Source organism: Bufo bufo, chromosome 3, assembly GCF_905171765.1.
Source record: "Bufo bufo chromosome 3, aBufBuf1.1, whole genome shotgun sequence".
Taxonomy (NCBI): domain Eukaryota; kingdom Metazoa; phylum Chordata; class Amphibia; order Anura; family Bufonidae; genus Bufo; species Bufo bufo.
In genome coordinates this window covers 98,344,267-98,484,128 of record NC_053391.1, presented here as the reverse complement: position 1 = coordinate 98,484,128, position 139,862 = coordinate 98,344,267, and the positions used below count along the sequence as shown (strand labels likewise).

General features: G+C 45.3%; 1 protein-coding gene across 1 annotated transcript; it reads left to right on the top strand.

Annotated features, from left to right (window-relative positions):
- The first annotated feature begins 34,069 nt into the window (after window positions 1–34,069).
- On the top strand, window positions 34,070–133,209 carry CPD (carboxypeptidase D). The gene is made up of 21 exons (XM_040423389.1): window positions 34,070–34,753; window positions 66,806–67,053; window positions 89,624–89,766; window positions 94,876–95,045; window positions 97,615–97,973; window positions 98,314–98,505; window positions 99,741–99,908; window positions 103,541–103,650; window positions 114,709–114,811; window positions 117,015–117,157; window positions 117,228–117,397; window positions 118,358–118,675; window positions 119,618–119,813; window positions 122,640–122,775; window positions 123,187–123,336; window positions 124,388–124,483; window positions 124,573–124,637; window positions 125,619–125,750; window positions 127,933–128,118; window positions 129,207–129,306; window positions 131,556–133,209. Exons 1-21 carry the CDS (start codon window positions 34,104–34,106, stop codon window positions 131,780–131,782), a joined length of 4,062 nt encoding a protein of 1,353 aa, XP_040279323.1. The 5' UTR covers window positions 34,070–34,103; the 3' UTR covers window positions 131,783–133,209.
- The last annotated feature ends 6,653 nt before the right edge of the window (window positions 133,210–139,862 follow it).

The window sequence follows — 139,862 nt, the reverse complement described above, 5'->3', positions numbered from 1 at the left end:
CATTTTAGGGATAACCCCTTTAAGAGTCCTCAAATTCTAAAGGAAAAGTCATGACGTTGTTCCATAGTCCAACATAATGCCTCATCGCTACTACTTCTATGTGGGTAGTCCTAATCAGCGATTGACAGTGTAACGCCCCAGAGTGGCATTACCACTTCTGCACCCCTCTACTGTCTTTGTTGGTTAACCTAATGTCATCTATGCGTTTATTTCCAGATCCTGTATAATGGGCATATCTATTTCTATGCAACTGTTTATGTTAACGTGTAATGTGCCTGGTTCAACAGCAGGTGGCAGCATAAATGGCAGAGCTACAGGTAGAGAGAATGGAGCTTTCTTTCCATTCTAACACCCCCCTCTGTGGTGTGGTGGGCATTTTCAAATTGCTGCAGGAAGGATGGAGACCAGTTTTAGTCAGTCTAGTTTACCCCTGCTAGGGGAAGGTCTAGTTTACCCCCTGTCAGGGGAAGGGTGTGCAGCAGGTGCATGTCCCTGTTGGACATGCATTGCCCAGGCCAGCTGGAGCACCTTCAGCTCAGCTGGATATGAAGGCAGAAGCTTAGAGCCTCAGGAGCCAGGAGAGGGAGACTCCTGGTATAGCAGAATTCAGAGTCAGACTACAAGAGAGAAGTTGCAGCACCCAGAGATAACTAAGTTATGCAGCTAGCCTGTCAGCACAGCAGAGCCAGAGAGCAACAGATGTAGCAAAGAGGAGTTTGCCTGCCACAGTTAATGCCAAAGCCTGCTGGGAACCAAGACAAAGCCTGAAACTGTTTGGAAAAACGTTTATGCAGAGTAAAGCTGTTTCCAACGTCATCACAAGGTCTGGACTCAATTTATTTAATCATCCCCTTCATCAACAACCCCCCTTTTCATTGCTGCGGAGGCAACACCTAGGGTCCAGCATATCCAGGTAGGAGCACAGTGACACGTGCACCAACATTAAGGGACATTTAGGCCACCCTACACCACTTTGGCATTCCTACACCTGGGTACCATCCACAGTATCACTAAAAGGGGCCCTGTGCCCTTGTAGCTTTACTGCAACTGGCGTCACGAAAACAAGTACTTTTTTCCTCTTAAAGGGCCCTGGGGGAGGCGCCTGCCGCAACAGCTGTCTGTGTATGTACACTCATTCATTGAGAAGGACCACCCACTGGACTCCTAAGCTCACTAAGGGAAACGATTTCAATCAACAAGTCACAAGTAGAATCTTTTCCAGCAAAACTATATACCAATTTACTCAGCTCCTCCTGCCAAAAAACATAAAATATAACCTTTATATTGAACAGCTAAAGAAATTCCTGTGAATAATTCATAGGAAGCCACAAACAGACATGATACATACCAGGCTACACCTGCAATGTGTAAGGAACTATGTTATGATTACAAGGGGAAAGAACATCAGTTCGATCAGACACTATGTACTACCCAAGGACTAAATAGGGACAAAAAGGACACTAGTCCTGAACAAATTCTGTGTGTCATATACAACCATTCTAGTTTTTTATATACAACCAGCGTTGCTGTGGTAAAACTAATAAGTTTAAATCTATACACAATTAGGGCAATTTATTATGACCCCCTACGCCTGAAACAAAAATCAGATTCCACCTTTTACTTTTCGGAGCTCCTTTGAAAAATGAAAGGTGGAATCTGATTGGTTGCTATGGTTAACTAAGCCAGTTCTACTTTACACCAATTTGATAAATCTCCCCCTTTATGTCTATTTTGTGCAAAAAAATAAAAAAAATAAAGAACAGGTAAAGACCTGTTTGAAATGGACTTCTGTATCACTAATTCTGACTTGATTTAATCTAATTTTTCCTACCACAGAGCTAATTCCCACACTGTTTATTCTGGAAGCCTGCAGTGTCCCTGTCATCTTGCTTCCATTTGTTAGTTTAGACTTCTGATCCTTGTCACAATCAGCTCTGCTACATCTATTGCTCCACTGCACCCTCAACTCTGCTAAATCAATTGCTCCACTGCACCCTCAACTGTGCTACATCAATTGCTCCACTGCACCCTTAGCGCTGCTACATTGATTGCTTCACTGCACCCTCAGCTCTGTTACATTGATTTCTCCACTGCACCCTCAGCTCTGTTACATTGATTTCTCCACTGCACTCTCAGCCCTGCAAAATAGATTGTTCCATTGCGCCATCAGGTCTGCTACACCACCAACTTTGCATCAACTTGAGCCCACTACACCATCAACTGTGCAACAGCTTTAGCTCTGCTTTACCGTCAACCCTACAACATCACCAGTCCTGCTACATCTCCAGAATACTACCAGAATGTCTCCACTGGATTGGCAGGAGAACAAAAAAAGTTGCCTTTTTTTATATGCCATTTGTATATCTGCTTTAAAAATTGTAGTGTGGGTAGTGGGACATGATATTTGTGGACATAATGAGCTAAATTCTTCTCTGGGGCCCATAGGACTCCACTACAGCTGTACAAACTCCTTTTTCACCCTGGTCCTAACAGGTATGCGGAGGTAGATCTCATCATAGCCACCACTAGCAAGAGTACATCCCTAGAGTAGACATTATTATATTAAGGGTTTAGGGTCTGGGAAAGGGGTGTTGTCAGTTTCTTAGACCTGGATTACATACCGAGGACAATTAAATGCCCAAATAAGATATATAAACAGGGGTTGTCTTTATGACAGCGACTCTTTTAACCTCTTAAAGACTGTTGTATAGACTTTTTGCGGCGGCCGTTCAATGTACTTCTTCTGATCTGCTGGTTTTGTGGTGACAGTTCAGAAGATTGCCAAGTTGTTTCCCATGGGCTTCTTGGCAGCGACTGGAGCCAGCAGAATCGGTGTCTGATCATGTGATCACTGTAATGACCACAGTGATCACAGAAAGTTTGTATCGTTACTTTGTGTGGAGAGTCAGAGAAACAATCTAGAGAAGAGGCTTACCACAGGAGCTAGTGAGAGAGCGCCTGAGAATAGGGGAATCAAGCAGTTTTTGCAGTTGAAACCCATTGCTATAAAATTTAATGACACCAAAGATATGCTTATGTTGACCACTGTCCACTGTGACACAGTGAGGGGTTGTGTCTGGCAAGGCAGGTATTTTTCTCCCACCATCTGCGGCTGGTCTGGTTTCCAGCCAGGTGAGGTCAAATACCGGACCAGAGTTTAAGTGCCAGTCCAAGTTTTGGCAGCACCTGGCTGTCCTTAAATAGGAAGCTGGGCTCAGCAGAGATGTCTCTGTTTTTGGGATCTGAGGCTTTGTGCCATGCTGGAGGGCTGAGAGCCCCATGCTGGGGAAACAGGCCCCCTAAAGCCTGCTGTGGACTACTGGAGGCAGAACTGCCAGCAAGGTGACTTGTGTTATTTGAACTTTCTATTGTGTGTGAATTAACACCAAGACAGCAAAGTTACGTGCTGTTTTGTGAAATTGCCTCAAGTGTGAATAAACACTGACATTTTGAGTTAAGAACTTGTATTTTGCCTCTGTACTGCGCCCGCTTATCCTAACTACCAGAGCGAAATCCCACAATTGGTGGAGGATGCGGGCAAGAGCAGTGAGGCTGGCGTGAACGCCGATATTTTTGGCGTTCATTAAACCAGATGTATTACAACCAGTGCCCCATGACACGTTGGAGGCTGTTATGGAGGCTAATCTTCAGCAGTTAGAGACAAACCTGCAGCAACGCAAGGCTAATATACAGCAGCAGGAGACTAACCAGTTGCTGCTACAACACGTGATGGCTTTGCAGACAGCAGGAGCAACCCCGAGCGTCCACGATGCCCGGAAAGCAGTCCGTGCTGCGATTACTAAGATGACCTTCGCAGACGACATCGAAACCTACCTGGCGATGTACGAGAAAGTGGACATCAGGGAAAAGCTACCCCGTGACCAGTGGGCTGAGGTCGTCGCTCCATTCCTGGCATCCGATTCCCAGCGAGTGTATTTCGACTTGCTGGACGATCAAGTGGCAAGACTGCGGGTGAATGTGTTGGTCCGGGCCCAGCGGGTACATCAGTGGGGGTTTAAGCCGGCGGAGCCTGCGAGGACTCAGTATTATGACTTACTCCACCTTTTGCAAAAGTGGCTACAGCCTAATGTACTGAGTCCCACGGCTATGCTGGACAGACTATTGGCTCTGCCACCCCCTCTCAGCACTGGATCGGCCAGGTATCTCCTGGCAACGCCCAAGAAATGGTGGACCTGGTGGAGGGCTACGAGGCTACTAAGACTATTACAGGGGGTTCTTTTGGGAGGGGGGGAGTCAAACCCCGTAAATCTCCATCCCAGACCCGGCGACTTGTACCAACCAAACCCACCCGGGGTGTACTCTCTACAGACCTGGCTCCGATAGTCTGCTGGCGGTGTCAGGAGCTGGGCCATGTAAGAGCTGACTGTACCCATCAGGTGAAACCCATGGATACTAACTATGGCTACCATCAGTCGCTAAATGCCAGCAAGCTGTGTGCAGCAGGTACCCCAAAAACTCTAAACCGCCTGTGCCAGGTGGAGGTAGAAGACGCTCCAGCAGAGACTCTGCTGGACTCAGGGAGTCTGGTGTCCCTAGTAAGGGCTCCCCTAGTAGAGTCAGTGGAGTATACTGGCCTGAAAGTCGGGGTTATGTGCATCCATGGAGACTTAAAAGACTATCCCACTTCTCTGGTGTCTCTAACCACAGGGTCTGGCAGATGGACTCACGAAGTGGCAGTTGCCCCAAATTTACACTACAAACTTATAATAGGGTGAGGTAACACCCCAGAGTTGTGTTACTAAACTCTTTTACCCTGCTACAATCTCCTAAGAGCATTAACCTAGTCATCTGATGTAATTTTACATTATATCCTCACAACTGTGCATTGTAAACCTTGTTAAATGTATATTGCTGTAATTTCCATGTTCACCAGCAGGTAGCAGCAATGTTCTGGCAAGGACTTAGGTTCAGTTTAGTATTCCTAGGCTGGAATAGATCATTCCAGTTTAGCTCCCCCTCTGTGAGCAGAGTGGGCTGTGCCCACATCCTGCCTCATGGGTGGAGAAGGAAGTTAGAGTCAGTGTGCCAGCCACCCCTGTTGGGGAAGGATGTGTGTTAGTCTTCAGGAGTCCCCCTGCATAGGGAACCAAACCAGGATCTTGTATCGGCTGAGACATTGATCAAATCCCCAGCCTGAGCCCTGCAGCCTCGGCTGGATGAAGCAAGCAGACAAACTCCAGAATTCCAGGAAGAAAGCATACCCTGAGAAGATAACTGTAAATACAGTCCAGAGACCCTAGGAGAAGCCATTCCTCCTCAGATAGTCAGTCCCCACACAGCAGAAGATAGAGAGTGCAGAAGCCGAATTCCTGCCACAGTATAGAGCTACAAAGAAGACGTCTTTTCCTGCAAGCTCCAGGTACATGAGAGAGCAGAAGATAAATTCCTGCCAACCATTGCCAATACCTGCTGGGACCTAAGACTAAAGCTGTATCTTGCTTGGATGAAAGTTACTATCAGTAAAGACAAGTTTAAACTTCACCCAAGGTCTGGATCTCAATTTCTGCTGCAAATTCCTCTATTACTCCTACTAGCACCACACTCAATTTATTGCAAGTGAGCCAGGATCCAGGAGTCCAGCCATACCCAGGTAGGAGACACCGTTGACACCATTATCACCACCATACAGAGACATTACACCACTCTGGCATTCCTAACCTGGGGCGCGAGTTATAACACCTTAGAGGGCCCTGTGATTGTACCCTGCGCACGCTGCATTTGGCGTCACAAACAAACTATAGACTATCACCTACACCTGACCCAGCCATTGCATAATTTGGCGTCAGAGTGCATACCCCGGTCCGGCTCGCTGCAGTGAGACTTCCCAGGCTTCCTGGCACTGTGGCCTGCTATGAGAGTGACTGATACCCATGAGACAGAGGTAACCCTAGCAGAGTGGCCCAGCTCAGGGGTGAGACCAGAACCCTGGGAACCTGAGACCGAAGGGCCAACGGTAGGGGTGACCGCCACTTCAGTGGAGGAGGGGGAGACAACCCCGCTAAGTGTGATGGTGGGAGACGTGGAGGACTTGCCGCTGGGTCCTGAATTGGCAGACCTCAATGTCTCTGGGGATAATTTTGGTACCGCCCAACGTCGGGACCCAACCCTATCCCGCACCTGGGAAAATGTGTTAATAGTAGATGGTGAACCACAACAACCTGGGGCAGAATCAATGTTTCCCCGCTTTGTGGTTCATCAGGATATTTTGTATCAGGTAAACCAACTACGGGATGAGCCTATTGAACAGTTGGTGGTCCCCAAGGCTTATCGCAAGCTTGTGTTAGATCTAGCCCACCAACACATTCTCGGGGGTCACCTGGGGCTGCAGAAAACTCAGGATCGTATTCTACAGCGCTTTTACTGGCCCAGCATATTCAAAGAAGTGGAAGAGTTTTGCAAGTCTTGCCCAACCTGCCAGATAACTAGCCACATTTCCTTAGTCCCCTAGTACCTCTCCCAATTATCAAAGTACCGTTTGACCGAATAGCTATGGACCTCATAGTCCCAGTACCGAAGTCCGCCAGAGGGCATCAACACATCTTAGTCATTCTAGACTACGCCACTCGGTACCCGGAGGCGGTGCCACTGCGATATACCTCGGCCAAACTCATAGCTAAGGAGTTAATGGAGATGTTTTCCCGAGTAGGACTACCTAAAGAGGTTCTGATCGACCAGGGGACCCCTTTTATGTCAAAGGTGATGAGGGAACTCTGTAAGTTGCTGCACATAAAACAACTATGGATGTCCGTTTACCATCCGCAAACGGACGGTCTGGTAGAACGGTTTAACCAAACATTAAAAAATATGTTGAAAAGGGTAGTGTCTAAAGATGGGAAGGACTGGGACCTCCTTCTGCCGTATCTCATGTTCGCAGTGCGAGAGATACCCCAGGCCTCTACTGGGTTCTCACCCTTCAAACTGCTATATGGCAGACACCCTCGCGGTCTCTTGGACGTGGCCAAAGAGGCGTGGGAACAACAATCCACTCCACATAAAAGTTTCATTGAGTACGTTACCCAGATGCAAGATTGGATAGAGACAGTGTTGCCTCTTGTTAGGGAGCATATGGAGGCAGCTCAGCGAGCCCAGAGTCGGGTCTATAATTGGCAGGCTCGAGTCCGGATCTTTAACCCTGGTGATCGGGTTTTGGTTCTGGTGCCGACCGTGGACAGTAAGTTCCTGGCTAGGTGGCAGGGGCCCTACGAGGTACTCGAGAAAATTGGAGATGTAAACTACAAGGTACACCAGCCAGGGCGGCGAAAGCCGGAGCAGGTTTACCATGTGAATTTACTCAAACCGTGGAAAGATAGGGAAACCTGTACAGAAGACAGCCCGCGGCCGGGTTTTCTAGGAGAAGAGGTACCGGCCCCTCTGTCTGATGCAAGAGAGGCGGCTGCCACAATAAAAATTGCTGACAGCCTCTCCTCTAAACAGACTCAGGAGGCCAGGGAGTTCGTTAGTCGGAACACGGATGTGTTCTCGGACCTCCCTGGACGCACTTTCATAATCCAGCATGACATTGTCACTGAGCCTTAGGCAAAAGTCCGATTAAAACCATACCGGGTACCCGAGGCTTGGCTACAAGCCATATCGGAGGAGGTGCAGCTAATGTTGCAGCTAATCATCATTGAGGAGTCAAAAAGTGAGTAGGCCAGTCCTATAGTATTGATACCCAAGCCAGACGGGACGTTGCAGTTTTGTAACGACTTTTGAAAACTTAACAAGGTTTCCAAATTCGATGCATATCCCATGCCCCGGGTGGATGAGCTCATCGAGAGGTTAGGTCAAGCCCGTTATTTTTCTGTTTTGGACCTCACGAAAGGGTACTGGCAGGTGCCCTTAACGGAGGCTGCCAAAGAGAAAACTGCCTTTATCACGCCTGAGGGGCGGTATCAATATACCCTTTGGTCTGCATGGTGCCCCAGCAACAAATGGACATTGTGCTTCGTCCACATTGCCGGTACGCTTCGGCTTACCTGGACGATATTGTCATCCACAGTACCGACTGGGAAAGTCACCTACCCAAAGTGCAGGCTGTAGTGGACTTCCTTCGGAAAGCTGGCCTAACAGCTAACTCAAACAAATGTGCAATAGGGTTAGAAGAGACTAAGTACCTGGGGAATGTCATTGGGCGTGGAGTTATCAAACCCTAAGTGAACAAAATAGAGGCGATACGGAATTGGCCCTGTCACCACGAGGCAAATAAAGTCATTCCTGGGAATGGTGGGCTATTACATGAGGTTTGTTCCCCACTTTGCTACTCTAGCCGTGCCCTTGACAGGGCTCTTGAAGGGACGAAAGTCAGTGCTGGTTCACTGGGATGAACGGGCGGAAGAGGCTTTTGCCGCTTTGAAGTCGGCCCTGTGTGGGTCACCGGTTTTGGTGACGCCCAACTTCAAGAGGGAGTTCGTGGTACAAACGGATACCCCTGAAGTAGGCCTCGGTACTGTACTGTCTCAGGAAGTCAACGGGGAAGAGCATCCCATTGTCTTCCTAAGCCGCAAGCTCACCCCAGCCAAAACCAGGTACAGTATAGTGGAGAGAGAGTGCCTGGCTATCAAGTGGGCACTCGAGTCTCTCCGCTACTATTTGTTGGGGAGAAAGTTCCGCCTGGTGACCGACCACTCCCCTCTCAAGTGGATGAGCCAGGCCGAAAACAGGAATGTCCGGGTCACCAGATGTTTTTTGTCTCTACAGTACTTTAAGTTCTCGGTAGAACACAGAGCAGGCCGGTTGCAGGGAAACGCGGATGCCCTGTCCCGGGTGCATTGTCTAGCGTGTGTCCACCTCCTCAGGGTTGAACAAAGGGGGGGGGGGTATGTGACACATTGAGGGGTTGTGTCTGGCAAGGCAGGTATTTTCCTCCCAGCATGTGGGGCTGGGCTGGTTTCCAGCCAGGTGAAGTCAAATACCGGACCAGAGCTTAAGTGCCGGTCTGGGTTTTGGCAGCACCTGGCTGTCCTTAAATAGGCAGCTGGGCTCAGCAGAGATGTCTCTGTTTTTGGGGAAACAGGCCCCCTAAAGCCTGCTGTGGACTAATGGAGGCAGAACTGCCAGCAAGGTGACTTGTGTTATATGAACTTTCCATTGTGGGTGATTTAACACCAAGACTGTAAAGTTACAATTGCCTCAAGTGTGAATAAACACTGACGTTTTGAGTTAAGAACTTGTATTTTGCCTCTGTACTGCGCCCGCTTACCCTATCTACCAGTGCGAAACCCCGCACCACACAGACACAAGAGTAAGAACTTGGGACTGCTGAGCTGCAGTGATCACTACAATGAATTCATGGCAGCTGGATTTATCTGATCAGGATTTACAGCCATACCTGGTGCAAAGAATATCATGTGTCTGGTATAAAGAGGTGGTGTCACGGTAGGTGAGGGGAAGGAAGCAAACCAAATACAACAAAAGAAACAAAACACCAGGGTAGGCCCCAAAGCTAGGGAAAGGTCACCACCTGACAATCCCTGAGCCTTTCCCTGACTGCTGACAACATGAGCAAATCCTTAGGGTGGAAGTGCTCATGCGCTGGAACCTAAGCCTAGCTGAACTGAAACAAACCCTCAGCTAGGGAGCTGGAGATAAGACAACCGGTTCCTAGCGCAAGGTGCATGAACCAGCGTCTTCCTGAGGCCTAGCCAGAGCACACAACAAAAGGCAAGGAGTAGGACTTAGCTTAGGACGGACGGGGAGCAGGAGATCCACCAAACACCAGCTGAGAACTCCAGAAGCAAATATAAACTGCAAGGGCTATAGTGAGAGGCGGGTATAAATAGCACCACTAAATAGCTAATGAGCAGAACCTGCGGGGAGGTGGGATCCTGCCCAAAACCACAACAAAGAGAAACAGAACAATCTGTCAGATAGACGTGTAGCAAGTCTGTCAGATCTTCTCAGGCCTCTCACAGGGCAGGGAGTGACAGGTGGCCATCCACATGATTCAGGTGGCAACGGAAAATGTCTTTGTGTTGCATAAAATATCACTTACTAGAAATCACAATAAAAAATCTCTTATTTCAGTATCCCGACCCCAGACTCCACGAGGAAGAAAATGTCCAACAACTTGTGAAACGTCATTTTGTACACTCTATCCCTGCTACTGTAAAGAATATGGCATACAAAAGGGATACACCATTTTATTGCCATACATGCCCCTCTAATACTTGTCTTTAAAACTACCCTTGCTTCGAAATACATTCTATAGTCTCACATTATTGAACCATTTATTTTCACAAGGAAGGGTTACTGCATGGCTTACAGTTTACATTTTTTTATGCTTGGTCGACCGCCGTTGATCAGTGCTTGTCTGCACAATCTGGTGATATCTCTGGTATTTCCATATGTGCTGGCAACCTGTAGAAAAAAAGGCTTTTTATAATATGCAAATTACCCCTAGGTGAAATGTGGGCAGTGCTCTAGCTCTTCGTTGCACCCAGAGTCTCTGCTCCCTGTCTGCTATGCCGTGCCCGCCACTACTGGCACAGACAGGCCAGGCAGTGAAAATATATTCATGCCTGGCCCTGCTCTCATGAGTGTGCGCAGTAAAGGAAAGGAGACTGCCTCTATCCCTTTACTGTGCATGTGCTGAACCTGCTCCCGTGAGACTTCAGGGACAGATGTAAATATGTTTTCACTACCTGGCCTGTCTGTGACAGTGATGGGGGCATAGCATAGCAGACAGGGAGCGGAGTCACCACCTTTTAAAAAGCCTTTTTCAACAGATTGCTGTCACATGTGGAGATACCAGAGATATCATCAGAGTCTGCAGATAAGCGCCGATATACAGCGGCTGACAATTTCACCTACTGGTAAGTGATGACAGATGCCCTTTAAGGGGCTTAGTGTTAGGTTAAGGCCATATGTAAGGTGGGCCTAGTTTGCGTAAATAAAATGTGAAGAGGTAAGACAACCAATAAACCCATATATTGCTGTAGCCAATAAAGGGCCTCAGTGTTCTTGTGCCATACACTGTTGAGGCCAGTGATTGGCTGCAGCAGTACACAGGACGTCACCACTGCAGCCAAAATGATACATCATGGCTGCAGCCCAGAAGAGAAGATGGAGCAGCTGCGCTGGATCGGAGGGGGCTTGTGTTTACCATCCTCCCTGCAGTTTTCCCAAGAAAATTTTTAGAGTCAATAATTTTTTTTATTGAAGTATATCATAAAGGCAAATAATGCTGCACAACACACACAGGTGAGCACAGACATGCTTGGAATTAAATCTCCCAAACAGGGGAGTTTAAAAGAACAAGAATCAAAGCAATTGGTGAAGCAAAATGACAAATAATAAAACAAAAAGCATCAGCAATTCCTCAAAGTGTACCAATAGGGGAGGGAAAGGAGGGGGGGGGGGGGAGTATAAGGGTATAGATTGTACTGTAGGTATTTCAAACCTTGCTTTAGCTATGAAAGAATTAGGAGGTGGACATATGTTTTGAGGATTTCCATAATCTCCATGTTTTTTCATATTTTGTGGTATTGCAGATGGCATTACTAGATGCAGAAGCCATAATTTGTTCAAAGAGACAGGTTCTGTTAACCCTTTGGATTACTTCCAATATCGTGGGCGGGTGGAGGGATTTCCACTTTGAGGTGATGGCTAGTTTAGCTGATAGGAGGATATGACAAACCAAACCCCTACATGTTACAGGAATGTCAGAAATTCCAATCATAAGTAATGCCAGCGAGGGGGAGGGGGAGCACATAGTTGGTTGTGGACCCAAGACCTGTTCGATTAGAGAGAAGACTTCTATCCAAAAGGGTTTGACTATTGGGCAATCCCATAGGATATGGAACAACGCGCCTTTGTGTCCGCATTTCCTCCAACAAAGGGGGGAGACTGACGGGTATATGAGATGTAGCCTTTCAGGGGTAAAATACCACCTTAGTGTGGTTTTAACAAGTGATTCGTAATGAGTTACACAGGTAATATTTTTTGAGACAAACCAAGAAATATTTTAACCTGGATGACCCCTTTAAGGTTTAAAATACCTGCGGTATTAAGAGGTAATGATAGGTGTGCTTTAATAAGGCTCATGGACATGTGCTGTCCAAATGTTTTATACTGCGCAAAATTCTCTGTACACTGTGGTCTTGTAGCGATGATCCGGGAGAATATGCTTTTTGCTGCAATTCTGAAATGCTTCATTTTTTCCCCTAGTTTGGTCTGGACAACTGAACCTTATATATATATATATATATATATATATATATAATGATGCATTAACTTTCATCCAGACAATATTCAGGCTTTCTCTTGGTTCCAGCAGGCTTTGGCATAAACTGGCAGGCAAACTTGATAACTCTGCTTTCTCTCTCTGCTGTGCTAAACTCGGCTTGGGTCTGGTTACTGCACATTTGGTTGGTTCTGGTATCCCTGGATTGGGCTGCCTTTGGCTGTTGTCTCTCTCCTGACACTCAGTAAGTAAATTAGCAAGGAGTCATGGTGCTCTATGAGCTGCTTTCCTTTGGAAAGACTCCTGCTACTACATCTGTAACAAATCTGCCTCCATCACAAGCTTAGCTTAGACTGCCTAGACTTCCTGTAGCCCCTCCCTTGGATAGGAGGAAATGGCACTGACCCACCTCTGCCCAAAAGGGGGAGAATAGAATGGTAAGTTCTATTCTATCTAAAGATCTCTCTCTGCCATATACTTTGCCACCTACTGGTGAACCAGACATATTTTATGCAGTGACCGCATTTGATTTCAGACCGGCTCCCGGCACAGGCACAGGTAAGGGCTTACCTGTGCATCGCCAGACGGGTGAGTCAAGATGGCAGCCCGGATGTGTTCGTTGGCGAACACTGCGAACTGACCATCACTGATTATATGTACAAAACAGTTTCATAACAATAATAGAAATGCACAGTGTAAGAGACCTGGAATAAATACACTGATGACATTATTGGTAGCAATTAAAGACAGTAGCAGGGTGAAGGAATGGTAATGCCACTTGCAGCACGCCAGACCTGCAGGGTATAGCGAAGCGAGGTCACGGTTATAGGCAAGCGAGGGTTGCTCACTGTATTGGAGAACCCTGGGCAGGCATGCGGCAGTGAAGGAGAGGTAGACACAGTTCCTCTGGGGCACACTCTGTATGTAGGGACCAGGCCTGATGGTGGATGAGGTGCCCTGGATGTTACAGGTATTTTTAGTGCCTGGGGCAAGGTCCCTGTTGGATTCGTGACGCCAGTGCCTGTAACGGTGGCACACCGATTTATAGGAGGAATAACTGAGTACTCAGTGGATAAACCAAACGTTGCTTTACTTGGTGAACACAGTCCAACTTTGTACATACAGTTACAGGTGATTGTGATGATAATGCAGTCCCTTGAACAATACTTCACAAGCAGGTAGACTTTGAATAATGGCAAGTATTAATCATGCAAGATACTTGGAGGGCACAACGGTTAATGCTTTGCAGTGCAATGCTGCTCTATCCCCTTCAGCTATTCTAGCTGGCTGGATCCCAAGGCCCGGATGCCTAAATGCTGGCTTTAATCCTTGGTATATAAATCCTCTCTCCAGTATTGGCGCTTGCTGTACTTTATAGAACCTCTGCCCATCAGGGTACTTATCTGACTTGTATTATCCTTGCTTGGTTGGGAAGCTGCAGGTTTCTCCCAGGAGGTGCTGTCCTGCAACTGGGGTGTCTCTACTGAGCTAATCCTAGCCTCAGGAGCTTCAGGTGGACGAAGTAACTCCTCTAGTCCCCTGGAATGAACTAACCCTCCCCTGTCTGGGCCTTCCTATATATATCTAGGGCTCTCTATCTCCCTCTAACGTCTGGGAGGCTAAACTACACCCTGACAGGCCTGACACCCAGCTAACACAGGGAAATGCATACATATAACATTACAGGTAATAACAACACATTAACCCCTTTTGTGCAGTGCCTACCTTAACCTAGTGGGACACTACACACTCTGGGGTATTACAGTTCATCCGTGAAGATGTCCATGAAAGATCAGTGTTTGGTCCATGTGTCCGTTTTTTGTCCTCCTTGTGTCATCCGTTTTCTACAGGCACTGCTTGGCTGAAAATTATTTTTCAGAGCATCTCCTACCAATGGTCAATGAAAATCATTGACAGAATATGGGTGCCATCTATGTTGTGTCAGTGGTTTTCATTGACCCATGGACTTTAATGGCTGTGTTTGGTCTGCACCAAAGTAGTGCATGTCTCGGTGATTTTTCCACTGACCAACTGATGTGTAAATAAATACATTAAAATCAAGGGGTTTGTGTGCAGTCCATGGAGAACATTCACTGACTTCTGAATAAGGCCTCATTCACACGTCTGTGATGAAATCCGTGATTAGATAGTGAAGATTTCTGTGAAGAATCCATGTTTGGTCCATGTGTCTGTTTTTTGTTCTCCGTGTGTGTATTATCGTGAGATCAGAAGTTCGGAAAAATAGACTTAGGTGCATAAAGAGTTTAATAAACTATGATAAAAGATATATAAGTAACAGTCACTGAGAGTCGTGCAGACAAATGAGTGAGCTCCCATCGATCAGCACCAAACATTGCACTCGGCCGATACTTATATTATACAAAGAGAGGTGATTGTAGCAAGAGATCTTCCCTTGATGATATCTTCAATGGAGCTGAGCACTGTGTTCCAAAACTAAGGGCGTCATTTATTAAGACCGGTGTTTTAAACGCTGGTCTTAATAACCCCGTGCGCTGGTGGTGGATCTGCCGAAGTTACCAAACATGGGTTCTTCACAGAAATCTTCACTGACCATCTAATCACGGATTTCATCACAGACACAGACATGTGAATGAGACCTTATTCAGTAGTCAGTGAATGTTCTCCATGGACTCCACACACAAACCCCTTGATTTTAACGTGTTTATTTACACATCAGTAATTTTCCACCATGGGTCAGTGGAAAAACCACATTAAAGTCCACGGGTCATTGAAAACCACTGACACAACATGGATGGCATCCGTATTCTCTCATTGATTTTCATTAACCATTGGTAGAAGGTGCTCTGGAAAATAATTTTCAGCCCAAGCAGTGCCTGTGGAAAACGGATGACTCAAGGAGGACAAAAAAAACTGACACATGGACCAAGCACTGACCTTTCATGGACATCTTCACGGATGAACCATTGACCATTTTGTCACAGGTGACATCCTGGACACGGACGTGTAAAAAAAGGCCTTAGGCTTGGTTCATACTGACATAGTTATTTCCATTAGTCTGCATCATTATAGAAGCACAGCAATGAAAGTAACGTAAGTGCCGGATCCAGAACATAAACTAATTGCACTGGAGGAATCTTATTGACAATAATGGGGTTTGTTTGTATTGTTAGAGTCTGGCATTTTACAAAGTAGCATTATTTTGTCTAATGGAGCCTCCAATGAAGATCTGAAGCCTTACCTGTTAAGATTTGCAGATCTGTCTGGTGTCCGAATATTCAAAATGCAAAAAATATTCAGTTTTGTACCACCAGGGGGCGCACAAAGACCAGGCTAATAATTTCTCATATGCTGTTTAAAGATGACCCCTATAAAAATAATCAGAATCGTGCTACTGTTACTTGTTTGGATATGGAAATATACTGCACCTCAGATTTCATATGGGATTCATGCCTAGAACAATAACGTAGAGCCCCAGGGCAGTAATTACAGCTGCTCAATCAAAATAAAAACTAGTCATTAAATACTATGGAGGGGGGGGGGGGGGGTTTAAAAGTGACATCAAAACTATTGTTGCACTAAAAGATTGCAATTTTAGTGCTAACCACATTTGCATATACGTTAGCAAACTGGTATGCTTGATAAGGCAAACGATACGGATTGTGTCCGGATCTGTTCAGGGAAAAACTGATGGTTTTGCGCAGAAGTTCACAGGTTTTTTTTCACTGAAGAGTTACAAACAACATCTCCTAGCAACCATCAGTGAAAAATGCTTTGCATCCGGATGCCAGAGGTGCACCACCAATGAGGCCACGTGAGCCGATTGCCTCAGGCAGTACCAGGTAGGGGCAAGAGAGGGGGGCAGCTGAAGGGCCATGGGCTGAAGGGAAGCGTTTAGGTTAAGAAATTGGCATTGGGGAGGGAGGGGCGCAGTTTCAGTTTTCACCTCAGGCAGCAGAAAGGCTAGGTGCACCCCTGCCGGATGCAATGCGTTCTTCACAGAAGCCCCGTTGAATTAGCAGCGGGGCGGTGCTTGGCTCCGAAGTCATGGGCGCGGCTGGGCTCCAACTAGATGTGATGGTGAGGAAGCCGGGGGGGTGGATATTTATGCACTGACCTGTACAGAAAGGAAACTGATAGAAATAGTGTTTTACACTATCAAAGTGCACATCCGATTTCTCTTAAAAAAGCCATCCCCAAATCACAGTTTAAGGATTAAAAGGATAGTTTCAGATCCCGATACACAGAATATGAGGATGGAGGAAATGAAAACCAGGTTTTTACAAAGGGGCGACCCTGAGAAAGTACTGTCAGAGGTTGAAAACAATATGAAGGTTCAATCTGCCTCTAATAAAAAGAATAATCGAATAGCGTTTGTGCATAATTACCACCCTTACAATCACCATTTTGACAACATAGTGCGTAAACACTGGCATCTTTTAGGCAAATCATATCCAATGGTGGAAGAATTCAAAAATCCACCACTTATCTGTAATAAGCGTAGTCCCAATTTAAGGGACCAATTGGTACGTGCGGATATAGGCAGTAAAAAAAAAGAAGAAATACAGCAAACCCTAAAATGTAAAAAAAAGTGGAACATTTCCCTGTCTGCGCTGTATGCAATGTAGTAATGTACAAAATATTTTTATCATCCACATACAGGGAAACCATATAAGATCAAGGGTTACTACACATGTGACATTTAAAATGTAATTTATTTGATAAAATGCCCTGTGGCTTGTTTGAAACAATGCAGATGGTAAAAGACCGTATTAGTAAACATAAATCCACTATACGTAAGAAAAATCTGCTATTACCTATCCCATACCATTTCCATACTCAAGAACATTCAATTGCACAGTTGAAATATCAGGTGATAGAACGGGTACATCAGCCAAGAAGGGAGGCGACTTAAAGGGAACCTGTCACCTGGATTTTGGGTATAGAGCTGAGGACATGGGTTGCTAGATGGCCGCTAGCACATCCGCAATACCCAGTCCCCATAGCTCTGTGTGCTTTTATTGTGTAAAAAAAATAAACGATTTGATACATATGCAAATTACCCTGAGATGAGTCAGAGCTTGAAAATATGACTCTTCTCTGATCACACAAGTAAGATATGACTCTTTTTTTTATCAATTGTCTTTTTATTGACGATTTTTTCCAAGAATAAACATGTACATACAAAAAAAAAGCATGACTTTGGAGTACATTATTCCTGATACATAGATATAACTGAAGGCATTTGAACAACAAAAAAAAATTTAGCATACATCATATTTTTGTGTATGTATATCTTTACGTTAAATAAGTCTGAGAAAGTACATATACAATGGTCATAGATGAGTAGTACTGTAATAAAAGCCTACAGGCTACTAAAGTAACAAAGTTTCTATTTTTCGCTTTAACTATGCAGAGTTATACAAAATTTACTATAAGAAAGATTCGGACATACAAAGGGGAATGACAAGACTTGACACATTAGGGTTAGGATGGATGGGGTAAGGTGTAGATTCATTCAGTTTGAGACATCAAACATCATGTCCCATTGCTTCCAAACTCGGTCAAATTTATCCACCGAGGCAAGCAATGTAGCCGACATATGTTCGAGGCGTCTGACTTCTAATACACTATTTATTAGTTCAGCCCGTGATGGGCAATCTATCCTTTTCCAGAATCTTGCCAGCAAACGCCTAGCCGCAGTCAGGATGTATAGCATTAACTTTAATAGGTGTTTCTTCAAAGGTATGTGTGGAATATTCAGCAAATATATGTAAGGGTCTAAGGGAAATCTTACTTCAAACAAGCTGTATAGAACTTCCTGTACCATAATCCAGAATGGGGTTAGAATCTGGCATTCCCAGAAGAAATGAATATGTGATCCCTCCTCCGTGTTGCATCTCCAACAACGATCCGAAATATCAGGGTTAAACTTATGTAATAACTGTGGGGTGTGGTACCAAAACATCATTATTTTGTAAGTGTTCTCTCTGTGAATAGCACATGTTGACGTCATCGCAGCTCTCTGCCAAATTATCCTCCAATCATCTACTGAAATAGAACGGTGTAAGAGCGATTCCCACTTAGACATGTATGAATGACGGACAGATGCAGGAGAGGCCGGGGAGGAGAGGAGCACATATATTTCAGATATAAGACCCTTAGTAGACTCCGAGAGCTTACACGTCCTCTCAAAAGACGTGGGGACAGATACCTGTTTTGAGTGAAACAATGTAATGAACAAATGCTGGATTTGCAAGTACTGATATCTAGTAACTTCAGTAAGTGACCTAGAACTTCTAAGTTCATCAAATGAAAGTAGTTGTAGCGTTCTATAATCAATCATATCCGCAAACCTAAACATTTTCTTGGAAAACCAAGGTTTAAAAAAGGAGACTTTTGATCCAGCATTGAAAAGCGGTGTAAACAGAAAAGATGTCATGGAGGATTTCTCGGAAACCAGAGAGAAACGGTGTTTACAATATTGCCATATTTTGTATGTATGTAGCATTGGTCCTAACAATTCTGGTAATTGAACGTGGGGAATTGGGGACCATAACAAAGAGTTAGGATGTATCGGAGCAATCCACAATTTTTCAATTTCCATCCACCTGGAATAAGCATAGAGTTTAGACCATGCTGGTATCCTTCTAAGATGCGTGGCCCAATAATATTTGGCAATGTCTGGAACTGCCAATCCCCCTTGAGATTTCAGGGCCATAAGGGTACTACTAGCTATCCTATGTCTCTTCCCATTCCATATGAATTTAAATATACCAGCCTGCAATGTTCGTAGTTCCGTCCTTGGTACATGTACCGGGAGGGTCTCAAATAATTAGAGCAGTTTGGGCAAAATGGACATTTTAACTGCCGCTATGCGGCCAAACATGGATATGGGAAGAGACATCCATTTAGCCATCAGACGCTTAAGTTCTTGAAAAAGGGCGGGGAAATCGGCAGCATCTTGCCAACGGAAACGATAGTTAGACCGTAACGTAGTTAGAACGACCGCTGGCAAGTTCAAGGGAAGGGCTTCTGTTTTCGAGGAGTTAATCTTATATCCAGAAAGCCGACTATACAGTGTTAACAAACCAAATAAGTTGGGCAAAGTAATATGTAGGTCTGATAAAGTAAGCAGAACATCATCCGCAAATAATGATATTTTATATTCAACTTGGTTAACCATGATTCCATGAATATCCGGGTGGGACCTGACTGCTGCGGCTAAGGGTTCAATGCAAAGCACAAACAGGAGAGGGGAAAGCGGACATCCCTGTCTGGTGCCGTTTTTAATCGGGAAAGGAGCTGAGTTTGCATATGGTAATTTAATTGTCGCTGTAGGATGGCTATATAATGAATGGAGGGCTGAGAGAAAGGGACCAGAGAATCCAAAGGCCTGCAGGGTGGAAAACATAAACGGCCAGCTTAAGCGGTCAAACGCTTTTTCAGCGTCTAGGCTCAATAGTAGTGCCTGTTGATGTTTCCTATTGACAATATCTATCAGATTGATAAGTCTTCTCGTGTTTTCTCCACCCTGACGGCCTCTCACAAAACCAACCTGATCTGAGTGTATCAATTGCGGGAGCCAGTACGCCAACCTATCTGCCAACAGCTTGGTGAATATTTTCAAATCAGAATTTAGAAGAGCAATAGGGCGGTAATTTGCGTAATCCAGGGGGTCTCTTCCCGGTTTCGGAATGAGAGTTATATGGGAATGAAGCATGGTTTCTGGTATAGCTGTACCTTGTAAGAATGAGTTAAAAAGCGTACATAAATGGGGTATGAGAAGAGATGAAAAAGTCTTGTAGTAAGAATAGGGTAACCCATCCGGCCCAGGTGATTTGCCATTAGGTAACTGGGAAATTACACCTTGAATCTCCTCAGTCGTGATCTGGGCATTAAGCGCAGACCCTGCTTCTGATGATAGTTTGGGTATACTACTCTGAGCCAAAAAAGAGTCAAATAGTGTCTGGCGATCAACTGGGTCGGAGGGTGTCTGTGGTGTAAGGGAGTATAAAGAAGCATAGTATTTCTGAAATTGGTCAAGTATCGCTTTGGGGTCGTACACCATGCCTCCATTGCTCGTTCTCAGGGACATTGGAGTAGTAGTCGCGGTTGACTCCCGCAACCGACGGGCTAAAATAGTGTGCAATTTATTCCCCCACATATAAAACCGTTGACGCGAATACAATAGGAGTTTACCAGTTTTTTCAAAAGCCATTTCATCAAAAACGGAGGAGTGCTATACGTCGTAGCAAGTGACAAGAGCGATGAGTCCCCAAACGGGCTTCTAATTGTTTTAATTGGGCAAGGGTGTTTTTATAACGGAGATTGTAATCTCTTTTCCATCTAGTGCTTACATTAATACACTTGCCTCTGAAAACGGCCTTATGTGCTTCCCACAGTATAGCTACAGACGGGGCCGAGGGTTGATTAAAGGCAAAATATTCCTCCAAGGAACTTCCCAATTCCTGTCTAGTCGGCAATTTAGTCGCCAGTGGCATACCCTAGGACGAGCACCCCTTGGATTAAACGTGACAGAGATTGGCGCGTGGTCTGACCACGTGATATTTCCTAAATCAGCATCTGTCAACATCCTAAGGGCAGGTGTATTCCCAAAGAAATAATCTATATGGGAATAAAATTAATATGTCCTAGCCGAAGGATTATTGACCCTCCACAGATCATACAGAGCATATTGTCTAATGAGCTTTCTAAAGAGGCGTGATAATTTCCGTTGGGCTCTAGACGGTGGTGTGTTTCCGGGAGTCAATCTATCCCAATACTCTGAAAAAGCGACATTAAAATCTCCGCCTATAACAAGCGCTGCCGGCAACCGAAAAACCTTCTTCAGGAATGGGATCTGATTCGAATTTGGGGCATAAATATTGCATAAAATGAGTGGGGTACCATGGAGGGAGGCCTGGAGTATTACATATCTACCATGACCATCAATCTGTGTGGATTCAACTTGTATAGGGCAGGTAGTAGATAAAAGGATAGCAACGCCAGCAGTTTTTGTGTCAGCACTGGCTGAATATATTCGTGGATAGGATCGGGCCGCAAACTTAAAGGTGCCCTCTCTGTCAAAATGCGTCTCCTGCAGGAAAACAACGTCTGCCCTTTGAGATTTACATTCAGTGAGAGCTAGACGTCGCTTTGCGTTAGAGTTGAGACCTTTAACGTTAAAGGAAATGCACTTAATCATGAGTGTATGTGGTGTAACAATACTTGCCAATGACCAGAGAGGGACCCTGTAGTGAGCATCCTTCTCCATATACTGAAACTCGTCTCAGTGTAACATCATTAAGGAACCTAGGGGGTAGAGACATAAGGGAAAATGGAAAGACAAAGGACAACATATACGACAAAGAACATGATATACAATTCTGAACAATGGGTGTGATCACCCAGTCAAGACTCAATATAACGTGAGCAAAAATGAAAAATAAAGCCCACGTCTGTCCCACCTCAAGATCTAGAGTGAAGGAAAGAGAGAGGGCAACAAATAGAGTCCCGTTGGTAGGGACCTGACTGGACACCATAACAGGCGAGGCCAGAATGGTAGCTCAGGGAATACCTGAGACAAAATAGATCAAAAAGAGAGAGAAACAATGCAATGAAAACAATTGCACTAATTCTAAGAGCTGCTGCTCAAAAAATAGTCATCTGAAGGCCTCAGAGGGGTTCAATCCCTCAAAAATAAACTTTCAAGGAGGCGCGTCACGAAGGGGAGATCCAGATGCTCCCGGTTGGGATGGAGGTCGGTTTCTTTTCTGCTGGACTGTGTGCCATGATGGGGCAGGAGCTGAGGGAGGGTCTGGGATCTCCCAATTATCAAGGACCGGAGTGTTAAGGCCCAAAGAGGAACAAAAACGGGATAGGTCCGCGTGTGTGCGCAGTACAGAGGATTTGCCATTCTTTGTAGCAATCAAGGCAAAGGGAAAGCCCCAACGGTATGGGATTTTGAGATCTTTCAAACATGCTAGGAGAGGTGGAAGGTTTCTCCTTTTCTGTAGGGTCAGCCAAGATAAGTCCTGGTATAGGTGGACACTTGAGCCTTTAAAAGAGATCGTACGTAAGGCGCGCGCTTTGGCCATAATGGATTCTTTCAGGCGGAAGTCATGTAGGCAGCAGATCACATCTCGTGGTTGTGACGTAGTATTTTTCGGCCTAAGCGCTCTGTGAGCCCTATCAAGTTTAATGACCAGCGGTGTTTGGGGCGCCAAAATCAGATTAAACAGTTCGTTCAATATAATGTTTAAGTCCTCATCAGATTCCGATTCCAGCAGACCCCTAACCCGTATATTATTACGGCGTCCTCTGTTGTCCAGATCTTCCAGATGATTAATATTCTCTTTAATAGCTTTGGATTGAGTGGCTATAATAGACTGTAATTTAGACACATATCTTTTGGTGTCATCATGCTCCGATTCAATTTGATCTACACGAGCAGACACTTGCTGAAAGTCCACTCTTAGAGAGGAAATTTCGGCTTTAAAGGCATCATGCACCCCGGCCACCATTACTTTAAAATCCTCTTTTGTGGGCATCTGCTGTAATGCTTGCTGCAGGGATTTCATATCTTGGGAGGCACAAGGGGGATCATCCCCAGAAGCTGTACGTTGGCTCCAAACATTTATTTCTTCAGGGGGGTGCAAAGGGACAGAAGCTGTGTCTGCCTCAATATCAGGGCTGTCTCCCCACTCTCGGCGGAGTGCCGGCGTAGCCGCAGGCTGTCTGGCCTGCTTAGGTGCCGTTTTGGGCGGCATATTGGCGGTTATAAACTGGGAGCCCTGTAACCAGCCAGGGTACTCCAGGCTCAGGCTAGGGGTGTCTTTGGGCCGAACCGGCACAAAATCTACAGCCAGGGGGCAAAGAGAGGATTCCCCTGTTATCGCGCTGCTGTGCTCACCTGCCGTGATAGAGAAGGCAGGAGCCGCCGGCACTGTAATGGCGTCTGTGACTGACTGCTGGAGAAGGCCGCTCTGGGAAGACGGGAGCTGGGAGCCGCGGTTAAGGTAGGTATCCAGGGTTCTTTCCACTCGGGAGAACGGGTGGGTAGTGGGCTTCTTTAGGGGTAACTTTTTCCCCATGTGACGCGCCGCTGTAAGCGAATTTGGCCCGATTTAGAAGCAAGAGCAGCGGAGGTAAGGGATCACGCCGCCATCTCTGTAGACGTCCAGGCCACGCCCAAGATATGACTCTTATATGTTAATTTGCATAAAAGGCGGGAAGTACAAAAATGCATAATACTTATTGAATTTGTCTGCAAATGAAATTAAAAGTGTAATTTATATGTTTAGGGTAACACAATGAACATGTAGAAACGCTCAGTGAGGGTTACATAGTAGAGGTGACAGGTTCCCTTTAAAGAAACTTCTGCTTAAAGGGATTCTGTCACCGGGATTTTAGTGACAGAGCTTTTAACATCATCACATCAGTCTGCTCGTTTTGTATTAAAATATACTAGTATTACTACCCTAAGTGTTGTCCTTTGTCTAGAAAATCGCTTTTATTAATATGGTAATTACCTGAGTAAGGAGCCCAAGGGTCTGTCCCTCTGGCCGTTGGTGCCCAGCCGCGGCCTTTCTCCTGGAGCCCAGCACCGCCCCTTCTCCTGGAGCCCAGCACCGCCCCTTCTCCTGGAGCCCAGCACCGCCCCTTATCCTGGAGCCCAGCACCGCCCCTTCTCCTGGAGCCCAGCACCGCCCCTTCTCCTGGAGCCCAGCACCGCCCCTTCTCCTGGAGCCCAGCACCGCCCCTTCTCCTGGAGCCCAGCACCGCCCCTTCTCTCAGAGCCCAGCACCGCCCCTTCTCCTGGAGCCCAGCACCGCCCCTTCTCCTGGAGCCCAGCACCGCCCCTTCTCCTGGAGCCCAGCACCGCCCCTTCTCCTGGAGCCCAGCACCGCCCCTTCTCCTGGAGCCCAGCACTGCCCCACTGCTAATTTATTCACTCCTCATTGCCGGCTGGCGCATGTGCAGTGCGTCCTGTGAGGCCGATTCCAGGCACTGACATGTGTATCCACGGAATGCGCTCGGTCGGGTATGAACATAAGGCTATACAGCGATGTTTTAAGGCTTTTTATACTATTTTTCTCTTGTGAGTATAATAAATTGTACATCTTTAACCTCTTGTGGCGGTACTTCACTATTACGCACATCCCTTTAAAGGTTATACCATCTACCAGGAGGGTAAAAGCGGTTGTGAAGAGTCGTATGTCACTGCATTTAGAAAGTGCGGAAGAAACCCATTGTGAGAGGATACCCCTTGATGGAGAGTGAAGCAGCGCGGTCCTACACTGAAAAACGCTGTATAATGTGAATTGGCCCACATCACTACAGGACCTGCAGCGCATCGAAGGAAGGCAGCGTGTTTTGAGACATTTTCTTTCTATTTTTGCAACCAAGAGGCCTAAATAGGGACTATGAGGTAATGTCATTTTAATATGATATATGATTTTAATCTGGATGCATTTTCTTACAGCCCACAGTACCACGAACCTGATATTGGAGGATCTTATTTCCCTTCTGATGAACTGGGTCTTAGGAGGATAAATGCATTCTATCACGTTTAAGCTATTTTCTGATTTACTAATTGATGATGTCATGATTAAGTGATGGGGATTAGGTGTCTATATAAATGTATATGCTGTTACTTAGTATCATGCAGTTGAGGAAGGCTGGACGGGCCGAAACGCGTCCTGTAAACTTACTTTACTATATGGAATAAAAAGAATATCATGGATTGAAAAATCAACACGTCTGCTGGGATTATGTCACGAGGGTATCAAGAGCCACGTCTGACTCCGTTATACCCGGGGTCAGGAAGTCGCAGCGGGTGGCTGCGCGCTCTATATCTAAAGATCACGGTGTTTCTTAGTTATTGTTTTCTGTGTTTGCCTTGCTATCCTTTTTGTCTCTCTCAGGGATCCGTAGCTTCTCCTCCTCAGCTGTTTCTTGTCTGCCACTCCCTACCTCCTTATATTCTCCCCTCACACTTCTCTAGTTGCCAGTTATAGAGCTTCCTGCCTGGACATCTATACTGACCCACTGGAGTGGTTAATCCTGGTTGTTGTTCCTGTGTGCTACCCTCCGGATCCCTGTTTGGCTTATTGTTGTCTCCTGTTGTCGCCCACCTGGGAATATATGTTGAGTCTGTGTTGTCTGTCCTCCCCTTGGTGTTTTCCCTTAGAGTTAGTGGTGCGGACTAGTGTTCCCATCGCCCTGTTCACTACCTAGGGCTCAGCTCAGGGAAAGCCAGGGCTTTAGGCACGTGATCGGCGTACGGGTGAGGAACCCGTCTAGGGACGTCAGGGCAGCCAGGTGCCAGCCGCCAGGTGAGTCAGGGGTCACCATCTTCCCTCTCACTGTGTCACGTATGTGATAGCCACGCCGACCGTGATATTATAACTGGCCCTTACTTTTTGAGAAAAAAAAATAAAAAATTTACATTTTTTGTTTGTTGTTTTTTTCTCTCTCTCTACTTAGAATCCAATATGGATCCTATTGATGCCTTGGCAGAACAGCTTCAAAGCCTGTCTTTGGAGGTGGCAGGATTGAAGGCGTCTGTTCTCCAACAACAGCAGCAAATGCAGCAGACCGCACCCCCAGCGGTTGCTATGGGTAACCAGGTTGTCACTGAACCCAAGGTTGCTCTTCCCGACAGATTTTCTGGGGGAAGGGACAAATTTGCGACGTTCCGTGAGGCCTGCAAATTATATTTTAAGTTGCGCCCTTACTCCTTAGGTCATGAAGAACAGCGGGTAGGGATTGTCATTTCCCTGCTTCAGGGGGATCCGCAATCCTGGGCGTTCTCGTTACCCCCTGGTTCTCAGGCTCTTCGGTCAGTGGAGGGATTTTTTGGGGCTTTGGGTCTCATATATGATGACCCTGACCGAGTCGCCCTGGCTGAGTCGAAGTTACGGAGACTCCTACAGGGAGATCGGTCAGCAGAGGAATATTGCTCAGAGTTCCGTAGGTGGGCTACGGATACTCAGTGGAACGACCCGGCTCTCAGGAGTCAGTTCTGCTCTGGGTTATCTGAAAGGGTTAAGGATGCACTGGCGCTGTATGAGACCCCCCTTTCCCTTGATGCTGTTATGTCCCTCTCTATCAGAATAGATAGACGTCTTAGGGAGAGATTGAAAATTCCGGAGCAATTGGTTACCTCTCCCAAGCAACAGTCAGCCTGTACTGACTTAGATGAGCCTATGCAGCTAGGCGGAACTTCTCGTCAGGTCCGTCCTCCCGAGGTTCGCCGTAGGGGGGGGGGGCTTGTTTTTTCTGTGGGGGGAGGGGTCATTTCATTAATGTCTGTCCCTCCTTTCTCAAAAACAAAAGACCGTCGGAAAACTACTAACCCCGGGCTGTGCGGAGGATGTCAGCCGGGGGGTATACGTTTCCTCCATACGAACATCTCAATTTGTGTTACCAGCGGTCATTGTTTTTGGTGTTAAGACGGAGTCTATTTCTGTTTTTCTAGACAGTGGAGCAGGGGTAAACTTGATTGATGCCCATTTTGCCCGCACTATGGGTTTGTCTCTCTGTACGCTGCAGAGACCTATTCCCGTATTCGCTATAGATTCTGCTCCTCTGTCTCAGAGAAACCTCACCCACATTGTTCGTAATTTACACCTTCGGGTAGGGGACCACCATAATGAGTGTCTTTCATGTTACGTTCTGGAGGGCCTTCCCTCTCCGGTGGTATTGGGTCTTCCCTGGTTGGTAGCGCACAATCCAGTGGTGGACTGGCAGGCCAGGGAGATATTGGAGTGGAGTGAGCATTGCAGAGAGAATTGCTTAAATAACAATTGCTTAATCGCCTCCATAGCTTCCCTACCTACATTTATTTCGGACTTTGAGGACGTTTTTTCTGAAAAGGGTTGTCAGAAACTACCACCTCATCGTCCTTATGATTGCCCGGTTAACCTGATTCCCGGGGCAAAATTACCCAAGTCCAGGTTGTATAATCTTTCGGGTCCCGAGAGACAAGCCATGAAAGATTATATCTCCGAGAGTCTGGCTAAGGGACACATCAGATCCTCTTCTTCACCCGTGGCTGCAGGGTTTTTCTTTGTTAAAAAGAAAGATGGGGGCCTGCGTCCTTGCTTAGATTTCCGTGAGTTAAACCAGATAACCATCCGTGACCCATACCCTCTTCCTCTCATTCCTGACCTTTTTAATCAGATTGCGGGTGCTAAGTGGTTCTCCAAACTTGATCTTAGGGGGGCCTACAATCTGATTCGTATCAGGGAAGGGGATGAGTGGAAGACAGCTTTTAACACCCCTGAGGGGCATTATGAAAATCTAGTTATGCCTTTCCGTCTGACCAATGCCCCTGCTGTCTTCCAACATTTCGTTAATGATATTTTTAGTCATCTCATCGGCAGGTTTGTAGTCATATACCTAGATGATATCTTAATTTATTCGGCTGATCTGAAAACACATGAGGTGCATGTCAGGCAAGTACTGCAGGTCCTACGGACGAATAAATTATATGCGAAAATCGAAAAATGTGTCTTCGCTGTTCAGGAATTACAGTTCCTGGGATATCTATTATCTGCTTCAGGTTTCCGCATGGATCCTGGGAAGGTCCAGGCAATTTTAGATTGGGATCTTCCTGAGAACCTTAAAGCCCTACAACGGTTTTTGGGTTTCGCTAATTTCTATAGAAAGTTCATTAAAAATTATTCAGTGATCGTTAAACCCCTTACCGACATGACTAGGAAGGGGACGGATTTTTCCAAATGGTCTGACGCCGCTAAAGATGCATTTTCCTCTCTAAAGGAGAGGTTTACCTCGGCACCTGTTCTAATTCAACCTGATGTCTCCCAGCCTTTTATTGTCGAGGTAGATGCGTCAGAGGTGGGAGTGGGAGCTGTATTGTCTCAGGGTCCGTCTCCTGGCAAATGGCGTCCTTGCGCTTTCTTTTCCAAAAAATTATCTTCTGCGGAGAAGAATTATGATATTGGAAATAGGGAACTGTTGGCGATTAAACTGGCGCTTGAAGAGTGGCGTCACTTCTTAGAGGGAGCAATCCACCCCGTCACGGTGATTACGGATCACAAGAACCTTCTGTACCTAGAATCGGCTAAGCGTCTCACCCCTAGACAAGCTAGGTGGTCGCTATTCTTTACCAGATTTAACTTTGTAATCACCTATCGTCCTGGGGCAAAAAATACCAAGGCAGACGCATTATCTCGTAGTTTCCCTGGAGGGGGTAATGTTTGTGATCCGGTACCTATTTTACAAAGAGGAGTGGTTGTCTCTGCTGTACACTCTGTTCTAGAGGGAAAGGTGTTAGAGGCTCAGGGGGACGCCCCGGCCTCTTGCCCCTCAGAGAAATTGTTTGTACCGTTAAACCTGCGTCTTGAATTATTAAAAGAACATCATAATTCGGCACTTGCTGGACACCCGGGTAGTAAAGCAACCTTGGAGCTTTTATCTCGTCGTTTTTGGTGGCCAAGGTTGCGTCAGGATGTAATGGATTTCGTGTCTACTTGTTCTACTTGTGCACGCGCGAAAGTCTCTCATACACGTCCAGCAGGGTCTTTATTGCCACTTTTCATCCCCAATAGGCCATGGACACATCTGTCAATGGATTTCATCACTGACTTACCGTTGTCGGCGGGTAAAACAGTTATCTTGGTAGTAGTAGACAGGTTTAGCAAAATGGTACACTTTATTGCGCTACCCGCACTTCCTAATGCTAAAACTCTCGCTCAGGTGTTTGTCAGTGAAATCGTGAAGCTTCACGGGGTCCCTTCCGATGTGGTTTCGGATCGGGGAACCCAGTTTATTTCTAAGTTTTGGAAAGCTTTTTGTTCCCGTTTGGGGGTTCACTTGTCCTTTTCCTCAGCTTTCCATCCTCAGTCGAATGGACAGACTGAGCGTACCAACCAAAACCTAGAAACATATTTAAGGTGTTTTGTGTCTGAAAACCAAGAGTTGTGGTCATCATATTTACCGTTAGCTGAGTTTGCCATAAATAATCATTATCAGGAGTCCACTGGCAAGTCACCATTCCTTGGTGCATACGGTTTTTATCCCCAATTTTGTACTTTCAAAGAGGGGGGGTCTTCTGGGGTTCCCGAAGAGGAAAGGTTTTCTTCATCTCTTTCATCGGTATGGCAGAAGGTGCAAGTTAACTTGAAAAAGATGAGTGGTAAATATAAATGCATGGCCGATAAGAAACGGTCGCCAGGTCCGGACCTAGGAGTGAATGACTATGTGTGGTTGTCTACTAGGAATATTAAGTTGAAGGTTCCTTCTTGGAAACTGGGTCCTAGGTTCATTGGTCCCTATAAAATAGTAGCCGTCATTAACCCTGTGGCTTTTCCCCTGGAGCTACCTCAGACTTTTAAGATCCATAACGTCTTCCATAAATCGTTACTCAAGAAGTATGTTCCACCTCTAGAACCATCGCCGCTGCCACCTCCTCCTGTTATTGTGGATGGTAATCTGGAGTTTCAAATAGCCAGAATTGTTGATTCTCGTCAGGTCCGCCGCTCTCTTCAGTATCTGGTGCATTGGAGGGGTTACGGTCCCGAGGAAAGAATGTGGGTTCCAGCGTCAGAGGTAAACGCCAACAGGTTAATTCAGACTTTCCATGCCTCTCATCCGGAGAGACCTGGTCCTGAGTGTCCGGAGGCCCCTCGTGAAAGGGGGGGTACTGTCACGAGAGTATCAAGAGCCACGTCTGACTCCGTTATACCCGGGGTCAGGAAGTCGCAGCGGGTGGCTGCGCGCTCTATATCTAAAGATCACGGTGTTTCTTAATGATTGTTTTCTGTGTTTGCCTTGCTATCCTTTTTGTCTCTCTCAGGGATCCGTAGCTTCTCCTCCTCAGCTGTTTCTTGTCTGCCACTCCCCTACCTCCTTATATTCTCCCCTCACACTTCTCTAGTTGCCAGTTATAGAGCTTCCTGCCTGGACATCTATACTGACCCACTGGAGTGGTTAATCCTGGTTGTCGTTCCTGTGTGCTACCCTCCGGATCCCTGTTTGGCTTATTGTTGTCTCCTGTTGTTGCCCACCTGGGAATATATGTTGAGTCTGTGTTGTCTGTCCTCCCCTTGGTGTTTTCCCTTAGAGTTAGTGGTGCGGACTAGTGTTCCCATCGCCCTGTTCACTACCTAGGGCTCAGCTCAGGGAAAGCTAGGGCTTTAGGCACGTGATCGGCGTACGGGTGAGGAACCCGTCTAGGGACGTCAGGGCAGCCAGGTGCCAGCCGCCAGGTGAGTCAGGGGTCACCATCTTCCCTCTCACTTGGGCAGGGCCTTCCTCGTTCCCTCCCTCTGTGTCACGTATGTGATAGCCACGCCGACCGTGATAGATTATTCTTCCAACTGCCGGAGGGACGTCCCCTTGGGCTCCTTATTGAGGTACAGAGGCGGCTCTTCCATTAGGCCACTTAGGCCGCCGCCTAAGGCCTCGCGCTGGTGGGGGCCTCACTCTGGCTCCCACCCGCACCTGACACCGCCGCAATTTTATTGGCTGCTTCCGGACCTAGTGCTAGTGCTCAGTGCTATAAGTAAACTTAGACAAGACAAGTAGCAACTTCTTAAGAGCCGCCGCGGCCAGGCCGCTCGAGCCCCTCTGCTCTCTGCCTCTTTAAGAGAGCAGAGGCTGCTGGGGCTCGGAGCGTGCCGCCGCACAGGCACGTCTCTAAACGCAACGGCAGCCCCGCCCTCAGAGCGCTGCGCAGCCAGGGAGAGAAGGATCGCCAGCCGCCAGGTCCCTGCCTCACCTCACCGGCTGTGTGTGGACTGTCCGGTGTCTGTCTGCTGCCGGCGCTGCCCCGAAGACAGTGTCAGTGGTGAACTCACTGTGGACTGGTGCCACCGTGCCCGAACCTAAGAAGAATCCCAGGTGGTCACCTGACTCGACTCAGATGCAGACATCCCAACCTGCAAAAACTCATTTCAGGGAGGTTTTCTTTTTTTTTCTTTCACAAACTTTTTATGACATTTTCCAGACATCTGCAGTATCTGCACACTTTTCTCTATGGTGTGGAGGACTGGGCTCATTACCCTGCCCCAAATTATCCTATTTATGTATATGATTAAAGGGGTTCTGTCACCACCTATAAGCCCTGTGAGCTAAACATCTGCTCATGTCCAGGCAGCATTCTGATTTCTAAGGTGGCCTTATAAAAGCTATTTGTGGCTTTATTCTGCGGAAAAAACCTGTCAATCATTGAATTAAGGTGCCCAAGCAGGGGAAGTCTGTGGATGCATGGTGCCCGGCCGCATGCATCGCCGTTCGTGCCCAGCGCCGCCTTCTACTCCTCAGTGCCGCCTCTCTCTCCCTCCTCCCGCTTTGAGATCCTGCGCGTGCGCACAGGCTCAGCCTGTTGCGCCGTTGCGGACTGCTGGCATCGGCTTCTTCTTGCACTGTGCGCACGCGCCGAGAAGGGGACACTGCTACAGGTCGTCGGAAAGGTTTACTGCGAGTAAACTAGAGATGGGAAGTTCGGATCTTTCACATGAATCGGTTCACTCGCTGAGCTGACAAGAAACATATGAACCGAAGCTTAGGCTGCGCATGCGCGGATGCTTGGATTCACTTGCTGACTCGCTGAGTCGGCTCTTGGTCTGAGTCAGGAAGTTTATTCTTTAAAACCCTGTGTGTAATTATCTACCCCACTGTAGGAAAAAACAAGCATCCAGGGGGGTGAATTTAACACTGGGGTAAATAATATAATTAAAATGGAGGGTTAAAAGTGTAAATGTATTTAAAAAAATACATCTCTCTCAATAGTTCTATAGCTACTGAATGAGACAGAAGAAGGGATGCCTTTAACATATAGATCTCCTTGAGAAGCCAATTTGACCCTAAAGGGTTAATTCAACCTGTAATCTAAACTCTGTCCTGTCACTTCTCTTATCTCTCTGCTCTGCTCTGCTATCAGTAAGGGATATATTGTCTCACATGCGGGTGTCAGGGAACCTCTATCTAATAGCAGGAGACTCCCTGAACGTCCGGGAGACTTGAGATTCTTGCAGGTGTGTGTCCTGTCCTGCTGGCCGCTGTACCCCCCCTCCCTGGCTGGCCTGATCTGATATTAAGAGTAACTTACTGACTGGTGCCACTAGAGCCAGTAATGTGCCCAATGTGGAGGGGGGTAAGATGAGCTGCCAGCCTCATGGAGGGGGACTGAGAAATCTGCAAGTGGGGGGGGGGGGGGGGACGACACAGATGTTCTGCAGGGGGAGAATTTTGAGAAATGTGCCATTGGGGGGGGGGGTTAAGATGTGCCGCTGCCAGCCATTGGGGGACACTTTTTACTGGCACATTAGGTGGCACTATAGGGGCATCTACTGTGGCCACAAAGAAGGGGTATTTTACATGAGGGGCTTTGTATAGGGGTATTTTTTTTTTACTGGGGCACATTATGGTAGGTACTATGGGGAAGGGGGGAGAGGAGTACTATGGGGTCATCTCCGGGGGCACTAAGAAGGGGTATTTTATACTGGTACATTATGGGGGCACTATGGGAACATTAGCTCAACTGGGCGCATTACAAGTTTTTTTTTTTTGCACTGTCACATTATAAGGAGAATTATTTCTACTTTTTTTTCCTCCGAAGGCACCCGTACCGACAGGTGTGACGTCACAAGGAACCATTCTTGGACTTACTTTCTTTGGTTTCCCCGCGCTCAAGTCAGCTACCGGCCAGCGCGCACAGGAGAGGGGAGTCGAGAGGACAGAGCAAGTTAACTACCACGAGGAAAAGAAAACGGAAGAATAGAGAGAGGAAAAAGGGACTTAGGACAGTACACGCATCCCACTTACATCACCGGGAACTTGGAGGCAGCTGACAGCATTCTATTGCAGGTGAGAACGCTGCATATACAGGATTGTTACATCAGGTCATATCTTTTATAGTATCCAATGGAAGTGTCTTTTTTACAGCGTGGGATCCAATTAAGCTTATAGTTTATATTTTAATTGTTAAGTCCAGGCAGGGCTTTCTATCGGAACCCAGCAACGGCCCCTGGAAATAATTATTCCTAGGGCAATATCAGATACGTAGGTTGCATAGATTAGCGGCAGCGCAGGAGTACCCCCCTCCTTTCTGTTTTATTACTCCCCCATGGTATCAGCCCCTAGTAGCAGCACCAGCCTCTCCCTGCTCTGCTATCCCTCTGCCGATGGCATCCCCCACGATCTCCTGTATGGTACTCCGGATCTCCTTGTGCCCAAAGCGGTAGTCAACACCCCCCCTCCATGTATCTATGGGAGAGCCGCAGATACAACACTTGTGTATCTCCGAGTCCTCCATAGAGATACATGGAGGGGGAGTGCTGACCACAGCACCGCTCCGTGTGGTGGTTGACACAGCTTATTTCTTAAGGACAAAGTCTAGAGCCGCCTCTGTTGAGGTACTTTGCATATTAATAAAACCGATTTTATAGACCAAGTAAAAGACACAGGGCAGTGATACTGGTATATTTTAATATAAATCGTGGAGACTGATGTGGTGATGTTATTAGCTCAGTAAGTAAAATCCAGGACACAGTGCCCCTGTAATATACAGCTTCAAGGCGGTCCCAGGTCCTGTGTCCTTCAGAGCTGAGGGACCAGGTCACGTGTGCCCAGAGCAGGACCAATGAAAACCTCATCCCCACTACTCAACGTGGAAAATTCCGTTCTTTATAAATTGCTGACGAGACACGCCCCTAAGTCCCTATTGGTTATCGCCATCCTATTGGCGTGTCTTGCGGTGAGCGGCCTCATTATCATATGTCAAAGGAGGGGCGGACCCAGGCTGTCTGTCAATGACACGCAGAGCCGGAAGTGGGGCAAAAAATGTAGTGATCCCGCCGGAAGTGGGGCATGAAAACAGGAAAAGAGGGTCTCTATGAGAGTGGGTTGGTTGCTAGGTGCAGGCAGGAAGTCGGGAGGTGACGGAGTGATGGCAGCTGTACAGAGCGACCGGGACAGGATGGCGAGTCCCGGACGATGCCTCCCGTCCTGTGCCGCGCTTCTAGCCTTCATAGCGGTATTCGGCGCGGTGCTCCCGGCGCACGTAAAGAAGGCGATGGAGGAAAGCCCGGAGACGTACAGCCATTACTACGATCACAAGGAGCTGAGCGAGCGGCTGCACTCCCTGGCACAGGCGTACCCGGAGCTGTGCCGGCTCTCCAGCCTGGGCATGTCGGTGGAGGGCCGGGAGCTGTGGGTGATGAGGGTGACCACTGACCCTGACACGGCATCCCCGGAGCGGCCGCAGTTTAAGTACGTGGGGAACATGCACGGGGACGAGACGGTGTCCCGCCAGGTGCTGGTCTACCTCCTCCAGTACCTGCTGGAGAACTACGGCCGGGAGCCGCGGGTCACTGCCCTGCTCAACACCACCGACATCTACATCGTGCCCAGCCTCAACCCAGACGGCTTCCAGAGGGCGCAGGAGGGCGACTGCCAGGGGGCGAAGGGCGGCCGGGAGAATGCCAGGCAGCTGGACCTAAACCGCAACTTCCCAGACCAGTTCACCAATCAGCAGCTGCCTGACCCTCAGCAGGTGCCCGAGGTGGTGGCCATGGTGAAGTGGATCCGAGAGAACAGGTGAGCTGACCTATGCCATAGCGCTGTACAGAGGGTTCCCTCAGTCTGCCCGATCTGCCCACTGAGGCCAAGACTATTCCCATCTGGGAGATGTGCTCACTGTGGGATGGGTGGGGGTCTGACCCCTGGGACCCCCATGATCCTGGGAATGTAGGGGGGCAGCTCCGATTTAGAGCTGTGTCCCACCTCAGGTTTTCTGGGTGCCCTAGACTCCCTCTATGCAGGGCACTATGGTACACCTCCACTGTACAGAGGGGGCGCCACTGAGCAAAGAACAGAAAACCCAATGGTGTTACTCCCCTTTATTCTCAGGGTCAGGGAGTCTCCGTGTTATATGCCGAGATGGGAGTAACCCTTTAAAGTGTTCCTGTACATTTTATACAGTTTTTGATGGGTGGGAGTCTGGGTGCTGTGACCCCGAGCACGGCGGAAAGTCTGTGAGGCCATCTCCGGAGGAGAGACTGCTCAGCAGGATGCATCTAGTCCCTGGTGTTAGTGTTCAGCAGGGGGTCTCCGCATTCAGACCCCACCAGTCAAAACCCTTGATTTGTCACTGACATAAATTATTTTTATTTATTAACCCCTTAAGGACCTTTTGCAAATCTGACCAGTGTCACTTTGTGTTGTGATTAACTTTAAAACGCTTTGACTTATCCAGGCCATTCTGAGATTGTTTTCTCGTCACATATTGTACTTCATGACACTGGTAAATTTGAGTCAAAATATTTTCATTTTTATGTATAAAAAAAAATAATACCAAATTTACAAAAAATTTTGGGAAAAATTAGCAATTTTTTAAATTTTTATTTCTCTGCTTTTAAAACAGATAGTGATACCTCCTAAAATAGTTATTAATTTACATTCCACATGTCTACTTCATGTTTGGATCATTTTGTAAATAGAATTTTCTTATTTTGGGATGTTACAAGGCTTAGAAGTTTAGAAGCAAATCTTGAAATTTTTCAGAAAATGTCCAAAACCCACTTTTTAAGGACCAGTTCAGGTCTGAAGTCACTTTGTGAGGCTTACATAATAGAAACCACCCAAAAATTACCCCATTTTAGAAACTACATCCCTCAAGGTATTTAAAACTTTCTTAACCCTTTAGGTGTTCCACAAGAATTAAAGGAAAATGTAGATGAAATTTCAGAATTTCACTTTTTTGGCAGATTTTAAATTTTTTCCAGTTACAAGGCAAGGGTTAACAGCCAAACAAAACTCAATATTTATTACCCTGATTCTGTCGTTTACAGAAACACCCCATATGTGGTCGTAAACTGCTGTACGGGCACAAGGCAGGGCGCAGAAGGAAAGGAATACCATATGGTTTTTGGAAGGCAGATTTCACTGGGATAATTTTAAGTTGCCATGTCCCATTTAAAGACCCCCTGATGCACCCCTAGAGTAGAAACTCCCAAAAAATGACCCCATTTTGGAAAATACGGGATAAGGTGGCAGTTTTGTTGGTACTATTTTAGGGTACAGATGATTTTTGTTTGCTCTATATTACACTTTTTGTGAGGCAAGGTAACAAAAAATAGCTGTTTTGGCACCGTTTTTTGTTTGTTTTTGTTTTGTTATTTACAGTGTTCATCTGACATGTTAGATCATGCGCTATTTTTATAGAGCAGGTTGTTACGAACGCGACAATACCAAATATAACTACTTTTTGGTTGTTTGTTTCAGTTTTACATAATAAAGCATTTTGGGAATTTTTTTTTTTTTTTTTTAGTGTCTATATTCTGAAAGCCATAGTATTTTTTTTATTTTTTGGGCAACTGTCTTATGTAGGGGATCATTGGTCTTATGACGGTTTGATTGGTACTATTTTAGGGTGCATATGACTTTGATCGCTTGGTATTACTCTTTTTGAGATGTAAGGTGAAAAAAAAATGGCTTTTTGTTTACACCGTTTTTATGTGATATTTTTATACAGCAGGTTCTTGCAGACCCGGTGATACCTAATATGTATACTTGTTTTTTATTTAAGTTTTTGGGCGTTTGTCTTAGGTAGGGGCTAATTTTTTGTGGGATGAGGTGACTGTTAGGTACTATTTTGGGGGGCATACGCCTTTTTTATCACTTTTCTGTTGCACTTTTAGTGATGTGACAACAGGCAAAAAACAATGTTTTCCTATGGGCATGGTTCTCACCTGAGCGTTTCACAGCACGTACGAACGCGCTGTAAAATGCCCTACGCCCCAAGAAGTACAGGAGCTTCTTTGGGGCGTATTGTCGCACGTATTGTGGCAGTTTTTCATTGGATTAATCACACAAACGCGCGTACTACGCGCGTTTCCAAAATACAAAAACGCCCCAAAATACGCCTCAAAAAACGCCTGTAAAAAGCGCTTATCGAATACGCTCATGTGTGCACCCAGCCTAAAACATAAGTTGCATATCTGCCCCTGAGTGTCATCTGTGAATGATGTAGGGAACAAGCAACCAAGAACTAACGGACAATACTTGGATGAGCTTAAATTAAAGTGCAGGTAATTATATATATATTTATGTGAGTAGTGGATGAGTATGTAGGTCAGAGTGAGAAGGTCACTAAGGATTGAGGACTCGCTGCCCCATCGAGGAGTGTCTATATTCCATCCCACCATGGTCTCCATAGTTTTGCAAACTTGGTGTGTGATCTGGTTGCCCAACTCGCTGACTCCTCCATTAAATAGATCTGGTGCACTTTCCCATACCAGTGTTCTATAGAGGGAGGAGAGTTATTCAGCCAGCGAGGTGGAATCAGAAATCTGGCAGCTTGAATTAGTAACAGCCGGTTCAGACCTGAGCGTTTTACAGCGCGTTCCTAAAACGCTCAACAAGGAGAAACCAATGCTTCCCTATCGGCATGGTTCTCACCTGGGCGTCTTACAACGCGCACGATCGCGCTGTAAAACGCCCGACGCCCCAAGAAGTTCAGGAGCTTCTTTGGGGCGTAGTGTCGCGCGTTCCCGTACATAGACTTCAGCGACAATGGGCGTTTGCTTCTGTCCGACGCGCGATTGTAAACGCCCGTACAATCGCGCCTACTGAGCGTACGTTCAGTACGCTCAGGTCTGAACCCGCCGTGAAGTGGCCAGGTCAGAATAGGCAGGATGCCATTGTTTGGAGGGAAGCCACAACAGGACAGACTGGGGGGAGAACTCCCACTTGGATTTACAAATCTCTTATCGTTTTCCGTATTTGATCCCAAAATGGATGTATTAGCGGACAAAACCATAGAATGTGAGCTAAGGTTCCCTTCTGGGATGAACCTCTCCAACAGCTTTCACATTCCGAGAGCCCCATTCTGAAAAGTTTATAAGGGTCGTTGTACCAGCGGGTCATCGTTTTTTATAGGAATGTTCTTGGATCTTTATGCATTTCGAGTACCTGTGTGACCTCTGATGGATGTGTTTGATTTCTTGTGGGGAGAATGTTATTTCTATACGTATATATGAACGGACCCCTGACTTAGGATGGGAGAGTAAGGATTTGTAATGAAGCGAGATACAATTTTTTTGGGAAGGGATCTTGAAGAGCGAGTTTTTCAAACCAAGTTGGGTTTGTGGTAGTGTTCTATCTGGTAAGTAAAATCTTACACGAGCGATGTAGTTCCTGCCTTGCTAAAAAAAAATCCATCCCTAATGATCTGGGAGCAGTAAGTAGGTATGTTCTCCACAGATTGTATGTCTGCCAAGAGTGTCGAGATCGTAGTATCTTGTAGAAGCTCCCAAAATTGTGGTGCTTGGGAAGTAGAGGGCTGAATCGGGTAAGGACGGTTGTTTGCTGGTAAGCTACCTGGGGGGACTGAGAATAAGGGAGTATAATTATGGATGGCATGGATGCTGAAGTAGAGGCCTTTGGTGAGATCCGTAGGCGTGGAAGAGAGGTCCGAAAGAACCCACAGTCCTGCGTACTGTTTGTCTGTTAGTAATGCCAGTTCAATATCGGAACCTAGTGATCTATATTTAGGAATGCATAGTTGCAGCCACCTCTTCAATTGAATAGCTCTGTGATAGTACTCCATATCGGGCAGTCCAGATCCACCCTGCAGGCGATCTTTTATAAGCCTACTCTAAGCTATTCTAGAAAAAAGATGTAACAGTCTTCCTAATCGATTTGAAAAATGATCCCGGGAGGTATATAGGGACCATTTGCATAAGATATAACGACTTGGGGACAATATAAGTTTGCAGTAGGTTTTTGCATCCTATCCAAGGTAATGCTAAAGAGTCGAGTTGTCTTTGTATCTTTTGTAGGATTGTGGTATAATTTGGATTTATAACACGGCTGGGTCATTGGTGAGAGTTATACCTAAATATGGCAGGGAACTGGTGTTCCACTAAAAAGGATAATATTCTTTCAGAGAGCGGATTGTCTGGGTCGGATTGAACCCCATAGCCTCCGATTTGGAATAGTTGATCTTAAAATTCGATAGGCTGCCGAATGTGGCAAAGACGTTTAAAATCTGGGGGAAGGCTTGCGTGGGGTTGGTAACAAGCAGCATGAGGTCGTCCGCAAATGTGGCGCATTTGTGTTCTATTTTGTCCACCTTCAGACCCCTTATGTGCGAAATGTCTCGGAAAGCTTGTAATAAAGTTTATTAAATAAACACTCCATCACTAATATAAAAAGGGAAGGATAGAGGGGGCAACCCTGGCGAGTCCCGTTAGTAATGCGGAAGGACTTCGACAAGGTTCCGTTAACGCTTACTCTAGCACTTGGTGATTGATATAGAGACCTAACCGCTTGAACAAAGAGGTCAGGTATGCCAAATCTGTGAAGCATGCGCTGCATGCATAGCCAATCAACTCTGACAAAAGTCTTTTCTGCTTCAGTGCTTAAAAGTACTAAGGGACAGGCTTTTCTCTTTACCCATGAGGTTATATTTATTAACCGGCATGACTGGGTGATTCCCTCCTGGCCCAGAACTAAACCAGCTTGCTCTGCATTTATGATTTTTGGAAGGAGAGAATCAAGTCGGGAAGCTAGAAGCTTGGCCCAGATTTTTATATCTTATGTTGAGCAGAGAGATAGGTCTATAGTTGCCGCATTCCCTACTAGTGTTGTTTCGATACCAACATTTTAATTCGGTTTCAATACCATAAAAAAGTAATCCATGTTCTCTGATACTCGGCTGTGCAGTAGCACAGCCTGAGCCTAGTATCGATAAAAGGCAAATCCTGGTATCGTATCGATACCGGGACAAAAGTATCGTTTGGGTATCGAAAATTCGATACCTGAAACAACCCTATTCCCTACTGTCTTTGCCTTCTTTGGGGATAATGGTAATTGTGGCTTCTAGCGACTATTTCGGTAAGGGTGTACCTTTAGCTTGTGCCTGACACCATTTGGACATCTGGGGAGCCAGGACATGCAGAAGATTTTTGTAATACCCTACCGGGAGACCATCTGGCCCCGGGGCTTTGCCCATAGGCATAGTGCTGATGATCTTTTTGATCTTTTCCACCAAAATCGGTTGCAAGAGAGACGAGCAGTCATCTGCTTTTAGTTTGGGGAGCTGGAGGTTATTTAGGAATCTATCAATGTGATTTCTCTGCTTGTCCTCTAGATGTGTAGTAGGCGAGGCTCCTGAGTCTAGGTTTTATAGGTTCATGTGGAACGAGCAAAATTCATCTGCAATCTCTTTAGTTGAGTCAACGATTGACCCTCCGCTTGTCCTGATAGTAGCATTGTGTTGTGCTCCGCTGTGTTTTTTATTCAGATCTGTCATCAGCTTGCTACCCTTGTCTCCTTGCATATAGTGCTTATATTGTTAAGCTTTAGCGCATTTTATATTAAGAAGTTATTTTATCTGTCTCCTAAGAGGCAAGTTCTTCCTGAGCTGTTCGCGCTTTGGTTTCTCGCTTCTATTGTTGATCAGCGAGTTCAGCGTTTTCTCTCTCTCTTTTTTTAAGTTTGGAACTTAACACTATAAGTTCTCTGCTTTATGTAGGCCTTGTGTGCTTCCCAAACTATCGTCTGGGATGTATCTGAGGGTATATTATCCTGGAAATATTGCGTTAATTTACGTGAGATATCGGATAAGTGAACTTCTGAGTCTAGGATGGTTTCGTTTAGGCGCCACATCCACTCTCTTATGGGCAAGTTGGTAAAAGAGAATGAAGATGTTACTGTGATAGGACCTATCTCAGAGCTGTTTAACACTTGTGTGCGGTTGTGAGATAAAAATATAATCCACTCTTTGATATGAACCATGCACTGCAGAGAAAAATGTATACCCTCTTGTTCACTGTTCTCCATGTATCCAGTAGGTGGCTTTCCCTTAATACACTCTGTATTCCCCCTATCGTTTTTTGGGATTTAGTTGAGCTACCTATTGAGGTATCTAATATGGGATTCAATGAGACATTTAGATCTCCCTCCTTCTATCTGGATCCCTTCAGCAAAGTCACGGAACTTGGCAAGAGTCGATTTTATCCATCTGTGTTTGGTGCATATAAACCTGCGAGAGATAGCAGCAGCTGTCCAACTTTGCCTTTGACAAAGAGGAACCTGCCCTCTGGGTCCTGTTGTGTCACTATGGGGACAAATGGAACATGCCTACTGATGGCTATACTTACCCCCCCCCCCCTCCCCCCTAGCAGCCTTCTGAGAAGTTAAGTGAAACCACTGTGTGAACTTAGTGTGGGTCAGTTTAGGGATTTTTCCGGATTTAAAATGTGTTTCTTGTAAGAAACATATCTCTTTTGCTTTTCTGTAACATGGTTAAGATCTGAGATCTTTTTTGGGGAATATTAAGACCTCTCGCATTAAAAGTGGTCGCATTGACCGATGCCATAGGGGGTCAGTTAGGTCCACCAGCACAACGTTCCGTTGGGTTCTCCAAGGCAATGTGAACAGAGAAATACAGGAAAAAGTTAAAGTGAGCAAACAATAACGAATAATATGCGAGTGAGTAATGTGCCAAGTGAGTCAGGCCCTGCCAGAAGTAGCAGGCTCCCTGCCCAAGAAGCAGGAATATCTGCGTGGTTTTCACTTTGGACCACTACACAAGGGTATGTGGGGGGGTGGCAAAGTTGAAAAGTCATCACACCCGTGCTTAAGTCAAATACACCTATAAAACCATCAAACGAGAGAAGTGTAACAACAATTAGGTGTTATTTCTTGAAGGAGAGATGAAGGTAGATCACCAGAGTCCCATGAAGGAGTGCTCCCGGCATGATGTCCCTCTCTCATGGCGAGGTTCCCTATGGCGATCAGCGGTCCTGTCTATGCGATGACGATGCAAGTCGAGCCTGGATTCAGATCACATGGAGCAGGTTATTCAGCTTGAGGACGATCTCCTCGAACAGAGCGGAGTTGATAAGTAGGGTCCCAAAAATGATCAAAGGCATCGGGTCGTTACATAGGGTGGGACACATATAATGTGCCATGATGTGGCACTCCTAGAAAAACTCATGTGGTGTTGTTGTCTTCAGTTAGTTAGGGATATGGTGACTGGGAGAAATATGGTGACCCTCACCCCATGTTTTACTTGTTTCTGGTAGTCTTGTGTTTAGTAACTGTATTAGTGTAGGGAGACGTGGTATTTTGGTCAGGGGAGAGTCTATAGGAAGCCAATGGTCTTGGGGAGGGGGTGGTGTGAACCACACAGCGGCGTCCATTTTTTGCAAAAGTTATCCCAAAAGGAAAAAGCCACTTATATAGTATTTTTGGGTTCCTCAGATGGTCTGTGAGAGGTTTAAGGGCACAGCACTTAGCCCCCCTCTACCCTATGTCTTGGAAAAGTAGTACTGACGAATCCCCATACCTTTTTATTTCTTTCCTCCCTCTGGAGGCTTGTAAGATGGCGGCCGTGTCCCTGAAGCTTAATAACCTGCAGACCACGTCTCTGGTAGGTTCACCTGGTTTGGGCTTGGACCGGAGAGAGCGGTGGATTCGTTCTATGATGACGTCTTCTGCTCTTTTCTCACCTAAGATGTCTGTAAATATCTTCCTGGCCACAGTTTCCAGCTCATCTGGCAGAACAGATTGTGAGAGGCCTTTCAGTCTTATGTTATATTCTTCCTCCGGCTCCTGTTTTCTTGATCTTCGATCATAAGCTAAGTGGTGTTCAGCGAGGAGACTTGTGAATCCAATGTCTGTCCTAGGGCCGTATTATGTGCCGCAATTTGGCCCTGGCGTGTCCACGCGGTGTCCTATAGCACGCATGTCTTGGCTGAGTTCTCTGATTTCCCTCATGAGCGGTGCTAAAGCCTGTGACAAGGTGGCTTTGAAGAAAGCTTTAGTAAGTGCACTATTGTCTGTCTGCTCTGGTGCGCTCGGATCCGGCAGGCAATCTCCCTCATATTCTTCTTCTCCTGAGGAGTTCTGCCTGCATGCTTGGGGCGCCATCTTGCCAGAGCGGGCTGGGGATGCCTCCAGTCTCTTATTGAGAAACTTGTCCATCTCCACTTGGCTTTTCTTGGGTTTTGGGGTGCTAGGAGCGTCTCTGGGTCTTTCTCTCTCGATGTTAACCATATTTTTGCAGTCTCTGGTGTGCAGAAGCTATGCAGCACAGGTTAGCGAGGAATATGATGTCACTCACATCTCTGTCTCGTTCAGCACAGTTTTTATTTTATTTTTTGGACTGTGTTCACCTGAGGGGTTAGGTCATGTGGTATTTTTATAGAGCCAGCCGAATTGCGGCGGTGCTTAATATGTCTACTTTTTTTTCCTGGTGTTTTACAATTTTTTTTATTTTATTTTTTATATTTTTTTCTTTTGGGAAAAGGATGTTTGTTTGAAGTGTTTATTATTATTATTATTATTATTATTATTATTATATATATATTTTTTTTTGTAAAACTATTTTTTCAATTTCTTTTTTTTTTTCACTTTTATATTTTGTCCCACTCTGGGACTTCAACTTTTGTGGGTCTGGTCCCCATTACAATACTTCTGTATTGTGATGCATTGCCTGTAAGTGTAATACACTTACAGCCTACTTGCCTGTGAGATCCAGGGGGTTGGATCTCAGGCTGTCACGGAAGGCAGCCACGATGCCTAAAGAAGGCTTCGGCCTGCCTTTCCTGCCATCACCATACATTGCACGTGCCACTGTCAGCGTTGACCGTGTTTTCACCGATGCTGACGGATACAGCAGAGGTCCGGCTGTCAGTGACTGCCGGACCCCTGCCGCTGATCGGGCGGGTGCAGCTCCATTAAATACATGTACGTCATGGTCCTTAAGGGGTTAAAAGGACAGGTACACTGTAACCCGTCAGTGCGGTAGAAGACACATGCAGACATAGCCCAGTGCTGATCACAGTGCTGTCCTACGTATGGCACAGGCTGGGGGTAGTAGTTCTAAGCCTGCCTGTACCTGCAGTGATATGGTCCAGATCTGACCAGCATTCATCTTGATTATTGACGCTGGTTATAACATGCATAACAGTGGAGATGTATTGTCTAATACAATATCTAATGGATGCTGGGAACTGATCTGCAACGGATGAGAGGAAATGGTAATACTTAAAGGATTATCCAGGAAAATATATTTCTGTCTTATCCTCTGGATAGGTCATTAGCATCAGATCTGCAGGGGTGCGACACCTGGGACCCCTGCCGATCAGCTGTTAGAGGCCTTGAGCCGCCGCAGCCTCTTCCCAGGCTAGTGACATCACTGTACATCGGTCACATGGCCTATTTGCAGCTCAGCCCCATTCAAGTCAATGGGGCTGAGCTGCAGGGCCAAGCACTGCCACTATATGATGTATGCTTGGAAAGCTGCCGGGTAGGGATGAGCGAACTTGTGTTTTAAAAGTTTGAGTTTTATTACAATTCGGATATGGATTCAGTTACCACGGGTCATAACAGAATTCTACGACGGAATGCACCATGGAAGCCTTTAAATGGAATTTCCACCTCATCGCCACGACGGCTACAAGGAGATTGACCCCTGACCTCTGTAGGGGCAGGAACAGAGAGAGGGTTTAAATCCCCCCCCTCCCACCACCAACACCAGTGTTTCCTGTCCCTACAGAGGACAGGGGCAGAGAGAGTCTCCCTGTGGGGAGATGAAGACGGATCTTTTTCCTGGCACCTACCGGTGTTCCCCCTGCCCTCCTGCGGTCGGCGTACTAATGCTGGGCAGGGGTGAAGGAGGGAGGCCTCACTCCATTATTAGATGAGAGCCTGCTCCCGGGTCGCGATCTCCCGCCGGGCCTGTTTGGCTATCGCCGGGTGCGCGCCTAAGCGCTTCAGTAAAGCGGCAGACGTCACTTCCGGTGGACGGGGGAAGTGACGTCATCCAGGAAGCGTCTCCTGTTCGAATTTCGGCGCCAGCAAGTGCCGAATGTCTCAGTGTACCGGCGTACATCGGAGTCAGCGTGCAGTCATGTCGACTGAACCCCGCTCCCCTGGAGACCCTTCTGTGCCGCCTGCTGTAAGTTCCCCTGTGGGGAAGCGCTTTTTTGCCCTGTTACTTGTTATTAGACACTGTACCAGGTTGCTTGTCCCTCCTCCTCCACATCTCTGGCTTAGGGCTTCTGGCTATTTATCTCCATGTATACTTAACATGGCTGATGGGGGTTATTCTTCCCAGATCACTAAAGAGGCTCAGGAAAAACCTCCTTATCCCAAATGCCCCCCTTACCCAGGGATCCACCTAAAAAGCGAAGGGGACCATCTCCTTCTTTATCAGACCCGGAGATGATAGAGGAAGATGCTTAATCATCTAGAGCCTGGGAGGACGAGGCGGCTTCCTCTGATATTGGTACTACTGAATCAGATAGGAAATTTTGCCTTTCGTTGGATGAGATGCCAGTCCCTTCTAAGGGCTGTCCGGGCCACTATGGGGGTAGAAGAAACCCCAAGAGCCCACTCAGTCCAGGACGAGATGTTTGGGTGACTCAGGGTTAAGAAGACCCGTTTGTTCCCAATTAATGAGAATATACGGGTATGGTGCTCGACGAGTGGTCCAACCCAGAGAGGCGGTTGGGGGTGTCCAGGTCCTTTAAGAACCGGCTGTTGTTTGACACTAGTGAAGTGAAAATTTTCAGCGAAACACAAAGTTGACATTTCAAGTCGCAAAAGTCAATAAAAAGACTGCCTTGCCCTTCGAAGACACCTCTCAGCTGCGTGACCTCATCGATAGAAAGGCAGATAGCCTTTTAAATCGTGGGAAGCGGCGATGTTTAATTTAAAAGCAAACATCGCAGCTACCTCGGTAGCAAGGTCCATGAGGTTGTGGCTGGAATCTAACACCAGAGATAATACTCCCAGGGAGGAGATCCTAAAGTCCCTCCCCCTATTGAAGTCCGCCACAGCATTTATGGCAGACGCCTCGGCTGAATCTGTCAGATTTGCTGTGAAGGACGCCGGGCTCTCCAACGCGGCCCGCCGCGCCTTGTGGATGAAGAGCTGGTCAGGCGACAACACATCAAAGATGAAACTATGCTCCATCCCGTTCTCAGGGGAATACGTCTTTGGCCCTGCCTAGATCGTATCCTGGAAAAAGCTGCGGACAAGGAAAAGGGTTTCCCAAAGGAGAGACCCTATAAAAGGAAATATCTCTTTCGGGCCCCCACTAGCCAGAATAGATCCTTTAGGGATAAAGGAAAGTCAGGACGCTGGAGCTATCCAAAAGGGGGCAGGGGTAGAAATAACCCCTCCTCCTCCCAAAATAAGTCCTCAGATAAACAATGACGCCAGAGTCGGGGGGAGATTGAAGAATTTTCTGACTCCTTGGGAGTCCATTACCCCGAACCCTTGGGTCCGGGACATCTTAAAATCCGAATCGAACTTTCTTCATCTCCCCCAAACCACTTCGTTGTTACCAACCCAAACTCCTCCAATGTACGCAAAAAGATTCTGCAAGGAATTCAAAGCCTTCTGGCAATGGATGTGATAGTACAAGTCCCATCAACACTGCAAAAACAAGGGTTCTATTCGAACCTGTTTTTGGTAGAGAAAAAAGGCTCATTCCGTACAATTATAAACTTGAAAGCCCTAATCAAGTTTGTAATCTATCGGAAGTTCAGGATGGAATCCCTAAAGTCCCTGATTCCGTTAATATGGAGGAATGCCCTGATGTGTTCAGTAGATCTTCGGACGCCTACTACCACGTCCCAATTCATCCAGAGTCACAAAGGTTCTTGAGATTTGCCATTCAGGACCACAAGGGGGTAACCCATCACTTCCAGTTTACGGCCCTTCCCTTTGGGATATCATCTGCGCCCAGAGTCTTCACGAAACTGGTAGTCGAGGTGGTGGCCTTCCTAAGACACAAAGGACTGGTGATTATACCATACCTGGACGATTTCCTCCTAATTGGGAATTCAGAGAACAAACTCAGAACAGACCTACAAACCTTCCTGTCTCTCACCCAAGATCTAGGGTGGTTGGTGAACCAGGAAAAAAAAATTAAAAATCAAACCTGGTACCCTCTAGCACTATCCAGGTTTTGGGCATCATCCTGGATTCCCGAGCTCAACATACCTTTCTTCCACCAGACAAGGTCAAAAACCTCCAATTGAAGGTTCGACTATTCCAGAACAGAAGGTCTTGTCCCATAAGGGAAGCCTGTATCTCCTGGGTCTTCTCTCGTCCTGCATTCCGTCCGTCCCATGGAGCCAGTCCCACTTTCGATCCCTCCAGTCATGGATTCTCAGAACTTGGAACAGTTCTCCTTGGATCACAAAGTTCTGATCCCTCTAGTGGTGAAGACCTCCCTGGACTGGTGGAAAAGCACAGGCAATCTGTCCTTGGTAGTTGCCTGGGAGAAGACTCCCTACATTCAAGTGCTTACAGATGCAAGCGAAAAAGGATGGGGAGCGAAAGTGGGAGATCACTTGTTTCAGGGTTCCTGGATTCCAACAACCCGCTCTCAATCCTCCAACTTCAGAAAGCTGGAAGCAGTCTGGAAAGCTCTGAAAGCTGCAGAGATCCTTCTCGTGGGTCAACACGTAAGATTCTTTCAGACAATACGACGACTGTGGCTTACCTCTCTCACCAGGGAGGCACGAGATCGGAGAAACTAATGTCCATTGCAAGAAAGATTATCAATTGGGCAGAGTCCCACTTGAGATCCATCTCCGCAATTCATTTAAAAGGGATACTGAATGTGGAAGCAGACTATCTCAGTCGCCAGTTAATAGACCATACCGAATGGTCTCTAAATCAGGATGTGTTTCAGGTTCTGGCAGAAAGATGGGGCACTCCACAAGTGGACCTGTTCGCCTCCAAGAGGAACGCAAAGGTACCAACGTTCTGTTCATTGAACCCATGGGACAATCCCCGGGCGCTGGATGCGCTCACGATTCATTGGGACTGGGATCTCAGTTATGCATTTCCACCCTTGCCTCTACTTCCCAGGATAATCCAGAAACTCTACCGAGAAGATACAACGCTAATTCTAATAGCTCCCTATTGGCAGAAAAGGAGCTGGTTCCCTGCCTTAAAAAACCTATCAATAGAGGACCCATGGCCTCTTCCTTCCAGGAGGGACCTGCTTCATCAAGGGCCAATTCTACACCCAAACCTGAGCTTCCTCAAGTTGTCAGCTTGGATTCTGAGGTCCAGAGGTTGAAGTCACAAGGGTTTTCTGACCAAGTGATATCTACCCTAAAAGCGAGTAGGAAGAAGGTTACCTTCTCGATTTATCTAAAGATTTGGAAGAGATTCTGTGCCTGGATTGGTAACCCTGCCCCAAACTTAGAGCCGCCCAATTTTCAGAAAATCTTGGACTTCCTCCAGCAGGGACTTGAATTAGGTCTTAGACCCTCCACCCTGAAGGTACAGGTCTCGGCCCTAGCTTGCTTTTTGATCAAGATCTAGCCAGGCATCGCTGGATCTGAAGATTTATGAAAGCCGCTTCTCGACTACGCCCCTCTCTAAAATCCAGGATCCCCAACGGGGACCTCAATACGGTGCTCACAGGCTTAACACTTGCCCCGTGTGTGCCCCTATCTAGTTGTTCCACCAAACATCTATTGTTTAAGACCGCATTCTTGGTGGCCATCACGTCCGCAAGAAGGCTAGGCGAGTTTCAAGCACTATCGATACAAGAACCCTATCTCCGTATCTCCGATGATAGGATCATTCTTAAATTAGACCCAGGTTTTTTTGCCTAAAAGTAGTATCGGATTTCCACCGTAACCAGGAGATGGTCTTACCTTCCTTTTGCAGTAATCCCTCTAACGATAGGGAATCTAACTTTCACTCACTAGATGTAAGGCGTTCAGTCTTACGGTATCTCAAAGTGTCAAAAGGTTTCCGTAGATCCAACAACCTATTTGTCTTATTCTCAAGTAAGAATAAGGGTCTAAAAGCCTCCAGGTCCTCCTTAGCACGGTGGATTAATGATTCCTTTTCCATTTCCTATGAGTCCCAAGGCCTGCCTTGCCCCTCAAATTTGAGAGCTCACTCTACCCGGGCTATGTCCTCCTTTTTGAGGATATCTGTAAAGCCGCTACTTGGTCTAACATCCGCACCTTTACAAAACACTATAGGTTAGACCTATCTAGTTTAGACTTGTCTTTTGGACGTAAGGTCCTTCAGGCGGTCCCCCCCCCCCCCCCCCCCCAAGCTATAATTTTTTATATCTCCTTGTAGCCGTCGTGGTGATGAGGTGGAAAGCCGGAATTAGACTTACCGGTAATTCAGTTTCCACGAGATCACCACGACGGCACATATATTCCCTACCCTTTCTTTAGTCTTACCTGGGAGGTTATGAAGTAATACCCTCTCGACTTATTATTTTGTGTTCTCACCACCTATTTCTGTCTCTGTAATTTTGGACACACTGGTGTTGGTGGTGGGAGGGGGGGGATTTAAACCCTCTCTCTGTTCCTGCCCCTACAGAGGTCAGGGGTCAATCTCCTTGTAGCCGTCGTGGTGATCTCGTGGAAACTGAATTACCGGTAAGTCTAATTCCGGCTTTCCAGTTTATGGCTGAGATCAGTATACTGGGGTGATTTGCAAAGTTAAATGCATTAGAATTCTGCTCCAAAATGTCACTCATCGTCACCCCCCCCCCCCCCCCCAAAAAAAAGAGAAGAAATATTACATTTTTCTTTATTTTTGGAGGACCACCAGACATGAAGGAAAGTAAAAAAAAGTCTAAGTCAAGTTTGCCATGCAAATGATAGGAAAAAAACGGACGCGGACATGGATGACAATCTTGTGTGCCTCCGCGTTTTTTCACGGTCCCATTGACTTGAATGGGTCCGCGAACCGTTTTCCGTGAAAAAAAATAGGACAGGTTATATTTTTTTGACGGACTGGAACCACGGACGCGGATGACAAACTGCATTAGGCGAGTTTTCAACGGACCCATTGAAAGTCAATGGGTCAGCAGAAAATCACGAAAAACGGAACAACGGACACGGAGTAAAACAACGGTCGTGTGCATGAGGCCTTACTGGTTCAACAGGGGACTGTTAGGTTTAGTTCCCACAGTCACCCTAAGTTCACACTTGCGAGTTTTACAGCACGTTCGAACGCGCTGTAAAACGCATAACCGATGCAAACCAATGCTTCCCTATGGGACTGGTTCACATTTTCGCGTTTTACAGCGCATTCGAACGCGCTGAAAAACGCCCGACGCATAAACAAGTTCTTGAGCTTCTTTGGGGCGTTTTGTCGCGCGTTTGCGGCCATAGGACACTGCTGTCAATCACACAAACGCGCGTAATTCGCGTGTTGACTATGGACAAATACGCGCAACAAAAACGTGCGTTAAACGCGCATATCAAATACGCTCGGGTCTGAACCCAGTGTCAGTGTTTGATCAGTGACTTTGAGCCCAAACCAGATGCCGGTCAAAAATGCAGAACAGGTGCAGATCGTTCCATTAGATCTGATCTCTGTGTAGCCTCCATTCCTGGTTTTGGCTCACAATCACTGATGGAAGTCACTGAAGTGTGAACTAGGCCTTACAGGGACAATGTGAACACATATATCAGTTTATTCATAAATCTATGGAGTGTCCACATGCAGGTAGCAGGCCACCACTCAGAAAAGTCCACATACGTAGATTGTCGGCTGGAGAGAAATTCAGGTGTGGTTCCTGGAATGGGAGGCAGAGTCCAGATACAACCTCCCGGTAACCTAAAGTAGGAAATCAGATATTTCCTCCATCTCAGGAGACCAACCACTGAACAATAAATAATGACACAGAAAATCCCATCTATGGATAGTCCAGGTATGGACATCAGACAAAGAGGTTTCATATGACCCAATTACCCCATATTGGGTCATATGATACCAGGTATGGACGTCAGACAAAAAGGTCGGAGTTATTGGGTCATATGATACCTTCTGTCTGACGTCCATACCTGGACTATCCATAGATGGGATTTTCTGTGTACTTATTGTTCAGTGGTTGGTCTCATGAGGTGGAGGGAATATCTGATATCCTACATTAGATCACTGGGACCTTCGGAGGTTTTGTCTTGATCCAGTGACTGGTTTTCTGTTGACCTTGATTTCTGTTTGCTTTTTACTGAAGTATCTAATTGAGCTCCAAGCTGACAATCTACGTATATGGGCTTTTCTGAAAGGTGGTCTAATGCCTAAATGTGGACTCTCAACATGTGTTCACATTGTCCCTCTAAAGGTGCCTTCACAGACTGCAGACCTTCTGTCTGTGAAGGTTCTCATTTATCCAGGTCATAGTATATCTGTAAAGAATAAATCAAGGCAACTGTACTTACTGTAGATTTCTTGAAAACGTTTCACTCGTTCTTCCAACGAGCTTTCTCAATTCTGAGTGACTGTACAAGAATTCTCTGGGAATAAATATGTAACTGAATCAACATCTGGTAATTATTCCCAGCATGAGGTCAGAGGTCATTATACCCAGCATGGGGTCAAAAGTGTTGATTCCTGCCTGCTTTAAATCCAGCAACACACTGAGGCAACAATTGGTTCACCCAAAAGACCCAACGCCTAAACACAAGATGGATAACATTGTGTACGCAGTCCAGTGCAATGAGGAATGCTCAGAACTGTATATCGGCGAAACAAAACAACAACTACATCAGCGTATGGCTCAGAATAGAAGAGCCAAAACCTCTGGTCAAGATTCAGGCGTGTACTTACATCTAAAAGAAGCCAAGCTTTAATAGAGGCGCGGGGGGGGGGGGGGGGGGGGGGTCGGGGTCGGGGTTAGACATCTATTGTCTGCCACATACAATACTGTCTTGACACCTTTTTCTGGGAGGTCATTATCACCTACTGACTCCAATTAGGATAATGGAATCAACACCTTTGACCCCATGCTGGGTATAATGACCTCTGACCCCATGCTGGGTATAATTACCAGATGTTGATTCAGTTACATATTTATTCCCAGAGAATTCTTGTACAGTCACTCAGAATTGAGAAAGCTCGTTGGAAGAACGAGTGAAACTTTTTCTAGAAATCTAAAGTACGTCCAGTTGCCTTGATTTATTCTTTACAGATGCGGACCTTCTGCTCACCTGAATGCTGCTTGCAGAAATCCTTGTGCTTTTGCCACCCCATTCAAATGAATGGAACAGATTTTCAACTAAATCTTTAGTGAGTGAAATCGCCCTGATGAGCCAGTAACATCGGGGAAATGCGTTGGCACCTTCAGGAGATGGCGGGTGCTGAAGTTATCCCGGGTACCCTGGCTTCTCCTTTTGAAATCCAAAATGTACATAAATCAACACCATTTATCTCACTTTGGGCCATTTGTGCTTTTATTTATTTATTTCTGCAGTTTTTGGTGTGGATTTGACGCAGATTTTTCCACAAATCTCACCGTTCCACTGAAAAGGGTGAAATCCACATAAAAAAAGACACACACAAACAATTGACATGCTGCAGATTTCGAAATCCGCACGGCAGGTCAGTTTCTGCACCTAAGAAAAAAAGCAAAGGGGCACATTTATTATAGTGGTGTTTTAGGCTACTTTCACACTAGCGTTAATATTTTCCGGTATTGAGATCCGTCATAGGGTCTTAATAACGAAAAAAAAAACGCTTCAGTTTTGTCCTCTATTCATTGTCAATGGGGGCAAAACGTAACTGAACGGAACAGAGTGCTCCAAAATGCATTCCGTTCCGTTCTCATACCGGAGAGTAAACCACAGCATGATGCAGTTTGCTTTCCGTCCTGGGATGCGGAGCAAAACGGATTCGGCATGACCCAGAATGCAAGTCAATGGGGACGGATCAGTTTTCTCTGACACAATAGTCTTGGCTATGTTACAACCGGATCCGTTCATAACGGATGCAGACGGTTGTATTATGAGTAACGGAAGCGTTTTTGCTTCAGCCGGATCCAGCAAAAACGCTAGTGTGAAAGTAGCCTTAGTCGTTGGTCTTAATAAAGCCCCTGCATCAGCAGCACAGAGTTCACACGGCCGGTGCCCATCTATTTCAGACGCATGGCACGGAGCCCTTACGTTCATCTGCATGAGCCTTTACTGTGCGTCATTTAAGTGCATCACCAACATTTTTCTTCCCTTTTATTTTTGCGGGGGTTATTGACTTTTTTTGTAAAAATGTTCTCTTCTTATATACACAATCTGCGATGTGTTAATTTGCTCTAAAAACTGGCATACATGCTTGTACCACCGTTGGTATGGTTTTAGATACTGTTTGCGGTGTGGTTTAGCGGTGCAGGCGGCGGGGCTTAAGATGCATTGACCAGCGCCAAAGTTTCGCAACAGTGTCATTTAACCATTAGGTGGTGTAAAGGTAGTAAGAAGTGACTAACCTGCACCAAATGTATCATCCATATTTTTCTCTCTAAAGTCAGTTTACAGACTCTTTTTAAAAAATATACTTTTTATTATTTATACTTAAAATAAATGCCCCTTAGTGGTGGCTTGATGTCCTACATAAAGTGCAGGCCTCTAGCCGGCTACTCTTACCCTCAGTTCAGACCTGAGCGTTTTACAGCGCGTTCCTACGCGCTGTAAAACGCTCAACAAGGAGAAACCAATGCTTCCCTATGGGAATGATTCTCACCTGGGCGTTTTACAGCGCGTACGATCGCGCTGTAAAACGCCCGACGCTCAAACAAGTACATGAGCGGTTTTTTGGGCGTTTGTCGCGCGTTCCCGTACATAGACTTTCGGGAACGCGCGACAATGTGTGTTCACTTGTCTCTGTTTGCGCGATTGTAAACGCCCGTACAATCGCGCATACAGAGCACTCCTTTCAGAACGCTCAGGTGTGAACCCAGCGTTATTGTATGATAGCATCCGCCACAGTTATGACAATACAGACTTACACAGTGTATAATGTGAATTGGAAGGTAGATGGTTGGTGTAGGAAATCTTTCCCTAGTGCACACTCTTTCTAACCTTTGCCCAGCGGTCGCCGCTGATGGTGGGGTTCCCTGTCCGCGTACCTTCCCTCCTTTCCCTATAACACCCTAACAGTGATAGTGTAGTGTAAACAAATGACATATATACAATACTGCCACAACATAGATAATTGTTGTACAAAGCAATGTCCCAATGCGTTTCGCCCATTCAAGGGCTCCTCAGGGGGTCTCGGTTCCAGTGATACATATAGTATAATGGCACTTGTTAAAGGGCTTCTGTCATTCACCAACCCCCAATTTTCAGTTTTTGACTTATTATATTTGTTAATGTAAGCAGATTCCATATATATGCCCCTCTTACCTCGGGCTGTGCAGTAATTACAGTAAGAAACGTACTTTTATTATATGTAAATTTCTTCACTACCAGCAAGTTGGGCGGACTTGCTGGTAGCCGCCGCATCCTCTGTTTGAAAAAACGCCCCCTCCTCCACTTGATTGACAGTGCCAGCGTGCGCTCTCCTCCTCTCACTGGCCCTGCCTGCAGCCTCAAATCCCGCGCCTACGCCGTACCGGTCGTCATTCGGCGCAGGCGCTCTGAGAGAAGGACGGCCGCTCCTTCCTCAGTGCGCCTGCGCCGATGACGTCAGCCCTACCCCCGGAAGAGAAGACCCCTCTAAGGAATTTCCAGCATTAGAAAAACATGACCGCTTTGTCTGACAAACAGCACCACACCTGCATGTTGGTGATCTCTGGTAGTGCGTTCTGTAGTGGATAGAGCTGAGCTGCAATACCACACACAACCTGTGGACAGGTGTGGTGCTGTTTTTGGAAGAGAGCAGCAATGCACTCTATCTCCAGCAGGGCCATAAGGTTGAATGCGCACATGAGTGACTCTTCTGGATACATTGTCAGTATCTGATCAGTGGAGGTCCGACACACTGGACCCCTGACGATCAACTGTTTTGAGAAATCTTCGGCGCTTCTGTGAGCGCCACGGCCTTCTCCGTGCTTACAGAGGCTGTGCTTGGTATTGCAGTTTAGCTCCCTTCAGTTGAGCTGCTCTTAAAGGGAACCTGTCATCGGGATTTTGTGCATAGAGCTGAGGACATGGGTTGCTAGATGGCCGCTAGCACATCCGCAATACCCAGTCCCCATAGCTCTGTGTGCTTTTTATTGTGTAAAAAAAACAGATTTGATACATATGCAAATTAACCTGAGATGAGTCCTGTCCCGGACTCATCTCAGGGACAAGGACTCATCTCAGGGACAAGGACTCATCTCAGGGACAAGGACTCATCTCAGGGACAAGGACTCATCTCAGGGTCAAGGACTCGCCTCAGGGTCAAGGACTCGCCTCAGGGACAATGACTCGCCTCAGGGACAATGACTCGCCTCAGGGACAAGGACTCGCCTCAGGGACAAGGACTCACCTCAGGGACAAGGACTCACCTCAGGGACAAGGACTCACCTCAGGGACAAGGACTCACCTCAGGGACAAGGACTCACCTCAGGGACAAGGACTCACCTCAGGGACAAGGACTCATCTCATTTATATGTATCAAATCGTTTTTTTTTTTACACAATAAAAGCACACAGAGCTATGGGGACTGGGTATTGCGGATGTGCTAGCGGCCATCTAGTAACCCATGTCCTCAGCTCTATACACAAAATCCCGGTGACAGGTTCCCTTTAAGCCATGTGATGAATGAACATGTCGTCACTTGGTCTGGGAAAGGCAGCAAGAAGGCTGGGGCGCTGGTTGGTGGGGGTCCTTGGTGTTGGACCCTCACTGATTTTAAATACAGATGACCTATCCTAAGGATAGGTCATCAGTATAAAAATCTCAGAAAACCTCTTTAAAGGGGTTATCCCAGTGGTCCCCAACCTTTTTTATGCCAGGGACTGGTTTCACACAAAACTATTTTCTCGCGGACTGCTGGGGTTGGGGGGGTAATTAAAAAAACTGTAATTAATAAACCTGTATAGTGACTATGAATGATGTCTTCTCAGACTGGAGTTGTTCTTTCCTTTTTTCCACAACTTCTTTTTGTGTAACTGAACAAACAGAACACAGATATTTAGTATTATTACCTCCTTGTATGGCCCTACTTAGTAATCATCCCCATTTAAGTCCAAGTAGATATCATGCCCCCCCCCCCCCCAGTAGTGCCGCTTTACAGATGGTGCCCCCCCAGTAGTGCCGCTTTACAGATGGTGCCGCTTTACAGATGGTGCCCCCCCCAGTGGTGCCGCTTTACAGATGGTGCCCCCCCCAGTAGTGCCGCTTTACAGATGGTGCCCCCCCCAGTAGTGCCGCTTTACAGATGGTGCCCCCCCAGTAGTGCCGCTTTACAGATGGTGCCCCCCCCAGTAGTGCCGCTTTACAGATGGTGCCATCCCCAGTAGTGCCGCTTTACAGATGGTGCCCCCCCCAGTAGTGCCGCTTTACAGATGGTGCCGCTTTACAGATAGTGCCCCCCCCAGTAGTGCCGCTTTACAGATAGTGCCCCCCCCCAGTAGTGCCGCTTTACAGATGGTGCCCCCCCCAGTAGTGCCGCTTTACAGATGGTGCCCCCCCAGTAGTGCCGCTTTACAAATAGTGCCCCCCCCCCAGTAGTGCCTCTTAATATAAATATAAATAATAATTTATTTATATATATATATATATATATATATATATATATATATATATATATAAAAAATAAATAAATAAAATGCCTCCTCCTTGATGCCCCAGTAGTGTTCACAAAGGAAAAAAATAAAAAAAAGAGCAAAATACTCACCTCCATCCGGCTCCCTGCGTTACAGTACAGGCGGTACTCCTGCATCGGGTCTCTGGCGGTGTGATGACGTTGTCACAACGCCTCTGACCCGGCACAGCAGGTCACAATGATGTCAATATCGCGACCATCTTGCACCTTAGCACGGCCTCATAGGCATCAGGCCTTGCAGCCTTCAGTCTATGAGGCTGAACAACGGGGCACAGGAGCCAACAGTTCCTCTCCCCGTCATTTAAAGAGGACCTTTCATGGGTCCAAACATAATAAACTAAGTAGCAGAACATGTAGGGGTTAATGTAGGGATGTCCCTGCACTTAATATTATTTCTGTCCGGCGCTCCGTTGCGCTGCTCTGGCCCCTGTTACATTCTCCCGCGTGTAGCATCGGAACACCAGGGAGAAGGTTTTTTTATTATTATTTTTTTTCCTCCCTGGCTGTGACTGGACAGCGCTATAGCCAAGGAGAAGGAACGCCCAGGGAGAAACGGGGCAGACTCCTCCCTGGTGTTCCGATGCTACACGCAAGAGAATGTAACGGGGGCAACAGCGGCGCAATGGAGCATCGGACAGAAATAATAGTAAGTGCAGGGACATCCCTACATTAACCCCTACATGTTCTGCTACTTAGTTTATTATGTTTGGACCCATGAAAGGTCCTCTTGAACACCAGCACACTCCGCGGACCAGTACCAGATGATCCGCGGCACGGTGGTCGGAGACTGCTGGGTTATCCCATAAACAACACGTGTTAACTTTGCATGATATGGGGATAGGTCTCTGATCAGTGGGGTTCTGACTGCTGAGACCCTCGCTCCATTCAAGTGGGGAATACTGAGCCCCCTTACTTGTGATCAATGGGGGTCCAAGTGGTCAACCCCCCACTCGCTAGATTCTTATCCCCTCTCTTCTGGGTGCGGTTCTTTAGACAACCCCTGTATGAAGCCACCAGCAGATGTTCCCTGACCCCCGCCAATAAACAGGCATGTTGAGCTTGGCTGAACGTTTTTATTATTTCAGTGGGGGATGGGAAGAATGGGTCTGGTGAGACCCCAACATGTCCAATCCTTATTTCCTCCTAGCCTAGGTTTTAGCAGCAATCTGAGCTCCCCCTTTACACAACCCTCTAAGATCACTCCAATGACGCACAAGAGGTGAGCACCGTTTCTCCTTTGCATATACAAAAAAGCTTATCAACAAGTTTTTATTCTAAGTTTTTATGGAACAGGAAGCCAAAAACCGCCACAATGTATACAATTGGGTGGGGAAACCACAGACCTATAGCTGAACCTTCACAGGAAATTTCACAAGTGGACAAGACTTGAAATCTGTTACATTTACCGCATCTTGGTCTAGTTTTGCAATAAGCACATTTAAAGGATAGGAGAGTTTTTAAGATTAGAGTTGAGCGGACACCTGGATATTCGGGTTCGGCAGGTTCGGCCGAACTTGAAAAAAAAGTTCGTGTTCGGGACCCGAACTTGACCCCGAACCCCAACCCCATTAAAGTCAATGGAGACCCGAACTTTTGGGCACTAAAATGGCTCTAAAATAGTCCTGGAAAGGGCTAGAGGGCTGCAAAAGGCATCAAAATGTGCTTAAGAGCATGACAACTGTTCTGCAAACAAATGTGGATATGGAAATGATTTAAAATAACATAAAATACTGAAAAATTAAAAATAACAATCTGGATCTAGGAGTAGGAGGTTGAGGAGGCGGTGGATGTAGCCAACACTGATTTGTGTTCTTTTTTTATTTTTACATTGGGGTATCCCCAAAAATATTGGGACATATAACAAAATAAAACTAAGAATAAGTGCACTTGAGTACAAGAATGGATGGTTGAGGCTGGTATAAATGTCTATTCTGCACAAGGTACGGACAAGTCCTGTGGGATCCATGCCTGGTTCATTTTAATAAACGTAAGCTTGTCCACATTGGCTGCGGCCTGTGATAATGCTCTCTGCCGTGCTAAACACACGTTCACACTATACACTGGCTTCAGGGCAGGTCAGCACCTCCAAGGCTGACAAAGCTTTTCCACATTTGGGCCATGCTAACCCTGCCTTCTCAGGTGCTGGTGGTGCCCCAGCTGCGTTGGCGACCTCTTCCTCCTCCTTTGCCTTCTCCTTGTGCTTCCACTGTGCCCCCGCTGTCAGGTGGGAATGCCATCAGCAGCGTGCGCTTGTAGTCGCGCATCTTCCGATCAGTAACGGATGTTTTCACTAAATTTAGTTCCCTGTCAGCAATGCAGAGCAGGGGTTCATTCACGGCAAAAGGGGGTTCATTTCACCCAGCAATAGAACAGAGGATTTTGAGAGATTTAGGCCCCTATCACCCAGGCACAGCAGGGGTTTGTATACGCCAAAAATGGTAAAATGTCACCCGACAATTGAAAATAAGAATTTTTTCAATTTAGGGCACTAAACGGGGATCCAGCAGGGTGGCCACCCAGTAGTCGGCACACGTTAAAATGTGGGCAACTCTGCAGTCGTTGCGCAGGCACTGCAGCATGTAGTCGCTCATGTGTGCCAGGCTGCCCAGAGGTAAGGACAAGCTGTCCTCTGTGGGAAGCGTATCGTCTGAGTCCTGCGTTTCCCCCCAGCCACGCACCAGTGATGGGCCCGAGCTGCGTTGGATGCCACCCCGCTGTGAACATGCTTCGTCCCCATCCTCCTCCTCCTCATCCTCCTCCTCCTCCTCCTCGTCCTCCAGTAGTGGGCCCTGGCTGGCCAAATTTGTACCTGGCCTCTGCTGTTGCAAAAATCCTCTTTCTGAGCCACTTCTAAAAGACTGGCCTGAAAGTGTTAGAGATGACCCCTCTTCCTCCTCCTCGTCCTGGGCCACATCCTCTTCCATCATCGCCCTAAGTGTTTTCTCAAGGAGACATAGAAGTGGTATTGTAATGCTGATAACGGCGTCATCGCCACTGGCCATGTTGGTGGAGTACTCGAAACAGCGCAACAGGGCACACAGGTCTCGCATGGAGGCCCAGTCATTGGTGGTGAAGTGGGTCTGATCCGCAGTGCGACTGACCCGTGCGTGCTGCAGCTGAAACTCCACTATGGCCTGCTGCTGCTCGCACAGTCTGTCCAGGCCGAAGTTATGCTGTAGAGCAGACAGCCGAGCAGCGGCAGGATGAGAACGCTGGAAGTGCGCACAGACGGCCCGCACTTTACGCAGCAGCTCTGACATGTCGGGGTAGTTGTGAATAAATTTCTGCACCACCAAATTTAGCACATGCGCCAGGCAAGGGATGTGCCTCAATCTGGCTAGTCCCAGAGCTGCAATGAGATTTCGCCCATTATCGCACACCACCAGGCCGGGCTTGTTGTTCTATACCCCGCCACAACTCCTGTGCGGTGTGGGGCCTGTCCCCCAAACACATTAGTTTCAGAACGGCCTGCTGACGTTTACCCCGGGCTGTGCTGAAGTTGGTGGTGAAGGTCTGTCGCTGACCGGATGAGGAGGTGGTAGAAGAGGAGGAGGAAGCCGAGTAGGAAGAGGAGGCAACAGGAGGCAAAAATGATGCCCTGCGATCCTTGGCGGCGGAAGGACGTGCGCCAAACAGCTCTCCGCCTGGGGCCCAGCCGCCACTACATTTGTGCAGTTAGGGAGATATAGCGTCCCTGGCCGTGCTTACTGGTCCACGTATCTGTGGTTAGGTGGACCTTGCCACAGATGGCGTTGCGCAGTGCACACTTGATTTTATCCGATACTTGGTTGTGCAGGGAGGGCACGGCTCTCCTGGAGAAGTTGTGGCGGCTGGGAACGACGTACTGTGGGACAGCAAGCGACATGAGCTGTTTGAAGCGGCCCGTCTCCACCAGCCTGAATGACAGCATTTCAAAGGCCAGCAGTTTTGAAATGCTGGCATTCAGGGCCATGGATCGAGGGTGGCTAGGTGGGAATTTACGCTTTCTCTCAAAGGTTTGTGAGATGGAGAGCTGAACGCTGCCGTGTGACATGGAGGAGATGCTTGGTGACGGAGGTGGTGTTGGTGGCACATCCTCTGTTTGCTGGGCGGCAGGTGCCAACGTTCCTCCAGAGGCGAAGGAAGAGGCCGAGGCAGCAGCAGAAGAGAGAGCAGGGGGAGCCTGAGCCCTTTCTTGGTTTTGAAGGTGCTTACTCCACTGCAGCCTGTGTCTCGCATGTAGATGCCTGGTCATGCAGGTTGTGCTAAGGTTCAGAACGTTAATGCCTCGCTTCAGGCTCTGATGGCACAGCATGCAAACCACTCGGGTCTTGTCGTCAGCACATTGTGTGAAGAAGTGCCATGCCAGGGAACTCCTTGAAGCTGCCTTTTGGTGTGCTCGGTCCCTGGTGACGGTGGCCAGTAGCAGGCGAACTGTTTTGGCGACGGCTGCTCTGCTTTTGCACCCTGCTCCCGCTTTTGCTACGCTGTTGGCTCGGTCTCACCACTGCCTCTTCCTCCGAACTCTGAAAGTCAGTGGCACTACCTTCATTCCATGTGGGGTCTAGAACCTCATCGTCCACTGCATAGTCTTCCACCCAGTCTTCCTCCCTGACCTCCTTTTCGGTCTGCACACTGCAGAAAGATGCAGCAGTTGGCACCTGTGTTTCGTCATCATCAGAGACGTGCTGAGGTGGTATTCCCATGTCCTCATCATCAGGAAACATGAGTGGTTGTGCATCAGTGCATTCTATGTCTTCCACCCCTGGGGAAGGGCTAGGTGGATGCCCTTGGGAAACCCTGCCAGCAGAGTGTTCAAACAGCATAAGAGACTGCTGCATGACTTGAGGCTCAGACAGGTTCCCCGATATGCAGGGGGGTGATGTGACAGACTGATGGGCATGGGTTTCAGGCGCCACCTGTGTGCTTTCTGCAGAAGACTGGGTGGGAGATAATGTGAACGTGCTGGATCCACTGTCGGCCACCCAATTGACTAGCGCTTGTACTTGCTCAGGCCTTACCATCCTTAGAACGGCATTAGGCCCGACCAAATATCGCTGTAGATTCTGGCGGCTACTGGGACCTGAGGTAGTAGGTTCAGTAGGACGTGTAGCTCGTCCTCTCCCTGCACCAGAGGCTCCACCAACACCACCACCATGACCGCTTCCCTTATTAGATGTTTTTCTCATAGTTAGGGTTTACAAAGCAAAGTAAAAAGTGGTTAAGTCTGTTAAAAATTAACCGCCAATAAAATCCCTGATGTAGGGTATTGCACTCTATTATTTATTTTTTTTAAACTCTATATGACAGCGGTATTTGTGGCCTAAATGTGACAGTCACTTATGCACATCTTATCCCAGATGTGTAGTATAGCAGAGGCTTTTTTCACCCCAGTATGCCAAAGCTGTATTTATGGCCTAAATGTGACAGTCACTTATGCACATGTAATCCCAGATGTGCAATATATTAGAGGCTTTTTTCACCCCAGTAACCAAAAAGCCGTATTTCTGTCCTAAATGTGACAGTCACTTATGCTTGTCTAATCCCAGATGTGCAGTATATTAGAGGGTTTTTTTCACCCCAGTATGCCAAAGCTGTATTTCTGGACTTGCAGACATGCAGATAGCCTGTGCTGGTGCACTATCGTTGCATAAAATGGCTGCCGATCATGTATTGATATTGACTAACTGAAGAAAAAAAAAGTTCGTTTTCAGCATTAGTTGGCTCAGGGCAGGCTTAAAAAAATGGTGCACTGCACCCACAAAAAACATTTGCTGTAGATCGCTGAGTACAAAAAACAGTTTTTGATAAGATCTCTCCCTCACAGCAGCTGCAGCCTCTCCCTACACTAATCCGAGCAGAGTGACGGGCGGCGCTACGTGACTCCAGCTTAACCCCTAAGGACTCGGCCCTATTTCACCTTAAGGACTTGGCTTTTTTTTGCAAATCTGACCAGTGTCACTTTAAGTGCTGATAACTTTAAAACACTTTGACTTATCCAGGCCATTCTGAGATCGTTTTTTCGTCACATATTGTACTTCATGACACTGGTAAAATGAAGTAAAAAATAAAATTTATTTTTTGCATAAAAAAAAATACCTAATTTACCAAAAATTTTGAAAAATTAGCAAATTTCAAAGTTTGTTTCTCTACTTCTGTAATACCCCCAAAAGTTGTGATGACTTTACATTCCCCATATGTCTACTTCATGTTTGAATTATTTTGGGAATGATATTTTATTTTTTGGGGATGTTACAAGGCTTAGAAGTTTAGAAGCAAATCTTGAAATTTTTCAGAAATTTACAAAAACCCAATTTTTAGGGACCACTACAGGTCTGAAGTCACTTTGCTATTACATAATAGAAACCGCCCAAAAATGACCCCATTCTATAAACTACGCCCCTCAAGGTATTCAAAACTGAATTTACAAGCTTTGTTAACCCTTTAGGTGTTGCACAAGAGTTATTAACAAATGGGGATGAAATTTGAGAATTTCATTTTTTTTGCCTAATTTTCCATTTTAACCCATTTTTTTCCCCCTAACAAAGCAAGGGTTAACAGCCAATCAAGACTATATCTTTATTGCCCTGACTCTGCCGTTTACAGAAACACCCCATATGTGGCCGTAAACTACTGTACAGGCACACAGTAGGGCGTAGAGGGAAAGGTGCGCCGTATGGTTTTTGGAAGCCAGATTTTGATGAACTGTTTTTTTTTACACCATGTCCCATTTGAAGGCCCCCTGATGCACCCCTACAGTAGAAACTCCATAAAAGTGACCCCCATCTAAGAAACTACACCCCCAAGGTATTCAAAACTGATTTTACAAACTGTTAACCCTTTAGGTGTTGCACAAGATTTAATGGAAAATAGAGATACAATTTCAAAATTTCACTCTTTTGGCAGATTTTCCATTTTAATATTTTTTTTCCAGTTACAAAGGGTTAACAGCCAAACAAAACTCAATATTTATGGCCCTGATTCTGTAGTTAACAGAAACACCCCATATGTGGTCGTAAACTGCTGTACGGGCACACGGCAGGGCGCAGAAGGAAAGGAATACCATACGGTTTTTGGAAGGCAGATTTTGCTGGACTGTTTTTTTTTTTTTACACCATGTCCCATTTGAAGCCCCCCTAGAGTAGAAACTCCATAAAAGTGACCCCCATCTAAGAAACTACGGGATAGGGTGGCAGTTTTGTTGGTACTAGTTTAGGGTACATATGATTTTTGGTTGCTCTATATTACACTTTTTTTGTGCGGAAAGGTAACAAGAAATAGCTTTTTTGACACTTTTTTTTTTTTTTGTTATTTACAACATTCATCTGACAGGTTAGATCATGTGGTAATTTTATAGAGCAGGTTGTCACGGACGCGGCGATACCGAATATGTATACAATTTTTTTTATTTATGTAAGTTTTACACAATGATTTCATTTTTAAAACAAAAAAAATGTTTTAGTGTCTCCATAATCTAAGAGCCATAGTTTTTTCAGTTTTTGGGCGATTATCTTAAGTAGGGTCTCCTTTTTTGCGGGATGAGATGACGATTTGATTGGCACTATTTTGGGGTGCATATGACTTTTTGATCGCTTGCTATTACACTTTTTGTGACGTAAGATGACAAAAAATGACTTTTTTTACACCGTTTATTACTTTTTACTTATTTATGTAAGTTTTACACAATGATTTCATTTTTGAAACAAAAAAAATCATGTTTTAGTGTTTCCATAGTCATAGTTTTTTCAGTTTTTGGGCGATTATCTTGGGTAGGGTATGATTTTTGCGGGATGAGATGACAGTTTGATTGGTACTATTTTGGTGTACATGCAACTTTTTTGATCACTATTACCTTTTTTGGGAAGTAAGGTGGGCAAAATTTCAATTTCCTCATGTTTCTTATTTTTTTATTTTTATGGCGTTCACCGTGCGTGGAAACTAACATGACCGTTTTATAGATCAGGTCGTTACGGACGCGGCGATACCAAACATGTCTAGGGAATTTTATTTTTTTCATTTTTAATCAGTGATAAATGTGTTTTTTGATTTTTACTTTTTTAAACTTTTTTTTTGACCCAGACCCACTTGGTTCTTGAAGATCCAGTGGGTCTGATGTCTGCATAATACAGTACACTATATAGTGTTTTGTGGCCACAACTTCGCAGACGGGGAAGGGTAAGGAGGGGGGCTCTCTCCCTCTCCTTCGGGGGGCTGCAAAGGCACAGCAGCCCCCCGATGGGAGAGGGAGGGAGCTCCCTCTTACTGTTAACTTTTTCCATACAGTGGTCCGTACGGACCACGGTATGCAAAGGGTTAAACGGCTGACATCTGCACAGATGTCAGCCGTTTATACCAGAGTGTCAGCAATGTGCTGACACTCTGGTATAACCACTGTACACCAACGAATTTTCAAGAGGAGGCAGGCGGGGATCGCGATCCTACCTGCCGCACCGCCCACAACACCCCCCCCTGCACCACCTGCCGGCAAAAAAACCTGCAGGGGTGCAGGGGGGGTGCAAAATCTATATTTTAGGCACACTAAAGTTTCTGATTCCCGCGGTCAGGGACCGCGGGGATCAGAAACTGCAGAAAGCACAGCAAACCGCAGGTCTGAATTGACCTGCGGTTTGCGGCGATCGCCGATACGGGGGGGGGGGGGGGGGGTCACATGACCCCCCCTGGCGTTGTGACAGGATGCCGGCTGAATGATTTCAGCCGGCATCCTGTTCGGATTAACCCCCGCAGCTCCGCAATCTCGATTTAAACTTAGGACGTACCGGTACGCCCTAAGTCCTTAAGGATTCGGGAAATAGCCAGGTAACCCCTTAAGGGGTTAAACAGAGGCTGGGTCACATGCTGCAGTTGGCCAATCACAGCCATGCCAATAGTAGGCATGGCTGTGATGGCCTTTTGGGGCAAGTAGTATGACGTTTGTTGATTGGCGGCTGTGCAGCCTTTCAAAAAGCGCCATAAAAATCGCCGAACACCGACCCCAAGCTTTTACGTAAATGTCCGGGTGCCGAAAACCCTAAAGTTCGGTACGAACCCAAACTTTACAGTTCGGGTTCGATCAACTCTATTTAAGATCTTAAATTGCACCATATTGTGTCAGTGAAAAGGGATCCGTCCCTATTGACTTACATTGTAAGTCAGGACGGATCCCTTTGGCTCTGCATCGTCAGGCGGACACCAAAGCGCTGCTTGCAGCGTTTTGGTGTCCGCCTCAAAAGCGGAACGGAGACCAAACGCAGCCAAATGGATGCATTCTGAACGGATCCTTATCCATTCAGAATGCTCTGGGGCTGAACTAATCCGTTTTTGGGCCGCTTGTGAGAGCCCTGAAACGGATCTCACAAGCGGACCCAGAAACGCCAGTGTGAAAGTAGCCTGAGGCCTCTTTCCCACATATTCACTTCAATGGGTCTGCAAATCCGGAGATGTAGAATGGTGCGGAACGGAACCCTACGGAAGCACTACGGAGTGCTTCCCTGGGGTTTCGTCCCGTACTTCGGTTCCGCAAGTGAATGGGTCCGCGATCCACTGGGGCTGCCCCACGGACTGTGCGGGCCGCAGCTTGACCACGGGGTGCAGACGCCCGTGGGAAAGAGGCCTAATGCAGTGAACATTGCTTCAAAGGGAGTCTGTCAACTGGATCAAAGGGGTTATCCTGTTCAAAACATCCCTTGTCCACAGGCTAGTGTAGGGCATGTGTCTGATCGGCTGGGATCTCTCCAATCACAAGAATGAGGACCTGGTGATTCCCCCGTTTGAATGTGTCAGTGGTCACACTTGCCCTGCTGGTCCATTGAACTCCATGGGTGTTGAATGGTGTGTGACTGCTGCTCCATTCAAACAGAGGAATGCAGGGCCTCCATTCCTGTTATTAGAGGGGGCCCTGTGGTCAGACCCCCACCGATCAGACACTTATCCCCTATCCCTGTGAATAGGGGATACGTGTCTGTAATGGGTCAAACCCCTTAAGGTGTCCTACTCATGTAGTACTGCAGATGATAAGTCTGGATCAGTACTTTATTTTCATAGTGCCGCCAGGCTACGTTCTGATAAGCTCTATTACATACATTAAAATATTTTAATAATTATTATATATATTTTTTGCATTCCCTCCAGATTTGTACTTTCTGGAAACCTTCACGGTGGCTCAGTTGTGGCCAGTTATCCTTATGATGACTCCAGCAGTCACATGGAAACAGGATTCTACAGCAAGTCTTCAGATGACCAAGTTTTCCAGTACCTGGCCAAGGCTTATGCATCTAACCACCCCATAATGAAGACTGGGCACCCAAGGTGCAAGGGTGAAGAAGATGAGTTTTTTCCAGATGGGATTACCAATGGGGCACACTGGTATGATGTTCAAGGTATGATTCCAGATTTTATCGGCCCTAGAAAAACATAGCACGTAAAAAAAATGAAAAGGAACCAAGACTTTGCCAAATTAGCAGCCAAAGTCAGCACTCTCATTAGATGAAAATAGAAAAAAGATTATTCACCCATGTAGACGCGATGTTTGTGTGTGTGTGTATATATATATATATATATGTGTGCGTGTGTATGTATATATATATATATATATATATATATATATATGTATATGTATAGTTCGAAGAAAGCAGGACTGCACTCCAAGTAAAAGTGAAAAATCAGTGGAGCTTTATTCACCCATAACTTTGGCAACTTTGCAAAGTTGCCAAAGTTATGGGTGAATAAAGCTCCACTGATTTTTCACTTTTACTTGGAGTGCAGTCCTGCTTTCTTCGAACCGTATTGTTGGGGCATTGCCGCTGCCTCTGTGGATTTTGCACCCGATTCCTGGTGGTGCTCCCGCTGGATTAGTTATATATATATATATATATATATATATATACATACACATACACAGTACCTGGCTAGCTGTCCTGCTTTCCCTGTTGGTTGCAGGGGGTGTGGCTTAGCGGGTCGGCTGTGTGGCGATAGTGCAGGGGGGGATGGGGATTGACTAAGTAGCTTCTGCAGTAGGGACTCGGAAGGTTTTTATTACAGCCAGCTTCTGACAGGAATCAGCTGTTTGTAGAGAGGGAACAAGCAGCTGATTCCTGTCACAGTTGGAGCGGGCAGCAGGGAGCTGACCACTGACGGGAGCAGACTGCACATGCGCATGGACGAGCTTCCTCTCAAGCTACTCCATGTCGCGTGCAGCCATGGACGAACTGAGCTGCGAGGTAGAGCAGGACTAAGGGGGCGTGGCTTATAACTGAAAGAGAAGCAGGCAGATGTGTTTAATGAAGTATATTAGGGGCTTCATTTTTGCCGGCCTGCCACACTGTAGTGGAGAGTATTTAAAGAGTGGCCAACCCCTTTAACCTCCTCAGGACCGCCGTACGCAGGATTGCGTCTTTGCGGCGGTCCTGTTGTTCTGGGTGGACGCGCCGGTGCGTCCTCTCGCGAGACGCGAGATTTCCTGTGAACGCGCGCACACAGGCGCGCGCGTTCACAGGATCGGAAGGTAAGCGAGTGGATCTCCAGCCTGCCAGCGGCGATCGTTCGCTGGCAGGCTGGAGATGTGATTTTTTTAACCCCTAACAGGTATATTAGACGCTGTTTTGATAACAGCGTCTAATATACCTGCTACCTGGTCCTCTGGTGGTCCCCTTTGTTTGGATCGACCACCAGAGGACACAGGCAGCTCAGTAATATGTTGCACCAAGCACCACTACACTACACCCCCCCCCCCCCGTCACTTATTAACCCCTTATTAGCCCTTGATCACCCCTGATCACCCCCATATAGACTCCCTGATCACCCCCCTGTCATTGATTACCCCCCTGTCATTGATCACCCCCCTGTAAAGCTCCATTCAGATGTCCGCATGATTTTTACGGATCCACTGATAGACTGATCGGATCCGTAAAAATCATACGGACGTCTGAATGCAGCCTTACAGGGGAGTGATCAATGACTGTGGTGATCACCCCATATAGACTCCCTGATCACCCCCCTGTCATTGATTACCCCTCTGTCATTGATCACCCCCCTGTAAAGCTCCATTCAGATGTCCGCATGATTTTTACGGATCCACTGATAGACTGATCGGATCCGTAAAAATCATACGGACGTCTGAATGCAGCCTTACAGGGGAGTGATAAATGACGGAGGTGATCACCCCATATAGACTCCCTGATCACCCCCCTGTCATTGATTACCCCCTGTCATTGATCACCCCCCTGTAAAGCTCCATTCAGATGTCCGCATGATTTTTACGGATCCACTGATAGACTGATCGGATCCGTAAAAATCATACGGACGTCTGAATGGAGCCTTACAGGGGAGTGATCAATGACTGGTGATCACCCCATATAGACTCCCTGATCACCCCCCTGTCATTGATTACCCCCCTGTCATTGATCACCCCCCTGTAAAGCTCCATTCAGATGTCCGCATGATTTTTACGGATCCACTGATAGACTGATCGGATCCGTAAAAATCATACGGACGTCTGAATGCAGCCTTACAGGGGGGTGATCAATGACAGTTGGGTGATCACCCCATATAGACTCCCTGATCACCCCCCTGTCATTGATCACCCCCCCTGTCATTGATCACCCCCCCTGTCATTGATCCCCCCCCCCCTCTGTAAGGCTGCATTCAGTATTTTTTTTGGCCCAAGTTAGCGGAATTTTTTTTTTTTTCTTACAAAGTCACATATTCCACTAACTTGTGACAAAAAATAAAATCTCACATGAACTCACCATACCCCTCACGGAATCCAAATGCGTAAAATTTTTTAGACATTTATATTCCAGACTTCTTCTCACGCTTTAGGGCCCCTAGAATGCCAGGGCAGTATAAATACCCCACATGTGACCCCATTTCGGAAAGAAGACACCCCCAGGTATTCCGTGAGGGGCATATTGAGTCCATGAAAGATTGAAATTTTTGTCCCAAGTTAGCGGAACGGGAGACTTTGTGAGAAAAAAATAAAAAATATCAATTTCCGCTAACTTGTGCCAAAAAAAAAAAATTTCTATGAACTCGCCATGCCCCTCATTGAATACCTTGGGGTGTCTTCTTTCCAAAATGGGGTCACATGTGGGGTATTTATACTGCCCTGGCATTCTAGGGGCCCCAAAGCGTGAGAAGAAGTCTGGTATCCAAATGTCTAAAAATGCCCTCCTAAAAGGAATTTGGGCCCCTTTGCGCATCTAGGCTGCAAAAAAGTGTCACACATCTGGTATCGCCGTACTCAGGAGAAGTTGGGCAATGTGTTTTGGGGTGTCATTTTACATATACCCATGCTGGGTGAGATAAATATCTTGGTCAAATGCCAACTTTGTATAAAAAAATGGAAAAAGTTGTCTTTTGCCAAGATATTTCTCTCACCCAGCATGGGTATATGTAAAAAGACACCCCAAAACACATTCCCCAACGTTTCCTGAATACGGCGATACCAGATGTGTGACACTTTTTTGCAGCCTAGGTGGGCAAAGGGGCCCACATTCCAAAGAGCACCTTTCGGATTTCACTGGTCATTTACCTACTTACCACACATTAGGGCCCCTGGAAAATGCCAGGGCAGTATAACTACCCCACAAGTGACCCCATTTTGGAAAGAAGACACCCCAAGGTATTCCGTGAGGGGCATGGCGAGTTCCTAGAATTTTTTATTTTTTGTCACAAGTTAGTGGAAAATGATGATTTTTTTTTTTTTTTTTTTTTTTCATACAAAGTCTCATATTCCACTAACTTGTGACAAAAAATAAAAACTTCCATGAACTCACTATGCCCATCAGCGAATACCCTGGGGTCACTTCTTTCCAAAATGGGGGTCACTTGTGGGGTAGTTATACTGCCCTGGCATTCTAGGGGCCCAAATGTGTGGTAAGGAGTTTGAAATCAAATTCTGTAAAAAATGACGAGTGAAATCCGAAAGGTGCTCTTTGGAATATGGGCCCCTTTGCCCACCTAGGCTGCAAAAAAGTGTCACACATCTGGTATCTCCGTACTCAGGAGAAGGTGGGGAATGTGTTTTGGGGTGTCATTTTACATATACCCATGCTGGGTGAGAGAAATATCTTGGCAAAAGACAACTTTTCCCATTTTTTATACAAAGTTGGCATTTGACCAAGATATTTATCTCACCCAGCATGGGTATATGTAAAAAGACACCCCAAAACACATTCCCCAACGTCTCCTGAATACGGCGATACCAGATGTGTGACACTTTTTTGCAGCCTAGGTGGGCAAAGGGGCCCACATTCCAAAGAGCACCTTTCGGATTTCACTGGTCATTTACCTACTTACCACACATTAGGGCCCCTGGAAAATGCCAGGGCAGTATAACTACCCCACAAGTGACCCCATTTTGGAAAGAAGACACCCCAAGGTATTCCGTGAGGGGCATGGCGAGTTCCTAGAATTTTTTATTTTTTGTCACAAGTTAGTGGAAAATGATGATTTTTTTTTATTTTTTTTTTTTCATACAAAGTCTCATATTCCACTAACTTGTGACAAAAAATAAAAACTTCCATGAACTCACTATGCCCATCAGCGAATACCCTGGGGTCTCTTCTTTCCAAAATGGGGTCACTTGTGGGGTAGTTATACTGCCCTGGCATTCTAGGGGCCCAAATGTGTGGTAAGGAGTTTGAAATCAAATTCTGTAAAAAATGACGAGTGAAATCCGAAAGGTGCTCTTTGGAATATGGGCCCCTTTGCCCACCTAGGCTGCAAAAAAGTGTCACACATCTGGTATCTCCGTACTCAGGAGAAGGTGGGGAATGTGTTTTGGGGTGTCATTTTACATATACCCATGCTGGGTGAGAGAAATATCTTGGCAAAAGACAACTTTTCCCATTTTTTTATACAAAGTTGGCATTTGACCAAGATATTTCTCTCACCCAGCATGGGTATATGTAAAAAGACACCCCAAAACACATTCCCCAACTTCTACTGAATACGGAGATACCAGATGTGTGACACTTTTTTGCAGCCTAGGTGGGCAAAGGGGCCCATATTCCAAAGAGCACCTTTCGGATTTCACTCGTCATTTTTTACAGAATTTGATTTCAAACTCCTTACCACACATTTGGGCCCCTAGAATGCCAGGGCAGTATAACTACCCCACAAGTGACCCCATTTTGGAAAGAAGAGACCCCAAGGTATTTCGTGATGGGCATAGTGAGTTCATGGAAGTTTTTATTTTTTGTCACAAGTTAGTGGAATATGAGACTTTGTAAGAAAAAAAAAAAAAAAGGAAAAAAATCATCATTTTCCGCTAACTTGTGACAAAAAATAAAAGTTCTATGAACTCACTATGCCCATCAGCGAATACCTTAGGGTGTGTATTTTCCGAAATGGGGTCATTTGTGGGGTGTTTGTACTGTCTGCCATTGTAGAACCTCAGGAAACATGACAGGTGCTCAGAAAGTCAGAGCTGCTTCAAAAAGCGGAAATTCACATTTTTGTACCATAGTTTGTAAACGCTATAACTTTTACCCAAACCATTTTTTTTTTACCCAAACATTTTTTTTTAATCAAAGACATGTAGAACAATAAATTTAGAGCAAAATTTATATATGGATGTCGTTTTTTTTGCAAAATTTTACAACTGAAAGTGAAAAATGTCATTTTTTTGCAAAAAAATCGTTAAATTTCGATTAATAACAAAAAAAGTAAAAATGTCAGCAGCAATGAAATACCACCAAATGAAAGCTCTATTAGTGAGAAGAAAAGGAGGTAAAATTCATTTGGGTGGTAAGTTGCATGACCGAGCAATAAACGGTGAAAGTAGTGTAGGTCAGAAGTGTAAAAAGTGGCCTGGTCTTTCAGGGTGTTTAAGCACTGGGGGCTGAGGTGGTTAAGTGATCACCGATCACGATCATTCAGGATTTTTTCCTGCCACATTTCTTCCTCGAATACAATGGGTCCCCACTATCCTTTCAGTTTTTAATAATGCGTTGGACAGTTCTTAACCCAATTTTAGTAGTTTCTGCAATCTCCTTAGATGTTTTCTCTGCTTGATGCATGCCAATGATTTGACCCTTCTCGAACAGACTAACATCTTTTCCACGACCACGAGATGTGTCTTTCGACATGGTTATTTAAGAAATGAGATGCAACGCATTGCACCAGTTGGGGTTAAATAACTTGTTGCCCGTTGAAATTTAATCGCCCATGCAGTAATTATCCAATAGGAGGCTCATAACTATTTGCTTAGTTAAATCCAGGTGGCGACTTTTATTTTTTTGGGACAGGCAGTGTATATACAATAAGAACCGAGACATGGGGGAATGAATGGACATTTGAAAAATAACAGAACAACATGTCAAAGATCTTGAGAATGAGTCCTTAATTATCTTACAGATAACAGGTGTGAAAGTTTTATGGTCTCTAAATAGATGTTATCTCAGAGACCTGGTGCCCCGACTATGTCTATAGAAGACTCTTTAGATCTTGTAGTGTGTCATAAATCCCGGTGACAAATTCAGTCCAGTATTCAAAGTGTCAAGCAGTGTTATAAATTTGTATTCCCAAATTCTTCTAGCTCTTTGGGATTTGAAGTTACCTTTTTAATATGAGAACTTTCATGTGTTCTTCATTGTGTCTGGGCTACAGAAATGCTTAACCACAGGAAAGTGCAGCTTCTTCTCTTTAATTGTGTGGCGGTGGGACCTCATCCTTGCATTGTGTTTCTGTCCTGTTTCTCCAACGTAGAGGCCTCTAACAGGACATTTAGTGCAGAGAATCGGATAAACAACATTAGATGTAGAACATGTGAATGTCCCAGGGATCTTATAGTCCTGCTGTGTGTTGGGGATCCGGATCTTATCTGTTGTCATTATATGGGAACAGGTTTTGCATCTTATATAACAGGGATGAGTTCCTTTTTCTGTGGTACATGTCAGTAGTCACAGAATACCACCCTAAAACATAGCCTTTATAATACCTCTGCAATATTATACCCACAGACTGGTTTCTTTCTGAACTGTGAACTTTTCTGTGGTACATGGCCTTGAACTTGATCTGATGGATCAGAATGTTCCTTAGATTTGGAGGTTGTCGGTAGGCTAGTAAGGGGGTATCTGGTAAGACTGTTTTTTAGTTGATCATCCTTACATAGGACATGATGTAATTTTTTGCCAGTTTTCCTCAGTACATCTAGTTGTGGGTTGTAGGTCACAACCAGAGGTATGCGCTGGTTCTGTTTCTTTTCATTGTATTGGAGAAGTTGACTTCTGGGGATCTTGGTGGCTCTTGTGATCTGATCTTCAATTGAAGCAGGATGATAGCCCTGGTGTAAAAATGTCTGAGTCCTTTAGGCCCTTTCTTGCAAGCTCTAGGTGGGCTTTCATGTGTTTTTAATTGAGGAAAGGCTTCTTTCTGATTACTGTCATAAAGCCCAGATAAGTGTATTGCTGCAGTGATGGTTGATATTCAGGATCTTTTGAAATCAGCCAGAATGAACATTGGGTTCTTTGTCGCCTCTCTTACCAAGGCCCTTCTCCCCTCAATAACTTATTTGGATGGGCGGCCAGCTCTATGAAGAGTCCTGGTTGTTCCAAACATCTTCCATTTAAGACTTATGGAGGCCACTGTGCTCTTGGGAACTTTCAGTACAGCAGAATTTTTTTGTACCCTTCACCAGATATATACCTCCACACAATCATGTCTCTCAGCTCTACAGACAGTTCTTTCCTCATTATGGCTTGGTTTTTGCTCTGCATTATCAGCTGTGAGACCTTTTTATATGTCCAGTCAACTGAATTTACTACATGTGACTCCAGTCAAGATGTAGAAACATCTCAAACTTGATCAAAAGAAATGGAAGACCCCCAGAACTAAATGTCAAGTGCCGAAGTTTGAATATTTAGGTCCATTCAAAATGCAGAATTTACCTTTTTTTAATTGCAGAAATTTAGAAACTTCTGTTTTCACATTTTTATTACGGTGTATTAAGTGCAGATTAAGGGGTGGGGGCTTTAATTTAATTTTAGCACAACATAACGTGAAAAAAGTGAAAGGGTCTGAAGTAGGGATCGACCGATTATCGGATTTACCGATGTTATCGACCGATTATCGGATTTACCGATGTTATCGACCGCTATTCATGATTTTATAAGTTATCGGTATCTGCATCTAACCTTGCAGATAATGCGTCCAGTGCGCTATCACAGAACATGAGTGCGCTGGCAGCCATGTTCCCTCAGCAGCACAGGGGAGAAGGAGTCACTCTCTTCCTCCCCCCTGTGCCGCGCTGCCAATGAGGAGAGACGAGAGGAGGAGAGGCGGGCGCACTGCGCTACCAATGATAATTAACGTCTAATACAAATACAGGAGGCGGTGCCCAGCCTATACGACGGGAAGCTGCGATCAGCGGCAGTTAACCCCTCAGGTGCGGTACCTGAGGGGTTAACTGCTGCCACTGATCGCAGCTCCCTGTCAGAGGCAGGGTGCCGGCTGTGTGATCCTGCCGCCGACACACCCGCCTCCTGTATTAAACTTTAATTATCATTGGTAGCACAGTGCGCCCATCCCCCAGTATTAAAATCATTGGTGGCGCAATGTGCCCCCCCCCCCCCACCCCCCAGTATTAAAATCATTGGTGGCGCAGTGCACCCCCCCTCCCCGGTATTAAAATCATTGGTAGCACAGTGCGCCCTCCCCCCACCCCCCAGTATTAAAATCATTGGTGGCGCAGTGTGCCCCCCACCCCCCAGTATTAAAATCATTGGTTGCGCAGTGAGCCCCCCTCCCCCTTCTCTCCTCTTCATTGGTGGCAGCTTCTGATCGGAGTCCCCGAAGTGTAATCCTGGGGCTCTGATCGTTTACCATGGCAGCCAGGACGCTACTGAAGCCCTGGCAGCCATGGTAATCTCCCTGCTGCTGTGTGCACAAAGCTCAGGGCAGCAGGGGCAGTGTGAGATCATATTCACCCTAATATAGATCTAATAGGGTGAATAGGACAAAGGATTTAAAAGATCCCAGGTTCTAGCCCCTAAGGGGGGAAAATAGTTATTAAAAATATAAAGTGAAAAAAAAAACGCCAAAATATTATAGTATAAATCACTCCCTTTCCCAATTTTACATATAAAATATATAAACAATAAATAAACATATATGTGGTGAACACCATAACAGAAAAAAAATAAAAAAATAAAAATGGAAATGCACAGAATATCAGTATAAATTATCGGCTTGAAAGTTCACAGGTTATCTGTATCGGCTCTAAAAAATCTATATCTGTCGACCCCTAGTCTGAAGACTTTCTGAATGCACTGTATGCTGATACATGAGGGCTAGTGAAGGTTGAAACATCCTGAACACACAGGCCTCACTTCCAACAGCTATTATTGGGAAGGACATGTTCATATGTGAATTGTCTGTAACTAGGAGTGGGTTGTAAACTGAATTTTAGAGGGTCTGAAAATGAAAGAAGGAATAAAGATTACAGTCTGAGACTTGGTGAAGGATATATACACTCACCTAAAGAATTATTAGGAACACCTGTTCTATTTCTCATTAATGCAATTATCTAGTCAACCAATCACATGGCAGTTGCTTCAATGCATTAGGGGGGTGGTCCTGGTCAAGACAATCTCCTGAACTCCAAACTGAATGTCAGAATGGGAAAGAAAGGTGATTTAAGCAATTTTGAGCGTGGCATGGTTGTTGGTGCCAGACGGGCCGGTCTGAGTATTTCACAATCTGCTCAGTTACTGGGATTTTCACGCACAACCATTCTAGGGTTTACAAAGAATGGTGTGAAAAGTGAAAAACATCCAGTATGCGGCAGTCCTTGTGGGCGAAAATGCCTTGTGGATGCTAGAGGTCAGAGGAGAATGGGCCGACTGATTCAAGCTGATAGAAGAGCAACGTTGACTGAAATAACCACTCGTACAACCGAGGTATGCAGCAAAGCATTTGTGAAGCCACAACACGCACAACCTTGAGGCGGATGGGCTACAACAGCAGAAGACCCCACCGGGTACCACTCATCTCCATTACAAATAGGAAAAAGAGGCTACAATTTGCACGAGCTCACCAAAATTGGACTGTTGAAGACTGGAAAGTCACAAAGCTCGAATCATTTCAAATTGGTTTCTTGAACATGACAATGAGTTCACTGTACTAAAATGGCCCCCACAGTCACCAGATCTCAACCCAATAGAGCATCTTTGGGATGTGGTGGAACGGGAGCTTCGTGCCCTGGATGTGCATCCCTCAAATCTCCATCAACTGCAAGATGCTATCCTATCAATATGGGCCAACATTTCTAAAGAATGCTATCAGCACCTTGTTGAATCAATGCCACGTAGAATTAAGGCAGTTCTGAAGACAAAAGGGGGTCCAACACCATATTAGTATGGTGTTCCTAATAATTCTTTAGGTGAGTGTATATTGGTGTTTGGGTCATTTTACGTTGTTCATTTGTTTGCATTTTTTTGTGTATTTTCTGGAGGCACCATATGCCATTTCCCTTACTGATTAGAGACGCTGCTTGTGATTGAACTTTGTATGTCTGGATGAGATGTCATTGTAAATTGTGACTCATGATAATGTACCAGGATATCCTGGAGAAGAACGGTTTACTGACCAGTCTCAAGTAAATATGTGTTGCATCTGTCATTGACGCTACCACAGAGGTGTCTCCTCGCTGGCAGCCTGTTTCACTTCTGCTATACTTCCCCTGTAATGTCCATCAAGTGGCTGTCGATCAGTCTCCTTCAAGGCGGCCATGTCTTATAACACCAGAAAACGTTTGTCATCTACCATTGTACTACTTGATGTGCCATTTTCTTAGTTTTTGTTGGTAGCTAGCGGTCAGTTTAGAAAGCGGTCACATCTGAGCTCTCATTGGTTCCAGGGCAGGTTAGAAAATGAAAGCAGTGATCTGATTGGTTGCTACAGCCAGCCCCTCTGCTTCCTGTCTTTTTGGTTTACCTTCTCATGCAGGGCCTCATTCATGAGAAGCAAATCTATCATTTTGCACCAGATAAAGGTATATCATATTCATCTCATGAGATATATATGCGGGTGGCAGGACCTTCAGTGTCTAAGCTCATCCATCTGATATTTAAAAACTGGAATAACCCTTTAATTACAATTCAAATACCACAGGCAGAGATCTGTGAGGAAGGGATACACAAAGTATAGAACATTTTCTTTTGGTTGTATAATGAAAAACCTTTTAGGCCAGGTTCACACAGTGTTCAGCCCTCTGCTGGTCTTGTCATCGGGACATACATTTGAACACCCGAAAACTGTATTCAGAGTTGTACACCATGACAGATCCATTCACTTCAGTGGGGCAAGTGGAGTCCAAAGGATTCACCTTTTGGACTCCATTTAATCTGCATGCTGTTAATTTCCATCTCATTTCCTCCAACATTGGCATAATCTACCATAATCTAATCTGAGGGCAGCATTAAATAGTGACCATAAATGCTGATCTCAGCGGTGTGTCACTCAGGAGCTAAAAGTCAGTGGTTGCTGAGAACCAGCATCATAATCATTGCAGCCCAGGCCTTGAAAAAAGTCAAATCTAGCTCCTGGTTATTCCTAATCTCCTGCTCTCTCCCCCATCTGCTGATGATTGGCAGTTCTCTCCTAGAGAGAAAGGGAGAAAACTAGGTAGAAGACGGTCAGTCATCAGCAGGAGAGCAGGGATTCATGAATGACCATGACTCTTCTCAGGTGGCCGTGACTCTTTTCCAGGCCCAGTCTGCAATGATTGTGATGTTGGGTCTCTGCAACCACTTACTTTTAACTTTTAAATTACCGACCGCTGAAATCAACTCTCCTGTCTGTACTTTATTCTGCTGTTAGTGTGGGCAGCATAAAGTTGATGACAGGTTCCCTTTAAGTTATAATGTGATAATTGTCCCATATTATCCCTTGACGGAACTATACTACATTTTATTCAGCTTCCCCAGAAAGTGAAAGGGCTAAATAAATTTATTAAACATGAGACCATAGCGCAAAACCTTATATTATATTATATTATATTATATTATTATTATATTTTTTTTTTACATATTTTAATTCAAAATTCTATTTAATCATTGACCTGAGAGTTTTCTTTATTGTAGATGGCATGCTCCTCTTCTGGTGGGGGTTGTGACACTTGCCCCTCAGAGCTTTGTGTGATTTAGTAGTACTTGTAACATGAAGCAGACAGTCTGTTATGGTTTGGCGTGTAGGTGAAATACAATGGGCTGTTCACAGCGCGCCAACCTCTGCCTCCGAGAAACCCTATACTTTATTATCCGTGACTGAAACCCGAGCCGTCACTTAATTAAAAGTAGAGTCAGCCTATAAGAGGACATTGTGGACCTGTTATCAGGTCATGTGGGTTAGTAAGGCTGAGGATACAGTTACCCCTGATTTCTTGCCTGTTTGACCATCGCCTCCTAACAAGGATTTTATGGATTTTAACCTAAGAGACTGGGGCACATTTACACTGCGCTGATGAGCAGAATGATTGTCAGGAAGGAAGCGTTTATAGTGCGCCTGCGCTGATGAATGGCAGGAACAGTCTAAGGCTACTTTCACACCTGCGTTCAGGTGTCCGCTCGTGAGCTCCGTTTGAAGGAGCTCACGAGCGGTCCCGAACGCAGCCGTCCAGCCCTGATGCATTCTCAATGGAGGCGGATCCGCTCAGAATGCATCCGCCTGCCAGCGCTCAGCCTCCGCTCCGCTCAGTGAGCGGACACCTGAACGCTGCTTGCAGCGTTCGGGTGTCCGCCTGGCCGTGCGGAGGCGAGCGGATCCGTCTAGACTTATAATGGAAGTCAATGGGGACGGATCCGTTTGAAGATGACACAGTATGGCTCAATTTTCAAACGGATCCGTCCCCCATTGACTTTCAATGTAAAGTCTGAACGGATCCGTTTGCATTATCATGAAAAAAAATAAAATTTTTTTTTTTTTTTTTTTTTGTTCATGGTTATGCAAACGGATCCGTTCTGAACGGATGCAAGCGTTTGCATTATAGGTGCGGATCCGTCTGTGCAGACACCAGACGGATCCGCTCCTAACGCAAGTGTGAAAGTAGCCTAAGGCATATTGGTACACCATATACTTTTTTTTCCAGGGTGTGGGTGCCCACAGAGAGGGCTCTGAGGTCCACCTCTGGAACCCGTGCCATAGGTCACCACCACTGCCCTATATTATAATTTTATTTAGGCTTATGCCATCTGTATAGTAATATGTGCACACACTAGAAGTATGTATGTATACATTTGCTTTGCTTTTGGTAGATGTTACTGTAGCCTTTATTAAACAATCATTCTGCATTGCTCAGATGAATCAGGCGGTAAATTGGCAATGATCATGCCCATGGGACAAGTTGGAGAACAGTCATCTCCTGTAGAGAATTCCTCCTGCCCACAGGGGGAGCTGTGAACTTTTTCTGCGTTCCTAGCATCCCACTGGTCTGCTGTAACCGGACTTCTCACATTTCAGAAGGAAAATCAGTGACTTTTAAGTGCATAATATGGTTCTAACCTGCTCAAAATGACCGTGGTCCCTCGCTTATCCACACGAGGCCCATATTGCACCAGTAAGAGCAGGTCGCTCTTCTACTGACACCAGCAATGCTACTTACCTGTCTGGTAGAAAGAAGTATCGCCCTGTTGGAAGGAGAGATGCTTCCACCTCAGCGATTCTTTATCAAAACTGAAATATTAATATATAAAGGCTGCATTTCTCTTATCTATGGCCTTTAAAAAGACTATACCCTCACAGGCTGGTAGCGTGGAACATGGCAAAGCCACCGGCATCTTTTTTGCATTTAAAGGCCATTTTTAAAATATGTTTCGTCTGTAAACCTTGCATGTTCAAGCACCACATTGCAAAACGGGCCAATTCACACTGAAACTTGTATAGCGTCTGACCATGCATGTGGCACGCTCCTGGGTCGTGAGAATACGCCCTAAACGTGCCCCTGTTATTACATGAGCTTTACTTCTTTCCATGTAAACTGCCTTTAGAAACGTTATGCCCATGGACTACAGTTTCCGTCTCTGCTGTTTTTCTTTTGATGTTTGAAATCCTATAGAAGTGAGAATAGTAAAAGAAATAAATGGCGGAGTGAGAATCAGCCAGCCTTACAATGGGCTCACAAGTGACACAAGCTTGCTTGATGTGTGAAACAAAGAGCTAATGTCTCTTGGTGAAATGAATGCGACCAACTGAGCGAGAATCCTGAAATGACTGAAGACCACTGCCAGCGTCTTGCATGCATGACCTCCTGGCTCCCTGTGTTAAAGGGGTAATCCAGGAATTTGATATTGATGGTCTCTCTTCGGGATAGGTCATCATCAGATCGGCAGGGTCCGACTCCCGCCTCTCCTGCCTAACAGTTGTTTGCAGAGACTGCGGCGCTCACCAGAGCTCTGTCTATTCACAGCTCACCAATCACAGCGCTGTACATTGTATAGTGGCTGTTCTTGGTATTGCAGCCCAGTTAGGCCATGTGACTGATGAACGTGACATCACTGGCGCAGGAAGAGGCCTAAGCGTTCTACAGGTGATCAGCGGGGGTACCGGGAGTCAGACCCCCCACTGGTCTGATATTGATGACCTATCCTGAGGATAGATCATCTATATCGAACTACCAGATAACCCCTTTTAAGGCTGAGTTCACATCAGCGTTCAGCCTTTCCGTTCTCCTGCTCAGTTATTGGAGCAGGAGAACGGAAAGGACTGATTCAGCACATAACTGAGCCTACGGACCCCAAAGAATATAATGGGGTCCGTTAGGTTTCCTACATGCACAACTTTTGTCTCTACTCCAAAATCATCTTCTGCGCAGAAACCTAACCAACCCCATTATAGTCTATGGGGTCCGTAGGCTCCGTTCGGCTCAGTTATGTTTATTTTCTAGTAGTGTATTAGTATGTATGTGTAAAATATTTATAATATATACACACTGTATATCAAATAGGACTAGCATTCACCATATACTAGTGACTGTATACCGTGACATTGTGCTCCTGGTTCTCGCTGACATTTATCTTGTGATGTCGTCTTACGTTTTTATCCTCCCACATGCAGTCTCTGGGGTAAGACCTCCCCGTCTCGCCACAGAAGTCTTATCTGATCGTTCTATTATCTAGAAATGTTTTGCACACGGAAATCATTGGTACCTGGTAGATGGCAGTGAAGTGTTTACAGGAGCGGGTGGTATCCAGAGTGTACATAGTGGGTGGATGCGTGTAAAGGTCACCATTTCTAATAGCTTTTGTTTGCCTATAACATTTCCTTTATATTTATTTTAGCATAAAAAATGTTTGCTTGGCTCATGAGAAATGACACTTGTCTCTTTCATAGTGCTTCTGCCGTAGGTTTCCGGGTCATTGTCATATGTATACTTCTCTTTAGATCAGAATCCTGTGTGATGGTGTGCGGTCGTGTTCCTGACACCACTCCTGACATGTCTCTTGACAATTCTGGAACATTTTTTCTTATGACTTTCCATACTTCTATTCTTGTTAGAAGTTTATGGATAAAGGTACAGATGGGAGTTACTAATTGGGGGTTCCACTGTCCAATCAGTGCTGCCAGTAGCAGACTGTGCAGGGACACACTTCTAACTGGTAACACCCATATATACCTTTTATCCTATAAATGTCTAGCAGGAATATGAGAAGAACGGAACAACCCTAGTCATAAGAAATAATTCTCCAGAGCTGTTATTGCATAGGAAATGCAAGTAGCTACTAAAACAGACATGTCAGGAGAGGTGACAGGTCCTCTTTAAAACAAACTGTAGACATAAGATAGTGGTTCCATCCCCTCCATCTCCTGCACTGATCACTAACTCTCAGTTCACTGCTAAAACCTGTCTTGGGTTATCAGGAGACTAAAGCTGGGTTCACACTTGAGCGTTTTACAGCGCGTTCAAACGCGCTGTAAAACGCTCAGCACATGAAAACCAATGCTTCCCTATGGCCCTGGTTCTCACTTGAGCGTTTTACAGCGCGTTTGAACGCGCTGTAAAACGCCCGACGCATAAACAAGTTCTTGAGCTTCTTTGGGGCGTTTTGACGCGCGTTTGTGGCCATAGGACACTGCATTCAATCACACAAACGCGCGCTTACTATTGCAAAAAACGCGCATAAAAATGCGCGACAAAAAAGCGCGTTAAACGCGCATATCAAATACGCTCAGGTCTGAACCCAGCCTAAAGGATCAGGTTACAGGCTGCTCATAGAAGGAGGATTGAGTGCTGTCTATGGGAGACATCATAGCAGCTAATCTCCATCCACTTGTACTTCTGCAAACTCCATATCTAATTGCCAGACTGGTAAAAAGGTATGTAGCACAGTATACCCTTATGACCTGATTCTCTGTATTGAAAAGGGTAGTATACTACAGTTTTCAGTACAGCTAATCAAAAAATGGAATGACGAAACATACCCGCCAGATGCATCACAAAAAGAAACCGTCAGACTGCTAGCACACCTTATGTACATAATCGGGGACATTTCCCAGCATTAAGGCCTCATGCACACGACCGTTGTTTTACTCCGTGTCCGTTGTTCCGTTTTTCGTGATTTTCTGCGGACCCATTGACTTTCAATGGGTCCGTTGAAAACTCTGTTAATGCACTGTTTGTCATCCGCGTCCGTGATCCGTGGTTCCAGTCCGTCAAAAAAATATAACCTGTCCTATTTTTTTTCACGGAAAACGGTTTGCGGACCCCTTCAAGTCAATGGGACCGTGAAAAAACGCGGAGGCACACAAGATTGTCATCCGCGTCCGTTTTTTTCCTATCATTTGCATGGCAAACTTGACTTAGACTTTTTTTTAACTTTCCTTCATGTCTGGTGATCCTCAAAAAATAAAGTAAGACACACGGAAACAGAAACAGATCACGGAACAACGGAACCCCATTTTGCGGAACGGAACACAACGGTCGTGTGCATGAGGCCTAACACTGAACATGTATTATTATAGTGTGAATATAAAGTTACAGAGACTGAGCCAAATGGTTTGTATTTCTGGCAAAGGAGAGAAATTAGCAGCTGCCAGACTTGGGGCGCCTTCACACGATCAGTGCTTGGTCAGTATTTGATCAGTGATTTTCAGCCATCCAGGTTGGGGTAAAAAACACAGAACAGGTGCAGATCTTTCCATTATACTTTATCTCAGTGTAGGATCCACTTCTGGTTTTGGCTCACAATCACTGGTGGAAATGACTGATCAAACACTGACCGAGTGAAAGCGGCCTAAGAGCAAAAGTAAAGGGTGCCCACAAGTCCCAACAACAGCGTGTCCATTCCATTCCAATTTTTATTTATTTTTTATTTTTTAGTGGCCTGTACTGTATGCGGAGCCATTCGTTTCAATGGAGCCACAAAAAAAGGAATTGACTCCATGTGCATTCCGTGTCCCTATGTCCGCAAGTCTGTTCCGCAAAAAAAGTCCTATTCTTGTCCTTTTTGCATTGTTACAATGGATCCGCAAAAAAAAATAATGCAACACGGACGTCACACGGATGTCATCTGCTTTTTTTGCGCATCCGAATTTTCCAACCTGCAAAATACATAGTCGTGTGCATGAGCCCTGTTTTTTTGGGGGTGGGGGGGGGGGGGGGTTACAAAGTAGCTCCACATGCACATTAGATTGCTGGCTGGTCCCACCGACAATGTGTATGGGGCCTTTAAAGGGGTATTCCCATCTAGGACATTAATTGCATATCTATAAGAGATGCCATAAATATCCAGTAGGTACTGGTCCTACCTCTGAGACTCATTCCTGTCTTGACATGAACGGAGAGCAGTCTGCAATCTCACCCTTCCAGTCTCTGCTGTGGGACTATAATCCTAAATACTGCCCTGTTGGCTTAATTTCAGATCCCCCCTCTTTCCCCGCTTCCATTCCAGCACAATCGGGGAGTACGAAGTCACCAACACACAGATGGGAAAGCTTCCTGCCTAAAGGTCCTTTTACAAGGACCAATATATTGGGCAATTATCGGGAACTAACTAACTAAACCTTCCAGACAATTGCCTGATCGTCAGCAGAGTCCTGGGGCGGCATTTACATGCAGCAGTCACCTTTGCTGCATAAGGAGAAGTGATCACTAGAGGGATCGCTGGTCCCCATAGAAGATCATTGTCCCTGGGCAGCAGATGACCAAGCGTTTGCTTGTTTATCAGGTGTCGCCGGCACCTTTTACAGAGGACAATCGTCTGGAATGAGTGTTTACACAAATGCTCATCCACAATAATCGGCCTGACTATCCATCCGTGTAAAAGGACCTTAAATCAGAACTTACACTTTGAGGTGGAACTTCTGGGCACAATAGAGATCTGAAATTGGGCTGACTGGTCAGTATTCAGAATGAAGGCACATTAGTAAGTGTTATTGCTTTACATTTTGACCACTTAATAGATTTGTATCTCGTCAGACGACCCCTTTTTATAACTGGATTCATCATGATTTCAGTCTGTAACAGTGGATTTCAGGGATTGCATGCTGTAAAATACCAACCTGGTAATATTCCTGTGCTGGTACAGAGGAATACCCTGTGTCTGGGCTCCTCAGAGACATTAGTCAGAAGACGTAGTCCAGGGTCACAAGGATAAAGTAGAAAACTGCCTTGAGCTGCCTTAATCACTGATTAACTTTAAATCAGAGGTTTACGTACCAGTCGCCCCGGATTAGGATTATCCATGGTATTTGCTGTGCGTCATAGGACTAGAATTATTACTGTAATACAGTAGCGCTAATCTTGAATCAATGAAAGTTTTTTTTTCTTAGACCTACAAAAGTCTACAATTGAAAAGGTTTTCACAAAAATGTAAAAGAAAAACCTTTCCATTTGTGAAGACTTTCAGAGAATCTTCCATATACGAGAGGGAACGATCCTTCTGAGTTGTGTTCTCATGGTTTCTTGTACGAAGGGGCACATTTATTAAGGCCGGCGTTTAAGGCTAATTTCCCACTGGCGTTTTGAATTCCGTTTGTGAGATCCGTTTCAGGGATCAGTTCAGCCCCAATGCATTCTGAATGGATAAGGATCCGTTCAGAATGCATCAGTTTGGCTCCGCTCAGCCTCCATTTCGCAGCGTTTTGATGTCCGCCTGACGATGCGGAGCCAAACTGATCCGTCCTGACACACAATGTAAGCCAATGGGAGCGGATCCGTTTTCACTGACACAATATGGTGCAATTGAAAACGGATCCGTCCTGACTTACAATGTAAGCCAATGGGGACGGATCCGTTTTCACTGACACAATATGGTGCAATTGAAAACGGATCCGTCCTCCACTGACTTTCAATGTAAGTCAGGACGGATCCGTTTTGACTTTGTTCTTCATAATGCAAACGGATCCGTTCTGAACGGATACAATCGTTTGCATTATAGGTGCCGATCAGTCTGTGCAGATACCAGACTGATCCGCCTCTAACGCAGGTGTGAAAGTAGCCTTAGACGCCGGTCTTAATAAAGCCCCATAGCTGGAGCTGGATCCGCCGCAGTTATGAAAAGGCGCCGACCTCTCCATAACTTCGGCAGATCCTCCTCCAGTTCTAAATGTACGACCGCTTCCTTGCTGTCTTACATTTAGACCTTTTTCTACTCCTGAAACAGGCGTGGAAAATGGTAGATAAGATGGGCCCGCCGGCCTGTCCCCTTTCGTGCCCACACTTTTTTAGACCTGGCGTGAGTGGGGAGAAGTCGCAGATTGCAGTGCAACTAGGCGTTGCACCGCAATCTGTGCTGGAAATACGCTTAATATAGGCGTATTTCAGATTCCTAAATGAACCCCCGAAGTGTGTATAGATCCATCATGAAGCGCCACACTGGAATTTGTTTTTGCCTGCACAAGGTCAGACAGCAGTTAAAGGGGTATTCCAGTTATAATAAGTTCTACCCTATCCTGTGGATAGTGTATGACTATTAGATCGTGGGGGTCCTACCGCTGAGACCCCCACCGATCACGAGAACGGGGGCACTGCAGCCCCCTGGAATGAACGGAGCCGCCAGTCAGGCATGGGTGCGGCATGCACTGTACTCCCAGCTGCATGCATGTGTGACCGGCCGCTCCAAGGAGGATGCAAGTAGTTGCTAAAATAGACCTGTCAGGAGAGGTGACAGGTCCCCTAATTGTGTATGTAGTGGTTTCAAAGGCGAACCTGTGCTTTATATTATAGAGCTTTCTGGTGACATTAGTACTGCCAAGGCTATGAGCAACTATCTATGGCGGACCGTGCCGACATCGCACCGCAAGTTGTTGTGTGGCTCATTTCTAATGAACACGTGGAAGCCATGACTTTAGGTCTTTTTCACACAAGTGAGTTTTCCGTCTGTATGTGATGCATGCAGTGAACACAGAGCATCCGGACTGAATCCTGACCTATTCATTTCACGCATCTCGTTTTTCACGCATCATCTTTGCGTTCAGGAAAATCTCCGCCTGTAAATTATTGTGCGTTTTTCACGCAGCTCTGGTTCCAGTGAACGGGGCTACATCCGGATGCAATGGGTTTTTCGCTAATGGTTGCTGGAGATGTAAATGGTTATTCTTCAGTTTATCTTCATGTGTGTGAAAACGCATCCAATCCTGATGCAATCCGGGCGGAAAAAAACTGCGCACGCGGAACGCAATCACAGAACAAACTTATTGAACTTGAGTGCAAAACCATCAGTTTAGGGTTGTGTCTGATGTCAGACAGACTTCTGCCCGTTGTCTTGCATTGAGATGCATGTGAATATGACCGGCCCGTGTGGCACTTTCTTACCTGGTAAATTAAAGGCTCGTTATGTCTTTGTACAAGGACAGGATAAAGATATAAAGTCAATAGTAAAAGCCGTTACCACATTGGGGACAATATTTGCTTTGGCCGCTGCACGGTACAATGTTATAGTGACGACGTGGTCTCGCCTCATTCATTTCTTAAAATGTACATGTTTGCCTTCCCGTCTCTGCCCTGGATAACATTGACACAAACTTTTTTTATTTTTTTTCTCAAGCCTCCCATTGCTTCCCAGTGCATCGTGTCGATTTTTGTCCCACATCAGCATTGATTTGTGGCTTTGTCCACAGTATAGGACAGGTCTAATGAATGCTCAGTTTAGCCCTGATTTTAGCTGTCGTGACCAGTGCGCCCATAAGCACATCAGGCAGATTTATGAAATTGCCTAAAAGAGCAATTTTTTTTTTTTAGCTTTATTTTTTCAAGAGCAGGATACAGAATGAAAGCTGCGCTGTGATTGGCTGCTGCCAATGTCTTTTATCCATTTTCAGGAATCTCTCCCACTTCTCTCTTCACAATTGTCCATTATGAGGAGGGTACAATGGACTTCTCTTTGGAGGCTGGACATCTGTCCACAGGAATCTATGGGCCATTGTCACATTTGGTCAGAGCATGAAAATATATGTATATGGAAATTAAGGAGGATATTTTTTATTTTAATTTTTTTTGCAAAATGTGCAGATGTTAGGAAATTTCCATATTTTTCCTCGCCATGGCTCATAGAATCAGTAACTTAATATGCAAGATATAGCCGCATTATGGGAAATCAACCCCTGCCTGATGGACCTCCTGCTAGATCTACCACATGTCTGTGCAGAATCCCCAGCCGTCCACAAGCATCTCCTCTCAGGAACAGCAAGGATTTTGGAGGTCTGATTCTGACTTAAAGGGGTTTTCTGAGACTTAAAGGGGGTTGTCTAACTTCAGAAAATGGCATTTATCATGTAGAGAAAGTTGATACAAGCCACTTACTAATGTATTGTGATTGTCCATATTGCCTCCTTTGCTGTCTGGATTCATTTTCCCATCAAATTATACACTGCTCATTTCCAGGGGTTACTACCACCCTGCAATCCATCAGTGGTCGTGCTTGCACACTATAGGAAAAAACACCAGCATATGTGAGCTCCCAGGGTCCCGGCCACCAGAGAGGCTGGCACTTTTTTTCTATAGTGTGCGAGCACGGCCACCACTGCTGGATTACAGGGTGGTCGTAAACGTGGAAATGTGATGGAGAAATGAATCCAGCCAGCAAAGGAGGCAATATGGACAATCACAATACATTAGTAAGTGCCTTGTATTAACTTTATCTACATGATAAATGCCATTTGCTGAAGTGAGACAACCCTTTTAGACATTTGTCACGCGACAGGGCACAACTACACTGCAACATTTGTCGCGCAACAATTTTTATATTGGTAGTCTATGGTGTCGCACTGCAACAGTCGCAGAAAAATCAATTTCGAATGGATTGCGAAGTGCGACACCATAGACTACCATTATAAAAATTGTTGCGCAACAAATGTCGTCGTGTAGACCTAGCCCTAAGGCCAGGACTACACATTACACATGTAACATAGCTGAAGATCAGCGTTGCACTGCGTTCGTCATAAGTGAATGGAGTTGCGCTGCGATCTACAAGTTACGACAGTTGCAGGAAATCCAGCCTTGATGCGGCAGCTTGTGGATCGTGTTGCGACCTCATTCAGTACGTCGCGGCACAGGCAGCACCACACTGCGATCTTGCGTCGCAAGCAAACGTTGCTGCATAGCCCTAGAATAAACATATCTATTTCTTTAATAACTTTTTATGACCTATCCGTTGAATGGATGCCATTACATCCTTTTGGGGAACAGATGTGTTAAAACGGATGCCGGACAGTAGCGTCCATCAGCCATTGGATATAATGTTATCTGTTTAATGAATATGCCATTAATAGCTGTTGAAAAACTGATTGCTGATAACATTATAGCCTAAAGCTGATGACTGCCACTGTTGGGTGTCTATCATGGCCTCTTTTTAATATGTATGGGGGAGGGGGCTGGGTCCTAAATGAAACCATTGGTTGATGATGGCAACCAGACCGGGTCTTGGTACCGCAGGCCGGGTACAGTCAGCTCATTGCACCTATGAGGTAGGATTTGCATAGTAAGTTCTGTTTTGTGTTTTCTGCCCTCTGCAGGTGGGATGCAGGATTACAATTATGTATGGGGGAACTGCCTGGAAGTCACGTTTGAACTGTCCTGCTGCAAGTACCCACCGGCTTCCGAACTGGCGCAAGAATGGGACAATAATAGAGAGTCGCTTCTGAAGTTCATGGAAATGGTAATTCATGGTTTTACTCATTTGTATATGTTTTTATCTTTTTCACTGCTTCTTCATCAGAGCTTATCGTCTTGTTGGTCATAATGGATCGCCGAGATGTTACCTTTCCCTGATTTGTCATACCTGTAACTTGTAGACGTTAGTGGTTTTATCTAACATGGGACCTGTTGGACTACATTCACTGCACATTGCGGTGTCCGTTGGGGGGTACACGTCAGGCATACTGACAGAGACTGATGGATGCCACTGTATGGCCATGCCGTGTCATCTGTCACCCATAGGTTTCTATAGTAATTAAAGGTATACCGCACTGTATGGAATAGCAAAGTCTGCTATACAGTAAAAATATATACGAACACATACAGGCCCAACAGAGGCCAAAAGGATACTCTTGGCCTCTGTCAGGTGAATGGGGGCCTATAGATACTTTTTACATTTGCAGTGCCTATGGCGAAAGTGCACTGCAAACTGATTGTGAGAGTCTTCTAGCCCTTAAAGGGCATCTGTCAGCAGATTTGTCCCTATGACACTGGCTGACCTGTTACATGTGCACTTGGCAGCGGAAGACATCTGTGTTGGTCCCATGTTCATATGTGTCCGCATTGCTGAGAGAAATGATGTTTTATTACATGCAAATGAGCCTCTACACTCAGAAGCTCAGCTAAAGCCCCATTCACACGTCCGTGTTTCACGAAAAATAGGCAGAGTTTAGAGAGAGCAGAGTGCCCGGGCCCAACAGATTTACTGTCACTTACATCACGTACTAACCTAAATGACCATTCAAAAAGATTAGAATTTCTGGCGCACGGACTGCACATGCCAAATTTATTAGGAGGCCAATGGACTTCAGACTAAGACTGGCGTTTGTAAGGCCCGTCTTAGTATATCTGCTCTAATGTCTACCTTTGAACTCCAATTTAAGTTAACAACATATGACTATCTCCATCTACATAAAGCACTGAGTACCATGTAAGTAGGTGGGTTCTCATTTCTGCAGCTCTTCCTCATTGTGTTATTGTGCATGCTGCTGGTTACCTGATGCTGTGCAAGAATGGAAGATGCAGGAAGGTATGGGTAAATTTCCTATAGTGAGGACTGGGAGACTTCACATCTCTCAGGGTGCGTCCAGATGTATTTTATTTTTTATTTTTTTGTATTTTTATTTATTTGCAATGTGCACGCTGATTAGCCCCATTCAATAGAGTTAATCAGTGTCTGGCTAGCCGCCACAGTTTCCGGGTAGAAATCTCCTCCGGAATAGACGTGTCAACTGTGGTACAGATTCCTATTGAAATCTCCTGTTTCCTCCCACACTTCAAAGACCTACTGATAGGGAACTTAGATTGTGAGCCCCACTGGTGCCAGTGATGATGTCTGTAAAGCACTGCGGCACACAAACGCACACAGATCATTGGTGCTGGTGGTAATGCTGCATCTGCAACAATTTGCTGGAAAAAAACACAATGCTAGAGGGTTTTTTTTTTTGCCTCCCCCCCAAAAACTGACAAAAAAAGCCATCAAAAGGTCCCATGCTTCCCAAAAATGGTATCAAATAAGCCCCCACACAGCTTTGCCAGTAGAAAAATAAAGTTGTGGGTGTCAGAATATGGCAACTCAGAGCCATCTTTTTATTCCTAAAAAAAAAAAAAAGCTTTTTAATCTTTATGATTATTATTTTTTTTTTTTTGTAGTGAAACATAGCAAAAACATTATACATTTGGTGTCTCTATAATTGTACTTACCTGCAGAATAAAATGAATGTGTTGTGTTTTTTTTTTTTTTGTGTGTGTGGCACAGCACGTGCCAGGACTATGAGAGAGATGAGTCCAATGAGACTTGTGGCTCCGGCCTCCCCCGCCTACTGTCCATGACTGGCAGGTTTCTTCCCTGTGTGATATGAAAGGGAGGGTGGGGCCAGTAGTTTCATCAGACTAATCTCTCTCACAGCGCTCGTGCCTTATGAAAGTACTAGTCTGCTGATTTTCAGCAGGTCAGCGAGGTCTGCATAATAGAGGTGACGGGTTCCCTTTAAGTACTTATCTAGACTGTGTCCTTAGATTCTGCCATGATTGTTGTAAAAAATAAAAATCATATGGTATGTCTCAATCAAACCTAGAACCAGCCCTGTACCGCACATGGATCCAGAGATCTCCCCGTTCATTGCTCCGGTTGCCTTCCTATGTTTTCTTAAAGGCCTCATGCACACGATCCTATCTGTTATTGAGCCCTGCAGATCGCGGCTGATCCTGGCTGTCTGCATGCCACCCCCCCCCCAACATTTGTAGAACTGTCCTATACTTAGAATAGGATATGTTCTGTCTTTGTTGCAGGGCCACGGAACGGACATACGGATAGCACTTAGTGAGCCATCCACATCTTTTGCGCCCCATTGAAATGAATGGGCCCACATCTGATCCAAAAAAAAAAGGCAGGTCGGATGCAGACTGAAAATACAGTTGTGTGCATGAGACCTTAGGTTGGTAGCTCAGGGAGTTTGTCCTTTCTGCTGTAGCAGCTCAGGGCATGGCCATTCTCAGGAGGTCCTTTCTGCTATAGCTCTTTCCCTGTAACTGTCACAGCTGTTAACAAAAGATATGGCTGGTGGCAGTTGAAGATTTAAACTGAGCATGTGCGACCACCTCAGTGAGGTGGACTGAGAAATAAAGAAAAGAACAAACAGCAGGTGGCGATATACAGACACATTTTACTGAATAACTAACTCAGAGGCTATACTATTTTTTTAATTACAGTTCAATTACAAAAGTATTCAGATCCAGATGGTGGTGCAGTCCCTTTTAAGGAGTTTTATTAAATAATTCTGATAGTGACATTTTTTGGGGGTAATTGCTATTTATGCAGTTATTTCATTCATGGTTTAAATGGCTTTTCTAAAATTCCTTTTTTTGAGAAAAAAGAAGAATGTATCCTGCTGCAAATGTTTGTCCGTGGGTTGTGCAGAAGACATTCCTAGCTGTTTCTAGTAATGTCGTTTCCTTTGCATCACCCCTCGGGGGGATCTGCTCAGACTTGGCAGTGACCTCTTGGAATTTTACATGTATTTTCTATGGTCCTTCACTTTGCTTTATGTGCTGCGAGTATATAATGTCCTGTGCACAGCCGGCTGGAGTTCAGTTTTTAGCATGTGTCTTATTTTTGACAGTTCTGCTCTGTCTAGATCTGAAGGAACACTTGCAGCATGCCAGCGAGAGAGCATTTCCTATAACTTGACACTTTGGGGAGGTTGGCATCATAGTACGTGTCCTCTTTCCAGTCCCTTGGGTGCTGGTTTTCGTTTTGGTTCTTCCTGTTATGACTGACCATGTATTTTGTTGAGACCTCCTTGGCCTCTCTGGTGGTTGTTCAAGCTTTTTTTTACAAGATTAGGAAAATGTGATATTCTGTAGGTTGGCCAGCGAATGGCTGTTGGATTTTCTCGTTAATGACATTGGGAATACGACACCATTGGGTATATGCCCAGCTGCCACTAGAAGGCTGACGTTAGAACTGAAAAGGTGTTGGCGCCGCCCGTGTGGGCAATACTTCAGGTCCTACTGCTATTTTTATTTTTTCTAACTCCTTTCATCAACTTGATTGATAGCGTTCTCTGTGTAAGCGTGTATACAGAACAGTCCTATCCTTGTCCATAATACAGACAAGAATAGGAAGTGTTCTATTTTTTTTTGCAGATGCCGCAGAATGGACTTACATCGGATGCTTTCTGCATCTTTTGCGACCCCATTGAAGTGAATGGGTCCGCATGCAATCCGCAAAAAATTAGGATAAGATGTGGACAAAAAATACATTTATGTGCATGAGCCCTTACCCGTTCTTTTTCAGCGGAGATCATTCTTCCTTCCTTTTTGTCCCATAACTTCCCAATCTCAGCGGTGCAGTTCTTGTCTGCCCCACTTTGTACACATGTCTTCTGTTGCACTGATTTAAAGGAACAGTCTAATAAAAGACTCGTTAATCCAGAATTCTTTTCAACAAGAAAGTTTCAAAAACGTGTCCCAAATTCAGCCTTTTTTTTTTTCTACATGCGTGTTGTGCAATGCATGCTAGAATCAGCAAATTGTTATTAAAGTGACCCTTCGGTTCAAGAAAAAAATACGTTGGAACACTTAACTGGTGGCCTTCTTATTAGCTGCAGATCCAAAATTTCCAGGCTTCTCTTCTGTCCTCCAAGATGGCCGCACCAGTTCTCAGACTATCTGAAGCATGCCGTGCATGGTTAGCCCAAGGCACTTCATTCTTGTCCATCCCTGCTCTTGGATTGGCCAGCACTGTTCACGTGAGACGTGCTGGCCAATCCAGGGGCAGCAGGGAGTGCCGTGTCGCAGTGAGGTTATCCTGCATGGGATCGCGGTACAGTGCCTGCACATACAATGATCCTCGCAAATCACTAGCGTGCCAACATTCAGCCAGCAAGGGACGCTGGGAGATTTTAGCTTTGGAGGCTGCAGAATTTTGAATACAGCTTTTGATTATGAGACAGGCTAGCACACAGGATCAGTCCAATACAGGTAATGCATTTGCAAGATTACTCAACTTTTTATGTAGGTTCATTCTCTATACCAGTGATGGCGAACCTATAGCACGGGTGCCAGAGGTCGGCACTTAGAGCTCTCTCTGTGGGCACCCGCACCCTGGAAAAAAAGTCTATGGTGTACCAATATACTCTGCCATTACCAGCCATTCATCAGCGCTGGGCACACTATGAACAGCACGGACAGCACATTGAATGTAGGCAGGTCATTATACTTAAATGATAAAGTACATGGAAAATATACTCTACTGGACTGGAGTATTCCGGTTACATTGCCGTGTTGGCACTTTGCGATAAATAAGTGGGTTTTGGGCTGCAGTTTGGGCACCCGGTCTCTAACAGGTTCGCCATCACTGCTCTATACAAACATTAAGGTCGTCTTGACTTTTGCTATAAAGATCAGCACTGACAGTCACGGTTTGTGCAGTCTTTTGGGATTCTAGGAGATAATGTAATAGTCATCATTTTTGGACTGTATAGTAGGACCTTGCTGTTACAGTTTTATGTGGTCATAGGAATTATTTTTGTATAGAATTATAATGTGTCTCCTCTTTCATTTATAGGTCCACATTGGAGCCAAAGGCTTTGTAAAAGACTCTGTTACTCAGAAAGGCATTGAGAACGTGACTATATCTGTATCAGAGATTAACCATAACATCACCACTGGCAAGCTGGGAAACTTTCAGAGATTGCTAGCTCCGGGGACCTACAACATAACTGCTTCAGTTACTGGGTGAGTAGGGGTATATTCAATGGAGCTCATGGACCCCATAGCAATGGTTAAGATGAGTCCCCCTTTTCCTTTCAGTTTTGACGATGCTGCGGAGAACACTATAAACACACTTTAAATTGGAGCTCCCCCTCCAGTGCACGCAGAATCTTGCAGAATAAAATTTCATATTTCTACTTCTCCTGATGGTATAAGCTCTTCAAAAAGTATGTTTATAGTGTCTTTCCAGCATTGTCAACAGTTCAGCATAGTCAAAACTGCTGACAGATTCTCTTTAAATTGTAACTGCCGTTTCATTTTTTATTCCCTAATGGTATAGTACACCCTGCTGTATAAGTGCTTTTGTGATTTAAAATTTGATCATTTTCAGTTTTACCTGCTAATAACTCCCACAAATGCTTGCTACTTTCCTATTCAGCAGCTCTCATCTCACAGCGTTGCCATGTGCAGTCCGTCTTCTCAGTATTATAACAAGAGACTGACGAACTCTGGGAGGAGGATCTCAGCTCTGACAGCCTGGAGCAGGGCTATGGCAGAAAGTGGAGGGGGGCGGGCTGCATTAGATGGTGATATCTTCTCAATGGTAGCAGCTAGAAATATGCAACTGGTCTTGTTTGAAAGCTTACAGTCCAGGCTTTCATACAACGACGGCTCTAGTCCAAGCAACAGAGGAGAAATCACTGTTAGAAATAGTCGGGAATAATCGCGGGTAAAATCTGCTTTTACTTTCAGCTTCATTCACAGCATCCCTATTTCTATCATTGATATCTTCCCCTGTACTGAACAGATTTATGTCATTCTGGTATTGTCTGAAAGCCATGTTTCTAGCTGGTACCAAACCAGAGATATAAGCAGCTAAAGCAGCTTACTGATTTAATGTAATTGCAGGGCTTGTCTCTGGTTAGTTGTATGTGAGGATACACACTGCTCTGGGTACTGTGTGAAGTTATCTGCGTTCCGATTGGTCCTGCTAGTTCATGTGAGGAAAGCAAGGGCTTATGGGAAGTGAGGGAAATACAGGATGGTCTCAAGGAAGGGCAAATATCCTCACAAGAAGAGCAGCAGCGGACATCTTAGGAAGTTGTTGAAATAGAGGCACAGAGAAATATGGTTGCTAAGGGCTGAATACAGACATCAGAAAGGTAAAATTAGCTGAAAAATACAGCTTCATGAATATCTTCCCTTCAACATCACATATGTTAGGAATTTCATTTTTTTTTAGTGAAATGGCAGTTACACTTTAAGAATGGTATTTCTCTGAAGTAGGGGAGTCCTCTTTTAGTCCTCACTACCCATGGTCAGCTGTACACAGCAGATAAATGGGAGTTGAGCTACGGTAACCCAGCACAGCCACTACAGAGAACAGAGCTGTCTGCTTCCACTCCCTTCTATGTCAGACCACTACTGATCTGATATTGATGACCTAGCCAACCACATTACTTGTTTTTCTCATTAAAAGGCAATTAATGCCACCAATAAAATGTTTATTATTTTTTTTGTCCACAGTTGTAAAGTTTGTATTTTAAGAATCCACTACCTTAAAGGGCATCTGTCAGCAGATTTGTACCTATGACACTGGGTGACCTGTTACATGTGCACTTGGCAGCTGAAGACATCTGTGTTGGTCTCATGTTCATATGTGCCCGCATTGCTGAGAAAAATGATGTTTTAATATATGCAAATGAGCCTCTAGGAGCAACGGGGGCGTTCCCTTTACACCTAGAGGCTCTGCTCTCTCTGCAGTTGTGGCTCCCTCTGCACTTTGATTGACCTTAGGAGAAATCGTGGCCAGCCGTGGTCATGTTTTCACTGCCTTACCCTTTCAATCAAAGTGCAGAGGGGGCATGGCAGTTGCAGAGAGAGCAGAGCCTATAGCGGCTAGAGGCTCATTTTCATATATTAAAACTTCATTTTTGTCAGTGATGCAGATGCCTTCAGCTGCCAAGCGCACATGCAACAGGTCAGCCAGTTTCATAGGGACAAATCTGCTGATGGATGCGCTCTGTCTACTTGAAGATTTTTGAGGCCTAGTTATTGGATTCCTGGGTGATATATGTTACTATATATCCATATAAAATGTCTTAAAGGGGGTGTCTCAAGATATAAACTTCTCCCCTCGTCACAGGATGGGGGATACATATCTGATTGGTGGGGGTCCAAATGCTGGGATCCTACACCAATCATGAGAACGATGTTCCCAAGACTCTTGAGTTAATGGAGCGACCATCAAGCATGCGTCCTGCCTCTCCATTCATTCTCTATGGCGAAGATAGCCAAATACAGCTATGAACGGCAGATACGTTTATATCCTGGTGCAACCCCTTTACTGCAGACTGAACTACAAGGCAGAGACTACCTGAACTGTAGATCTGTCTCCTCTTCCTACCACTACTACTACACCATGAATATCCCCTTTCCCTCATCATTTGTCCCTTGCATTCATTTGAAATAATGCCTTGATTGGTGATTCCACTATACAGTACCATTAGTATTGACTACAGCTTAGACTACCAGGTATTCCGGAGTCCTGGGCACCAGATTTTTCATATACATATTGTCTCTTGTCTTCTAGATACCTGCCACTAACCATTACTCAGGTGGAAGTAAAAGAAGGAGCAGCTACCGTGCTTGATTTCCAGCTCAATCCTACAGTATCAGTTGTAGCAGATGATGGCCTGGGCACTACTAGTGCTCCACTACCCACCGCTGAGCATCCAGGATCTGCGAAACCTGAGAACATCCCTCCAGTTCACAGAACAATCCAGCCTCAGGAGTACCGCCATCACCAGTATTCTGACATGGAGATATTCCTGAGGAGGTATAACAGTGAATACGCCAGCATCACTCATCTCTACTCCATTGGCAAATCGGTGGAATCACGAGAGCTTTATGCGATGGCGATATCTGACAACCCGCGTGTCCATGAGCCAGGTAATTTATTTTCTTTTGTGTGAATAAAGACACAATTGGACTGATGTCAGTGTTGTGAGTTGTGTGCACCTCTGGTAGTATGGCATCACATCAATTTTAGACTATAACATTTGGGGTCTGGCAAATGGGACCCTAGAGGTTTCCACACTCCCATTTCCTCTTCTCAGTAGAAGCATATAGGCTTTGCCATCTTTTCTCAATTGGGAAACCTTTTTCTTTGAGCTATGAATGTGGCTTACCTGTGGGTTAAGGTGCATGGTAGTCCCACAGCATTATGTTCTTCTGATATCTGGATCGGTGATCATTGGCAGTCTTCTATATCTTGCATATCTTTTTGCAGGTGAACCGGAGTTTAAGTACATTGGGAACATGCACGGTAATGAAGTTGTAGGAAGAGAGCTGCTTTTAAACCTCATTGAATATCTGTGCAAAAACTACGGTACTGACCCTGAAGTCACACAATTGGTGAACACTACCAGAATACACATCATGCCCTCCATGAATCCGGACGGATATGAGAAAGCACAAGAAGGTAATTACTTACTCACACTTATATTCTATGCAGAAAAGACTATTTGAAGTTTTAAAACATACCTCCAGGGAAAAAATAAAATTTCCACTGTGCGTTTAGATCTTTATTTACAGTGTCAATGTGGAACCTTCCCCTTCAAAGCTCAGACTCGCCTTCCTCCTAATTCAGAAGTTATTATTGTCTGCCATGTTACAGTGGAGCTGCTGTCAGCCTACAGTTATTGTTTCTACAAGCCTGCCAGCTCACCTTATACTTACCACTTTTCTAACCTCACCCCTCTGACACTGCAGTGAAAGAGAGAACCTGTCTGTTTGAATCACTGCTGAGGCTGCTGTAATCACAAGACCTTTTTAACTAGCATGTTCCCTTTAGGCCCCTTTCACACGAGGGAGTTCCAGGCATTGGACTCGCAGCGCGTGTGGGCGAGAGCACCCGTCCTGACCTCCCAGCACTGCCAGGGTCGCATAGCATTATATTGATTTATGATCTTATATAACCCTGTCAGCTGTCAATACATTCCAGAACTGTAAGGGTTACATAGCATCAAAAATCAATATAATGCTATGCGACCTGTCAGTGCTGGGAGGTCAGGCCGGGTGCTCTTACGGACACGCTGCTTTTTCTCTATTATAGCTATCTCCTCAGCCTGAAGGTGGTAAAGGGTTACATTGTGCAGCTTATGAGTGAATGAAACCAATAAACAGCATAGAGCACCCATTTGCTTTAGTTCTTGATTAAGAACTTGAATTTATAAACTGATGTGCCTGTACTTTATGATGTGCCTGTACTAAGAAACTTGTGAAAGCACACCACTTGCATCACTTATTTATTCTCATCTTCCAAAGGGATGGTCATTGAGGCCTTTCTCCAACGATCCTGAGAATGGAGGAGCTACAGGGGTGAATTGTTGCTGCATCCCCTCCTATGTTTTTTCTGCCCAACAGCGCTGTGCATGGAATTTCAGTATGGTCCCATTGAAGTAGTGTGGCTGTACTGCGCTGCAGCCCCATGATCGTCGGGGTTGTGGGGGCCCCAGAGGTCAAATCCCCACTAATCATAAATTCAGAGACAGGATGCAAAAAGTAATTAAAGAGCAAAAATACCAGGTTACCAGGCAGTGCCAGGCATCCTGTAATTTCCAGCGGTGGCTTAGGCAGGGCACTGCCTAATGAGTAGCATTTCCAGTTGACTCTAGAATAGTATCTGACATTGTTCATCTCCTTGTTTCTCTGCAGGGGACCGTGACGGGGTTGTTGGCAGAAACAACAGCAACAATTATGATCTTAATCGTAATTTCCCAGACCAGTTCTTCCAAATCACAGACCCTCCGCAGCTTGAGACTTTGGCTGTAATGAGTTGGCTGAAAACCTATCCGTTTGTCCTGTCTGCTAATCTCCATGGAGGTATGTTATTCATTACACTTGTCCATTGTGCCTTCTGTCTAATGCAGAAATGCTCCACGAAGAACAAAAACTAAATTCACCACTCCTTGGAATTGAGTTTGGATTGGAATTCCTTTTGAATTTGCACCCGCGTCATTGTGTCTTCTTTGTATTAGTGTCATATATTCCATTACCAGGTATACCAAGGTCTACCAATACCACGTTATCACCAGACTGCAGGATTGTATCTACTGCGTACTGTATGTGTTATATATATATATATATATATATATATATATATATATATATATATATATATATATATATATATATATAATGGCGCTACGGGAAGTGACTTCCCGACCAATGCCATAGTACATAGTGCTGATCGGGCGAGTGCAGGAGCTGCGCCCGCGCAAAGTTTTGCATGAAAAACTAAAAATGTCAAGTAAAAAAAAAAAAGTGTTCTTTTCCCATAATTAAGTAATAAAAAAATAGCGAAAAAAAGGAAAAGTATACATATTAGTTATTGCCGTGTCCGTATCGACCAGCTCTATAAAAATATCGCATGATCCACCCTGTCGGGAACACAGTAAAAAAAAAAAAGTGCCAAAGCAGACATTTTTTGGTCACCTTCCCTCACAAAAAGTGTAATACCAAGCGATCAAAAAGGTGTATGTACCCCAAAATGGTACCAATCAAACCGTCTTCTCATCCTGCAAAAAATGAGTTCCTACCTAAGACCTCATTGAATATCTGTGCAAAAACTACGCATGCGTAGTTCGTTCCCTGTGCTGATGCCAGCACAGGGAATGAACATGATGCCGACACTGCGCATGCGCTAGCTCGCGCATCGCGAGATTTCGGCGCTCCAGCTCGGTGACGTCAGCCAGCAAGCAGGAGATTCGGAGGACGCGGGGCGGTGCTGGGCTCCTTTCCGCTGGACTCCTCTCCGGACACAGGACTCATATCAGGTCATTTGCATATTGATCAAAAAGGTTTTTTAACACAATAAAAGCGCAGAGAGCTGTTGGGGACTGGGTATTGCAGATGTGCTAGCGGCCATCTAGCAGCCCATGTCCCCGGCTCTATGCACAAAATCCTGGTGACAGGTTTCCTTTAATACAGAATGCATAGTACAATAAGGCTGGAGCGGTTAAAAAAATAATAATAAATAATTTAACTCGCCTTAATCCACTTGATCGCGCAGCCTGGCTTCTCTTCTGTCTTCTTTGCTGTGCACAGGAATAGGACCTTTGATGACGTCACTGTGCTCATCACATGGTTCATCACCATGGTGAGGGACCATGTGATTGGATCATGTGATGTGACGTCACCACAGGTCCTTAGCCGGCAGCTCAACATTGCAGAAGAAGACAGAGATTCGCAACTACGCGATCAAGTGGACTCGGTGAGTTAATTTTTTTTTAATTTTTAACCCCTCCATCTCTATTTTACTTAGCTTTCTGTATTCAGAATGCTATTATTTTCCCTTATAACCATGTTATAAGGGAAAATAATACAAATCGGGTCCCCAGCCCGATCGTCACCTAGCAACCATGCGTGAAAATCGCACCGCATCCGCACTTGCTTGCGATTTTCACGCGGCCCCATTCACTTCTATGGGGCCTGCGTTACGTGAAAAACACAGAATATAGAGCATGCTGCAATTTTCACGCAACGCACAAGTGATGCGTGAAAATCACAGTTCATGTGCACAGCCCCATAGAAATGAATGGGTCAGGATTCAGTGCGGGTGCAATGCGTTCAACTCACGCATCGCATCCGTGCGGAATACTCGCCCGTGTGAAAGGGGCCTAAGAGTCTGCATTTTGCCATTCTTCTGTTCTACTGGAAATATATGGATAAATTAACAGTTGAGTGTCATTAAAATGTGTCCCTGCTGCATAGTCTAACAATGACATATTCTCTAGGGCCATGCCCTATTGATAAGAGGAGTTGCAACGCCTAGTTGTCTATTATGCCTTTCCTGGAGGAATAACAGAGTAGAAACAAAGCAGACAGAGTTGTTAGAAAAGATTCTCCACAATTATAATCTTATTGGGGGTACAGGTGCTTATTAATAGAGACATGTCAGGAGAGATGACGGGTCCTTTTTCAACAGCACTACTAAATGATGATTTTTTAAATGTTTTTGATTATTTATTATTATTATTATTATTATTATTATTCTTCTCCCTGTGTCTGGTTGTCAACATTTAGAGGGGTTGTCCAGGATTATAAAAACGTGGCTGCCTTCTTCCAAAAACAGCACCCACCCCTGTCTACAAGTTGTGTGTGGTATTGCAACTCTGCCCCATTGACTCCAACTGCAATACCATGTACAGGGTTGGTGCTGTTTTTGGAAGAAGGCAGCCATGTTTTTATAATCCTGGACAATCCCCTTAATTTCCCAGCTCTGTTGTCGGAGCCCTGCCACTCATAAAGGGAGCAATTCTCAGAACAGAAGTAAATTAGGGAATTGCTTAGCAAGCAGTTTTGCAAATGTGTAGGTGTAAATTGGTTAAAAGCTCAAACCTACATTTTGCAATTCTCATTTTCTTTTAGTGATGTTCATATTCATGGTCTTGTGATTAATGTAGTGTAGGGTGGGAAAGTAGTTTTCAGCTACAAACAGAATTGGCAGCAGGGATGTTCCTTGCACTATTCAAGCTTCGTCTTGGTCATGTTTTTGGAAAATTTGGGGCAGTTCATTGACTGTTTAGGTTATTAGGCTAGTTTCACACTAGCGGCAAGGAACTCCGGCGGGTGAACAGCCTGTCGGATCCGTGCTGCCACTAGTGCACGCCTGCCCCCAGACTACCGCTCCGGCCCCTTTGACTATAATGGGGGCGGGGCGGATTTCCGGCAGCGCCGGAAATAAAAGTATGACATGCGGTAGTCCGGGGGCACGCGTGCACTAGCGGCAGGACGGATCCGACAGGCTGTTCACTTGCCGGAGTTCCTTGCTGCTAGTGTAAAACCAGCCTAAAAAGGAACACTCTGGATAAAAACACCTTTCACCGATCCTGACATTGTGAACTAAGTATCATGACAGGGATCTCACTGCACTTACTATTATCCCTGGGCGCCGCTCCGTTCTCCCGTTATGTCCTCTGGTATGTTCGGGGACTTGGTTATAGTAGGCGGAGTCTACCCTTGTTCTGCTGGGCGTCTCCTTCTCCTAGGCTGTAGCGCTGGCCAATCGCAGCGCAGAGCTCACAGCCTGGGAGAGAAAAACCTCCCAGGCTGTGAGCTCTGTGCTGCGATTGGCCAGCGCTACAGCCTAGGAGAAAGAGACGCCCAGCAGAACAAGGGTAGACTCCGCCTACTATAACCAAGTCCCCGAACATACCAGAGGACATAACGGGAGAACGGAGCGGCGCCCAGGGATAATAGTAAGTGCAGTGAGATCCCTGGGCGCCGCTGTATATGTCAGGATACTTAGTTCACAATGTCAGGATCGGTGAAAGGTCCTCTTTACGCCTGATGCGGGAAGGGAAGGAGTACAGGGGATTCAGAGAACCCCAGCCAGATGTAGTGTTTCTGTGGCACAGTTCTTCGCACCCACCATCCATCTACGTATTCAGCTTCTCCTTTCTTATATGTTGGCAGCATGTGGATTTTCTAACAGCACTGACTTGTGTCTGCAGGTTCCCTTGTGGTTAATTATCCGTATGATGACGATGAAAAGGGCTTGTCTATGTACAGTAAATCCCCAGATGATGTCGTCTTCCAACAATTGGCTCTCTCCTATTCCAAGGTGAGGCTTACAGCAACCAGTCACCATGTTCTGCCTTTGCCAGCAGTAGGCATGGTGCCCAGGGAGCAGCTGCGTCTGGTTATACATACTTATAATTAATATGGCAGCTCTGTACAACCTTAAAGAGGTTCTCCAGGCTTTTAATATTGCTGACCTATTTTGAGGATAGGTCATCAATATCAGATTGGCGGGGGTCCTGACATCAGCTGTATGAGGAGACTGCGTGCGTAGTGTGCACGGGGAGAAGGGAGATGGCACCTGCATCTCCCTTCTCCCCGTGCACACTGCGCACGCTGTCTCCTCATACAGCTGATCGATCGGTGGGGGTGCCGGGTGTCAGACCCCCTCCAATCTGATATTGATGACCTATCCTGAAGATTGGTCATCAATATTAAAAGCCCAGAGAACCGCTGTAAATTTTACACTTCTGGTCTCAGTTTCACTTTTTGGGCAATTTGAGGTTCATTTATACAGACTTAAAAAATGTGCTTTATCTGTTGTTAAAGGGGAATTCCACGTTCATTTGGTTTCTGGCAGGTCATAGAGACTAGGACCCCACTGAATCTCTAAACCTTGAACCCTCATTTTGCTTGGCTTAGATTTCTGCAATGCAGAATCTAATCGGTGCTTGTGAGCCAGAATCATGGGTGGGCCAAGAACGCAGAACAGGAGGAAATCTTTACATTATACCTTATCTGTGGAGGCTACACAACTGGTTTTGGCTCACAATCGCTGATTGAAATCACTGCCTGTGAAAGCTGGCTTAAGCCTGTATTACACCTGCAGACTATGAGGGGGAGGGAGAGCGTTCCTTCCCAGTAATCCTCTGTTTATCAGTGGAGGAGAGCGCTGCTATTTACATGCAGTGATCTCCTCCACACCTAATGCCATCGCTCGTCCCCATACTGAATCATTGTTTGCTGGCAGCAGATCAGGATTACACATCACGACCTGCCACCGGCAAGCAGTGATTTTTTAAACCTGCTGAAAGATTGCGATTGCCCGATGTACGAATACTTGCTCGATGATCAGGTAATCGGAGGCACCTTTACACAGGCAGGTCATCGCTGATGAGCTACGAATGCGTGTCGGCGATTATCTGCCCGACAATTGTGCCGCTTGCTTGTGGCAAATCGGGCAGAGCTTTGTGATTTGAACAGATCTTATCCAGTGTCGCATTCATTTGGCAGTCTAGGCCCATGCACCCCCACTCCAATTCGGAGCACCTCTGCCACAAATTCATCATTTGTATCTGCGGTGTATTTTAGACTCTCTATTAGCTCTATTAGGGTGAATAGGACTTTACATTCTCCCTGCTGCCCTGTGCTTTGCCCAGCCTCTGATCTGCTCCCCCCAGCCTCTGAAGTCCTGGCTGCGATGGTATGTTAGTAAGCAGCATTATACTCACGTACGCCGTGGCCGCCGGTCGCTCCTTCTTCTCATAGGTCTGTGCGGCGCATTGCTAATGCTATAAGCATTAGCAATCCGCCGCACAGACAGAAGAAGGAGCTCCCGGCGATCACGGCGCACGTGAGTATAATGCTGCTCACTAACATACCATCGCAGCCAGGACTTCAGTAGCGTCCTGGCTGCTATGGTAACCGATGGGGGGGGGTTTGGGGGACCCTGTGGGATATGGCCGGCACATTCATTGGTGGCGCAGTGGCCACAGTCCCTCCCCTCCTCCTCCTACTCTGTCCTCATTGGTGTTCAGCGGCAGCCGCGCACAGTGGGGAGGGAGGGACTCCCTCCTTCTCCCTCCACTGTGACGGCCGGCTCAGGAGAAAATGGTGCGCGCAGAGAGCGCGATCATATCGCAGTCCGGCGATATGGCGAAAATCCATATCGTGGCCCAAATTTATATCGCATATCGCCTATACCGCCCACCCCTACTGTCATGTACAATATGGTGTCTGATTTAAATTTTTTACATTAGTCATGGGATAACCCCTTTAACAGAGCTTGAAAAGGAAATTACAGACCAGCGCAATCTGACCATCTTTACCGCAGTTTCTAGGTGATCCAACCAGAAAATAGCTGGAATTTTTTTTGTTTTGTTTTATTTTATTTTTCCCCATAATTTTTTTTTACACCTCACCAAAATACTTAACCACCAGGAAATTCACTGTTTCACCAGGCACAATGCCTTATAGCATGGCTGGCCAACCTGCGGCTCTCCAGCTGTTGTAAAACTACAACTCCCACAATGCCCTGTTGTAGGCTGATAGCTGTAGGCAGACTGGGCATACTGGGAGTTGTAGTTCTGCAACAGCTGGAGAGCCACAGGTTGGCCATCCCTGCCTTATAGGATCCTCTGAATGTAATGATACCTTTCACTTGGTGATCCTTCACTTCATTCTGGAGAAAAAGTACTTTTATTGGTTTGCAAATAGGCAGTTAAGTGCACCAAGGGCGGGTCCAAGCCACTCTGCGTGTTCTTCCTTTTTCACCTTCCTCGGCCAGCCTTTGCCTTTTGTTTTTGATTCACAAGGCCAGGTTCATGTCTAGTCGCTTCACCTGGTCCTGTCACTCAAGAAGGATAGGGAGAGGCTGGCAGGAGGAGCAAGGGTGCACAGGGTGACTTGGGCACCACCCTCACAGTGCACTTAACAGCTCATTTGCATATGGATTAAAAATACTTTTTCTCCAGAATGAAACAGATCGTTAAATGAAAGGTATCGCTACATTCAAGTTAGCCAACCCTTCAAGGCATTGTGTCTGATTTAATACTGAATTTCCTGGTGACAGACTCCCTTTAAAGCGTGCAAAGTTTTGGTATTTCCTAGTGACGACGCGTATCAGCAGTTTTGTCATCAGTGGGGGTCAGACTCCTGAGACCCCCCACCTCTCACTAACCCGAGAAGAAAGAAATGTCGCTGCTGCAGGAGACACTCGAGGCGGGCTTATAGGTTTTCTATTAACCTGTCTTCAGCAGCGAGGGGAGACATTGCTCGGGTTGGGGGCTTATTTCTCCTTTGTATCAATTTTGTTGAAAAGTACAGCTTCACTTTAATTAGGAATAGTCCGGATGTTGGTCTGATTGGGGCCAAAATGTAAAGCTGTAAACTAAAAAAACAGACAGTGCCATAAATTTCAAGGGAGTCTGTCACCATTATATGACCATATACAGCTTACATGGCTCTGTAGCACACCTATACATAAATGTAACGGTACCTTTGTTATTTTCTTTACACTTGCAGAAGCTGAAAAAACGACGTTTAATTCATATGCAAATGAGCACTCGCAAGTGCCCAAGGGAGGGGTTCACTGTGTAGGTGCCCAGGGGTGGCATTCACTTTGTAGGTGCCCAGGGGTGGCATTCACTATGTAGGAGCCCAGGCTGCTCTGCCTCATTTCATTGTTACTCCTCCCCAGCCTCTGCTTATGCCCGCCTTCAGTCCTGCCGAGATCCCACGCCTGCGCACGGCCTCACCGGCGCATGCTCACTAGTTAAAGCGATGCCGTGCCCACAATGGGCATGCCCCAGCGAGGCAGTGCGCGGGATCTGGGCACTTGCGAGTGCTCATTTGCATATAAATTAAACGTCGTTTTTCCAGCTTCTGCAAGTCTAAAGAAAATAACAAAGGTACTGTTACATTTCTGTATAGCTGTGTGATAGGACAATGTAAGCGCTGTATATAGTGGTGACAGACTCCCTTTCAGTTGCTGCACAGGCAGATGTACTTGCTTTAGTGTAGCACCACCATGTGGCAAAAACTGGAAGTGCACATACAGGAAAAAGACATTGCAGCAGCACTCTGCAAACACAAAGTACAATAATGCCATAATTATAGAAAACATTCTAGTGCTAATGCCACGCTTATTTTGGAAATTTGAGATTCTTGGCAAATACATTTTGTACAAAATTATTGGGCCCGTCTGCCAAATGTCAAGGCGATCTCTATAAGACGGGAACCTAACACTAAATCCTACCTGTTCTGTGCCATAATGGCCACCATAAAATTCAGGGACTACAGGTTCCACATGCATGCTGGGTCCACTCTGCTTTTTACCATTTTTGGTGCCATAACGGCCTCCATTAAATCCAGGGATGCAGGTACCAACATGCATGCTGAGCCCACTCTATACCTCTCCTGGTGCCAGTTGTCTTCCAATAAATGCAATGAGAGCAGGCTACAGCTTTATACTTACTCTGAAAGCACCCATATAATTTACTACCCAGTTCTGCTAAAATAAATTATATATATATATATATATATATATATATATATATATATATATATTCCAAGGGATTAGTACAAGCCACTATATTGTGGGGCCAAGGGGATGTATTTATATAATGTTACTATAAAATATCTGTACCCACAAAGATGGGTTATTGTAGTAGCAGGAAGTGAAGCCATACTGGTCTTTACTCTCCAGTTAAGGTTTTAAAATTGTCACTTTATCGATATTGTTGGATGCTAAGAAATTTGATTGAAGATTTGTTTGCCATCCAATTTTGTTACAAGGTTCCTCACCAATCAGCAAAGTGCCGTGCAGCTAAGACCTCCATGATCAGCTGTAATCTATGGGGGGGAACACAGAAGCAAACATTCAGTTCCCCAGCAGGGAAAATTAAAAGGGTTGTCTCACTTTAGCAAATGACATTTATCCTGTAGATAAAGTTAATACAAGCCACTTAGTAATGTATTCTGATTGTCCATATTGCCTCCTTTGCTGGCTGGATTCATTTTTCCATCACATTATACACTGCTGATATCCAGGAGTTACGACCACCCTTCAATCCAGCAGTGGTGGCCGTGATCACTGATGGCTGGGATGACGGGAGTGCTCTTAGGCCGGAACTTTTTTCTGCAAGCACGGCCACCACTGCTGGATTGAAAAAAATGAATACAGCCAACAAAAGAAGCAATATGGACAATTTCATGATTTTCCTATTCCATCACGTAAAGTCATGATTTTATAAAGGACACAGAGGCGAGTATTGCTATTCTCTCTCTTTACTGTTTCCATAGCAGCAAAGACAAAACTTTTAAAATATGCAGTAACTATGGCAACAAGCCAACCCACTCCCTCCCAGTGTCCATATAAACCATGGTCACACTGGAAACGTCCTCTTTCTTTGTGGTCCATAAACTTCAACCTGGAACTCCCTCAGCAACAAAAGGGAAATCAACGAAGGTCTTCACAAAACCAAGAACCGAGCACAGGAACATAGGCTTGGATCCAACTTGACGAAAGACTTTGCATCTCCCGGACATCTGGTCAGGAACATCAGCCTATAGAAAGAACAGACAAACAGAAGCGGTAGCATACAAGCCAAATAGAAAGGCACAGCCTATGTGTCATGTCAAATAATAATAAATTAAACATCAAGAGTCATAACTCAAATAAATTATACAAATGGGAGGGAAGATACAAACCTGGGTGGGCAATACTCGCCTCCGTGTCCTTTATAAAATCATGACTTTACGTCATGGAATAGGAAAATCATGAAATTTTATTCCAGGACACGGAGGCTTCCTATTGCAAGTTTAAAGCTGGTCCACTACAGCCGAGAAAGCGTGAGATGGTGGCCGAAAGTAAAACTCACGGAAGGTAGAAACCCTGGACCAATCCGCCACTCTCATGACATCCTCTAAACGGGCTCCAGAAACCGCCATAGAGGTGGCGAAAGCACTCCGGACCGAATGAGCAGAAAATATAGAGGTGTCGATACCCGCGAGGGACAAGATCCATTTCACCCAGCGCGAAAGAGTAACGCTGGTTACAGGCTGAAAAGGTCTGCGAAAGGAGATGAAAAGATGAGGCAATTCGGGAGAACGTAAAGCATTGGTGCGTCGTTCATATTCCTGCAAACATAGACCGGGACACAGCTCTGGACACGACGGAAAGTACGGATAAGACACTGAGCGGATGTTTGTCTTCGTGCGTCGGGAGATATTGAACGTCACACCGACAGGAGAAAAGGAACGGGCATCATGATCCAAAGCCCGGACGTCAAACTCTTTTGCAAGAGATAAGGCATAAAAGAGTAACCAACTTAGCCGAGAGCTGCCGCAACGACAAGGAGTCATTAGAAGGCCAGTTCTGAAGGAAAACTAATACAATGGAGACATCCCAGGTAGTGGAGAAACGCGGCCTCGGAGGACGAGATAGGCGGGAGCCACGCAACAACCTGCAGACTAAAGGGTGCTGTCCAGCTGGGCAACCGTCAAAGCCCGAATGCCTAGAGGAGATGGCAGATCTATACAGATTAATTGTCCGATAAGCCTTGCCCTGCTCGAACAGTGCAGACAAAAAGGACAAGACCGCCGTCACAGGAGCATCAGTGGGATCCAGGTTCCCTGCGAGACACCAACGAGCCCAGGAATCCCAAGCTGAGCGATAAGCCTTTCTGGTTCCGGGTGCCCAAGCGCTCTCCAGCAAGAATCGAGTCGTCTCCGAAAGTCCTGAGACCTCCCAGGGGCTCCCGATACTCTGCACGCGAGAAGCTGCAACGTTCCTGCGACGAGTAATGGATGAAGTTGATCCGCCGGCCCCCTGAGAAGGTGGGGTAGAAAAGGGAGCAAGACTGGTTCGGCAATGAGAAGGTCCAGCAGATGGGGAAACCATGACTGAGACCTCCAAAGGGGCAAGATGAGGACTAGTTCCGCCAACTGGAGGCGAACCTGGAAAAGGACCCTGGGAATCCAGAGCGAAAGGAGGAAATGCGTACATGACTGGAGACGTCCACTCCTGGAGGAACGCATCCACCGCCTCCGGGTCCGGACGCCAGCTGAAAAACCTGGGTAACTGAGTGTTGAGCCGCGACGCGAAGAGGTCGATGGAGAAAGGACCCCATCGAGATGACACGGCATCGAAGACCCTGGGATCTAATTTCCAGTCGCTGGCATCCGACAGAACGCGAACTCCAGTCCGCCCGCACATTGTGGAGACCCGGAAGGTATTCCGCTACCACCATGATTCCCCTGGAAAAACATTGGTCCCAAAAATCCTTGGCCAAGTGGGTGAGCACGGAAGAACGCGTGCCGCCCAAATGATTGATGTACCTGACCGCCGACACATTGTCCATGCGAAGTCTGATACAGGCCCTGACTGTGTTGTTGACGAAACTGCGGATCGCAAGAGAACCCGCTAACAATTCCAGAGAGTTGATATAAAGAAGGGACTCGCTCTGGGACCAGGGACCCCCGGTGGAGACGCCATTGCAATGAGCGCCCCACCCATGGAGGCTGGCATCCGATTCGATGATCAGATCGGGTTGAGGACCAAATATGGCTCTGCCATTCCACGACGAGAGGTTGTGGATCCACCAACTCAGCTCGTGCCTGGTCTCCGAATCCAAAGTGATGGAATCGGCGTAAGATGCGCCCTCCCGTAGGTGAGCAATCTTGAGGCGTTGAAGTGCCCTGTAATGAAGTGCGCCGGAAAAATCGCTTGGATGGAGGAAGCAAGTAATCCTATTATTCGGGCAAGATGCCTGAGGGATAAATGGGGTAACGAAAGAGCATGTCTCAGCTCCTTCCGGATATTCCGAACCTTCACCAGCGGTAGACTGAGAGATTGCGAAATGGAATCGATCTGGAACCCCAAAAATTCCATCGTGGTGGAAGGAGTCAGGCAAGATTTGTCCTGATTGATTACAAACCCCAGATCGGAAATAAGGGAGATGGCCAACTGGAGATGGGAAAGAAGAATTTCCGGACTGGACGCCATGAAGAGAATGTCGTCCAGATATATAACCAAACGTACCCCCCGACTGCGTAACCAGGCAACCACCGGACGCATCAATTTGGTGAAACACCACGGGGCGGACGAGAGGCAGAATGGGAGGCACGTGAAGCGCCACACCTGACCTCTCCAGACAAAACGTAACAGATCCCTTGATACTGGAGCCACTGGGACGGTGAGATACGCGTCCTTCAAATCTATTTTCGCCATCCAATCTCCGGGAAGGAGCATGTCTCTCAGGAGGTGAATACCCTCCATTTTGAAATGGCGGTACCTGACGAAATTGTTCAATGCCTTTAAATTGATAACTGGGCGCATTTGGCCCCCTTTTTTCTGGACCAAAAAGATGCTGCTCAAGACCCCATAAGAGTCTGTGGGAGCCATCTCTATCGCCCCCTTGCCCCACAGATCCGTGAGTTCTGAGTCGATGAGAGCGCAAGCGGGGCCGGCTAGGGAATGGAAGTTTGGTGGGAGCCCCACAGGGTCTGAGACCAGCTCGATGACAAAACCCCTGATCGTGGCCAGAACCCAAGGATCGGAGGACACCTTTTTCCACACTTGAGAAAAGAATTGGAGTCTTCCCCCCCACCTGAAATTCGGACGGAGGAGGAGGAAATAAATGACTCACCATAGGGCCTCCTGGAGTTAGGATGTCCACGGAATCCTCTGCCACGGCTGAAGCCGCCACAAGTGGGGAAGAAGGTGGGCTGATGTTGTTGATCCTGCAACGAGGGTCTGTGAGTGAAGGAGCCTCTACCCGAACCACGGGTATAAGAGGAGGAACGGCCGGGCAGACGGCCCCTGAAACTGCCGGCCCTGGCAGAAAAACGATTGGGAAAAACCTTGCGCATAGAAGTTTGCGCCTTATCAAGGGCGGTGAAGGCCCCCACATATCTGCCCAGTTCCTTTATGAAAGGCTCACCAAAGAGGAGGCCCTGGGCGTCCTTGCCCGCTTCAGAGATAGCTAAATTAGCCAACTTAGGCTCAATTTTCATTAGTAGCGCTTTGCGCCGTTCTATGGCCAGTGACGTATTAGCATTGCCAGCGAGGCAGATAGCTCTCTGAGCCCAGCCACTCAATTCCTCTGGGTCGGCCTGAGTACCGGCCGCCCTGGCCGATTCGGCCATATCCAAAATCTTTGCCAATGGACCCATGACGTCCAAGACCTTGTCCTGGCACGCCCGTAGGGCGGAGTCTAGGCCTTTGCGGGGGTTAAACCCGGTCTTAGTCAAGAACTGGACCATTTTGGGGTCCACCACCGGGGTCTCACAGACTTTGTGAGGGATTAGAGGTCTAGGACACTCAGCCCGCAGCTTGGTACGTGCCTCTTTAGTGAGGGCCTTGCGGGTCATAGACTCAATGTATTGAGTGACATGTGATGCAGGAAGCCACTCAGAGGACCGCGGATGGTGCAATGCATTGGGATCAAACATGGGATCCCCCAATGGATCCAAAAGAGGATCAGCAGACCCAGAAGGGGCCTCGGGGTATGAATCAGTTAGGGGTGGCGGTGGATCCTGATCTATAGGATCAACAATAACTCCCATCAAATCCTCCTCTGAACCATGCAGGGAGTGGTGCCGTACCTCCTCATCAGACTCTGACAGAGTCAGAACCATATTCGGGCTGTGACCGCGCCGATTTCCAACCTCGCGCACGTTCTGCCTGGCGCGGACAGGCTCTTTTACGCGACCTTAGCGCGTTGTCAACTGATGGGACAAGGCCAACGTTCTCATTTGTTCTGGAGGCATTAGTGGGATGTAATGCAAGGGCCTGCGTAACAGACTGGGATATCACAGAGGACATGGACCCCATGGCAGACATAATAGCGCTGGATATGGAGCGCTGCATAGCTAAAGCCTGGGGATCTGTAACAGCAGGCTCTCTGGAATGTTCCCTAGACCCCCTGGGAGAAGAGGATGTAAGATGGCGCCGCCTCCCTGCAGCGACCTGGATACTAGTGAAGTCGGGCGGATGTCAGGAAGCGGCAAGTAAGTAACGCCGCTCCAAAAAACCTCCACCGCAAAGCCCCCCCCCCCCCTTCCCCCGCTGTAACCGGAGCGCAGCTCCTGTAGCAGGGAAGGTACAGATAATCGGCAACAGGAAGGGCAGACGAAAATAATCAAAAGGGGTACAAAAGCAGATAATATAACAATATATACATAAGTAATCTAGACAAAGCTAATTAATAAAATATATAGCATACAATATCATAGAATATAACGCCCAAAAGCGCACCCAAAAGGGAACGCCACAGGGCACAGTGGGCTGCTAAGGATGAATACTTAACTGGAGCAGCAAAGAAAGAGGACGTTTCCAGTGTGACCGTGGTTTATATGGACACTGGGAGGGAGTGGGTTGGCTTGTTGCCATAGTTACTGCATATTTTAAAAGTTTTGTCTTTGCTGCTATGGAAACAGTAAAGAGAGAGAATAGCAATAGGAAGCCTCCGTGTCCTGGAATAAAATCACAATACATTAGTAAGTGTCTTGTATTAATTTTACCTACATGATAAATGCCATTTGTTGAAGAGACGCAACCCCTTTAAGTATTACACAGTTTCCATCAAAATCAGTCGCTAGGGACTGTCATTTATTACTGAAATGCGCCTATATTAGGCATCATAATTCAGGCGCAGATTGTGGCACAACGGTTCGTTGCGCCACAATCTGCCACTTTTCCCCGCTCACACCAGGTCTAAAATTGTGAGCGTGGTGGGCAAGGGGAAGGGCCGGAAGGCAAATCTCATTTACAGTTTTCTGTGACTGGTTTAGCCCTCTTGCCCACGAACGTAAGGGCTCTGTGCCAGTGCTGCGGGCCGCATACGGCGGTTCCGCAATACGCGGGTCACCAGCCATGTGCATTCTGCATCACAGATGCGGAACAGAAGCACGGAACGGAGCCCAACCCCATGGAAGCACTACAGAGTGCTTCTGTGGTGTTCAGTTCCGTGCTTCCGTTCCGCAAAAATATAGAACTTGTTCTATCTTTTTGCGGAACGGACAGATCGCGGACCCCATTCAAGTGAATGGGTCTGTGATACGCATGCGGCTGCCCCACAGCCGGTGCCCGTGCATTGCAGACCGCAATTTGCGATCCGCAGCACGGGCACGGAGTCCTTTCATTCGTGGGCAAGAGGCCTTAAGTGTAGAAAAAGGTCGAAATGTAAGACAGCTAGGAAGCGGTCTTACATTTAGAACTGGCGGAGGATCCGCCGAAGTTATGAAGAGGCCGGCGCCTCGTCATAAGTTCAGCGGATCGACCGCCAGCTATGGGGCTTTATTAAGACCGGCGTCTAAAACGCGCCCCTCTGTCTGCAGTTGCTCTGTTTTAAAGTGCCTTTCTTTGTGCTTTGTATAGGAAAACATTAAGATGTTCACGGGCAGTCCTTGTAAGGAGATCTATCCCAATGAGAATTTTCCTCAAGGAATTACTAATGGTGCAAACTGGTATAATGTCCCAGGTAAGCAATAATTTGTGCTGATTATCCCCACCCTTTAATGAGGAGTGCCAGCATATTAGACATCTGTCATGTTTGCTATTTTGTAATACAGGTTTAGTCCTTTTAATGAGCAATATATCTGGTAATCACCTGATTGCACAGTAACACAATACTTCATATAAAACAGAGTATAGGTGTGAACAAGCTAAAGAAAACATTTTATATAGTGCCTTGGAAATGTATTCATACCCCTTGAACTTTTCTAAATTTTTTCATGTTCCACCCACAAACTTAAAGGGAGTCTGTCACCAAAATTGGACACACAATTGTTACACACTGCCTACATGGCGCTCTAGCACAACTACCCATGATTCCAATGGTACCTTTGTTCTTTCGTTGTAATTTTTACCAGCTGAAAAAACGCTCTTTAATCCATATGCAAATGAGGGCTTGCAAGTGCCCAGGGGCAGGGTTCGCGGTGTACGTGCCCAGGCTGCTCTGCCTTTTTTTCATATTACTCCTTCCCAGCCTCTTGCTTGTCCCGCCGTGTCATCCCCTGTACCGGCAGTTCACCGCCAGCCGGGCATGCGCACTGGTTGCTGGTTTCGTGCTGTTAGCCGGCGCATGCGCACTAGATGTATCGATGCCGCTGCCCAATGGGCATAACAGTGCTCATGCCCAGGCCGGTTGTGAACTGTGCACGTGCGGGATCTCTGCCAGTACTGGGGATGACACAACAGACTTACAGGGATGGACAAGCAAGAGGCTGGGGTGTTGTTGGCCCCTCCCCTTCCCCCGGGCAACAAAAGAACGGAAGTACCATTGGAATCATAGGTACTTGTGCTAAAGCGTCAGGTAGGCAGTGTGTAACATGCAATTTTGGTGACAGACTCCCTTTAAATGTATTTTATTGGGATTTTATGTAATAGACCAACACAAAGTAGCAAGTATGTGTGAAGTGGAAAGAAAATGATACAAGATTTTCAAAAATTTTAATAAATAAAAAGCTGCATTTACAGCTACAAGACTTTTGGGGTATGTCTCTGCCAACTTTGCACATCTAGAGACTGAAGGTTTTCCTCCAGGATTGTCCTGTATTTAGCTCCATCCATCTTCCCATCAACTCTGACCAGCTTCCCTGTCCCTGCTGAAGAAAAGCAAACACAAAATGGTGTGTTCAGGGTGATGTGCAGTGTTAGTTTTCTGCCACACATAGAGTTCTGCATTTAGGCCAAAAAAGATCAATGTTGGTCTCATCTGACCAGGGCACCTTCTTCCACATGTTTGCTGTGGCCCCCTACATGGCATGTGGCAAAATGCAAACAGAACTTTATATGGCGTGCTTTCAGAAATGGCTTTCTTCTTTCTTCTTCTTCTTCCATAAAGGCCAGATTTGTTAAGTACATGACTAATAGTTGTCCTGTGGACAGATTCTCCCATCTGAGCTCTGGATCTCTTACAGAGTGATCATGCGCTGCTTCTCTAATTAGTGTTCTCCTTGTGTAGGCTGTCAGTTTAGGTGGATGGCCATGTCTTGGCAGGTTTGCAATTGTGCCATACTCCTTCCATTTTCAGATGATGGATTGTAAAGTGCTCCGTGAGATGTTCAGAGCTTGGGAGATTTTTATTTTATTTTTTATTATAACCTAACACTGCTTTACACTTCTCCACAACTTTATCCCTGACCTGTCTGGTGTGTTCCTTGGTTTTCATGATGTAGTTTGATCACTAACCTCTGAGGCCTTCACAGAACAGCTGTAGTTATACTGAGAATATATTACACACAAGTGAACTCCATTTTCTAATTAGGTGACTTCTGAAGGCAGTTGGTCACACTGGATTTTATTTAGGGGTATGAAAGTACAGGGGGCTAAATACAAATGCAGATCACGCTTATCTGATTTTTATTTGCAAAATTTTTTGAAAATCATGTATCGTTTTCTTTTCACTTCACACATACTTGCTACCTTGTGTTGGTCTATCGCATAAAATCCCATTCAAATACATTTGACTGTGGGTGTAATGTGAAAATATGTGGAAAAGTTTAAGGAGTATGAATACTTTTTCAAGGCACTGTATTTAAGGAGGACTACTGGATCCCTCTTCATAGCTGGCCAGTTCTTTAGTATATGTGGGGCTGATGTCTCTTGGGCTCTCGTGAAGTTGTTCTTTAGAATAAGTAATTGCAGTGTAAAAACTGAGTGTAACATGTTGTATTTTATAGGAGGAATGCAGGACTGGAACTATCTGAATACCAACTGCTTTGAAGTGACTATTGAGTTGGGATGTGTGAAATATCCGGTGGCCTCAGAGCTTCCCGCCTACTGGGAAAGCAACCACCGTTCCTTGCTGGAGTTCATGCAGCAGGTGAGTCAGAGGCGACAGCTTTTTATCACCTTATCTTGTGTGCGAAACACTAACCCGATTCCTTGTTTAGGTACACAAGGGAATCAAAGGATTTGTGCTCGATGCCACGGATAGAAGAGGCATTTTCAATGCAACCGTCAGCATAGCAGATATTAATCATCCGGTGACCTCTGACAAGGCTGGGGATTACTGGAGATTGCTGGTCCCAGGAACGTATAAAGTCACGGCCTCTGCAAGAGGGTACTTATCTCTCCACTTATCTGTATTACTTTCACTTACTTCATGGTCTGGCAATCTATAAAGTAGGAAAAATAGATAGTATGTGGCTGTTTTTGCCATCCATGTAAAAGCACATCAACGTTCTGTTTTTCAAGGCTGATTATACATGTGGCGATTTCTGTAGGTTTGGATTGGGCTAATCCCTTACGCTATGTTAGTGCATCAGCAACATTCAGATAACCTGGCATCTTTGGGACTTTGAGTATGTTAAATAATAAGATATCTATTCACACACAGATATGTGCCTCCCTGCCTGTGACACCTTCTGTAGCCCATAGGCTCATAGGTATGGCTACCTACACATTTGCATCGTTAAACTGATCCGTGCCATTTAGTTCATCCGGATATGTCCATTTTGGCCAGGTCCGGTATGAAAATCAATGTAAATCATTTGGGGCCCGGTTCAGCAGCATTGACTTGCATTGATTTTCAGGCTTGATCTGGTTTGTACCTTTCTCAAACCGGACACAAAACTGCTCCAAGCTGTATTTGAGAGGAGGAACTATCTAAATACCAACTGCTTTAGGATGTGTGAAATATCCGGTGGCCTCAGAGCTTCCAGCCTTACTTCCCGCAGCGGTTTTGTGTCCGGCAATGAATGGCAAGAAAACTGAACCGTTTAGTTCCAGTTTTGAGATCCTTTTCCAGATCTCAAAACCAGAATTGAAAAAGCAGATGTCAAAGTAAGGGGCGCATTCAGACAACCGTAGTCAGATCCGCAAAACACAGACACCAGCCATGTGCGTTTCGCAATTTGCGGACCGCACATGGCCGCAACCATAATAGAAAATGCCTATTCTTGTCCGTGATTGCCTATTCTTGATCCATGTATACCATGGATTCATCAAGGTGTAAGAAAGTAGTGCTTGTCTGAATGTTATGTCATTTTGCAGTTTTATTTATTTTTACTTATTTTTCTAGATATGTTCCTGTTACAAAAGTGGTGAATGTGACAGAGGGAGACGCGGTGGTGACAAATTTTACACTGGATCGCTCTGGTGTAGATTTACACAAAGAAGATAAAAACAAAGTATCGGTGGTAGAACCAGAAAAACCCGACCCCAACACACAGGAATTTGAGACCCTAATTAAGGATCTTTCAGCTGAAAATGGTCTTGAGCACCTGCTGCTGTCCACCTCCGGTGATATAGATCTGTACCGCTATAAGTCTTATCACGACCTCTCTGAATCACTGCGTGGACTGAATCTCAACTACCCAAAAATTACTAGACTGACTAGGTATTATTCATGTTTCTGTTTTCATGTACCGAAGTATCTGGACACTAAACCTGATTGAAAGTCTAGAACTTAAATGGTCACTGTATTTTCATCAAACTTTGCATAAGTCAGTAGTACAGGCGAGTATAAGAAAGTTTGTAGTTTATCTTATCAGAGAAAAATGCTTTGCCCCTCCACTCCTAAACAAACACTGTCAGCCACGTCCGTATTGAGAGAGGGGACAGACTTTGAGCTAACTGAAGGATCCGATTACAGCCACCTATGGAAGACTCTGGGAAGGTGGAGGGAGAGATGGAATGAGATGCTAGAGGGAGAGATTGCCATTTTTCTCTGATAAGATATATTGCAAAGTTTCTTATTGAACGGTCAAAACAGTATGGTCTTTTAATGTAAGTGAATGGTATTGAACTGCAAAGCACAGCTCATGGTAAAGATGAGTGGTGATGTTCCAGGGGAAAAAAAATATGAAAGCGCTATGATCTCTTCAAACAGCTGATCGGTGGGGGTGCCGGGAGTTGAACCCCCACCAATCTGGTATTGATTACCTATGCTGAGGGTATGGGAAAACCAGACAACCCCTTTAATTTGGTAGATAACTAAAGGGGCTGGGCGTCCTCTGCAGACAGAGCAGTGGAGGAGGATTTGCTCTACAGTGTTACACTTGGGGATAAAATGTCTGCGGTAAAACAATCATAGTCCTGATACTCAGATTGAATTTACTATAAAATAGTATTTTAAATTTTTTTTTTTTTTTTCAAAGATGCATGATGGAAAGATATAGCTGCAGTTCCGGGTATCTGGGTTATCATTTTATCCAATAGTAGTATAAAGGCTGGATTGATCTGTCCAATAAATTAATATTGCATTAACCTTAGTGGTATATACTCTCCTTGCCTAATCCCAGCAGATTATTACAGTTCTTCCTGTGCTTATTCACCTTAGGTTGGGGCAGAGCGTTGAATATCGCTACATATGGTCTTTGGAAATCTCAAATAAACCAAACATTTCTGAACCAGAGGAGCCAAAAATCAGATTTGTTGCCGGAGTCCATGGAAATGCACCAGTCGGCACAGAGCTGCTCTTGACTTTCGCTGAATTTCTCTGCTTGAATTATAAAAAGAACAGCGCAATTACAAAGGTGGGGCAAGTGTCCTTAGTCTATGGGCTTTGGGCTTATAAGAAGTAATCTGGAAAGTTATTTGTCTCCTCTGCTGCCATTATACGCTTATTAAAGTAGAACTGTCATTCTTTTTTTATTTTTGTAATGTATAGGGGCAGTGATACTGACCATTTTTGTAATATACTTTAATTACTGAAATTGTACATTTCTGTTAGAAAAATAGGTGTAAGGTGTCCCATTGTGAGCCTTGGCAACGCTCCTCTGTCTTCTGTTTACATAACTGTGGAGACGCGCTCCACACTGACTGTGTTATGTAAACAAAAGACAAAGGAGCGTTGCTAAGGCTCAAAATGGGCCACTTTAGGGCTATTTTTCTAATAGAAATTATTAATTTCAGTAATTAAATTACAAAAATAATCAGTATCACTGCCCCTATACATTACAAAAAAAAACAGTTACACTTTAACTGGGCCTCTAAAATACCAATGATACTCTAATGCTTCAGCTATGATGTAGCACATGCTGCGTTATTTTCTCCAGGTTTTGTTTTGTTTTTGTTGATCTGAAAAAGTTATTTGCTTCTTATCCCAATGTTGGCCCATCTGGGACATTTATGGCATATAGGTGCGGGTCCCACCATTGTAGTCCTATAGCGGTGAATGGATGGCAATTGCATATATGCACCTTGTTCTCTCTTCACTTCTGGGCCCACACCTGTCAGACATTTATGACCTACACTATGCAATACTCTTTAAACCTCCCAGATGTGGAATACCCCTTTAACCGCCAAGTTTATAGTTTGAACACTAGTACCCAGTTCTAGAAATGCTATGATACCACTGGTGCCAGTAGGGAACAATAATATCTGCAGTTGCCAATAGCAGGTGGGAGATGCTGAGAGCCCATTGTGACATCGCAGCATGTGGTTGGGGAGATACTGCTCTATTGTATTGCTGTGATATGGGTATGGCAAGGAGCAGGAACCAAATAAAGTATAAACTGCAGATAAGAATAAAAAAATTCAAATAAAAAATATGGAGTGTTGGAATACAGTTAATCTTGAATAATGGAAATAGCAATATTAATTTTATCTATAATGTGTATGGTTCAGTAATATTGTAATTGCTATATCAGTGATATTGACTGTATTTGCCTGTATAGCAAATAATTCCCAAACACATGGATGCAAGATACAGATTAAACGGTATTCCACCATATATTCCACCACTATATGGTGGAATACCGTTTAATCTGTATCTTGCATCCATGTGTTTGGGAATTATTTGCTATACAGGCAAATACAGTCAATATCACTGATATAGCAATTACAATATTACTGAACCATACACATTATAGATAAAATTAATATTGCTATTTCCATTATTCAAGATTAACTGTATTCCAACACTTATTTTTATCTGCAGAAATTTTAAATACAAGGTTTTGATATGTTTTTATTATGATTTAACAGTGTGGTATTAACTATTATTAAATAAGCACCTATTTAAAGTGATAGATCTCCGGGTGGTCCCTTATGCTTAAGTGCCTGTCATTATTATAAATATAAAGTTCATTTCCTTGACTGGGTGAGTCAAATTGACAAGAGCACCTATTTCAGCGAAAACAGAGGGTGAGCCGCTTTATATATTTATATAATCAGTCCAAAGTATAAACTGCGTTATTGCTTGCAGACCTTTCTCACACTGTATATAGAAAGGCAACAAGAACCAATGGTGTATATAGTAAGTGTATAATAGTATTAGATAACACACTGAAGTCATACATGTTTGCCATGACCTGACTTTCCTCAGAGATAAGTTTGAGATGTCTACATAATTATACAATATTGAATGTTTCCAGTGACTTAAGACTCTTTTAAGAACATAAGGAGCTGCTTATGTCAGGCCTCGGCCACATCACTGCTAGTTATTAGCTAGAGAAGCAGAACAGCAAAAATAATGAAGCGCATAACTGAAACCAACAGAGCTGAACAGACTACAATGGGGTCTGTTAAGGTGTTTGATTTTTAGGGGGAAAAAAAGTTCTGCATGCAGGAGTTTGTTTTTTTTTTTGTCCGCTCTTTTTTTTTTTTTTTTTTAAGAATCTGTGGAGGTCCCGAACTAAGCCTCAAATGAAGATGTGAACATGCCCTTTAATTTTAGTTTCATTGTTCTTTGCTGTATTTTATTTAAAAAAATATTTTTTTTTAAAGCTTCACAAAGGACTCCTATATAGGAGCATAGAAAGTAGGTTGTGCGCTTTATGGCAGCCACAATGAATGGGACTTAATGGCCATCATAGACTAATACAGTCTCTAAGAAATGGTGGCATACAGTGGCTTCTCCTCTAGAGACTAGGCCATGACAGGGGAGCTGCATACAGAGCATTATCTGTGTGTTTAGTCTTATTATTGTGCCTTATCCAAGCCCCCAGCAGCAATAAAGCTGTCATCTGTTATTCACCCACTTTCCCCTCTAATGATGAGAGAACTCTGTTGACCCTGTCTAAATCTAAATGGTTAAGCTGACAAAGTGAGAATTGGAAATGTCAGTCTAATGTATTTGCTCCAAATATTCATATAAAAATGCTAAAAAATTATATTTTTGTAATTAAAATATGACTTGTTAACCCCTCTCCTGTGCATAGGGGATAAGGTTAAGTATCTAATTGGTGTCGGTCTGACCGCCGGGGCCCACATCAATCATTGTAATGGAGATCCTGAGTTCCACAAATGAACAGAATGGTTATTGAGCATGCCTTCTACCACTCTATAGCACTGTCAGAGCTAGCACTGCATCTCTGGCACACTATATATTTTTTCACTATTTTGTCTTATATTTTTAGCTTATTGACCGAACAAGAATTGTAATTGTGCCTCTGGTTAACCCCGACGGACGAGAAAAAGCAACAGAGAAGGATTGCACCTCAAAGATTGGTCAGAACAATGCCAATGGCAAGGATCTGGACACAGACTTTATCAGTAAGGAGTTCTCCATTCCTCCTGACGATGCATTTTCATGCGTCGCTGTTATTTTTAGTCAGGTATTTATTTTGAATAAAGCGGCTTGATTGCTGACTTGTGTAAAATTCCCAGTATTCCTAAATATAAGCAGTGAAAGGCGTGACAAGGTCAGTAGGACTAGTGCGTTCTCCACCACAATTTAGTGCACGTTCACAGCACTTACAGAAGGCCAGAGCATATACAGTATCTGATCCATATGTATCTGTAATATAAAATATCCAGAAGACCAGAGCATATACAGTATCTGATCCATATGTATCTGTAATATAAAATATCCAGGTATAAACACACAATATAGAGTTTGAACATCAGTATAGACACAATCCCATCAGCACTGTGTGTATTTCAGTCTTTCTTCTCTTTTTGTAGGTAACTCTTCTGGACCTGTTGAAGAGAGGGAGAAGGAGACTAATGTCTTAATTGACAGTTTAATCTTGAAGCAAGATTTCACGCTTTCTGTGGTTTTAGATGGTGGCTCCCTGCTGGTTACATACCCGTATGATAACCCAGTACACACAGGTAAGGTGGGGAGTGTGTCGCCATCTTGTGGAATGTCTCTTAAATGCACCGTCTCCTTGATCTTTTTATTTAGGGCTCATGCACACGACCATGTTCGGCCCGGGAAGCACTGTCTGTGTTTCTGCCAAATCTCCTAGGCCGACCGTGGCTCCACTGAACTGACTGTATATTTGTGTTTTATGAGACGGTTTGTTCATATCTGATCGTGGATCTCTTGTTCTGAACTTGCAAAGATCCAGCAGAAATACAGAGTGTGTTTCCAGGGCCAATCTCGGTCGTGTGCATGAGCCCTTATGCTGAATTTTGTGATTTATTTAATGGTTTACTTTTATTACTTTAATGGTGTCTTGAATATTCAGCGTTCAGAATTTAAGAATTTTCCATTATAGAGGACCTCTCACCACTCCTGATGCTTCTGATTTCATAGCTTCATGCATTCCTCCTGTAATAACAATTCTGGGACATCTATTATTATGTCTGTATGTTGTGCCATTCCTTTATTATTTTTACTAGAAGTTATGAATGAATTTCTAGCAGTCTGCAGTAAGGGTACAGAGGGGTGGTAACAAGTTGGGGGTGTGTACCTGCACAGACTTGCTCTATCCAATCAGTGCTGACATTTTCAGACTGTGCAGGTACGCACCCCCAACTTGTTACCTCCCCTCTGTACCCTTACTGCAGACTGCTAGCAATTCATTCATAACTTCTAGTAGGAATAATAAAGGAATGGCACAACATACAGACATAAGAATAGATGTTCCAGAATTATTACATGGGGAATGCATGAAGCTATTAAAACAGGCATCAGGAATGGTGACAGGTCCTCTTTAAACAATTGTTATACTTTCTGTACCAACTCCTTAGTTTTCAGTCTTTGCTAGGAGCCCTCGTTGTTTTTATTACAGTAGATAATAAACTGTCTTAGTCACTGAATGACAGCAAGCAGAGATCTTAAAAATCTGTGGGGCATTCAGAGAGAAAATAAACTGGAAAATTGTATTTTATTACGTTTTGCTGAAATTTCGTATATTTTAATCTTATTTTTCAACAGTGGAGAATAAAGACACCCTGAAACATCTAGCTTCTGTCTATGCAAATAACCATCCCACAATTCATCTGGGACACCCAGGATGCCCAAACAAGTCTGGTTAGTATACATAGTGCAAGTTACTCGTGCCTCACTTGTGCTACCAGATTTGGGACATTTACATTTTTGTACTATGTATTTCTCTTTAGATGAGAACATTCCCGGAGGAGTGATCAGTGGTGCTGAATGGAGAGGACATCAAGGCAGCATGAAGGTAATTCTCAACTGCTTAGTTTGGATGTACCTGAATTTAAAGAGTAATTTCCAGCTCGTAAATGAATGGCATATTGCTAGGATATGCCATCACTTTATGATCAGCAGGGTTCTTGTCTCTGGGAAACCTCACTGATCCAGAGAATTAAGGGTCCGCAGCAGCAATCCCACACACATAGAGGCCATAGCTTCCTCCAGATGTCCCTGCTTTCACAGTTCCTCTAATTTAAGGGTGAATAGGGAAAGCTGCTGAGGTGCATCTACAGTATTTGCTAAGGAGCAGATAATTCATTGATCTAGAAAGCATGTAAGCAGTAAGGTCATGGTAGGAGGAGTACCTTCTGTACTAAGGATGCGGTCAGGACACTACTGGCACCTGTCTGGTCTAGTAATGATGGTCATAATGACTTCAGTCTAATATTAAAGGGGTTGTGCAGTCTCGGGACATCTCATCAATATCACATTGGTGGGGGTCCAACACCCAGCCCCCTCACCGTTCACTTGTTTGAAGAGGATGCAGCACTTACACAGGTGCCATGGCTTCTTCATACAGCTGATTGGTGTGCTTGGTGTCTTACCCCCGGCAATCTGATATTGATGACACTGCACAGCCCCTTTTAAATGGCATCTGTCAGCAGATTTGTCCCTATGACACTGGCTGACCTGTTACATGTGCACTTGGCAGCTGAAGACATCTGTGTTGGTCACATGTTCATATGTGTCTGCATTGCTGAGAAAAATGAGCCTTTAGGAGCAACGGGGGCGTTGTGGTTACAACTTAAGGCTCTGCTCTCTCTGCAACTGCTGTGCCCTTTTCACTTTGATTGACAGGTCCAGGTGTGATGATGCTTTGCCTTGCCCCTAGAAGCTAATTTGCATATATTTTTTCTCACCATTGCGAGATGAGATATGAGTAGGACCACTGCATTTGTCTCTCCCTTTAGATTTTTTTATTAACTGTTACACTTGTGTTTGGTTGCAGGATTTCAGCGTAACTCATGGTCATTGCCCAGAGATCACAGTCTACACAAGTTGCTGTCTATTTCCTAGTTCTGGGCAGCTGAAGTCCCTGTGGACCGACAACAAAAAAGCACTTCTTGCCATGCTGGTAGAGGTATGAGTGGAGAGCGATTTATTGTTGAATTGATTTTATTTTCAGTTTTTTTCCCCCTCCCTGAAAATTGTATGCATCATAATGGTTACCTGATGACCGTTAATAATACATGTCATCCTTGCATGTTAGTATTTTGGACTTGGTTACATGGCTTTATTTTTATATTGGAAGGGGGATAAATATTTTGCTCATATTTAGGAATTCAGGTAGCATTAAAGCGATTGTGCCACATTTTAAACATATCCCCTGCCTACAAGATAGTGGTTTCCAACCACTGGGACCGCACTGATCACAAGAAAAGGGGGTCCTGTGTCTCCCCATATGAATAGAGCAGTGATCAAACATGCTGTCACGGTCCCTCCTGTGAGAGAGGTGAGAAGATCGGATAGACTTGCTGCACGTGAGGCTATCTGAAAGGTCTCTCTGTTTTCCTCTATATATGTTGTTGTTTAGCAGGATCTCACCTCTTCTGAGGCGCCGCTCGTTATCAGTGATGAGGTTCTATTTAGATCCGCCTCACACTGCTGACCATGCGTTTGATAGTTTCTGCTTGGAGTTGCTAGTGCTGGTTTGTCTTGGATCTCCTGCTTCTCCATACATCTCTAAGCCAAGTACTTCTTGCCTTCGCTGTTTCCTATTATCTGAAGTGTGTCGTTTCTAGGCCTCAGGGAGACGCAGGTTCCTTCATTCTGGAAGGAACCAGCTGTCTTCATCCCCTGCTACCTGTCCTGGGGCTCGTCAGTTTTAGCAGGGCTTTAGGTACCCAATGTATGAGTATTTCCACCATCAGGATCTGCTCATACTGGCAGGCGTTAGGGAAAGGCCTAGGGATTACTAGGAGGTCACCATCCCTCTTCCTTAGCTTTTGAGGCCTAGATTGTTGTCTATTCGTTGTGGTGTGTATTTGGTGTTTTCCCTTCCCCTTAACCCGTGACACATGCACACGCCATTCATCCTAATTTGACTGCCAGAGATTGCAGCGTGCTGTACGAAGCTACTCTTCAGCATTTCCATAGAGATGAATGGAGCAGCAGCGTTAATGCTCAACCACTGCTGCATTCATAAGGGATATGGAGGCAGACACAGAACTCTTGTGATTCTGGGGGTCTCCATTGTTGGACCCCCTCCCCACAGTTCAGACAATTATTCCATAGTCTGTGCGTAGGGGATACATTTGAAACTTAATGCAAACCCTTTAAAGACTTGTTTGATTTTAGACTACATGGAATAGATGTATTATAACCCCAAAGCAAAATTGTAATATCTTAAAGAGTTACTCCCATCTTAGACGTTTATGGGACCTCCCACCTTAGGACTAGCACAGTTTTGACAGCCGAGGTGTCCCCGCACATTTTGCCTGGTGAGATATCCACTGGCTTCTGAATGCAGAGGTGGCATGGAGACAATCTGGCATGCCGCGCTGCAATGTTTCTGTATTCCTTACCAGGCGGAACAAGGTCAAGGGACCTCCATTCTCTAGATGTGGGGCCCACATTTATCAGATATTTATGGCATGTTGAGTGGACAAGCCATAAATGTCAAGGTTAGGTCTACCCCTGTATCAGGTAACTCCTCAGTCATGTCCAGATATTTAACCCTACCTTTATCAGACAGAGCATTTATATGGTTTTCTGTTGGTTTGTAGGGCTTTTTTCTCTTTTCTATTTGACGAGTTAGGTGATTATTGTCTCAAATGGTATCTGGGAGCTGGTTCCATGCTCAAGAATGGTAGTCTAAAGTGCAAAAAATAGAAATACATTTGACTTTTTGGTAGTTCAGAAAAAGCAGCATGTAGTATGCAAACAAAACTTTGTACATCTAAGGGTTAAAGAAATGTAACGAGATCCAGCAGTAACGTAAATGGAAATTGAACGTGTAATAGTAGGCGAATTTAAAGCTTTCCATCAATAAGTGATAGGAACTGAATACTGCTCGGTCTGCTCACCTTCTCTCTGACACTAGAGACCATGGCAAGTGTTGTATACCACCAGTTCTCCTCTTCTCTGTGCTGAGCTTTGTGTAACTTTCTGATTTCTGGAGCATTTAACATAGCAATAATTTTGTCTTCTTGGCTATCAACGTCTTCCAGGGTGTAGTACCCTGCTGCCATTTACAATGCACCGGCCGTGACTGCATACTGATAATCAGGTGAACTTATTCATGATGGATTTTGTCCTCCCAGGTACATAAAGGCGTACATGGCATTGTAAAGGATGAGAAAGGAAAACCTGTGCCTAAAGCAACAATTATTTTCAATGAAGGCGTGAAGGTGTACACTAAGGAGGGAGGATACTTCCATGTCCTGCTTGCACCAGGTTTCCATAACATTAACGCCATTGCCGACGGCTTCCAGCAGCAGCACACACAGGTATTGCTTTCTCTAATGGTATTCAATGCTCAATCCATGGGCTTAAAGGGGTATTCCGGTAGGTAAGTTATCCCCTATCCACAGAATAGGGGAAAACGATCAGATGGGTGGGGGTCCTACCGCTCCGACCCCCAGTGATCCCTTACCCCCCTGCAGGACCTCTTCTGCTCCCCTGAAATGACCGGTCGCACATACGTGCGGCCGCTCAATCCATTTCTATAAGCGTTTCGGTGATAGCCGCGTAGAGCCAAGTTGTTTATTGCAGGCTGTGCTTTCTAATGGCACCAATTAATATTGCATATGATGCAGTGGAAAGCTTGAGAAAAAAAAAATTACAAATGGGGTGGAATTGAAAAAATATATATGCAACTCCACCACAGTTTTATGAGTTTTGCTTTTGTGGGCCCATGCAGTAAAATCGATCTGTTCCCTTCATTCCCTGGGTCAGGATGATTTCAGCGATACCACATTTATATACTTTTTCTTGTGTTTTAATAATGGGAAAAAAAAAACGTACAAAATTTTTTTTTTTTCATTGCCATATTCTGACCCCCATAACTTTATTTTTTTTTTTTTTAAGTTATATCTACAGAAGTGTGTGCGGGCTAATTTTTTGTGGGACGATATGTAGTTTTGTTTTATTGGTACCATTTTGGAGTGTGTATGACTTTGCGGGTTTTGGTGTGCATTTTATGTGGATTTTCCGCAGATCTCACCCTAAAGTTGAAAAGGGTGAAAACTGCGCAAACGGTTGACATGTCAGTCTACATGAGATTTGTCTAATCTCCTTCTCTTTGCTGGGACTGTGCTACATGGGGGTTTCGTGCACGAGAATCCACAAGGAAAAAAACAAGTGTAATCCACAACGCGTTCAGATATGCAAGTTTACCCTAGTAGTTGGATTGTCCAGCACTGACAATTCCAGCTTATACTGTTCTGCAGTGAGTGGCTTTGGCCACACTAGATTTGTTTAAGTGAATTTTATTTTCTTTAATTATTTGTATTTAATGGTCTTTATTTCCGACCTACACAGACCTTAGTCGCACGGTGTAGTTTGTTTTCATGACTTTCTGTGTTCTCACTTTTAGGTTCATGTTCGGCACGATGCAGCCAGCCTTGTAGAAATAATCTTTGTCATGGATAATCGTATATTTGGACTGCCCAGAGAGTTGGTTGTAACCATTGCAGGTATGGCATTACTGTTTTTTTGAATTAAATTGACATCATCCTGATTATTGTGCTTGCATGTCAAAGGGGTTGTGCAGGCAGTATATATCCTCAGGATAGCTCATCAATATCTGATCTGCAGAGGTCCGACACCCGGCACACCTGCCGATCAGCTGTTTGAAGGGCAGGCGGTACTCCATGTGAGAGCTACTTCCTATTCTTTACACTGCCCGTTTTCTTGAAAGTCTCGGCAGTGCAGTTTAATGACAAGTACACGCTGCAAGGGAGACGACGCATAGTGTAATAAAGAGGAAGCAGAGCTCGCATGGAGCACCGCCTCTTCTTCCAACAGCTGATCGGCGGATGTGCCGCGTCGATCAGATATTGATGACCTATCCTGAGTATAGGTCATCAATATGCATGGCCTGCACAACCCCGCTAAGCCCCTCTCACATCCCTTAATATTAATTAATTCCCCACTTGGATGCAGCAGCTGCCTCACCAGGTGGAACGAGAGTTGGGACCTCGTTCTGGAGGTAGCTGTTGGTCCCAGAGGAGGATACTGTACGTCATTAATGTCTAAGATGAGAATACACAAAACTTTACGATGCGGCCAGCACATGGATGACATCTGTGTGCTGTCCGTTGTTTTTGCAAACCCATAGAAATAAATGGGTCCATGTGCTATCCCCCCAAAAAAATGTGGATCGGACACGAATGCAAAATGTGGTCATGTGCATAAGCCCTAAGGCCCCTTTTTACACAGTCAGTGTTTGGTCAGTGGTTTTGAATCAGTTATTGTGAGCCAAAGCAAGGTGTGGGTCAGAAACACAGAACAGGTACAAATTGTTCCATTATACCTTTTTATCTGTGTGTTCTCCGCCTCTGGTTTTGGCTCACAATGACTGATGGAAATCACGGATCAAACACTGACCGTGTGAAAACTGCCTTAGAAAACTGCATGGCAGCTTTTGCTGCCCTAGTGCTGTGCCAGTGGTTTCGTGTGGCACAGTGCCATGGGGACTTGGCCTGACAGCATGAGACCTGCTGAGTCTTGCCGCCTGCAGCTGCTATGTTACAGCGGTCACCATGTGGTTCCACACCAAATTACTGTAATGGCCGACTCAAAAGCAATGACATGGTGGTGGGCCGGTGTATTTTGATCTCTGCGTATGCACAGAGCTTCATGTTAATATTTATAAATGGTTTTGGCAGCCGTCAATCAGTGCATAGCACGTGGATGTGCGGCCATCTCATTTTTGTTTATAGTTTGGCAAAAGATGACGATCCTGTACTTCTTTAATGTCAGTGGAACCAGCCAATTTCAGCAGGACCAACTGATCATCTAGTGTGTAGGGAGGAGGAAATATTTAATGTTTTCCTTACTTCCTTGTTCCATGAACTGAACCTTACTTAAGAACATATTTTTATGATGTGATCTGCAAGGGCCCAAGAACAAATGTCTGCTTTCTTAAAAGGTCACTTAGTTTTCATAAAACTTGTAATGTCCGAGACATATCAACAGTATTGATCAGTGGGAGTCTCTAGAATGAGGAGAGAGAAGTGCTCCCATATTGAGCTCTTGCTTCCTATCCTGCAGCAAGACGAGAGACAAACTCCATAGAAAGTCAGTGGGCTCATCTCGCTTCAGTCTCCTGCAGGGAGGAGAGACAGCACCGCGTAATATGCCAGTGCGTCTCTCTCGTCGTTCTAATGGTCAGTAGAGGTCTCAGCACTCAGACCTCCACCGATCAAAACTTGTTAAGTCTCTAATGTGTAACATAGTAACATAGTACATAAGGCCGAAAAAAGACATTTGTCCATCCAGTTCGGCCTGTTATCAAGTTATCTTTATTTGGGAAGAGAGCACCTTAATCAGTCTGAGGAGACTTATAGGCCATACATGCTCCTCTGGATTTCTGGTAAGGAAGGGAGGCAAATGAGCTGTTAACGAGCTCTGCCTCTAATGCCACCAGATGTAAGACAGCTATCCTATAAGTCCATGTTTGACCCTTTAAATTGGCCTTGAGATATGACTCTAATAAACTAACCCAGCATCTCCTCTGCAGACCTCAGCTGTTTTGGGGTGATTGCCCCTCATCAGAGCAGAGAGTACTGGCTTAACTGGGTGAGAGGCCTAACAGTTATCTAAAAACTCTGTGACCCTCTAAAGAGTTTTAGAAGAGGGCGACTTTTGCGCCACCAAATCCTACAACTGTTGCTCAATATTCTTCACTTTCGTGGTTAACTACTCCTGGCTTTATTTTCAGGAGCCACAATGACGGCTCTGCTGTTGACCGCCTGCATCATCTGGTGTGTGTGCTCAATCAAGTCCAATAGACACAAAGATGGATTCCACCGGTTGAGGCAGAACAATGATGACTATGAGGATGAGATCCGCCTGATGTCTGCCGGATCAAAGAAATCCCTCCTCAATAATGAATTCCAGGATGAAACGGACACAGAGGAAGAGACTCTATATACCAGCAAGCATTAAAAAGACACAGTCCGGCCTGGACGAGTTGCTCCGAGCAGGATACTCGCCACTCTTGGGAACAGTTCCTAGTTTGGCTGCAGCAACGTCCTGCAATTTGTAACCGCACATTTGCCATTGACTTTTTCTTGAACTACTTTTGGTTTTTGTGTTAAGTGCTCTTTCATTTTTACAATATTGTTGTGTTTGTGAATGTCTGGATCCCATTTGTCTGCTAGCAAAAGAACGTAACAATTAAGGATCGCTTCTAAAGCCTTACCAGCTGAACATTCTCATCACACAGTTGCCCTCACCACCGGGGGTTAGGATTTTTCTGCAATACTTGGCGAGGTGCCCGCACTGGGCCTCTGTCCTTCTTTCTATTCTATAATGTCAGAACAAGAACAATGGGACTTTTGGGTGAACGTATTTGGTAAGCTATTGGGATTTTGTATTGACCAGATTTTATGTCTGCCATTGAGGAAAGTATGAATGTGTTAGTTTTATTTTAGTCGCAGATGGTTTAGGTTCTCAAGGTTTTTCGTAATGGGGTTCCGGAACAAAGAGTGTTTGTAATTTAATATTCTTTTCTAGACCCTACAATAATGGAGGTGACGTTCCAGGTACAGCGGACTGCCCTCTTGTCAATGAGCTGCTGACTGGTCAGCAAGTGTTCATTTTCTTATCTTTGGCCATTTCTGCTATCTTGGCAATAAGCACATTTTCCAAATGTCTATGATCATGCTTGCTCTTCAGTCCATCGCACTACATAGCAGTAACGTTTCGGCAAACCCTTCTCGTTTGCATTCTCTAATTAAAAATCACTCTACATGATGCACTAATATTCCTCTTATTGGAATTGGAAAATCTTCTCTTAATGTAGAAGAGGAAAGTGTGGTCTGACGAAAGGAGAAATCTGGTCAAAATGATCTTCTCATAGGTGACAAGTCTTTGATTTTTCCTTGAATACAAGGCTCAGCCACCTCTGACTTCAGCTATTGGGCAAGTACAACGTCCAATGTGCACGCTTGGGAGTGGTAGTTTCACAACAGCCAGAGGTTGCTGACCCCTGATTCATTACCGCTACTGATTTTCAGAAGGTAAAGGCTCTCTAGAACTTTCTAGGCCTCGCTCAGAGATTTGTTATTGAAAATCTGACAACTTTCTAAGCAAAGGGCCTGAAATGGAAAAATCTGCTGTCTGAACTTGTAATGTTGTCAGGATTTCAGTATCCTATGTGGTGCCAAAATGGTTTGAGCTCTCTGTAGATCAGACTTCACCGAATTGATTTTTCTCGTATACATAATCGTTTTGACCTGATTTCTGCTTTAAGGGCTCATGCACCCGAATGTATATTCTTTCTGTGTCCGTTCCGTTTTTTTTTTTTTTTTCTTTTGCAGAGAGTATACTGAACCATTCATTTCAATGGGTTCGCCCAAAAAAAACGGAAGTTACTCTGTGTGCATTCCTTTTCCGTTTGTCCGTATTTCTGTTCCGCCAAAAAATGTCCTATTATTGTCCGCATTACGGACAGGGATAGTACTGTTCTATCCGGGGCCAGCTGTTCCGTTCTGCAAAATACGGAATACACACAGACGTTGTCCGTATTTTATGCGCATCCGTTTTTTTTTTACGGACTGCAAAATACATACGTCGTGTGCATGAGCCCTAAGAATGAGAGTCACGATTCTTGCCGTTCTTGTACAATCTAGTCGCCTGCATTAGGTCAGTTCCAGTTTTCTGCTTTCCTTGTCTTGTGTTAGCGACCAGGACTACACTTTAAGGGCTTGTTCACACGAATGTGCCCTGTTTTGCGGCCCACAAATTGCGGGTCTGCAAAACACGCATGCCGCCCGTGTGCCTTCCGCAATTTGCAGAATGGAATTGGGGGCCCATTATAAAAATGCCTATACTTGTCCACAAAATAGACAAGAATTGGCCATGAGTTTATAATTTTTGCGGGGCCACGAAACGGAGCAACGGATGCGGACAGCACACAGAAAGCTATCCGCATCTTTTGCGGCCCCATTGAAGCGAATGTGTTTGCACCCGAGCAGCAAAAAATGCGGCTCGGATGCCGAACAAAACCACGGTTGTGTGAACAAGCCCTTATTCTGTGCACTTACAGATATAGTGACTGCCAAATCCACTGCCTTATGTTTTTTCCACCATTCTAAATTCAGCCTTACAGAAGTTTTGTCAGCCATGCAGTAATTTACTCTGTACTGTCTCCAAATTTTCATTGGATTTGCATTTAGGGCATTAATTTATTATTATCCATAATCAATTTGATTTTGTGAATTTATTGCTACAGTTAAAGGGGCAGGCCTTTCAAGTACTTTGGTGGCATATCGCTAGCCAATGTCCCACTTCTGGGACCCTGACCTATCTCTAGAACAGGGCCCCAAAGGGAAGAAGTGCACACCATGCATACATGGCGTGTTTTTCATTCACTTCGGGATTCCGAAAAGAGCTGAGAGAGCACTCTGCTATATCTGGAACTTAAATAGAAGTGTATGGAGAGCGCACTGCGCAAGCGCAGCCACATTTCAATTCTCCTCTATGGGAGTTCCGTCTCAGCTATTTTTGCCACTCCCAATGGAGGGTTAGCCGTGCTTCAGCAGTGTCCCTCCTTGACTTTGGGGGTTCTGTTTTAGATTTAGGTGCTCTAGCAATATGCCACCAATTTGTGAGATGGGCTAACCCTTTTAAAGAGGACCTGTCACTTTTCCTGACACGTCTGTTTTAGGAACTACTTACATTCACCATGTTCTAACCATTCTGGAGCATCTATTCTTTTGATGTGCCATTCCTCCGTTATTCCTGCTAGAATTTATAAAGGAATTTGCAGCAGTCAGCAATAAAGATCCATTAGAGTGTTCCCAGTTGGGGGGTGTCCCTGCACAGTCTGACACTAGCCAATCAGCGCTAGCAGTGTCGGACTATGCAGCCCCCAAATGGTAACACCCAGCTGGACCTTTGTTACAGACTGCTGCCCATTCATAATTTCAAGTAGGAATAATAGAGGAATGGCACAACAAAGTCATAAAAATAGATGCTTCTGAATTTTTACACAGGGAATGCAACAAGTTACTTAAAACAGACCTCAAAAAAGGTGACAGGTCCCCTTTAAAGGGAAAATCCAGTTGAAATACATTTTTTATGTGAAGTTTTTGTGATCTCAGATCACCACTGATTTTCAGAACCAAAGGACTCTAAAGTATACGAACCGTTTTGAAACTGCTCAAGAGATTTCTGCTACTGGACCCAATAGTCTAAGCAAATAGTCACTGAGATGTGTCCACCTGGGACATTGATGACATACAGTCAGGTCCATAAATATTGGGACATGGACACAATTCTAAAATTTTGGGCACTAAACACCACCACAACGGATTTGAAATGAAACAAACAAGATTTGCTTTAACTGCAGACTGTCAGCTTTAATTTGAGGGTATTTTACATCCAAATCAGGTGAGCGGTGTAGGAATTACAACATTTTGCATATGTGCCTCCCACTTGTTAAGGGATCAAATGTAATGGGACAGAATAATAATCATAAATAAAACGTTCTCTTTTTAATACTTGGTTGCAAATCCTTTGCAGTCATTTACAGCCTGAAGTCTGGAACGCATAGACATCACCAGACGCTGGGTTTCATCCCTGGAGATGCTCTGCCAGGCCTCTACTGCAACTGTCTTCAGTTCCTGCTTGTTCTTGGGGCATTTTCCCTTCAGTTTTGTCTTCAGCAAGTGAAATGCCATTGGCCATTGCATAACATTCCACTTCTTTCCCTTAAAAAAAACTGGTTGCTTTTGCAGTATGCTTTGGGTCATTGTCTATCTGCACTGTGAAGTGCCGTCCAATGAGTTCTGAAGCATTTGGCTGAATATAAGCAGATAATATTGCCCGAAACACTTCAGAATTCATCCTGTTGTTTTTGTCAGCAGTCACATCATCAATAGATACAAGAGAACCAGCTTCATTGGCAGCCATACATGCCCACGTCATGGCACTACCACCACCATGCTTCACTGATGAGGTGGTATGCTTAGGATCATGAGCAGTTCCTTTCCTTCTCCATACTCTTCTCTTCCCATCACTCTGGTACAAGTTGATCTTGGTCTCATCTGTCCATAGGATGTTGTTCCAGAACTGTGAAGGCTTATTTAGATGTCGTTTGGCCAACTCTAATCTGGCCTTCCTGTTTTTGAGGCTCACCAATGGTTTACATCTTGTGGTGAACCCTCTGTATTCACTCTGGTGAAGTCTTCTCTTGATTGTTGACTTTGACACACATATACCTACCTCCTGGAGAGTGTTCTTGATCTGGCCAACTGTTGTGAAGGGTGTTTTCTTCACCAGGGAAAGAATTCTTCGGTCATCCACCACAGTAGTTTTCCATGGTCTTCTGGGTCTTTTGGTGTTGCTGAGCTCACCGGTGCATTCCTTCTTTTTAAGAATGTTCCAAACAGTTGTTTTGGCCACGCCTAATGTTTTTGCTATCTCTCTGATGGGTTTGTTTTGTTTTTTCAGCCTAATGATGGCTTGCTTCAATGATAGTGACAGCTCTTTGGATCTCATCTTGAGAGTTGACAGCAACAGATTCCAAGTGCAAATAGCCCACTAGAAATGAACACTTTTATTTGCTTATTGTAATTGGGATAATGAGGGAATAACACACACCTGGCCATGGAACAGCTGAGAAGCCAATTGTCCTATAACTTTTGGTTCATTAACAAGTGGGAGGCTCATATGCAAACTGTTGTAATTCCTGCACCGTTCACCTGATTTGGATGTAAATACCCTCAAATTAAAGCTGACAGTCTGCAGTTAAAGCACATCTTGTTCGTTTCATTTCACATCCATTGTGGTGGTGTTGGAGCCAAAAATGTTAGAATTGTGTCGATGTCTCAATATTTATGGACCTGACTATCACTAGGATATGCCATCAATGTCAGATAGGTGCAGGTTCCACCTCTGGGACCAGCTTACATCTCCAGAATGGGGCCCCCAAAAGCGAAGGAGAGCGCACCGCACATTTTTCAGCCCTTAGGGCTGATTCACATGACCATGAGTAGTCCAGGAAACCTGGTCCGTGTGTCGGCCACATCTCCGAGACTTACTGCATGATTAATTCATTTATGATAGTCCGTTCCTAAGTGATTGTGGCGCTATTGTACTATGCCGACATCATCATCATCATGTGAGTACAGCACACTAAACTCACAATCAGATAGAAACTGAATGTGTCATTAATTTCTATGAGTACAGATCAGGGGAGCCGCGGTCAGTCTGGAACAGACCGTGTTTCCTGGACCGAGCACTTTCTTGTTAATCAGTCCTAACAGAATAATGTGAAATCATTGACTTTTTTCAAAGCTGGCCATCTCATGATGTCTTAAGCCAAGCGGAATGGTATGGAAGGGCACATCGATGATCTTTGACTGTTTTCAGAGCTCTGTCAACTGGGTTTAAGCCCTTTTTAATTCTAGAAATTATTAGTGGTCTGAGGTCAGACTTCACCAATGTGATCTTTTCGCACACCTACAACATGGACTGTATTTCTCCTTTAATAAGAATATGAGAGAATCTAGGCTTTATAGTTTGTTCACACAAGGGATTTTGAAAACACGCTGATTTTCTTTGTGGTTTTGGTGCCGTTTTTGGCAGATTTTTATTAATTTTTTTCAGCTTCCCATCCATTTCAATGGGAGAATCCGTGCAGATTCCGCTCCAAGATAGAGCATGCTGCTCCTTTTTTCCATGCTGTTTTTTTTTTCCAATGTGGAAAAAAGAAAGCAAGTTCTGCCTCCCGTTGAAATGAATGGGAGGCTTTTTAGAGGTGTTTTTGGCACAGATTCCTCCACGTAGAAAGTGTATAAAACAAACACCAAAAAATGTCATGTGAACAGACCGTTACAGTGTCACTGAAAACTTCTGGCATGTTATAGTGACGTGAGGAGTTTTGATCGGTGTGTGACCCCCTACGACTGCTGAAATGAAGGGGCTCTGCTGAACACTATGCCCTTTTGGCTGTGATCGTAGCCTTGAACATTGCACTGTATGGACTCATACACTCTCTATGCAGCCCTGCCTTTGCGAGGATCAGTCAAAAGGGCACACAGATCCAGTGAGGGTTTCTGCCCCTTCGTTTCATGGATCGGTGAATATATGCCACAGCCACCACTAGGGATGAGCCAATTTCATATTTTTGAAGTTCGGGTGGTGGTATAATCTGAATTGCGTTATGGATTCCATTACCACGGACTATAATGCTATTCCATGACGGAAGAGAACTCCAGCATAACGAAAACCAGACGGATCCGTCATGCTGGCCATAGACTTCTATTATGACGGAATGTCTCTACAGGCATTCCGTCATGGAATAGCATTATGGTCCGTGGTAAAGGAATCCATAACGCAATTCAGATTATACCACAATATATGAATATGAAACTCGCTCATCCCACATTCATTTTGCATATTTTAACAGTACATACTAAGGCCTTGCAGTATTATGTGCTCATCTCAATAAGGCACTCTGGACATTTTATTTGCATTTCCTCCCATGCCGTTTAGATATGTATTAACTCCTGAAGTGCCTTGTTGCAGCAGCTGCAGCGTTTGCAAGAAAACTGTATTGTGTGTGACAATGCTGCAACCCTTTACTATGGGAAAAGGGGTTCCCTTGACGTCATTGATGGAAGTCTTTCATTTGCTTTAAGGTTACTTTCACACTAGCGTTATTCTTTTCCGGCATTGAGTTCCGTCCTAGGGGCTCAATACCGGAAAAGAACTGATCAGTTTTATCCTAATGCATTCTGAATGGAGAGCAATCCGTTCAGGATGTCTTCAGTTCAGTCTTTTTGCCTTTTCAGGACAGAGATAATACCGCAGCATGCTGCGGTTTTATCTCCGTCCAAAATTCCGGAGCACTTGGCATTTTTTACCATTGAAATGCGGATCCGGCCCGAGTGTTCTGGCAAAACGGATCCGGCCTTGCGGTCTGCGCATGCGCAGACCACAAAGAATGCGAAAAAAAGGTAAATGCCGGATCCATTTTTCCGGATGACACCGGAGAGACGGATCCGTCATTTCAATACATTTGTCATATGGATCATTATCCTGATCCGTCTGACAAATGCCATCAGTTTGCATGCGTTTTGACGGATCCGGCAGGCAGTTGCGGCAACGGAACTGCCTGCCGGAATCCTCTGCCGCAAGTGTGAAAGTAGCCTAAGAACCATCCATCGTGTTGTACTTGGATATTAAGATAGGATACTGTACAATATAACGTTACGTATTGCACTTGTGCCTGTTAATGGCCTCTTGGAAATGTTCACTTGATTTTCTTTTTTTTCCATCTTTTCATACTTTTGTGGAAATAAATGCAGGATGCACATTTGTCTGCAGGGGTCATGCCGCTAATTCACCTTTTGCATTTACTTTACTGCCTTTAAAACAAAGTTATAACGGAGACGTCTGATGTGACCGCTTTGCAGAAGTCATGTTTATTTATTGCAAATGATGTAACTAAAAATTTCAGAAGAAACCCAAAAAAATCCATGTTGGTCTTATTCTTTCGCTGCATTTCATTCTGACAACTTGCCACAAACTGCACATTCTTAGGGCTCATGCATACCGCCGTTGCCAGGCCGTTCCGTGCATTAGGGACGGCAATTTGCCACCACCTTCCATTCTCGTCGTACTCCAGTTGTCTCTGATTAAGATTTGGAGCTGAGGAGGTGAGATGCAGGCAACAACCCACAGCCCTATCGTCTGCATTCTGTCTGGACTGCCCCTAGTAATGACCCCTATAGGGGCCCCAGGAGTATGCTCCCAGTGTGGGCTAAGACTCCTGTGTCCCTGCGCCATTTGTACACCGCCTCATCTAGTGGCCTATGAGAGAGAACTGTGGAGCAGAGAGCCATGGGCTCCCATGCCCTGCTGTGGTATTCAGTTGTACAATTAAATTTAGGAGGGGACCTGGGGTTGCCGGCCAGTTATGTAAGTACCTGATGCTCCCAGTCTTAAATGGGTTGTCCCATCTTGAACACTGGGGGTATATCGCTATAATATGCCCACCATGTCTGATAGGTCT

Excerpts from the sequence above, each read along its gene's own strand:
- CPD (XM_040423389.1), top strand. The coding sequence starts at position 34,104 with ATGGCAGCTGTACAGAGCGACCGGGACAGGATGGCGAGTCCCGGACGA. Across the intron at positions 95,046-97,614 it reads ATAACTGCTTCAGTTACTGG|ATACCTGCCACTAACCATTA; the intron begins GTGAGTAGGGGT and ends CTTGTCTTCTAG. Across the intron at positions 124,484-124,572 it reads AGGATGCCCAAACAAGTCTG|ATGAGAACATTCCCGGAGGA; the intron begins GTTAGTATACAT and ends ATTTCTCTTTAG.